We start from the raw sequence: 116659 nt of genomic DNA on the forward strand, positions 1-116659 counted from the left end.
CAATTAAACAAAGACTCAATGAAAGTCGATATGAAAAGTGGATACAAATTAGTACAGCAGAGCTTTTTTTTTCTTTCCTTCTCTGTTAATCTTCTCCTAACCCCCAGATTAATCTTGTGACCCTTTGGAGGGAGCCTGACCTCCAGGTTGGGATAAACAGCTGAACTGTACATAAGGTAGTTAAAACTAGCTCCACCTTGACTAAGTGCAACAGTAAAACTACTTACTGCACACACTGTTGCTTCAGTATTATCAAATCAGTAATGTAGGCTAATTCTTTTCAGGTGCCATCTCATGCTTTTGTTTTGGAAACTTTAAGTAGATGAAAACACTGTTATTTTGTGGTATTTTGTAGTCATGCTTTTACTTAAAAGAGTCTGTGTACTTCTCCCACCGCTGGTACCATGGCACACCAGAGGTTACTATCAACAAACAAGGAGCATGGGAACATTTTGTCAAGTAAAAATAATTAAACATTTACAAATTCATCCATAATCCCCTGTGTGCTGTATACTATTCAGTCTAAAAATAAAGTCAAGAAATCTGATGCAAATAATCACCATCATCCCCATTTCCTGCTCTCATTGGCTTCCTTAGCCCCACGACACCTAAAACCTCCTGGTAGTATTGTGACCCACAGCCCATCGGGACATGGAGGAACGCATCATATGCATGAGAACACAGGCAGTGCTAAACCCGATGCACAAATCCATTAGGAGACTTGCTATTGGGGCAGCAGGCCCACTGTGAGACCCCACTGCTGTAAAACGCAATGATGTGCAACTGCTGTAGAAATTCCTCTGTGCAGAGAGGGGAGCTAGGACCGGCTTCATCCAGCGGGCGAAAAACCATCATGTCGTGTGCGCGTCGGCCATATAATGCCTCACTCCTTTTCCATTGTGTGTTGTGAAATGATCTTTAGCTCCCACAAATGCTCACATAACACCGAGGAGGAGAGAGACATAAGCATGCAAAAAAACCATGGCTGTGGAGGGGGTAGAGTATCATGTCCTCAGACAAATTCAAGTTCACGCCTGGCTCCCCTTGTGCTTGTTCCAGTTCGGGCAATAAATCCTCAGTGCCATTAAGTGGATGCTGCAGATCTCTCATTTATTGAAGAAAAAAAAAAGACAAGGATATCTGCCTTGTATCTGATATTTGACAGCAGAATGACATTATTTATGGCATTAAATTCTGACATATCTCCAAATTACAGTAGATAGGGATTTATGATGTGACTTGGCTGTAGAAAGCTTACCTGAGACACAAAGTAACAAAGTGAAAGCAAAAAAAAAAAAAATGACATTACAGAGAAACCCAGGAGACAGATTAAGTCACAGAGAGACAGAGTGTCACATGTGAAATTGGCAGAATCAAGTCATGAGTTATGATGAATCTTATAGCGTAGGGCAACATGGATAGATGATGCTGTCCTTGAACATACCCAAAGAAAAATGTCTCCACAAGCAATCGCCCTTCATATTCAATCACAGGCAAAATGACAGACAGTGTGGGTGGATAGACTAGTCATTTCAGCTATCCATCCTGAACTCAGGTTTGTATCTCTGATTTATCCGCCAAGCACTATGAGTTGTGTCACTGTGTTTTCTATCAATATGTTTAGTATAAAAAGGCCAACTCCCATTTTTACAAAGACACTGAATACAGTATCTTGGAACTCCAGGGTCATGAGTTACCCAATGTGGATCCAACACATTTATATGCTAAACAAAGCCTGCATTATACTGCGGTTCATGTCAGAGTGGATATTTTCAGTAGCATGAAAATTTCCTCACAGCACCTCTAACAGGGGTGGGCAATATCTCAAAAATAAGTTGGGCCAGAAAAGCTGATAGCATAGCATAGAAATCAATATCAATACAGATTTTCTTTTTCATTATTAGAAGCAGCTTATTTATGCCCAAGAGCAGTGTGTCATGATTTTTGAGCTGAGTAACCCCTCTTCTAAAGTAACAGCTAATGATGAAAATGTAACCTTAACTGAAACTGAAGATCTGATTTGACCATTAAATACTGATTTCACTACTAGGCTATATACCTGGACTTTCCTCTCCTGAGCCTCTCAGGGGTCTCTGCCAGTATACTCTTGCTCTGTGTCAGGAGTTTGTAAGCTGAGGTATTTCCCTCCTCCTCCCTTCTTTTCTGTTGCAGCTCCACGTTCTCTTTCTCGTTTTTTCCTCCTTCGTTCAGCCATCACTGCCATCATGTGTCGGACGCAACAACATGTACAGTATGTTGAAGTGCACACAACATGACAGCAGCAGTGGAAACTCAAAGAGTACATCCACCAGATGTGCTCACGACAATGAAACATTGTTTAGACAATTTCATCTTGAGATACAAATTTGTACAACGTAGAAAAGAGGAATAGATCCCTTTTTTGGTATTAGTCATTTTAATGCTAAAGGTTAAAATCAAAAAGAAAACATAGTATCTATAGTATTAATATTGAAGTGTTGATCTGCCCACTCCTAACCTCTGCTAAATATTCAAGATCAGATACAATAACTGAAGTGTTAAAATGACAAGTTGTGGTCTCAATCTTGATTTTGCTACAACTTGTTCCTTTCTGCATGGATTAAACAAACAAGATATGACATGTTATATGAGACAGAACCAGGCTAGCTTTTTCCCTCTGATTACTATTGTTATGCTAAGCTAAACTAAGCTAAGCTAAGATAAGCTAACTGTTTCCTGGCTGTAGCTTTATACTTAACAGACAAATAAGGGAGTGGTAATTAATCCTCTTATCTTACTCAAGCCAAAAAACGATTGTGCTATTTGTTTAAGTACTGCATGCGCATGGTGAAGATGTGGCTCTATTTGATTGTTATGTAGTTTACATAGGCTACATTAGGCTGTAAGACCTGATATGTATTTGGATTGCTTTGCTCCCACCAACCTTCAACAACTAACCTCAACAATTTCCTTATCAAAACCATCACCTTGTCTCTTAGACCCCATCCCAACTAGGCTACTTTTAGAAGCTTTACCCTTAGTTAACACTTCTTCATTGGACATGATCAATATGTCTTTATCAGCAGACTATGTACTGCAATTCTTTAAAGAGGCTGTAACTAAACCTCTTCTTAAAAAGCCCACCCTCGATCCAGAGGTGTTAGCCAACTATAGACCAATATCTAATCTCTCCTTTCTTTCACAGATCCTTGAAAATGAATTTTCCGTCAGGATTTAGATAGCACAGAGACAGCCCTGGTGAAAATTACAAATGATCTTCTGCTTGCTTCGGACAAAGAACTTGTTTCTGTACTTGTTTTATTAGATCTCGGTGCAGCATTTGACACAATTTCTGCACTTAGCAGGTTTAAATCCTGTTTATCTGATCAGTTTCAGTTTGTTCATGTTAATGATAAATCATCCATGCATACTAAAGTTAGTTACAGAGTTCCACAAAGTTCTGTGCTCAGACCAATTCTATTCACGTTATATATGCTTCCCTTAGGCAACATGGTTAGAAATCACTCGTAAATTTTTATTGTTATGCAGATGATACACAATTACATCTACCGATCAAACCAGAAGAAATGAATCAGTTAACCAAACTTCAAAAATATCTTAAGGACATAAAAAGGGAGATATGCTCCAATATCCTGATGTTAAATTCAGACAAAACTGAAGTTACTGTTCTTGGCCCCAAACACCTCGGAAACTCTCTATCTAAATATATAGTTTCTCTAGATGACATTGCAATTTCTTATCATCAGATTGCTCTTTAGCTGATCCAGAATGCTGTGGCACATGTACTGATGAGGAACACACACACACACACACACAAAAAAATATATTTCTCCTATTTTAGCTTCTCTGCATTGGCTCCTTGTAAGATCCAGAATTGAATTTAAAATCCTACTCCTAACATACAAAGCTTTAAATGATCAGGCTCCAACATAAGAGAGCTCACAGCGTCCTACTGAGAATGCAGGGTTACTCGTGGCGCCTAAAGTCTCCAAAAGTAGAACAGGAGCCAGAGCCTTCAGCTATCAGGCTCCTCTTCTGTGGAACTATCTTGCTGTTTTGGTCCGGGAGGCAGAAACATCTCCACATTTAAGACTAGACTTTCCTCTTTGATTAAGCTTATAGTTAGGGCTGGCTCAGGCTTGCCTTGGACCAGCCCCTAGTTAGACTGATATAGGCCTAGTCTGCCGGGAACCTCGTATGATACACTGAGCCCCATCTCTCTCTCTCTTTTCATTTGCTAACATTCATGTCCTATTACTGCATATCGATAACTCGGCTTCTTCTCCGGAGCCTTTGTGTTCCACTGTCTCGCAGGTTCCCTCAGATCGCGGCTATGCCTGGATCGGGGGTCGTGGTTGCATTGCTGCTGTGGTCCTGTCTACTAATACAACTGCTATTATTATACACATGATTACTATTGTCTCATACATATCATTTAATAATAAATACCTATGACATATAAATCAATCAATCAATAATCAATAATCAAATTACTACTGCTATTATTATTATAATACTATTACCATAATTAATGTCATTGTAGCTATTGTCACTACTGTTGTTGCTGTGCATCCCTCTCCTGTCCATTCTGAAAGAGTGATCCCTCCTCAATAGCTCTTCCTGAGGTTTTCCCCATTAAATGTTTTTTTGTGTTATCTGCTGGGAGCGTCCAAGGACAGAGGAATGTGGTATGTTGTAGAGCCCTCTGAGGCAAATTGTGATTTGTGACGTTGGGCTTCATAATTGAAATTAAAATAAATTAGTGCACTGTAGATCCTTTTACTGTTTGTAAACAATATGACATTTTTGGGTGAGCAGGGCCTAGCTGCAGGCAAAACAATTCTCCACAGACATTAGCTGGCTCTGTTAGCAAGTACTGTTAATTTGTTTTAGACAATGGAGGAAGATGAGACGAGTGGTGCATTCAGAAATACTCATTCCCACTGCCGGAGTGGAATTTACTGTTCGTTTATCCACTCACTCTCCGGGCCCAAAACAGGACCAGACTGGCCGACCTGTATGCTCTCACTCAGTGGATGGATGATGTGATGGGATTGCTGAAGCTTTGTGGTTAATTACTATGGCAATCTCACAAAGGAGGATGAAACTTGAATGGTTTCCTCCAGTTTGTTTTGCTATCAAAGCTAGCATTAGCTAATGCGCTTAAAAATTAGCATTACAGTGAAATCCAATATTCCTCTTACTACCTCCCCAATTTCTGATTAGGTGGACATGATAACACGTAATACACGTAATGTTACTCATCCCAACAACAGTAAATACTTTGACCCTAACCTGATATCAAGTGTGCACTGCTCACGTGAGCATTTTTGATGATTGCCTCAGTCCAGTCCTTTCATGTTATTGCATTTAACCATAGTTGTCTGTGTTTTTGTTGGCAAGTCATATTTTGCTTCCAGCTAATAGAATAATGTCATTGTGACGTCAGTTGTAAAAGGGTTTATTACTATAAAATGAAATGATGTTTTGCTGCCTTTTTATCTTTACTAGTTAACAGTTAACTAGTCTCCATATACAGACTCTACATTCAGTGAATGTAGTCTACTCTCCATTCAGTGAATGTAGAGTCTGTAGGCAAACCCCGGAGATCTTGCCTCCGGAAGAAGAGCGGAAGAGCCCTGGTTTCTGGTTGTAGGCTGTTTGTAGTCTGCGTGATATTGACCAATCATGTTTGAGCCGGCTGCAGTTGTTGCCAGGTTAAACGGTCCGTGCGGTGAACTAACGAGTCGGAATATAATTGGCTTCACTGCAAACTGAATCCATCGCAATGGTTCAGCATATTTACTTATATATAAACGAAAGTCGGAAACGGAAATTCGCCTCCTCTGCCCAAATCAAACCGGAATGCCAAAAAATCAAGGTTCTGCCCCCAGAGGCTGTATCGCCATCTGCCGGAAGTCAGACGCCCAATACAGCTGATGGGTTCCAAGAATGACAGTTAACTAACTATAGACTGAGAAAAAATAATTAAATTCACTGTGCTGCTGAGAGACTACTGTCGGCAGCTACTGGCAACCTTTAAGGTGGAATGTTGAAGTTGAAGTTATGAATCAATCAACACATCTGTAAGGACCAGCGTGCATGAGTTATCAGCAAAAATGGGATATACCTTCATAGCTATGTTTTCATTAGTTTATAGTCACCCTGAAAATGTGAATCGTTATGTTATAACCTGAGAATGAGCCGTTTGTATCTGCATATGGAGTAAGTTGCATTGTCACGACTTGGCAACTGTTGTTTACCTGCACACTTGGCACACAAAAGAAGTTTCAGTTCTGCACCCTCACCAGTAGATGGCACTAAATCCTACGCACAAGACCTTTAAATGTCAATATGACAACTTTGACAATTCAATTAGTTTTTTATTGTCTCTCTTGCATGACATATGCTTTAGTGATCATTGGATCTCCAAGCACTTAAAAAATGGATTATCTGAGCTGTAAATATTATATTTCCTCACTTGGAGAAAACAGTGGAAAAGTGTAGTTCTTGGCGTTCTGTGCTCCAGCAACACTACACCCCTGCATATTTCCCAAAATGCCAAACTATTCCCCAGGAGAGAGATGGATGAATACATTCAGGTGAAAAAAGAACAGGAAAAGGAGAGAATTAAGAGTGCAAGGTGAGAGGAGAAAGAAGAAGGATGACCCTGCCATTAGTCTGTGACTCGGTGGTGTGGTCGAGCCGACTCTGTCATCTTCCCTCGAGCCCCTTTAGCCACTCATCTGTAGCTGACCTTGCATTGGCATGTGGGCTGCTTCTTTCTTCCACATCAGAGCTGCTGTCTTGTGAGATTGCGAGCAGGACTGAATAGTGTTGTGCCTTTCTGCTGCTCTGCAACTTGATAGCACCTGATCAGGGATTCCTGATTACTATTCCTGCATCTGTAATCGTCCGCTGAGGGTTTAATTTACATCAGGCAGCCGATCCAAGCTCAGCTGCAGCAGAGCACAGCAGAATACAAAAATCTGAAAACAGATCTGAAAGTAAAAATATGCTGAACATATTTATGAATCCTTTGAATTGGACATTGTGAATTTGTAATCTCCTCAATATTCCAGTAACAGTGCATCGTATCAGGAATGTGTCACATTGACATCCTGGAGGCTCCCTTTGAGGTGAACCGCTCATAGTTTGTTTGCTGGGTTGAAGTTATGCTGGGAGGCTGTCAGAGCTCATCTCGGCTAGGGTGACATGTGCTCAGGCACACTTGCTCTAACACGAAATTACATCTCTGGCTCCTGATGCGTATCATGTCCCCCAGGCATTTAATAAACAAGAAAGCTAGTTTTGTTTATCATCTGCTTTTCCCCTTTTCAAAATTTCCGCGATTACTCAATCATTCAAGATCTGAGAGGGGACACCCGGGGGCTTTGAACATTCGAGTTTGGTAAAAATTGATGCACGCGATAGTTGAGGCAGTGAAAAGACAGTTTTGTTTAGCAGAGGAATTGACTGAAACTGTGAGGGAACTCAATTTTCCTAACAACAAGGCACAACTTCTTTCCATTAACACACAAAGCCCATTCAGATGTTCCTTTTTCTTGAATTAAACCCAGTGTGTTTTGTGAGGGCACCGCTGCTCAGAAGACAAGCCTGAGGGTGAACCAGCATCATGATGAATTAAAACAGGCTACAGTCCCAGTGAGAAGGAGCCTGAGACACTCACACACACTCAGGATAAAATATAAGATGACAACTTGCAAACCAAAGCCTTTAAAATTGAGTTGAGCACTGAATAAAAAGGCTTCAGTTGAAATCTGAGATCGGATTACAGATTACTTTGAAGGAAAACAACCAGCTTTTAGAGTTTTCTATCATTAAAAGTGATGTATTTAAAAGTGCGAGTACACAGTGGGAATAAAAAATACATTTAATTTTTTTCACGAGGTCGCTGACACACTCAAAATCGTTCTGTGCAAAAGAGGCAGTGAGCCAATCTCGTGCATATGACGTACACATGCTAGGATATATACTGTATTGACTCACTGTCCGAATGTATTTTGGTGAATACTTACTAGTTACCTGGACTTTTTTTCTTGCTTGTTAACCAGTTTGTCAAGAGTGTCGTGTCAAAATGGATCGTAATGCACCGACAATTCGGTTGATTGTTTCCCTCTCGACATGAGGGAACAGTGTCTGGCATGGCTGAAAGGAATACGATGACAGCAGTGTCACAATTAAATCTTTACAACTGGTAAATGAAGCACATCCTACGAAAAGGCACTGGGTGAATCATGGCACACATCCGCAATGACACTCCACAGAAACTTAATGCAGGTAAAACATCAAGTCTATACATTTAATTCTGCTACATTGTTGTTCGTCGCAGCTGGCGAGGGCTTGCTCTTCAGGCCCTCTGTGGCGCATCTGGAGGTCTCCATGAGGAGCAAACGTGGGATGCAAACTGCAAGGAGGATCGTTTTGTATTCTTTACGGAAGTTTTGGTTTAGTAGTCCATATATGACGGCGTTGAGGCAGCTGTTGAAGTAAGCCATGAAGTAGCTTGTGACAAAGAGCCACTCAGGTATGTTGGGTGCAACTTGTACAGGGTTTATAGCTACAGCCAGGCCTATGAGGTTAAGTGGAGCCCAGCACACTGCAAACAAAACAAACACCATAAACATAGTGAGGAAGTTCCTCACATCACTAGGTTTCAGTTTGGTCCTTTGCTCCGGTTTAACCCGATGTTTCACTTGAATCACCAGCACCCATATCCTCATGTAGCAGTAGGACACCACCAGCAGTGGGATCAGAAAGTGAATGATCACCACTGAGATGGTGTAGTATGAGCTGACCGTCTGGGCGAAGGTGCAGGAGTAGATGCGGGGGTCGTACTGCAGCGAGCCGACAAAGAAGTTGGGCACCGTGGCGATCGCGGTGAGCAGCCAGGTGAGCCCCAGGTAGCAGCAGGTGTTCCTCAGGCTGTACAGGCGGTCGTAATGGAGGCTGTGGCAGATGTAGCAGTACCGGTTGATGGCGATGGCAGTGATGTTGAAGATGGAGCCGATGACACTTAAGCCCATGATGAAGCCGCTGGCTTGGCAGTGCAGGTCACCCATGGTCCAGTCATCGTAGAAGATGGCTGTCAGGACCAGAGGGTAAGGGTACAACGCAACCACCAGGTCCGCTACGGACAAACTCACCACGAAGATGTTGCCTGGAGAAACAGAAGAGGTTTGTTTATTATTAAAAAGCATACAGCACTCCCTTTTCACTTCCTGCTCCGGGTTAAAATAAACTGGGTCACAGGAGGTACGACTGTGATTTACTATCATAAAAGAGTCGCTTCACTGTGCCCTCTGTGGCTCATTTGGGCTTTTACCATGTACTCTCTGCTGCACTGATCTGAGCCGAGGCAGATGCTTTATCATCACAGCTCTGTCAGTGTTGCAGCCCCCTTTGTTCCCCACTGTAACTGCTTTAAAACGAACAACATTTTTATTGATTTTATTTCTACGAATAGCAATCGTAAAATTTCTCAACAACTACTGGTGGATTTAAACATGGTACAGATATCCATGGTGCCCAGAGGATGAAGTTTTCCCCAAGTGACATTGGTGATCCCTGATTTTTTTTGATTTTTTTTTTTTTTTTTTTTTTTTTTGCAACCATTAGATTCACATTTATAGTTTTGAAGTATTTCTTGGATACATTTCCATGAGGCCCAGTTCCAGAACAAAATGACCTAGGGTGTATCTAAAATTAGTGTGCATGCACTACTAGCCACAGTGCAGGCCAGCAACAGCAATAAATGAACAAAACAGCTTATGTCTACAGCATGTTATTCCTTTCCTACAGCAGTTTGCTTTATGAGTCAGAACTGCACCCTCCATCTCTGGTCCCCAGCTTGACTTCTGCCATGATGTTGTGCCATCACAGTTTGCGACAAATACGACTGATGCACATCGGCCGGGCTATTATTTCCTTAAATTACTGAACTCAACAGGCCTTTATGGGACAGGCCTCTAATTCCTTTTACACAAAACTGTTGCTCAGCAAAGATGGGAAACACATCAAATTGTTTATGAAGCCAGTATGAATATTACTTGTATAAAAATTAGACAACAAATAGCATATCAAATTTAATTTATTTATTTGGTAGCTCAGGGCAACAGGGCATCTGAGAGGGTTATGGCATCCTGACACAACAGAACACTTTATCCTGTTCAAACAATATTTGAAGCATGGATTAATTTTCATGAAAAACCCTTTGATTCTTTTGATTGGCGGACCCTTACAGACTAAAGGATATAAATAACTTAAAGCTTAATCAAGGAATGGACATATATTCTGACTTTATGATGGCTTTAGAGGAAGGGAGTCACCACTTGTTTCTTCATCATGCTTGTAAATCTGAATTAATTCGGTCTTCTCCGTCGCTCATGGTTTCAGTATAATGACCTGAACAGTTGAATTGTGGCGAATCCAACTGAGCTAACAGTGTGTAGCATCTTCATATTGACAAAAGTTTAAACATTTATATTTGTATGTGCGATCTAAGCAGCTAACTAACACTGTTCAAGTGGGTAACCAACAACCTGAGAGCAGTAGCTCAGTCCATAGGGACTTGGGTTGGGAACCGGAGGGTCGCCTGTTCAAGTCCCCGTCCGTACCAAATATGGAGCGTGGACTGGGAGCTGGAGAGGTATCAGTTCACCTCCTGGGCACTACCGAGGTGCCCTTGAGCAAGGCACCGAACCCCCCAACCACTCGGGGCGCCTGACCAAGGGCAGCCCCCTCACTCTGACATCTCTCCACTTTGTGCATGTATAGGTCCTGTTTGTGCATGTGTGTGTCTTTCAGACCTGTGTGTAATTGACACCAAGAGTGGAAAAAATTGAATTTCCCCTCAGGGGGATTAAAAATTAAAAAAACAAAAACAAAACCTGTTCTATTAAAGGGACTGGGCATTTAATGGAAGTTCTACGGTAAGTACTGTTTGGTGAATTAGATCATTTTCATTATTACTTTTTTTGTGACATTATCATCATTAAGTGTTATTTATTATATTATTTTGTATACCGTTTTCAACTTAGGGTGCAAAATATTAAATTGAGTGTGCAATGCATGTTTTTTCACCCTCATGACATCCACGTCCCCTGCAGGATGAACTGTAATAGTTCTGGTGATCCTCTGGCTCTCCATACTTGGTGTTCAGTGCTAATAAGCAAATATCAACACGAGAACACGCTAAACTAAGATGTTAAACATGGACAACATTAAACCTGCTAAAAATCGACACGTGACAGATTAGCATCGTGATGTTAGCATTTAGCTCAGAGCACCTCAGCGCCTGACTACAGCCTCAGAGCCGCTAGCATGGTTGTAGACTTGTTTTTAGACTCATGAATTACTTTCTCAACACACCATCACACCATCACAGGAAACAACAGAGTTGTTGTACACTGATATATCTGGCAGGTCCTCTCTGAAAAAATGCTCACATCAGGCTGTTCGCATTATAAAGCTTCTCTGCCCCTGGGAACAGACTGTCGAACACTGAGCTTAAACATATAAAACCCAGGACATAAATAGTTTCCGACTGATTCCAATCAAGTTCCTGTCCTCCTAAGGTCCGAGCTGATGGTAGTGTGACACTGGATCTCCTCAGAAGACATGAATTATAGAAAATGACGTCTGATATTGTTATAGTGCAGCTGCTCTGGGTGGGGGAGAATAAAACAATAAATCAAACTGTAATGTGTCAGATAACATGATAGATAACAAGAACATACAGTGCAGCGCAGCCACAATGCAATTGAATTGGTGTTTTGCAAAGGATGCATTAGCTTCCCAAAAGTTTGGAGCGGATGGGCAATAAAAAAGTCTATTGTGTGTGTGAGCTACACATTTTAGAAGTCAAAACTTGTGACAAAGTAGAAATAAACTCAGCGTTAAATACAGTTCAGCTTTTTAAAGATGAAGGTCTTTTTTATATCATTATTGCTCCATGTAAACTAGTCCAAAAACATGATTACATACTGCTCGTCATTATTTATCCAGCTTCTCATGCACCATGACATCAGTGGACCAATATAAACATTTATGCTCTCTGTAAATAATCTGTAAAGGATTATATATAATGTGCCTCACTTCAACAACACTTGGTGTCAGACGCTGGGTTGATTCCAGGGTTGATATAACAAACCACCTTCTGAAGTTGAAATGTGGAGGCGCGAGGCTCTCGCTCACTCAGACAACAGCTGAAACAACAGCGTTGATTGGCAGATATGAAGGGAGCGGATTTAAAACACATGTTGGCCATCAATCCTGCATTCAAAGCGTGTTACAACCCCTGCACCCTGGAGACAACACAACTACAGTATGTCTAATTTCATTTTAATCACTTGAACTTGATTCATCAAATGTGGTAATAAAGAAATTAACAATATGAAACATGATGTCATTTTATTCCTGTAAACTTTTCTAACTGCGGGGACTTTTTTGAGTTTTGTTTTTCAGAAGGAGAAGAAAATCAGGTGTCAGTCGCATGTCTCACCACAGGCCTGCCACAGGTATTCAAACACAGTCAATTTCCAAGATATTAAAACAGCACGAGCCATCTCTTAAGCCTGCCGAGATAAAAATAAAAGCGTTTGTTCCTCATCCTCGAATCAGCTCAGTGGGCAAATCTGTCAGATTGTATTTGTGACGCTCACAGTGCTCGCTGTGTGCATTTGTCATTGTGCAGAGGTTTTTATTCCTCGCTGACATCATGTGGCTCAGTGTTATCATGTGCGCTGGCTGGACAGGGGCACGCTGCAGCCTTATAGCTCTGTCTGGCTGAACCCTCTCTCCCCCTTATCGTCAAGAGGATGAGGTAAGTGCTAAAACACCACTGAGAGGATTGCTGCGAAGTGGCCAGATGACTGTCTTTGTTTTGTTGGCATCCATTATTAAAACACTGGACCAAGCAGTACCTCTCGCTGTTTAATTAACCAACTTGCTCATCACGCCCAAACTCACAGCACTCAAAACGATTATTGTTTTAGTGTAAGAAAGATGACCAACAACAATATTCTCACGCCTGAACACCAGAGTAAAGTGTCCACTGACATCTTTTGGAGCTATTATTACCAACGAGTGTGGGTTGAATAGAGCTTAACCTGAATGCTGATTGGTTGCAGGCCTACGGGGACAGCATGCCTTTAACGTCTCTGACACCATTGGCTCTGTAATTATCTGATCCCACTGCACGCTCTCTCAAAAACTGTCGACCAAGTGAAATGTTGCATCGAATCAACTGATCCTTGCTTTAAAGCGTCTCCCTCCTGAGAGCTGAGCGACCACCCCATGAATTCCCCGTGTATCTCCCTCTCATTGTCTGTCACACGACATTTTGTGGCGCATGAAACATAAATCAAAAACGTTACGGCAGGGAACCATTGAGCTCTGCGTGAGTGGAACAGGATATTTGTCACCAGAATCATCCAGCACGCACCCAGGCTGCAGCATATTCAAAAATATATTAAACAAAAAACTACCTCCCACCCAGCATATAAAATAAACCTGTTTTAAAATAGGCTCCATATACAACTTATTTATGGCACATTGCTTCATTCCAGCTGAATAGCTCTGAATAAGAAATAAAAAAACAACGAGGTCAAATAAAGAAGGAGTTGTGCTGGAGCAAGAATAGGTACATAATGAAGGTGTAGGTGCAAGTGATAAACAAACCAAAAGACAAAACAAAAGAATGCCTGCCTTCTTCAGTCTGACAACTTGCATGGCTGTGTGCACACGTGAATCTCAGGGGCTTATGTTTCCCTCTGTCAAACCCACCGTCTGCATCCCATCACTCTCACCGCTCATACAGGAAACGTGATATACTACGCTTTGATTCACCCAGCTATATTTATACACCTTTTGAAAGACGGGTGAATTCATAGAAACGTGTAGGAGGTTTGTCTTTGCTTGGATCCGGCTCAACGTCAGCAAGGCATATTACTACAAGTGCATATCCCAAATTAGATTATACTGGACTTAGTCAGACATGTTATCATAAATAAGCAACAATAACCTTTCGGCAAGGGCATTAGCGCTGATGAATTAGTAGTGACTACTTCATGAACTCATGTTCAAGGGGCCAGAGAATTTTTTCGAAGAAGTTTCACATTAAACTGACACAAGCTGCCTTTTGGTGATGCATCCCGCCATGAGCCCGGCCAAAAACATCATCGTCATCATCAAAAGGCCATCCACCAATCAGATCCCTTATGTCTGAGTAAATAAGGCTCACTGGCCCAAAGAGAAATCAGACCACCGGGACACAAGCAGCGTCTGGTTCCAACGGCGTTTCACTCGTGAGGTGCAATCCCGGAACCACGAGGACCCATAGTGGATTATGCAAATGTGAAAGAAAGCAGCCTCCTGCATTAGAAAGAGATACCGGATGTAATGTAAACTTAACAGTGCATTTACCTTATCTCGGCACAGTTTAGTCAAATAATCTTAATCTGATAACGTCCAACCTCCATGCTGACCACATTACAGAACTAAATGTCATCTACTGTTTTGTTGTCGGGAAAAGGAGACATGTTTAATGTAGTGTGCTAAGTGATATTCCCCGTGGATCTGAGCTGTCAATTTAAATTGGCTTCTGGTTTGACTCACTAAGTCCACTGACTCAATTAACCCCCCTCTGGACACTCGGGGTTTTAGGTTTTATTCATGACTGCAGAGTGACTGACTGAGGGGACGCGGTGCATGATTTATCAAAATTCAATCTCCCATCCTCACACACCCCACAACCCACAGCTCCTGCCACGGAGGTGCAAGCTGCGCACAAACGCACAGCCGAGCTTGTCCTCTCGTTATTTCCTCCATCTGCTCATCATTCTCTGTCCCTCTCCCTCCCTTTCTCATGAGTGCATTTTGAGAGTGTATTTTTAGTAGGGTTAACCCCAGTGGGAAACTCTAGTGTTAACACCCCATTGGCAGTCCTATGGTGCCATGCTCTACCCTTTGAAGAGTCACTGGATAGATCCTGTTACATTTACGCACTTGAGAGAACCTGTGAACCTTTAAAAAAAAATTGAACATATGGCACCAGTTCTCCTCACACACATGGAGATAATGGGGACAAATATATATCACTCAGATGATGCACCAGTATCTACCAAATGTGCGCACATGCATGTGGTTGTGGTTTTTGTGGTGAGTGGTGGGCAGCGGAGGGATATACGGAGGCAAGGCGAGTGTTGTTGAAGTGAAGCAGAGCGGAAAGGTCCTGCTGCAGAGTGTTAGGAAGCAAACCAGCAGTCTGAATAGTGTGTAATGGAGAGAGGGAATGTTTGCAGCAGTGTGCCTGACACACTGAATTCCACAAAAATATATACGTCTGAGTCTTTACCCACTGTAAATCATACGTTAGACCTCACACATGAGTCAGTCAGCAGCCCCGGAGGTGTTATTGTGTTATACTGCACCTTCACAAAACAGCCATCTATCACAGATACTGATTTTTATAGCGGACACATCTCTCTACAGCTGTTTGCTCTTCTTCAGCTGCGTCCGTGCTTTCCTTTCCGAAAGTCTGTACAATTAAACATTCATACAAAGTGAGCCAAACCTATAAATAGCTCGTTAAGCACAGGGAGCAGATTGATGATAGGCTAACAGCAGTTACAATTTCAGTCACCTAAGGACACTTAAAAACAAAACTGCTCTGCTGGAGTTGCAGGTTTCTGCTCACGCATGCAAACCGAAAAAGACGCCATGACACTGGCGAGGACTCTCGTGAGGACTCTCGTGAGACTGAACCAGTCAGTCAGTCCAATTAGAGTGGGAGAATGGTGACATGAGGCCAGTAATCAGCGCACAGGCCGTAGTCCGCCAGCATGGCGAAGACTTTTGAACAGGCCATTTACTCCTGCCCTCTTGTTTGAGACCAGTCGACTGTGGCATTTTTTTTTGCAAACCAGATAATCAAATTATTCCCCGGGCTCCTAAACTCCTGGCCAAACCACTTTAGGCTGGTATGCACAGGAACACATTGGATCTGTTATGTAATATATTTGAAATTGTAATTAAAAGCTCATTATTCCAAACAGTCGCTGACCTAATCCCGCTGCCTGATTCGCATGTACTCATTAGCATCATGTTGTGATTACTGAGTTTAGTCTTTTGCCTCAGCGGTAGGCTTTCCTGACTTTGCTTTCAACTAAAGAGTTGCTGGGTATAATGATGCACGGTGCTTGATCTCCCGAACCTTAACAATGAAAGCTGCACAACATCAAATAGACATTTTATTTGTGCATCTCTTTGTTGTGGAAGACACATCTCTGCATTCTGCTCAGTTGTTTTTGGCAAACATAATCATGAGGTGAGCTTGTGCAATTTGTCCAGTTAAAGCAAAAGGTGCTTTTCTATCACTCTTGTAATGGGAGAATAAAATTGGAGTTGTCTTTTTATGACTGCTTCTGATGTCGTAAACCCTTAAGTGCTCCGATATGTTATGTTAATTGCTGTCTGAGTGTCTTGTGACTTTTTCTTTGGTTCTTTTCTTTAATTGCTACTTCAGTTTTTCCGTGCCAGACAATAAACTCAGACTGTAAAGATGTTGTCTGGGCTTTTTATATGTGGAAATGGACACTAACACACACAAGTGCCTTCGTTTAGGGATTGTACTAAAAATTACTGGGGCTGTTTTTTAAACCATGGAAAGCAAGTGCAAGTGGACCAGAGAAAGTAAGTGCAACATCCTCACCCCCACTAACAGCTAGAATAATATCTCAGTGTTAAATCACATTTTTTAAAGTGAAACTGTGGAACTTTGCACCGTGCTGTGTTTACCGCCCGATTTGCTTTTGATAAAACTGTTGGAAGGTTTGTCTGTGACAAAGTGCAAATAGAGAGGAGTTAGACATTTACTGACTTGACTCAGTACTTCAAGTTCACTAATATTTGCTTGCAGATGCCAAAAAAAGCCACCAGTCATTCCAGGACAAATAAGACTGAAGCAGCAAATTATCTGAGTGTGATGAACTGAGACAGCATTTCATTGCTTGTGAAAGGAAAAACGTGGTATTGCTTTTATTTTCTGTGACTGCTTATGCTGTTGGGGGTTAAGGGGGTGCTGGAGCTTTTCCCAGCTGACAATGGGCAAGAGGCGGGGTACACCCTGGACAGGTTCCCGGACTATCACAGGACTGACAGAGACAGACAACTATTCATGCTTCCAATCACACCTGCGGGCAGTTTAGTCACCAATTACCGAACCATCATGTCTTTGGACTGTGGGTGGAAGGCGAAGCACGTGGAGAAAAGCCATGCTGATACAGGGAGAGCATGCAGACTCTGCACAGGAGGACTCCCCCACCATGGGCTCAAAGCAAGCCCTCTTGCTGTGAGGTCAGTGTTGCCAGATCTCGTGAGACAAATAAGCAACCAGGCCTGTGAAAACAAGCCCAAAACAAGCGACTTTTTCTACGGAGCTTCCCTAGGTTCCAGTGAGAGAAAATTAAATAAACTGTGTGCATGGTTTTACAGTCCGTGGGGACGGATTTTAAACTGTGGGTACAGATTGTCAATTTCATTTCAAAACATCCATGTGGACAGATAAGTAAACTATGCGCAGTTTTGCAAAACTGTACCCACGGTACACAGTTTATTTTTCTCCCCCCTGAGCTTCAGGACAATGACCACAAGAGGGAGTTAAACCACCTTTTAACACTAATTAACATTAGAAAACAGATGGGATATCAAATATAGACTGATGTACCAAGTACGTTATATACACAGTAAACCTCTGATAATTAAAATTTGCACACACAAATAAATATCATCCTGAATTCACAAATTATTTATTTATTATTGCTTTTTATGCACTCATCTAACTTTTTTCTTTTAGTTGCAGGACTGACGATTTCCTAACCAGAAAAAAAAAAATAACACATTACCCTGCTCTGCCTCTGATTGGCTAGTACTCGTTGCCATTGGGGTCAGAGCCAATTAGAAGCAGGATGCAGGTGGGAAAAAACTCTACTGTCTCCTGTGTGTATGGAGAAAGGGGGGGAACAGAGGGAACAGGCAAGACAAACTATCCTACGTTTAAATAACATATCGAAAATATCTGCTTGACAACTTATTATGGAGCTGGGAACAAGCCCAAATAAGCAACTACGCTTTAGAAACAACCCCAAAAAAAACGCAACCCGTGACTACCGATATTTGTAAGCAACTTTACAGAAAAACAAGCCCAAAGCCGCTTATAATAAGCGGACTTGGGAACACTGTGTGAGGTGACGATGCTAACCACTGTACCACCGTGCTGGCTATATACCAAAACAGAGTGTATTCAGTGTTTCCTGAAAACTGAGATAGTGGCTCAGGGACTTAGCTAAGTCATATCACCTGCTAGTCGAATATGATGACAAAAATAAACCTTGATATTCTTCTGTTTCGCACATGAAAGCTGTCTTTTTTATATAACTATTTGCATGGGTGTAAGTTTCATTTCATCACTGGGGGAACACATATGAAACAAGGGATAGGACGGCCTTCTGCAAGAAAATTTCGAGCATCAAACACTTCAAATTCTGGTGAGTTTTTATGCACCAATTGTCTGCCCAATTTTATGGTGTAAAAGTCCTATATTTTTCAAAATAAAAGTCCTCTGCTACTTTTATGTTTTTATTGGGTGAGGGGACAAACGCACGTGTTCTAAATATTGAGAGGGATGTGTCCGCTGCGTGCCCCCTGAAATCTACACTACAACTATTTGTATAACTATGGCCTCGTCTACACGTGCACAGATCTTTTTCTAAACTGATATTTTCCTGCTTGTTTTGACCTCTTGTCCACTTGTCACCAAAACAAAGATTTTATAAAAGTTAAAAAGTGCAGATTTTTCAAAACTGTGGTCACTGTTAATCTGTGTTGATGTGTAAAACAGAGCAATAGAGAAATGATGATGTAATCTTCTCAACTGGTGCATGCCTTTTGTAGCTTTGTGTGATGAGCTTATGCGAGAAATAACAACTATAGCTGACGCTTTTGTTAGCACTGTGAGGTCTAATGACTGCTTAACACTTCACAGATGAACAAAGGCATCGGCTGCACCCAGTGTTTTTGCTCCCCCTCAGTGTCAGGGGTGTAAAGTCTGGCAGATTTGGATCAGACCCGGTCTGACCAGCAAATTCGGACACTGCAGAGTGGGTCTGTTGTCGATGAGAATAGGAAGGAAAGCATGTGCATCCTTGAACTGAAGTGGAATCAGCAGTGATGAGATCTCCAGTTGGTACTTTTGTGACAAGGTAGACTGCTGGCGAGTCTTTGTTAGGAGTTGTTTTTGGACAATTTTTTTTTTTTAATGGAGGGGAAAATAATACATTTTCAAAAATATCTCTATATGTAGACAGGGCCAAAGTACATTGGAGGCAAAGGCTGAAATAACAATAACATAAATCCGGGGTTAGAAAAAGATCAGAAAATCCTTCTGTCTATCCTTCAGCCAAAAGAAAATGTACAATGCCGTCCAACTTTTCTGACCCCCTCCATACCTTACACTTTCACGCACTCCCTTAGTTCGTAGAGCCAGACTTAAAGAAATAACTTATGTACTAATTCCCAAATGAACTGGAAATGGCTTGACCTGACTTAGAGGCTATTTGAGACACCTACATGCCTCAGCGTAAAGGAGCCAGCTGAATGATGATGGCACATTTGCTAAGTAAGAAAAATGGCACTTAAGTGACCATAATAAATATCTTCTTCACCTTCACACTGCTGCCTGGACACTTCCAAATGTCAACACAACAAAATACGAGGTTGTGTTCAACATAAATCCTGCACAAAAGGGCACTGAAGCCACACAAAGGCGCATCTCACCTTAGCTGCTCATGGGACACTACCGGTCCTGATGTAATGTGATTTATCTGGGATGAAGAACCAAGGATAAAGCCAGTTGGGGGGGAAAGGGTTGTTATTATTTATGAAGAAATATGAGGGCAGGCAGGCAAAGCTGTGGAAACTCCATCACACTGAGACTGGAGGCTCGCATAAGATAGCAGCCTGATTGTTAAGCACAGAGGTCACACGCTACACTATATTACATAATTATAGTTATGAATGAAGAGAGGGAAGCAGGGCATCCCACAAACTGTATGGAGACAGACATCTTTCCTTTCGGCTTTGATGAGATGTAATTGATGATTCTTTCACATCAATTTTGACAGAATTTGTTACGCAGACACGTCTCCTACATCTTGGCCATTTAAGCTGCCGTTTCCATCAGCACATTTATTTGGGTTTATGGCAAAACCTTCACCGTCTCCTCATCTCACCTGCATTCCTGAGCTTTTTGTTCCTGTACACGGACAGGATGACGAGGAAATTGCCCAGGATGTCTACCACGATGGTGAAGATCAGCACGCTGGCCAGCGCAGTGGACACTCCGGCGGAGGAAGCGCTCAGTCCGCGGTCACTCTCGTTGCGGGACAAACAGCTCGACCCGTTCTCATCCTTCACCTCTAAATCCATCTCCCCTCAGGGTGCAGCGGCCATGGTGGGAATGCTCCAATGTTGGGGGAAAAATATCTACAGACTAGAAGAAATTTAAAAGGACTTCACTGGAGGGAGTCTTGAACTTTTTGATACTCCTGCTCCGCCTGTGGAGTAGTGGGAGGAAGACGCGAACCTTGCCATGATAATTAGATTATTAATAGATTTATGTAACCTAATAAGTTAATTTCCAAAGGTGATAAAGATGCCAGAAGCTCGTGTTTCATTGCCGTCCTCAGTGTGGTCCTCATGAGTCACCAAGGCTCTTCCTGCGCGCTGCTCCATTCTGCCAGGAGGGCTCGTCCAGAAGGCATGTGAGCGCACAGGAGTGCGTAATGGAAATGCTCAGGATGCGAGGCTCAAACAGGGCGACGGAGAGTCCCGCACTGGCTTTTTTAGGGCATTAATTATTGCGTGTGTGTTTAAATCTATCTGCAGGCAGCTTGTTAAAAATCAGCTATTGTAAACTGTTTTCCAAACTATACATGGTCTGCGATCTTTGCGTCCTGACCCTCTTCTCTGCAGCAGTCTCATTAAATAATAACAGCACTAAGGTCCGACTGAGTGTGGAGTTGTTGAGAGCTGTGCCCAGGATACTGATGCTTATTATGATTTCCAACAGCAGCCATTAACAACTTGTCAGGTCTCTTTCTGAGCGTCATTAAAACAGAGCGCTTCTCCTTTCATGCGCATGGAAATGGCGCCTTCGTGTGTCCAATAGAGACTTTTGCAAACGGTGAAAAACAAAAACAACTTGTTAATATTTGACACTTCATATTTTTTTATTATAAATCCTGCATTACTGGTGCTATATAAAGAACTACACTTTGTGCATCCTTAAATAATAATAAACCAAAGGGCCCCTGGTCCCCGGATTTCCACAGGGGCCCAACATTACAGGCTCACTGTGTGGTAGCTGCTTTTTGGTAATCATTACTTTCAAATTTTTGAGAGAATTTGCTTCATTGAAGTCCAACACCGAGTGGGTTCAGCATGGTTATGTAGTCCTGTGGCACTGTGTCAAAATCTGATTCTAAGTTATCGGTTTGTTTTTCTAAATTCAGAAATTCCAGTTGACTGAATTAAGTTATATTTCATCAAATTATTTTTTATTAACTCACACACAGAAGTCCTTTGGCAGGTAGTGTTTCACTGAAGGAGCACTGTTTGGTTTCTGTGCAAATTGTTGCAAAGGTTTCCAATCTGGAGAGCATTTTTGAAAAGCTTCATTTTCAGGACTGAAAAATGTCGGCATAGTGAGAATGACATGACAAAATGGAGAGAAAAAGATGCATTTCCAGATTTAGAATGGTCGCTGACACGGTCTGATAAACAAAGGGTGATCACAGGGGAGGGGACATAGTGGAGGTTTGACCAGCTGAGACTGAGCAGAGTAACCTGACTGTGGCTGTCTCCTGAACAGGACGATGGCTGTGATGCACGGTCTTGTTATCTGCAGACCAAAAGAGGACGAAAATGACATGAATGAATGAATGAATGAATGAATGAATGAACTTTATTTATATAGCACCTTTCATGCACAAAATGCTTTACAATTCAGCAGCAGAGACAAACAGCAAAGAAATAAAACCATTATACAACACACGAAAAAAATCAAGTAATTAAAAGAAAACTATTAAAACAGATAGCTGCTAGTTAAAGGCTATACTAAAAAGACATGTTCTGAGTTTTCGGTTGTCCACTGGGCCGGCAAGTCTAACACTTAAAGGCAGGGTTTTCCATATTTTTGGGGCGTAGCAGGGAAAGGAAGCATCCCCAAAGGTTTTTGTAGTGACAATAGTTAAAAGAGCAGCTGCAGGGAGTCTATGATATAGGAGGGGACAGTGCCATAAGAGCCTTAAAAACCAGTAGAAGGATTTTAAAATCAATCCTAAAAGATACCAGGTGTATGGTCTCTCTTTTAGTTTTTGTTACAACCCTGGCAGCAGCATTTTGCATTGGCAGTTTTAGATAGGCCAGTATATGGGGTGTTACGATAGTCAGGACAACTGGAAACATAAGCATGAACAAGTTTCTCAGCATCTCTCTGCTTCAGTAGAGGTCTTCCCTTAGTCATATTGTATAAATGATAAAATGCAGTTTTGGTTAATGAACTAAAATGAGCTTTAAAAAATGAGATCAGAATCTAAAGTTGCTTGAGGTCGTGTTTTTGTGGCCAGATCAATCAATCAATCAATTTTATTTATAAAGCCCAATATCACAAATCACAATTTGCCTCACAGGGCTTTACAGCATACGACATCCCTCTGTCCTTTGGACCCTCGCAGCGGATAAGGAAAAACTCCCCAAAAAAACCTTTAACGGGGAAAAAAACGGTAGAAACCTCAGGAAGAGCAACTGAGGAGGGATCCCTCTTCCAGGACAGACAGAGCGCAATAGATGTCGTACAGAACAGATCAGCATAATAAATTAACAGTAATCCACATGACACAATGAGACAGAAAAAGAGAGAGAGAGACAGAGAGAGAGAGAGAGAGAGAGAGAGAGAGAGAGAGATGCAGGACAGATGGTAATGACAGTAGCTTACAACAACATTAATGAAAGTAATAATATTATAATTATAGTTCTGACTACTGTGGTACAATATGTTGAAAGTATATATTAATATCTGATAGTATACATATGTGACAATAATCATATGTGTATAATAACAGTAGAAGTACGACTAATGATAACAGCAGCAGCAGGAGGCATCTGGCAGGACCACGGCAGCAGCACAACCACACACGTCACGCTATCCAGGCACCGCTGCAATACGAGTTAATCTGAGAGACAGTGGAGCACAAAGGCTCCGGAGAAGAAGCCGAGTTAGTGACATCCAGAATGGCCAAGTTAGCAAGATGCAGTAATAGGATACGAGAGAGAGAGAGAGAAGGAGAGAAGGTGCCCGGTGTATTATAGGGGGGTCCTCCAGCAGACTAGGCCTAAGTCAGCCTAACTAGGGGCTGGTACAAGGCAAGCCTGAGCCAGCCCTAACTATAAGCTTTATCAAAGAGGAAAGTCTTAAGTCGAGTCTTAAATGTGGAGACGGTGTCTGTCAGATGCTGCAAATAAAGTGTGGCTATACCACCTGTACTCAGTCTTGCTTCACAGCGAACAAATTGCATCCCCTATAAACCATCTCAAGTGTGTATACATAAACAGATTGTTTGTCTCCCTGTGCAGGGAACAATGAAGTACAATATGGAGGGCAGCTCCACTTATTTAAACCTGCTGTGCTGTGTTATATTCCCGAAATAACCTCCATGTAACATATATACCAAATGTGCTCCAGTAGTAAATATCTGCGTGTATTGTAATGTATTGCAATTTCATTCATTCTTCAGAAGAGGGAGGAAAAGCTCTACCAGGGAAAAATATCCCTGCTGACGGAAGAGGAAATTCAATATCCTGAAACAGAGGCTACACTTTACTGAGCCCGATGCCTTCTTATTGCAAGATCAAGCGTGTGTCTCTGCAGGCAGAGAATAAAAGCATCTGTGCTGGTGAAATAAAATGTGATTGTTATGGAAAAACCTTGTGTTAAGATTCAGTCTGCACAGGTTTTGTTTGAGGCAGTGGTTTACTGGATCATAAAATGCTACAAGTAAAGGTCCTGTAAGATGTAAGCAGCAGTTGGAGTTTGGAGTTTGAGGTGATCCTCATGTAAACTCTTGGAGAGATGATGTGCCAACTCCAAAGCTACATTTTGTAAACTTTTCCAGTTTGGCACCTCATTCATTATACATAACTTTCTACAAGTAATTATAATGCAGTCAGTTCCCCAAATTATGAAATTCAAATTACACTCTTGACACAACACACTGCTTAATCACTTTCATTATAAGGAAAATGTGCATCCCTGTCAGTCAGTGCTGTCAGAGGTGCTTCAGTTCAGACTGTGGCTGTGTGATACAGTGAATACAACTTGTGTGGAAAAAACAGACAGAGTCCCCAGGGTAGATTTCACACAAGTCAGCAGAGAGTTATAGGTCTTTGGGAAATGTAGACGTAAACACCCTCATGGTTACAAAAGAGATGCCGAAAGTGTCAAAAAGGCCAGTCACATTATGGGTAATCACAAGACAGGTTTGACATCTTCACTGTGTGAGCAAGTAAGATTTACTTGTTGTGAGTGGTGGCATGTTCATCCCTCAGGGCGACCCATAGTACAATATACGCTTAGAGAAAAAAAAGTCTTGCATGTTGAACATTAGCAAGCATTTAGATATTACTGAAGGAAAGTGTTTCGCGTTCACGAAGAAGAGGTGGTGATGGTGAAATGAACTTTTCTGGCCTCATTCCCAGGAACATCGCTGTACTGGAGGCCAATTCTACAAGCCGTGTAACCACAACTTCCAAGCCCGCCACGTGATAACATGGGGCCAAAAGATACTCTTTCTCATAAATTGTGAAAGAGATGTCTTTAAATCATTGAATGCATGTTTTTTTAAAGTGTCACAAGCCACAAAGAATGACTTCTTGTACCGCCAGGATCATTTTGAAACTCTAGAAGAGCCGCACAATTAAATAATTGTATCCCCACTCATGTTTTCATTTTGTAGAAAGTTTCTCAGGACTTGTCTAGCTTGGGGGCCACAGATACTGTGCCTGTAGTCCTTGCCAAAAGTGAAGACACAACTGTTATACACTGATACTTTTGTGCATTCAATATTTGCAAACACACTGGCACAACTGACTATACTGTGTGTGCCAGTCATATACAGTATATGCCCCATTTAGGCACACTTGCAACACAATAATGTCCCTGTTTATAATAGTTCAAAATAGCACCACATTACGTACTGTATCTTAATCAGGAGAGACTCATTCTGATGAGTATGTATGAGTAATATGAATAGTTTTTTGGTGATTATGTTGTGATCCATTTACGTTGCTACGAGTGGTGAGACTCAAGATGATGTCGTAAAATGTCGTTACTTCCTGTTTAAATTGGCGATATGCATCCCCGTTTGTACCATTTACAACCTAAATGTAAACAAAGATGGATGCCTCCAGGAAAGCAGTCGTCGCTATTTCAGTAGCGGAGCCTTTATTATTAGCCACACTGCTAGCTACTTTCACCAACACTAACGGATAAACAACACATACACAACATTCCCAACTCAACAACACATCATAAAGCATTCCCATAAGGGCATTATAATGTGTACGAGTAATTAAAATGAAGATTCAGATTTGCTAAACAGTAAAAACAATAAAGAGCAGAGCCACTTATGGTAAATTTAGGGCACAGCCATCTTTGCTTTCATCAGTCTTTCGAAACTTGTAGTCCTCTGAGTTCGTATGAGACTGCTACTGGTAGAACCGCCTCAAAGAGGCATGTCATGTCGGGTCGCTGCGTTATTTTGCGCAGCTTCCTGTCTTTCCTTTCTTACTAGCGGTAAGATCTATATGGAACACACTATTAGACCCCATCATGATGTCATATATTTAAGGAGGGTGGTGAAGTCGTAGTAAGATAGGGAACCCCTCCGGAGTTTAAATGCTGGTAGTGGGGTTGATGAGATGAAGAGGGTGCTCAGGATCAGGATGTGAAGAAGAGTGGGTTTTAGCAACAACAACATTCTCACTCCAACCTCGTCACATATCGCCGCTTGGTCGTGGATTCTCCATGTCTACATGTGATGTCTAGGGTAGCCTGGGTGCATCCAACACATTCTCACACCGACCTTGTCACATATTGACATTTTGGTCATAGACTTTCCACGTCCACATAACCAAGGTACCCTGGTGTGTTGGTTGGTGACATTCTGGGAATTTAAGTTAAGTTCTGCCTGTTACAAGCACTGTCTTCTTTGTTATGTTTCTGTTCAGAGGAGGACCCAAATGCAGATCAACAGACAGTCTGAGGTTTTAACAAAAAACAAGCTTTAATATAGCCGATGGGAAACATCCAGAACCGCGAGGCAACTCAAAGTCCAAAGAAAGCAGAACAAAAAAAAACCAAACTGAAAACCAACCAGGAATAACACGATGAACGGCAGAGGAACACAGATAGAACTGAACCCAGGACGAACAACAGACGAACTGACAAAGGACAAAGGGAAACACACAGGTATATATACACAGAAAACTACTCGCAAGGACGAGACATAGCTTGGGTAGGTAGACATGGGCAAAAGGAGGGAAACAGGGATTGGCTGACAACAAGGATGGAGCAGACAAGACTAATACAGAACAGGTGTGAAGGGATGACTCAGGGAACAGGCAAGGATTAACGAGACAGGTGTGACAGAAAACAGGCAGGAAAAAAAACACAAAGACAGGAACTATAACCAGACACAAGGCATGAGGAGAGAAGCTACAAAATAAAACAGGAAGCAGATTAAACATGAATGAATAAGGGTTAATAACGCATTGTGTGCAATAGACGATGCACACAATGCGAGCAAGCGACACAAGCGACGCGAGCAACGCACTTCCTTTCATAGTCAACACAGTGAACGCAAGCGATGCAGGTGACACTTGAAATGTAATACATCGCTCATGCAATAGGGGGCAGCAGAGTCACCGGTACATTCCGGCTAGCTAGTATCGCTGTAGCTAGCTAGTACTGCTATTTTATTAGAGTGCAGGGCACTAGAACTGTCATAAATGGGGGTGTGCCCGTACGAGTTCCCAAAGTTTTTCCTCCTCGCCCGCCATATTTCATACCTGATTCTTCTGTGAATAACAAAAAGTGGTTAATTTCAAGTACGTCGCTTGCGTTATCACCCCCGATGGCAATGCATGGTATTACACCCGTCACTACGTCGCATATCAAAAAAATGGACAACACATTTTGAGATGCAAGCACGCATCATGGCGGCCAATGTGTTTCGATGTGTCCCAATGCGTTCGTGTCTGCGCACCTTTGCGTCGACTATGAAACGGCCCTAACACGAAACAAGAAACACAAACAGAAAACTCTAAAACAAAGTCCATAGGATAACAGAATATGAACAAAAACCCAGGATCATGACCATTTTCACAGGAAATAAACGCACTACGTCAGTATAACGTCGCAAATTGAATTGACCACACATCGTTGGGTTTAGGCAACAAAAGCATGTGGATAGGTTGAGGAAAAAAGAACAGGGTTTGGTTTTAGAATATAACGGGATGCGAATACAGGTGAAAGTCTGTGTTTGTTGGACCCATCCACCACCCCTTCCTTCCACCTGCCCCGCCTGGACTTTCACCGCCATAACTTTCGTCCTTGTCTCACTGTGTTTTCTCCTGACACCACCGGAGGCTGTTAAACTATAACGGCAATTAGCTTCATATCATGCTGATGTTAAAGGACACCTTTTCTCATTGGTTTCTGACACCGCAAGTCACTGCTCAAGTGCTGGATTTCGAACACTTCGGAATGAGACTGGGCTCGTGCATCTGTTGTTGACGTTCTGGGACATTGTGTCAATTTCAGCCTGTTAAATGCATTGTGTCTTTTCAAAATACACTTCAAATTCACATTTTTTTTTCTTCAACAACAAACACACATGGTTAAGTTTAGCCAACACCACCCTCCTGGGTGAGAGTCAGTGATCACTGGACCCATCCACCACCCATCCCGCCCTCCTTAGTTGCACTGTTTAGGAACAGTCACACACATCTAACTGGCCTGCTGCGATAATAAAATAATAAAGTCACAATGTCCTCAAACAAGTTAACAGCATCTTAGCTTGTTATTACTGCTAAAAATGGTCAAACCTGCATGCCATACCAAACTGCAAACATCATAAAGCATCATAAACAAGTTTCAACCATAAAATCTGATCAGGTTTTGTAACTGTAGCATTTTGCTTTGGGACTGCTTTCACACAGACTTTGCAAAAATGGCCACCATCCTGTTTTTACATGGATTAGTGTACATTGCTTTTGGTACCACTAGATGGCACAAAAAAGTGGCCATGTATGAGGAGAGCAGGTCTAATGAAGAGTAAGGTGCAGGAATCTGTGCTCATATGAGGACACACATTCATAGGAGGTTAAAGTTTGACAGAAGAAACATGATTATATGATGGAAATCGTGGTTAAATGTGATTGGTTAACTGATCAGCTGAATAGAGGAGGCAAGGAGGTGGGGCTGAGTGAGCTAGAGAGAGAGCAGTGAATGAATGAAGCATAAAGAAAGTCTCCCTGATTAAAGCTACGCTGAGCTTCATTTAGGTACACAACAAAACTACAGTAAGGTATTGACTCAGTATGCATAGAGTCCTAAAACCTGTAAATAGTGAACATTTTACCAATCAGAGTTCCCTCATCTCAAATAAAGGGATTTTTTTGAATGGATTTTTGGTTGGATGCTTGATATAAGGTCTGTGGTTAACACAAGCTTAAAAGACGTTCACATTTACGTCATTAAATACCACACTTGTGAACTTTAAAGTGTCTATGTTCCTTAAAAAGGTTGCTAACCATTGGCTAAATGAGACATTATGTCAAGTGACTGTAGTGTAGTTCATTTGTAGCCTAACATTAGCTTTTACTTCTGATGATTGCATTTATGCTTTTAAAATCATAAAACTGGAGTTCATATGTGAAGAACAAGTGTGGAAGTGTCATAAACATGTGTTTGCCACAGAGCTTTTGTTCTGTAATAAGCCAAAATCCAGTGAAAAAATCCTACAGGCTTTTTGACAAGGTAACCAGTTTGGTGCTAACTTTCGCATCGGCCTACAGAAAAACATCATCCCTGCAGCCCTTATGGAACTGAGCCACTGTTAACGAAACATGTTTCACCTGTGCTTTTCCTGCTATGACGAGTAGAAATGTCTGCTGTGAAAAATGTATGACCACTGAACAAAAATATAAACACAACACTATTGACTTTGCCGCCAATTTTAATAAGCTGAAATGAAAGATCTAAGACTTCTCTCCGCACACAGAAGACTTATTTCTCTCAAACTGTGTGCACAAATCTGGTCAAATCTGTGTTAGTGAGCACTTCTCCTTTGATGAGATAATCCATCCACCTGACAGGTGTGGCATGTCAGGATGTTGATTAAGCAACATGATTACTACACAGGTGTTCCTCATATAGGAACAAGATGTATATACAAACACATATATTTCTGCAACACTAAAACACTAAATAAATAAAAAGGTGTATTATATTACTGTCAGATAATATAATGTGGATGGAGAATACCCCAAATACCTGTCCTGTAGCTGTTCTGGAGCTTTCTGCTATATCACATGACCTTCATCAACAGATGGAACCCACTTCTCATTAGATTTAAGATGTTAAATTTGAATTATGCTTTTTCTGAGCACCTTCACAATTTCTCATCCTTAAAAGTTGTGTTTCAAATTCCAAATCTTGACAAGTGGTGTAGTGGTAGATGAGGTGAGTGTGCTACCAGGTAGATGGGTAGGTACAGATGAAGAAGTGGTTATACTCTCCTATCTATTCCAATGGCTTTTTAGTTGATTGGTGGGTAAACTCCATGTATCTGTGTATACCCTCCACTACACCACTGATTTTGACCTTGGAAACAGTCAGTCAAGGTCACTCGTTTGATCATATCACATGAAACACAAGAAACACTCATATCTACTGATGAATTTAAGGGCACTAAAAGAATGTGGTGACAGATGCATGTGCTTGTTTTTCCTGAGAGGCCACTATGTTTGAATTGTTGTTGTTTTATTGTGGATTTTTGTATCATATGTTGTATTGTTGTATTTCAACTGTGTTGTGATTTGGAGCTACCTTGGCCAGGTCTCCCTTATAAATTTTCCGTCTCAATACGACTTCCTGGTTAAATTAAGGTTAAATGAAAAATAAAATACATTAAAAATGATCTTCATCAGACTAAAAGAAGGTGCAGCCTTTGTTTGAGCATTGGTTTATTGTGACAGATATTCTATTAAAATTCATTCATTCATTCATTTTCTGTAGCTGCTTATCCTGTTAAGGATTTAAGGATCCTATCCCAGCTGACATTGGGCGAGAGGCAGGGTACACCCTGGACAGGTCGCCTGACTATCACAGGTCTGACACATAGTTACAGACAACCATTCACACTCACATTCACACCTACGGAGAATTTAGAGTCACCAATTAACCTGCATGTCTTTGGAATGTGGGAGGAAGCCGGAGTACCCAGAGAAAGCCCACGCTGACATGGAGAGAACATGCAAATAGAAGGGCTCCTATATGTACATCTGTACTGATGAAATTGATATTATTTCATCGAATTCCTGTTAAAAAGCAAAACATTAAATATTGGTGCATATTACTTAAACTTTATACAATTAAACTTACCTGCCTGGATACTCATTATTAGGTGAGGAGTGCGCCCCTCTCAGGTGGAAAAGCAAAAGTTCTATAAGGGCTAGATAAAAGCGATTGTGACTGTGTAAAGTGAAGTCTTATTATTGAAAGTACACACATTTTAATCACACATAGTCCACTTTTATTAATCTCTCAAAGTGCAAAACCAGATTCTTCATTTTGTCCTTTCCAAACATACTTCTCTTAAAGCACGCTGCTGAACACACTTACCATACAGTTACATTTCTCCACTTACACTTCCAAATACTGTTACACCTTTTATTGCATAAGGTCTGAAATCTGTGTGCCTTACTCACCACAAGCTTTCAGTAATGTACATTGAAAAATATGGCTAGGATTGTTAGCATAATTACTTGGACACACAATGTGACAAAAATCTAAGGCACTAGAAGTCATAGACTACAGTCCGCATATTCTGCTGAAGCACACATAAATCTAGGACGATGAGGGTAAGGACAAAATATTCACAGCAGGCTTTTCTGCTCAGCAAATACATGTGACGTAAGAGACATCACATTGAAAATACAAAACGGGAGCACATGATTCATCTCTTCTTGATGAGCTCCATCGCAGTTCTGCGTATGAAGAGCATAGTCTATCTCCAGAGATGATTTACTCATGTAAAATGGAAATATAGGCACAAATAAGTCCTGGTGTGGCTAATCTCCCATTGGGGGCCAAGATCCACGTCCAATCAAGCCTGAGAGAGGGACACAGGTGGGATCCAGCAGCCGAAGTCACAGCACTTGTTTAAACATCTGCACCATCATGGCCGATATGTTTTGATCACATCTTTGATAGGCCTCCTGCATATCGGACAGCAGGCGTTGATCTGTCTCTTCAGCTTCAGCCCACAGTCGTTGCACAGACACATGTGTCCACAGGTGTAGATGACTGTGTCGACGTCCTGGTCGAAGCAAATGGTGCATTCTCCGTTTTTCCCAGCAGAGGGCAGCTCCGGGGCGGTGAGAGTGGGCGAGACAGGAGGGCTGAGTGGGGAGCTGGGAGCAGTCACTAGAGGAAAAGAAAGAAAACATGTGGGTCTGGAAATGGAGCGGACATGGATGCACGTACACACAAGACACTTGTGCCTGTTGTTGATGTGAGAAGAGTACGGCAGGTTCAAAGGTTAAGATCTTCAATACTGTTGTTTTTTTGTATTCTCTTAATTCTTAATTCTGTGTTTTGGTTGTTTTATTTATAAGCCATGACAAACACAGATTTCCATGTTAGAATGTTATCTTTGCTGAATCATTAAAACTAAACAAAAGCTGTATGTTTAATGGCTGCAACTGACAGTTATTTTCAAAATTAATTAAAAATGTCCATCACAATTTCCTACAACCTGAAGCGATGTCATCAGATGTCTAGTTTTTTCCGACACATAAAAATAATTCACTGTAATGGTAGGACGAGGAAAAGCACCAAATGTTTTAGAAGCTTAAACAAAAGAATGTTTGGATTTTTTCCCTTTAAAAATGACCACATGATTGATGGAATATGACAACAGATGCCAATTCAGTTTCTGTCAGCTGACTAATTGATTAATTAACTCATTATTAAAGCTCTAGTATGTACCAAATTATGGAGGTATATTTCTAACAATGTGAAAATGCAAATGTCTCACTCCAAATTCGTCAGCTGACCTCGGCATCAGATACAAATGCTCCAAGGCACCCTTTAGTAGCGGGATAAGATTAAAATCAGGCAGCGGCATTTTTTGACTCTCCTAGCAAATGTTGTAGTACAAAGAGTGGGAAAGGGGTGGATGGGTCAAACAAACGCTGGACTTTCAACCGGGAGAGCGCTGTACATGTCCCATGTGGAACCAAAGGTCAATCATTTTAATTAAACATAGTGTGCTCATATGTGTAGCATACTAATGATGTATGTCACATTGTGTTAGTAACAATGGTACTTATTTTAAGCCAAACCATGATTTTTTTTTAAGAAAACCACATGCTTTTGTTGTCTAAACCTACAGAAGCAAAGCTAAAACCAAGTTTTTAACTGCATCGTACATTTATTTATCAGATTTATTTATGTATTTAACACGCAGAAACTGAACATTTCCTGTGAAAACATAAGTTTATGTGAAAGAGACAATGCATGTAACAAGCATCAATTGGCACGCCGCCCCTGAGGGTCCAAAACTGACCCTTGAGGGGTACCTATAGCATCATAGTTTGACATGTAGGTCCACTGACCATTTGATGAGTTGGGAGTGAGAATGTGTTGGAAAATGTCCCAAAAGAAAGGAGGTCTGTTGCCACATCACAAGTGAAACAAGACGTATTTCCCCGGACGTGTCTAGTACAGTCCAACAGAAGTGCCACACCTCTACACATCCTGCTGTGACCTTGTGGGGGTTTCTATAAACATTGTAGCATCAGGCATGCTGTCAACATTTGGTAACCTACCCAGAGAGGATTCAGAGGCAGAGGAGGATCTGTTGACACTGAATGCCAGGTCTGAGTCACTGTCATCTGGACTGCTGCTCTGAGAAGTGCTGGGGGAGGTTGAGGGAGGACTGGACTGCAGTGTTCCTGTGTCACAGAGATAAAGACGCATGAACAAAAGCCAGATGATCAGACTCATGGAAAACCTTCAAAGATGCCATTCAAGTATATATTAAAATGTAGTCAGTATCATTTCAGTACAGTGAACTGCTTGATTATAAAGCAAGAGTGTGAGGCTTTGCACAAACTGGCCCTAACCAGCTGGATTAGATATACATATTTGTATTAGTTGAAGTTTCATAGAGTGATTTTCTTTTAGTTTCTGTTTGAGGATAATGTTGTTGGGTCTGAGCTGGTGGGAGTTTATGTGGGAGTAGTGGGATCAGGACAGATAGGTCACAGCTCTAAACTGAACAGACACACGCAGACATAAACTACTCAACTGCATTCCTTTAGTCTGGGAAAAAATAAATTGCAGGAGCTGTTGAGACTCAAGAATAGACGGATGATAACTGAGGAGTGTGTCCTTTTGGAGCATTTATCATTTTTATATAAAAGGAAAAGATAGACATTTTGAAAAATACGCTCATTTTCTTTCTTGTAGAGTCTGACGTTTGATATCACTATCATTTCTATCCAATAAATATGAAGCTACAAACAGCAGCCTGTTGGCTTAGCTTAGCATAAAGACTGGAAACAGTGAGAAACAGCTAGACTGGCTCAGTCCATATGAAACAAAATCTGCCCACCAGCACCTCTAAAGCTCACTAATTAACACATGATACAACCCATAACCTCCTGGAGTCTCAGCTGGTTGTGTGGCAACTGCACAGAGCCAGGAAATAGTCCAGGACGTAACACCCTGTTTTGGGATTTTGGTTCATGATATCATCTCTCTGTGTTGCTGTAAATACACTTAGCTTACCGAGTATCCTGAGTCTGTTGACAGCCCCATGCAGGGTGAAAAAGGCCCACAGAACCTGAGAGGAGTCCACACAGAGCAGCCTGCCACGTCCCACTCCGTTCACCCCGTGGTGCACCTCTCCGCTGGGCAGCAGACTGAAGCTGAGCACGTCTCCAGAGCAAGGCATGGGGAAGCCCCGGTGCACCACCCAATACTCTTTACGGTCCAGGAGAACCTCAGGGTCTGCCGGTAAGTCCCCAGCGTGTAGACTAGCCGGATCACAGGATGTTAAACCAAACAACAGCGCCCCAAAGTAAGGCAGGCCCAGGTGGCCCACCTCCACGTACAAAGTCTCACCCACATGCAGCGGCCGGTCACTGAACACCAGAGTCCGGCTGCTGTCCAGAAAATGGATGCACGCAGCTGAGCGATCTGCAGAGAGTATTACATCAGAGCCACGGACGAGGTGAAAGTGTAAGTCATTGTCCAGCGGGGAAGGAAGGCCCCGGACCACCCTCGGGACACTGAATCCAGTGGAGGCGGATGAGGACGGTGTGGAAGAGGAAGAGGTGGAGGAGCAGCAGGGGATGAGCTGAGTGTAGTTATTGAGCTGGAGGTTGGCCATCTTGGCAGCGGCAGCCTGGTTGTTCTCCAGCTGATTGTTGTTGTAATTGGCTGAGTCGTGGCTACTCTGGGGCAGATAGGCACTCAGACGGGCCGCACTCAGGCAGCTGGATCCCACACTCTCAGCAAATGTGCTTTCTGTGGTGGAGAATGTGAAGAACAAAGTTGGTGACATCATTAATCATATGATCTGTTAACCGAGTAAGCTCAGGGCACTAGTTTTCTCCTCTTTTTTTAATTTTTTTTTTTTTTCAAAAGTCCTTTTGTCTTCAGTTACACCCAAGGAAAAGCTGATGAGATAAAATCTGCATGTGTTACTGCAGCCTCTTTGGTGTTACTCTATGAGCGCTTTTGTTTATATGGGCACATTATAGGGCAGAAATGAATGAATAATTTCATTTTAGATTCATCTGCTGATTATTTTCTCAGTTGATTAATCAACTATAAAACATAGCTGTAAAACCCAAGAAAACAGAGACAAAATGGAGGCTTATGGCAGATAGTTACAGAATGAATTAAAGAAAGAAAATTTATGACATGACGTAACACTTGTCATTAACATATTTACGGCATATCCACTACAATAGTGCTATTTAATACTCTTTCCCACTATGACTGACAGCAAGCAGATGAGAAATACAAGATGAACTCATTCACAAGCTTAGGGCTGGGTATTGTTTACAAAATTACTATATCAATATAAATACAACCCTAAAAGTGTTATTGATACCAATTCATCTGATGTCCACGATGTGAATCGAGTGATCTGTAGTATAGCCATACTTTTGGATGTTTTGGTGGCATCTCAACACACTGAACCGCATCACTGGCATCACATGGCTAAGGTAATCTAACGGTTATTTATGGAGCTGTTTCTATGTCAAGTTTTTTGGGACTGACTTGATGTTGAATGTTAATTGCTGTGTTAGCTCGTGCTAACCAGGCACACTATTTAGAATAGGAGAGTGGCTCCTGAGGTGGCAGCAACAGAAAGTTTGCTGATCCGATGGGGGAGTAGGGACGGTACGGGATCAAATGCAGGTATCGTTTGACTGGAGACCTTTCGTAACTACTTGATACTGGGTTGTTTCGGTAGATACCTTAAAGGCATAGAGTGTCGATACAGTTGTAGCTGCTGTTTCTGCTGTAAGCGCTTTTGTCGCTGACAGGGCGAACCATTAGCATCATATGGCTAACGTTTTTTTTTATGGGTTTGACAACGTAGTGGAGCTGTTTCTCTGCCGATGTGAGTTTTTTGGGACTGTTTGACGGCTTGATGTTGAATGTTAATTGCTGTGTTAGCTCGTGCTAACCAGGCACACTGTTTAGAAGACTAGAGTGGCAGCAACAGAAAGTTTGCTGATCCGACGGGGGAATAGGGACGGTACGGGATCAGACCCCTGCTGCAAAAAGGATCAAGTGCAGGTATCCTTTGACTGGAGACGTTTCATTACTACTTGGTACTAGGTTTTATGACATTGTGGAGCTTTTTCTAAGCTGATGTGAGTTTTTTGGGACTGTTTAACAGCTTGATGTTGAATGTTAGCTGCTGTGTTTGGTCGTGCTAACCAGGCACACTGTTTAGAAGAGTGGCTCTGCACCGGGGACAGTTGGTGAGGGTCCACCCATGTACACACATACACAGTGACAGGGCTAACTGTTAGCATCACATGGCTAACGTAATCTACCGGTTATTTATTGGTTTGACAACGTAGTGGAGCTGTTTCTATGCCAACGTGAGTTTGTCTGGGCGGTTTAACGGCTTGATGTTGCATGTTAGTTATTGTGTTAGCTCATGCTAACCAGGCACACATGGTTGGTACTTGGTACTGGGTTATTTCAGTAGATACCTTAAAGGGAGTGAGAACCAATACCCAGTCCTAGTCAAAGTATTGGATTAATACATGTTGACGGACACTCCTGATAACCAATAAAGGCTACAATGAACATTTGAGAGCCATTCATATGCCTGCCTTGTTGTGATGCTTGTTGTGGCGTTAAATGAACTGCGGTTTTTAATGCAAATAGGCAGCAGTTTTTTGACAGTCACCAGTATATTTACAATTTCATTCCCTTTCTTTCATAACATGAGCTCATGAACTGCCATGCTTCATGCACAGAGTTCATATCACAGCTGTGTTTCTCTATGTATGAGGGGCTGATATAAAAAAGTCTGGTGTCAGTAGTCAGCCCCTTTGACTTATGATACATTCCTTTATTACTATTTCTAGTGATGCTGAAGCAGTTGAGTGCACTGGCCTCTCACCAAAGCTCCTGGGATCTGCCGCCTTGACCAAACATGGCCATAGCTCTTGTCAGACTGAAGATAAACACACCCAGCGAGTACGAGAGGGAACCACAAGGGAGAGTGTGATGGAAATTCAGGAAGAGGATGAAAGTGACAAAGCGCGGGAAAGTGATAGTAAGAGAGAGGAGAGTGGTTAAGAGAGGTTCAGGGCAAGATCCACATCCTGTTTATCTAATGGCTCTGGTTTTCTCGACAAACTAGTTTTGTCACACAGATAGTGTTTCAGTGAGCCACCCCAGGCCCTTACTACCTGCTCCTACTATTATGGCCTCGGCTGCTGCAGAGCTTAATGGTATAGCTGCTCTCTGAACTCTCAGGAAGCTGCTTAAATTAGCTGTGAATGTGTTGACACTATAAAAATAAGTTCCTGAGGTTTCCGGGGTTGTCGAAGCCATGGTCAAAATACACGGCCTTCTAGCTGACTCTGATTCCAGCCAAAAAAATATCCATTACTCAATACTTTATTAACCCTATTGGGTATATATGAACTGTAATGATGGATTATGCACAACCAGTCAGTTGTGAAATTTGTTCCTCTCACTTCCCGTTTGAATATGAGTCAGCTTCTGCTTCCCTCTCACAGCTGCAGTCATGACAAAAACAATAAGTTTTTTATAGGAGTGATTTCATAGAGCAAGTAAACAACCTGATGAAGTGCTTACCAAGCAGCGTGACCTCCTGAGTGATGCCGTAGATATCTATTATGGCCCAGAGAGGACAGCCAATGCTGAGCCCACAGTGGAAGAGGATGGGCTCTCCTTCGTTGATGCTGTAGAAAACTCTTCCGTGGCGATCGGCCCAGAATGACAAGACGTTGTCCTTCAAGGCCAGCCTCTCAGGCAGAGCTTTGGCCCAGTAGCCAGGCCGTGTCACCAGGTCTGGACAAGCATACTTGGGGATGTCTGTGGCGACCAATTCGCTGGGGTCCAAACTGGTGAAACCAAAACGTAAAGCTCCACTCCAGCCAGTGTGGACGCCACTCAGGCGAAGACGCACCTGAATTAAAGACAGTAATCGAAAAGTAATTTTTATTTCCTTAAAGATACACATTACCAACTTTTATATCAATTACATGCCCTGTGTTACACTGAAATCATGAAGAAAACTTTGTTTTCTCGTATGCCTCCATGCTGAGCGAAGAATCCAAAAACTGAGAAAATTTTTGATGAATTTGAGTGAAAGGGGGCAAAATTTAACAACAGTAAAACAATATCAAAACATCTGTTAACCAGCTCTCACACAACTCAACTGCAGTAAAATCCAAGTCTTATTTATCCAGTTGTTTACGCAGTACTTCCCAAACAAATGCATTTTTGCTAAAAACCTATCTATTTTCTCACATAAGGACAAGTAGCATGCACATATGGGAAATACTGAGCATAGGATCGGATAAATGAGACGTGGATTATACTGCACCAGTTGTGAAAGTTTGTAAAAATTATTTTTTGATGTAGTTTTGCTGTTGTTAAACATGGTGCCCTTTACTCCAGTTCATAAAGAATTTTCTGTTTTGGGATTTTTCGTTCACTGTGGAGGCATGTGAGAAAAACAATTCAGCGTAACATAAGGTGAGTAACTGATATTGAAATGAAATCAATGAAATTATCACTTTTCCTTTTAATCTCTAGCTGTTAGAGGTGCAATGAGTAATAAAAAGTTGTAAACAAACCTTCTCATAAAGGTGGACAGGCCTGTGGCTGAAAGTGATGCCATTACAGAAGCTGTTCTTGCGCGTGGCACGACGAAGCTGCCCATCCAGCCTGATGTTCTTGCCTTTAGCGTGGGGGTGAAAGCGGGGCGACTCCACACTGATGCTGACCGGAGCAGCAGACGTTCTTCTCTCCACACCTGCCCCATTGTTAGGCAGGGTGTAGTACTGCCTGCTGGCCACTGGGCGGGGTTGCAGAGATGCATCTGTGGGTGCAAAAATATCCGGGGTACAGTGTGAGAAAAGAAAGCCATCAATGAGTCTTTCAACCAAACGAGACAGCAACGCAGTGATGTGAAAAGCAGGTCTGCTTTTGTCCTGCTCAGACAAGGTCAGAGCAGCAATGTTAGTGACACCACCTGCTGGAAAAAGAGGCAAACATATCAGCACACAATAACTCGTTTGCAAGTGGTCCATGGCAGTTGGTTTAGAGGGCAGAGGCCAGTTATGTAAAGAAGCCCACAGTCTCACACACTTCCTTTCCCACACTGACACTGTAAAGTCTCTCTGCTTCTCTCAACAAGTACATTAAATAGTCTCTTCTGGCATGTAACCCACATTTACAGTATAAAAAGGCAAACTGTCCCAAATCAGTCTTCTTACCACATCCATATGGGACACTTACATTACAGGAATAAAACAAGGTAAATTTAGACAAAACCCATGTGCATATATCATGGCATACATGAAAGGGACATTTGGCTCATGTCAAATCAACACATATTTGAACAGCTGTAATATTAAGAGCATCACAGGAGAGAGAAAACACAACGAAAAAATCAACAGAATTCGACAACAGATGTGATAAGCCTTCCTCTTATTTATGGGCTACACACACCCTTGGCCTACAGCATAAACAAACCCTGAATAGCCCCTTTCATTCCTCCACGGTTATCTTCAGAAGTGAAGAATGAATCACGCAGTGCCTCGTCAGTGAAGAAATACCCAAATGAAAGGCTTAATCTTTGATTTTATCTGCACAATGTCCTACTTGGGAGAGGACTTTCTTTATGAGCATCACAAAACAAACTCACAAGGATTGTAAATCAGCACGACAAACTGGACATGAGTTTTGTATTGAATCGAATGAAAGCTGTAGATGAGTGTTTATGATATAGACTGGCTGAAATCCAATATTCAGAGGGAGGCGGTGTGTCTACTCGCCTCCAGGGCCACGGAGTGATTACATTTCTGTTTAAAATTCACTGTGATCTGGTGTAAAGACAATAACTCAGTGAAATGTTCCACAGCACATTTCCTAAATTAGACATTATCACTGATTATATTCTAAACTATGAAGCAGCAGTGAGAACATCTGTAACATCTCAAATGATGTGCGGGTGCCCCCTTTTCCTTTCTGCTCCTGGGAATTTTGGCTTTTGAGGGAGTAAAATATACTTTGGGTAAAGTGTGCGGAGAAAAACATGTTGAGGATCAGTGCGCCTTGGGCTCAACTGCCTCGCTGACAGAGGAACGCACTGGGACCCTGCAGTTAAGGGAACTACAGTGAGGACTGTTATAGACACTTGTTTGCCATTATTAGATGAAAGGCATAGCCCACTAGGTCATGCACTGGGGGATAGCCCAAGTTTGTGCCTCTCATTATTAACATAACATTCGAGTCAAAGGCGATCTTAGAAAAACCCAGCGGGTCGCCTATCAACACTTACATCTGTTCTGAGAGTATTTCCAAAATCCTTAAAAACTCTTACAACCATCTGGATTAAAACAAAACGACAAAACCCCCTCTCCCAAGTTGCAACTGTGTTTGCTATTCAAAACAAAGATGATAGCTGAAAATGACACCCGTGTTTATTTGCACAGTGTGAACCAACATGTTTTTGTGTCTAAGTGACTAATGTGAACAGCAATGGAGTCTGGCGGGTTTGGCTATGGCAATTTTAGAGCTATTTCTGGTTCAACAAAAAGGATCTTACTCTTTAACAAAAAGGTCGATCACTGACGGGATCATTTCTAAGATGTTGTCAGACACCTTTAATAATAATCTGAGCCCATCAGTGGCAAAAAAAAATGCACTTTTAGAGGACGTGAAATGACAGAGAGAGTGGTAAAAATGCCACCTGTTTCGCCTCAATGCTGGACCTGTTTCAAAAATTGATATTCCCATTAGTAACTTAGGCACAAACACATGGGAAAATAGGGTCCAGATGGAAAATACCTACATTGTGATTTAAAGACAGTGGAAATGCATTCAGCTCATTTGTTAGACCTCAAGGATACACATAGTATGCTGAGTAACACTGAATGTTTGTGCACACCCAAACTCTACAGGACCCTTTAAAGAGTTTTACTGTCACTCGTCTTTGCCTATATTGACGTTACTTTCTATTTGGTTTTCAAATGCACAAAAAGAGCAAGAACACAGGTCATTTCCAGCCTGATATTTTCTAATTGCGCGGCTAAAGGAACACCAGCTTATTATTAGTTTTTATTTATTCAATCCATGTTTAACCAGGTAAGTCCCGCTGAGATCAACGATCTCTTTTACAAAGGAGACCTGGCCAAGACAGCAGCATACCAAAAGTTACAGCCAACAACAACAACAACACAATAAAAACGATACACAGCATGTCGAAATAGTAGAGCACCCACGCACGACGACAACAACCGACCGATTAATTCATCCTCGTACTTCTGAGAGCTCTAAAATCAGGCAGAGAGACCAATTTACGCAGTTTCAAGTCTATTTGAAGCAGAGCTAATAAAAGCTCTCTTTCCCAGCTCAGTCCGAGCACAAGGAAGAGACAACAAAACCAAGTCTTGAGATCTCAGACTAAAGCTACAGTCAGATCTCTCTTCAGTCAAAGTACAAATGTACGAAGGGAGCTTACCAAGAATGGCTTTATAAATGAACAAATAGCAGTGACTGAGCCTGTGAAGGGTCGAAGATGGGCAACCTGTCCTGGGATAAAGCGCACAGTGACAAGTGAGGGCTCAGATGGTTAAAAGAGTACCACCAGAATAGCTGTAAGTATTATTAAACAGCATTCACAAGATAACTGGATGATTGCTTTTGGGAAAATCGGTCACTTAGCTCTGTGACGTGAATGTAATGGTAATACATAAGCTGAGGCTGGGTCAGTGTCAATGATGGCAAACTTAGATCTTCTACTTACACTGAACAGCAATATAGATGATACTTGCATGATGGGCCACCAAAATCATGTTTGAATTTAGGACTGATGATACAGATTGAAATTACAGTGGGACCAGACATAGACCACTTCATGCACTCAGTCTCGAGCCTCACATACAGTATATTTCTGCTACTGCGTGAGGGTCAACTGAGAACTATGGAACGCTCTCTCCCTGTCTTTTTCCTGATGAAAGAAAAAGCACAAATAAATGCAATCATAAGACCGCACAAGACACACTGCTGTGCTGAGGAAAGCTTTTTGAAATGTAAAACTGATTATGTGCATTCGTCAGAGTTATCTTTGGCCACAAGATGATCCGGCTCTTTATTCTCTCATATCTCTAGGCTGTATGTGTTCATCATACTGTAACTCATTCACTGAGCAAGGCGTGAGCCTCTGTGGATTTTAGGCGTCTGTTCTGAGAGATCTTTGCTTCTGGAAGTTGCGAACACGACTTTCTTTAACAAACACCTCTGATACTCTTTTCACAGCTGATGTTATGACACATAGGCCAGCAATACGACTCCATACTGACTGAGCCTATAGAAATCTTTCCGATATACCGTGCACATCTCTAAGCACAGATAGTCCATTAATTTCATGTTAATAGAAACCATACAGTGCAAGCAATAGGACCCACGCTGCTCCTGCTCCTCTGTGACTAACTGTTCTCAGTCCAAACCCTACGTCAGCTGGCTCTGGTGGCAGTAACCACATCATTTAGCCGCCGAGTGGGTCTGTTGGGGGGGGCGTGGGAGTGTGACAGACATTAAATCAAAGTGATATGGGGAACTGATTATCAAGTAATGTGCTGTAGGTGTCATGACAAAGTGATATTCTGAGAGCTCATAATGACAGCTTTATGCAGAAACTGGGGTTGACAGGCAGTTTATATGCAGGGATACTTCACTGGAGAATGTACTTTATATAATACAGCGCTGATACTTGGTGTAACTGCAGGATATTAGCAATACAGTTGGATGTATAAGGGCTATTTTGTTGTGTTTGTTCAGTTTAATTTACTTTTTTTTCCCTCTTAGTGACCACTACGTGTGATTCATGTGTGACATGGCTCCTCTAATGCTGCAATTTCCCACCTATTTACATATCTATCTATGAAACAACAACATTTTATGGGAAAAAGCAGCCAACAATTGTAATTTCTTTCTGAAATAAAAGCCAGATTTACATGCTGTGACAGAAAACAAGAGAAAATAATCTTATTGTGCAAAAAGCAGAAATTATGAAGCCATTTAATGCGCACATAATTTGGGAATTGTTCGTTTGTCTGCTACAATCAGTGATGCATGACTAAGAGTAGTTTTTCACTGCTGAAATTACACTTAATTTAAATTCTTTAAGATGAAATTAATGTTTATAATGATAGGATCAAGAGTTGCAAAGGAGCTTTACTGATAATATTAATGACTTCTGCCTGATGATCATCACTACCTTTCATTTCTTTCTTTTTCATTTCAGGCTGCAGAAATGAATGTGATTATCTAACTCATGACTAAAAAGTGATTTTTTCAGGGAGCGCATGTTCAGACTCGCTCCCTGGGAATCACGCTCAGCTCCCCCGTGATGGGGAGCGCGTCTCTGTGCACAGCGATCACAAGTAAGAAGAGGAATCAGGACTAGCCATGTGTATCTGTCTCTGGCTACCGTGCTGTTTTGCGCACGGGAGCACCCCTGCTTCATGTGCGCAAGCCTCGTGAATGATACAGTAATAACAAGTCTCACCTATTAAAGGTTTAGGTGTCGTATTCCCCATTATATCCAGAAATCTCGCGCACCGGCTGACAAGTTAATTCCGTCTGCACTATGTCTCTGTCCATCCGTGTGTCCTCGGTCTGGTGAGTATATCTGCCTGGAACCAGTTCAATCGGAGTATCAGTGGCTTCAGATCGCGCCGTATCTCCCCGCTGAAGCATGGACGCGCTCCTCTTAATGTCAACCTCAAGCCGCTGCGACAGGCAGACACCTCCAACTGGCGCACAGCAGCCCCCTCCTTTCTTTAGTATAGGCTCCCCTCTGCACGACTTTAAAGACACAGTAAGCGCAGATCCCCCTCAAGAGCATCACATAGCCTCTGAATAATTCATTTAATTATTCACTCAAAGCCTGTGATGAAGCCTAATGAGTGTGTAGCCTATAGGACAAACATCCTGCTGGAAGGGGGATGTGTAATCTAAAGGAGAAGGCTTGTCAGGACATTTGCATAGAGAGGGTCGTGCAGACAAACTTTGATAACAATAAAATGATTATAGAGATCTTTAATCATGGCTGCATTCAAAAAACTGTTTTGCTTTTGAGTGTCATCCTGAAGGGGTTAAACTGATCTGAATACAGAGCAAACACAATCATGATCCTTGGTGTTGATTTTTTTAAAATCACAATCCCATCACAGGGAAGGTTATCAAGCCTCAATCAAGCATTCACATGTTTGACACAAAGATAAAAACACTTTTAATAAGAGTCCAAGCGCCATATGAGGAAATCCCCTTATTTCCCACCCTATCCTCTGCCCTCCCACAGCCTTGACTGTTGGGCTTCTCTCAAGCTGTTTCCTGTCTTCTGGACCACGCCACTCTCTGAGGAGCCATGGCCTGCAGGGTTTATAGGGACTAAGACCATCGGAGAAGGGAGTGCCGGGACAACGGTATCTCCAGTGGCTCAGAATTAGGGAGGCCTGGGGGCGCTACGGCAGCTGTGTGTCAAATATCCTGAGCTAAGCCTGCTGGTTAAGACATAAGCAGGCATGAAAACGTAGACGTGTGCAAATTATTATGCCTTGATGTCAATGTAATGTTCAAATTTTGACTTACTGGAGCACAACAGGGGTTTATGTCATTATTTTGGGGGATTTTTGCCTTTATTAGACAGTACGGGTGAAGATAAACAGGAAAAGGGGGAGAGGGGACAACACGTAGCAAAGGGCCTTAGCTCAGAATTGAACCCAGGCCACTGCTAAGGACTCAGCCTTAAGCCAGATTCTGCATCCACAAGGGTTCACAAGGGTCCACTTTAATCTGCTAACATAAATGTTGTTGTCCCTGCATGTCTGCTATGGTCTACATGGACCCCTGTGTGCAAGGGCAGAGGTTTCATTTTAATACTGGGGACACACACATATTAAAAAAGAGATAATTTGAGTATCAAACATTTAAAATCCTGCATCTGGTGAATATTATATGAACCACATTGTGCCTTTTCTGCATCACTTTATGGTGTAATGTCTTTAATTTTGTCCAAATAAAAGTCCCCTGCTACTTCAATGTTTTTATAAGAGGGGACAAAGTCACATGTTTTAAATAGTGAGGGGGACATGTCCCCCTGCATTCCCCCTGCAATCTACACCCATGCCTATGTCGATTTTTGTGTGCAGGACTAAATTTGCAAGGGCACCAATCACGCAATTCAGTTAAAAAATATGATCTCTTGTTGCACACTCCAGTCCAGTTTATGGTGTATGCAACTCTTGTTTTTTTTTCTAAGGAAAAAAGAAGATAAAAAAAATGGATGCATGTTTTACAGAGAAGCCGTGCAATGAGGGATTGCATACTTTTTCTTTTTACTTTTAGTAGGTGCTGCAGCTGCCCTTAAAATGTATATACTGTTGCATGCAGTATGCACACAATTGGGACATACTACTTCCTCATAAGGTTAGGCCTTGAACCTTGACCCTCTTACTCATATATTCGTTACCATGGAGATAAAACAAAATGCCAATCACTGAGCTCACTTGAGACAGAGGTCACCCCAGAAAGCTCTGATGCTATTATTTCACCACAAGTAATAACTGTATACATTGTAGATTCTAACATGTTATTTTCACAATAGTAAAATTAGGCTATACATTACTATGTTATTGTTATTTAATACTTATGCCCTTTTGTTGTTGGTTATATTTGTGATTATTTTATTCAAATATTGCCATTATTACTAATCAACTGGTCATCTGTCACCTGAATATTCTGTCATCCATCATTAGGACTTGTGACAGTCGATGTGACGAATCTTTCGCTGCGCAGTGTATTGTGGGTCAGAATAATGGCTGGCTTGCATAGTGCAAAATTGGACCTGATGTACTAGAACATCCCGGTATATTTGGCATACTACATTTGCTATACTATGAATTGGAACATAATAAATCTTTCTCTGGCATACTATATAGTATGGTAGTGTGGGTATTGGAGCGCACAGAAGATCTACTGTTCGTCTTTAAAGGAATACAAAGACAGCCAAATGGTATTGAACTCCTGGCGTCTAACGGGAGTTCTTCTTGCTGTCCAGACCACCATTTTCGCTCCTTATGCGCATGCCTCTTCTTCTTTTTGACTTTTATGGTGGTTGGCAAATAACGTTATGAGGCATTACCACCACTAACTGGAATGGAGTGTGGATCAGAAAACACATATGCGTGGAATGCCAGATCAACACGCACCCTCAGTTACTTTCTGCTTTATGTATGCAGGTTGACCATACTGTCATGATCCATATCACATACAGAGGAGAGGTGACTCTGGATTTCCGTGGCTGTCAGCGTGGTCATATACGATCTAATTCAGTTTGAGGTCAAACAAGTCTCGTGAGAGATGGCGATTGGGTGAAGGCAGGCAGGAACTAAATATAACTCGAAGACAAAAGCATTTGTTTCTACCTCCTCAATGCTGTTTGTTTTAGCAGGATATGGTGGTTCGTTATATGAGCCTTGGGTGAATGGTGTTTGGGGTGAAGCGAAGCAGAAGTGAAATTCCCCCCACGCCCTCGCGGTTGCCTCAGAAAAGAAAGATCTGCTATGGCAAAGGGGATTAACACAGGAAGTGAATATGAGGCTGCGATGGGAGTCCGCAATCAAGCTTTCCCTGTAAACACAGCAGAGCTGCATTAACTAGTGCTGCTTCCCCTAATGCTTGCTTTACTGCCTGAGTGCAGACTATGGGGTGTTAATGAAAGCATAATGATTGCTCGGCTGATTTTATTCCAAAAAAATAAAAGGAACTCTACTTTCAGAATCATTTTCAGTACAATCATTTCAATCACTGTTGGATGTCTGCAGAGACATTCAGTGGCACAGGAGTAGTTTGATGTTTTGGGAGTTATGGTTGTTCCAGACAGTCCCCAGCCCCCCAAGAAACACCAGCAACAATTATTCAGTAATTGCCCCAAAACAACATTGGCTGAAGTTAAAAAGAACACTAGTGACTGTAGTAATTATCAATAATTATATCTACAAAATCTTGGACTTCTGCATGGGAGACTGCTGTTTATTTCCCGTTTCCAACCGACAGTCAACCAACAGTTGTCTTTAACAAAAAAAAAACATGGCCACAATTATTCACTAACCTGAACCACATGTTTATTATTGTCACCATGACAAAGTTCCCCTAACCGCATTCATTTTAAACATGAATTTGTAATGGCTTTGGAGGGCCCAGGCAATTGGCAACCTCATGGTGAGAAGACTATGGGATCAGCAAGATTTAACATGTTAGCTGGTGAGCTTTAAAAGCCCTGTCAGGCATATTTTGTCACTTTTGAACATTGCCAGGCTAGCTTTTTCTGCCTGTTTTCAGCCATTGTGGTAAGTTAACCAGCTGCTGGGTGTAGTTTCATATGTTAACTGTACAAAAATGAGAGCGGTATTGGTCTTTTCTCAGGACAAGTATTATGGGGCCTCAGGTGATTTTGAAATCCCACCCCCATTGTTCTTAGATCGCTGTTTTTAGGGACTTTTTTAGCTCCTATTTCAGAGTAGGTACTCTCCCAGCACAAGAAGAACCATAGTGATGTAAGTGTGCATTGAGTGGTCAAACAAATGACATAATGCAGCACCAGCAACCGCCATTTCTATAAACAAAACACAAACAACAGCTACAACAGCAACAAAGAAAAATGGAAGAAACACTGACAAATGGACTGACGGTATATATGTGCCAGGGGAAACGCACTGAGGCAAAATATAAGAATATTCAACAGCATGGCATTGCCACATCAACTGCCGGCCGGCTTATGCAACTTCAGCATTCCTACTGGTGGTGCAATTGCAAACAGACATAAAGCCCTCGAAAGTACGTAGTTCTCGGGGGAGCTCCCCAGCGGGGAGTTCCTCACAAGAATTCCCCAGAGGTATCTGGTCAGGAAATGCCTGTTGTCACGTCATCCATCTCATCATCTTCCAGGATTTCGCTCTTGTGATTGATATGAGCTTGATCTTTCTGTGAATGGCTCTCCATGCAGTGTAGTGAGCTGAACCTCCTAAATATGACCCCAAGTCACAGAGATGCCAGGACTAATATCACACATGCCCTCTGTGTTTGGCTAAATATGGTAGGTCATTTTGTGGTTGAATTTTTCCATGACTAATAAAAAACATGGCAGATTCACATGGGATTAAGATCACAGACAACCATTCCTAAAGGTCCCCAGGCAGTACTAGTCCAGTGTGAATATGGCTACAGACTTTAAGGGGCTAATATGTAGGATTTAGTGGCATCTAGCAGTGAGGTTGCAGAACTAAAACCTAACTAAAACTAAAAGTTGTGTAGGAGAACTATGGTTGCTGATGTAGTAACCTGAATAACCCTATCTAGAGCCAGTGTTTGGTTTGTCTGTTCTGGGCTACTGTAGAAATATGGCAGTGCAACATGGTGGACTCCACAGAGAAGGACCATATGTTGATATAAACATCTCATTCTAAGGTAAAGAAAACACAGTGATTCTTATTTTCAGGTGATTATAAACTAATGAAAACATAGTTATGAATATTCAGTTTCTGACAACAGATGCCGCTAAATCCTACATACTAGACCTTCAAGATTACTGGATGTGTATTATTATATGTTTTTTGTTTGTCTGTTTTGTTTTGTTTTCAGTTTAAGGTACTTTAGTAAATGCAAATAGTCATAGATAATGGATCATTTAGCACACACTGCCTTCAACAATGGTAAAATCCTAAATGTACAACAGTCCTACAGCTGGGCAATAATGAGGAAGATCAAATATCACAGTATTTTTAATTAAATACCTCAGTATTGATATTGTGACAATATTGTAGGGTTGACCATTGATGCTTTCACAAAATATTTATGTTATGAGATTTTTGATAAATAATCATCAGTAAAGTGGTAACAGTGATTAAGTGGGTAAAGGCAAATGATAGAATACCATACCATACCATACCATACAATGCGATACGATACAATGTGATGCGATGCGATGCGATGTGATGCGATATGATACGATATGATACGATACAATACCATACCATACCATACCATACAATACAATGCGATACGATACGATACAATACAATATACTTTATTGTCCCCATAGAGAAATTTGACTTGGACTTGGGAGCTGCACAAGTATTGCTACCTTACAGTAATAGTCCAGAAGAAATGAAAAGCATACACCATAAAAAAAAACAACATAAAAACACATACTACACATAACAGTACTGCACATCACCCATTCATGTATTGCACACAACACCACCACACAACAGAGCACCATAAGCAAAACACAACACAACCCCTAAGCATCAAGTGACATTATTTAAAATCTTAATATTACAGCTAGAACAGTCTGGTAAGTTCAGAAAATGACATCACTTTACTGTAATGCAGCCTTTAAAACAGGGAAAAGACAACACTTAAAGGTAGGATCTGGAGGATTTTCAAACAAAACAAAATATAGACATATACAAATGAAATCCTGCTTAATCATCACCTATGGGCTTCTACTCATGTGTGGTGGTGACTCTGTTTGCAGAGCTCCTGCCCTTTAACTGTATTTTGATGTTTTTGTGAGCTGAACCGTTTCTGGGCGGAGATTTCCCCAGCCAATGAGAGAGCGCAGGTGCCGTGCCTGAGCGTGTCCGAGCGTGCACCAGCACGAACCTTGCCTGAACCTCTTCTGTGAAGCCTTCTTCCGTACCTCCGGGCTCCATACACCCGGGAGAAATGGCGGATACAGACATACCCACGAAGAAAAGGAAATTAAATGTGAGTGAGGCAAAACGCCGAGCCGATAAAGCACGGCCCAATGGCCTGCTTTCTGTTGGACAGGTAAATCCCAAATACAGGCCAGTTAGCTTGTGCTAGTTTGCTAATTTATCAACTTTTCCATTACAACAACTGTAATTCCTACGTAGTTTGTTGTGGAGGCTAATTCCGACTATCAACCGATACAAATAACTTTACGTTTAGCTAATATATGGCTTGATGTAGTGTGAGGATTGAACTTTGAATCATTTTGTGTAACACCCAACTGCTGGGAGGGGTAGGGGCAGCGCCAGTTGAGCCTGATAGGAGGGGCCAAATGTGAATGTGTGTTTACAAACAGCAACTGGAAAATCCTCCAGACCCTATCTTTAAGATATAGGAAGAAAATATCTAGTCTTTTATCACAGTATCAATATAATATTGATATATTTCCCAGCCCTAAACATTGCACGCTCAAAGACGAACTATGAAAAGCATGCACTCTTGATGCCCTGTATATACCACTCTGATATGCAGTAAGATCTCAGTACAGTCAAATAGTCTGTGGACAGTGGAATGTAAAAAAACAACACTTTATTTTAGACAGCATGTCCGTGATCTTCTTCCTACTCAGCCAAAGCCAAAGTTACACCCCGGCATCACCCTCAGCCCTGACCCCTGGACACCGTTAACACAGATATGTCAGCCTGATTGCTCTGACAACATGACAGAAGCAAAGACGCCTGGAGACCAACTGAGAAAGGACCCCTGTTGGTTTCACCACCCATGTAGAAACAGAATTAAGACATACTGCAGTGGAGAGCCATACATCCTGGCAAGCTTTGAAGCTTCGTCGTGATTAGATAGTGTGAAAATGATTAGTCCAGAGTTGTGATTTCCGCCAACAAAACTAGGTGAAGGACATACAGTACAACACACTGTAAGAAAGCTGCGTCTATTTTTATTGTACTGGATGCAAACAGGAATGCTTTACTCCGAAATGAACCATAATGCATACTGTCCCCCTTTTGGGTATCAAGCATCTGTGATGCAGCGATCTCACGAGGGCCCCCACAGCGAATAAAGTTATTTCCAGAGAAGGAGGGCAGACATGCCTCGTTTGCTCAAGGAAACTTGGCCCACAGCAGTGTGACTGCTGCCATGCAGAGCGGCGCAGTGACTGGTCCTTGGACAGCAAAGTGTTACATTTGCAGTATTTTAATTCTCTTTAAAGATTCAAAAGCAGCGTTGAAATGCTGAGCAGATGGCTGTTTGGGAAGGTTTGTACGCGGTGGTCTCAGTATCAGGGGAGGGCTGTTGTCCAAACCCCAGCCACTGATCTAATGGATGAAGTGAGTCATACCCACCTTCAATGTGAACACAACCATCTCCATCAAACACACATGGGCCAGCACAATGAGCCACATTCATACAACAATGTTTTTCTGGTCACCTCTTTTCGTTTGAGCGCTGTTTTCTACTACAGTGCATTCACATGTGTTTCCAATAACGTGCTCCTGTCTTTTCATTAGGTCGACTCTTAACAGGCCATTGGAGTCAAGCACCTGCTTTTCAAAAACACAGTAAGAGTTCAGCTAATGCCAAAGCCGTTGTATCAGTAAAAATTCCCTCACACAGATGATGAGACATACTGAGTTGAAAAGGTTTTTTTTATCAAAGCAACAGTGCAACATTTGCCTTTAATTGGAGCCATTTTAGAGGGAGTTCTTGCCATGTGCTCGGTGCCCTCACAGATTGTTCTAATTTCCAAAATCCTCAGATCATGAGACTGAATGCTGTGGCAGTCTTAAGCTGACAAAATGCATGCATGCTTGGTTTCACTTCTGCAATTTCAGATTTCAGTAAATTAAAAACACCACCATGAAGTGAATCACTGGCATGGGGAAACAAAGCACTGATGCTGGTGTGAGCACTGCACAGTAATGGAGTAAATTGACAGTTGGTGAAGAGCCTTTTACGTTTACTCCATAATTAATTATTACTTTTTTTTTCAGTGCAGGAAAAACTATGTAAGCACAAAAGCACAAAACAAAGGTTTTTATTTTTTAATTGACTGCTCAATTTTGAGATTTGGGGCTATTTTGCCTCCATAACATATCTTCTTTCAGACTAAATCCAAAAAAGCACATCAAGGTCTTTATTTTCCTTCTGATATCTGTAACATTTCAGAAAACTTGTAATACAATAGAAAACTGTCTTAACATAAATAATCACCTGGGGAAGTTTCATGGTGATATCTGTTAGTCCATATTTTTAGCCCATTTATCTGTAGTGTCTTATTTTTGGTGTAAAAATGTGTGGATTTTTCAATACATATAATAATTTGAGCCAAAATTCTTCACTTCAGCAGCACTTACATACACCGTACTCTCCAGTTTGTATGTAGGTTTTTACATGGATCTACATATGTTTATATTCTGAAGGTTAATTGAGGGGTTTGTTTAAATATCATTCATAGCCTGATTTATATTTTTAAAAAAAATCTAAAAACATGGTGAAAATATTTTTATTATTATTTTGAGCATTATTTTATTCCTGTTGACAGTATATTCTAAAGAGATTTACCTCTGTAAAAACCTTTGACTCTAATAAAACAACAAAATGAAACCAGAAGTCTGAACCTGGCTTTATCCAATGTCCAGATTTCTGTTCTGGATATCTGTGCAAATATGAGCATATTTAAAGGCATACTATGCAGGATTTTCTGGAAAAATAGTATTAATCCCTCTCAATCATCACTTATTATCCACTGAAAGTGTGTGGCGGTGTATTTTTCTGCCTGTATTTTCTTATTTTCGTCTTATTTTCTGTGTTCGGGACATTTATGGGTGCACTGTGTGCTGCACACACAGCACTCTAGTGAGGTCAGGATTTCAAGTTAGTGACCAGGTGCCAGACCATAAGCAGCAGGCATCCAAGAGACACAACGCTGAAAAGAAAGCAAATATATTAAGTATATGCAAAACACCAAATGAGAATTAATCGCCAATCCTGCTTAATATACCTTTAATTAGATAGTGCCTCATTTGCATATTTAAACATAAAATTTGTTGCGATGCAATAAATAATTGTCTTCATGCACGTAGGCAACTGAAGAGGTACTTTTCTGATTTTAATATTACATGGTTGTTTTGTCTGTAAGTGTTTTGTCTGTCTGTGTAGACCCCAGGAAGAGGAGCTGATGTTGTGCATCACCTAATTGGGATCCCAATAAAATCAGATAAATCAATGTTTCATTGTGATATCACACCTGCTGTGTGTCTCCCCACAACAATGTAGATACTCAAAAATAGTACTGACTACGCTCAGCAAGCAGAAAACTGCTGATAAATAAGTAATCTTTATCTCTTAACAGTATACGTAAATGCCTCTTCTCCATCTTAACTGGGAACATTACACAGTATATCATCATGCTACCATATGATAAAATGAGAAAGAAACATCAGAAACAAAAAACTTAACTCAAGGTCCACTTACTAGCTTTCTCTTGTGCTTTCAGTCACATCTCATGGTCTTCCTCAGTAGATGGAGTTTGTTCAGTTGTCATGGGGAAACAGTAGCTCAGCTGCTGAGTACAACAGAGCAAACTGATGCACTGAGGAAGACCATGACATGCGGTTTAGATGCTAGAAAGTGAAAGGGTTTTTTTTCCTCTCAAAGGATCATTTCCAAAGTCAATGATGAACTTTCTTGTTTCAACTTTCTGTATCATTATTGCCCATTAACACCTAAAAAGCACAAGTGAAGATCACAGATACTGTCTGTGTCAAGGCATCAGGATAAGTTCTGTTTTCTTTTATTAATATTTTCTTTTATGAGTTCTGATTTACATCTTCCTGTTGGTGGGCAGGTTGTTAATAATGGTAACGATAATGGACAGGGATATTGAGTGCTGTATGAGGAATTTCCTGATTCATTTTCCATTGGACGAGCCTAAATCACGACATTGCGTAACATGTCAGCTCCTGACATTAAATGACCCCGCTGCTAACACACTGGAAACTGGGGGGTGGCATTGAAAGAATGTTTCATCTGAACGTCTTTTCAGCTGTTATGAAGCATTTCAAAGCGCACTGAAATGGCAGTTAATCAATGTTGCACTTTGCTATAAAGAACTACGTTTTCCGTTTTCTCTGGTGGAACATGAAATAGTGGCACAGCTCCACTAAAATGTTGTTTTAGGCCTCTCTGTCAGTGGGAGACATGCTAAAAATGGCCTTTCAATGCATTTAACCAGATGCACGGACAGTGTTCTTCCTCCATCTGTTCTATTGTCTCGGTGTTCTCTGGGATGAGGAGCGGATGCGCCACCGAAGGAGATGCAGGAAATGCTCTTGGCCCAGAACAACATAGCCAGCTTCTTCCAGCCTCTTGCACAGTAGCTTCAGATACAAGCGTGGCTTAAGTCTACTGCAAACAGAAGGTATTCCCTCATGCACAATCCATTATGTCCCTAATTCTTTCTGTTGTTTAACGAGATGGAGCAATCAATCATAACTGTGATCCAAAGGGACAAACGCAAGAATTCAACCTTCATTTGTTCCATTGTCTTTCATCTTTTTCTGCAGTGACTGAACAGTAGCATGCTTGATGCAGTGGAAAATTCATGGAATTATACAGTTGTCAGAGGGTTAATCATAGCTCTGAGTGGTGCCCGGTCTCTGGCCAAAGAGGAACAGGAAGGTCTTACGGGTGTCTATGTCAAGGTCTTTGTCATTTTTAACATGACTCCACACAAACAGCAGCAGGCTCACTCACGCTGGCCTGTCAGGCATGCTCCAGAAATAGACATTCTGGTCGAGCATTAAAATTTACAGGGTAAAGCTATATATTTTTAATCGTTCTTCAAAAACAGATAAAAATAAAAGCAAGCCCTGTAAAGAGGAGAGGTATATAACGCTAAATAAAGAGCGGTGTGTGTAAATATGGAAGGACTTTCATGTCGGTGTGTGCATAACTATATAAATGTGTGCTTTTGTGGGATAATATTTTAAAAAGGGATGGATGTTGTTGACCCACAGCGTTTCATTGCTGCACCGCAGTTGTAAAAAAAAAAGTCATAATTGCCATATTCGCATTAACCCTGTCGGGCGCATGAGGGGGAGGGAAGCAGTGAATTCTTGTGGTGTATGTATTAAACAACAAACCTATAGTTAAGAGGTTCCAAATTAAACCTGTTAACATCATTAGAATTTATGACACAGTTCAAAAGGAAATTGCTTCCCAGGCATTTTAAGGCTTGTCAGAATTTGCCTTCAGGGTCCCAAATTCCAACCTCTAAATTGCGTCACTTTCAAATATTCGGAAGAAAGGAATCCAAAATCTCATTAGCGAAACGAGAGTGGTTTTGGGGGACCGCTGAGCAGCTCGGTTTGGGGCTTTTCAGCTACAACCATTTGAACATTTTAATCAGTTTCTTTTTATGTGTTGATCATGTTATATTATTTCTCACCAGAGCTAAGGCAGCAGTTTATTAGATAATGTTCCTGAAAAGTGGAACTGGGTTTTTACTGTACTGTGAGCTGCATAATAGTGTGAGGGCGAAAAGTGTTTTTTAAAAATACCCACACCGCCAGACACACAGAAGCAATTAAAAGCCAGTAAACACTCAACCAACATACACAATCATATTTTGTTAAGAAAGCCATTTCCTCGTAAACCTCAAATTGCATCATGGAATATTTTCACAAATAAAAAATATGTACGTGAACAAGATGTAAAGCTTAATTTGGCATGTTTCCAACATATCAGATTTGACAGATTTGAGTACATGTTGCTAGAGGTAACAAAATGTTTACACACAGCTGGCTCCCATGGTGACGTAGACCTTGGCCGTGAAGGGTTCAGCGACCCACTGAAGGCCCAGGGGTTATGACACGAAATACTTCTGCTATTATTACCCAGCGCAGTCACTCAGTCCGCTAAGAAAGACATCTAAGCCCACTTTCGACAACAAGCTTGGGCAAACTCTCGGTTCGAAAAAAGATTCCAGTGTTTCCACGAAGTGAAAGAAGTTCAAGAACAACAGCCAGCAGCTGTCATATTATATACTGACCATTAGTGTGTGCCCGTTTTGTCTCACAGTCCCAAAGGAAAGGGCATATAGGGATAGCAGAGAGCTCCAGGTACTGCGTTACATAATAGCATATTTCCTTCCAAACCTCTTTCCATTCCTCTGCAGTTGGTGGCCAGAAACAGTAAGACAGACCTTCGCTGTATATAGGGTAACCTTTTGCTACCTCAGCTTTCCTGTTGAATGTTTTTCTACCAGTTGCCCCCTTTCTGCCCCTCCCTGGAGATTATGAGGCTGTCCAGCTCCAAATTTCCCATAGAAGGCAGAAAAATCAGACTGGACAAACAGTCCTGGTCTGCACATGTCAAAGGTCATGGAAGTAATTTTGTTGCTCTTGTCAATGCACGAATTTACTGGCGTCTGAGCATTCTGTGTTATCAAAATAATATAGCTCCCTTTGGTTTCACCGGCTGATGATAGATGCTTATTATTTTCATGATACCGTCACAGTGTCTGCACTCTAACCGTGGCTCACCTCCAAAAAACAGACTCAGCAGATCAGAAACAAATGAGCAAACTAAAACAGAGGCTGAAGCACAAAGCAGTTTTTGTTCTCCTCTGCACTGTGCATCATTATGAAGGACATATAATTGACACTCTAGGGGGACACAAGTCAAGCCTCTCTTTCCAGAGCTCTGGGTGCATGAGTCAACTGTCATAAAAGACATTTAAGCCACTAGCAGCAGTGCACCGGCTAGGTCCGGTAATAACGTGCTGTTCTTTTGGTGTCAAGGGCGATTTCAAGGCCTTCAACTCTCTTTGCATCGGCTTTAATGAGGGCGGACAGCGTTGTCTCGCTTCATGTAGCATGCCAACAATCATGTCCTTTGACTTGAACAGGGGAAGCCACACTGGGGTTTAATTAGCTGACATAGTGTCACTCACATGTTCAGGACTTGCTAGTTTTTGTTGCAAACCCGAGATCTATCACGCAGGGAAGGGGACAAACAGTCCTGCTACCTCCTGTCTGCAGCAAGAGAGCAATTTAAGCACTTATTTTTAAACATTTTTCAAATTTACCTGTCAGCTTTGCTCTATAGTCCTGCCAGCATTGTATCCCAAGTGCCTGTGTCGTTTCCTGTCCGGCCTTCATGTCCTTAGCTGCCATTATGCTTCTTTCTCCTACAGCTATTTCAGAACAAAAGTAGCAGCTTAAACTCACGGAGACATTAGTTGTTTCTGTGCTAAGGGTCTCGAGCTGAGGTGTGCTCCCTGCCTCACTGTTGACCCAGGTGGGCGTAGGTAATTAGAGAGCAGGTCCTGTTTGTCCCAGGTCTCCAGGGAAACAGCTGCCATCCATCCCCAGTTCCCATGGAGCAGCTTGAAGCTGAGGTGTGTACCAACTCGTCTGCTAGCTGCATCACTCTGTTCTGGACGGATGCCCTTCACTGAGCACATGCCGGCTTTCTTCTTTCCTGCCATCTAAGGTATCACTTCAGGATTGCTGATCACTGTCACACAGTCTGACAGCACGGGAGTGAGATGTACATGCGACACATCTGTATGAGTCTATTAAATTTTGCAAATGAAACTAGATCATGTTCATTTCTTTCCTCCATCCCCAAGATTCAGGTCAAATAAAAATGGTCTGTTTGCTTCCTGATCTTATGACTATTACTGCCACTGATGGAAAGATTGATGTTCAAATAGAGGAAATTTTCAGAAAACGAGGGGACAGAGGGAGATTATTAGCCGTGTTCCCTTCTTATCATTAGATTTCCAGACTATGAATAAGAAGATAAGAGCACAGGGAGAGACAGCTCTTCCTCATGATGGATTTGTGGCCCCGCGGCTGCAGCTGAACCAGGAAGCAGAGACAGATCAGCAGCAAAGGACCACTCTCCCTCTGTTTTCCTGTGATTCAGATATGCTTGTTTTGGCTGACCCAGTTCAGTTGTAGCGCACATTAACACGAACATAACTGTTTATTTTATTAGCTATAAAGGGACATTAAATAGTATTTTTGAGAATTTCTAAATTTTTGTTTTTGATGATAAACCTGTGCTGCTCTGACTCATTCAAGGTAAACTGAACTTTGGAATAAAAGCAGTCAGAGAAAGAGATTAAACTGATTAAATCTGAAATTTGTCTTGCGTCCCAAGATGTCAACTATTTAACATAAATACACATAAATACAAAACATTTAACTAAAAGCACTACAAATCACACTAGAAGTTACAAAAGGTGGATGTAGTGCAACATATCAATCATTCCTTTTACACTCAGTGTTCCACTCAGGTACACTGGAAGCTATACTTACTATACTAGAAGCTATACTTGGGGCCTGTCCCAGTACCCCCCCTTAGCCCTACCTCTTGGCCCTACCCCTAGATTTGTGCGTTCCCGCGAGAAGTAGGGATGTCCCAGTTCCTTTTTGCGTGTAGGGGTAAGGGGCATAACGAGGGGTAGTGGATATGAAACTAGCCCTTTGGAGCGAGAGATTTCAGATACTGACTTGCCAGCGAGGGGTAGACGTGGCCATGGCTACCACCGAGCAAGAGACGGGGAAAAAAGTTCATACATGTAAGTAGAATTTTGCAAATAAACATGGAACTTTTGTAAAAATGTTTTCAAATAACTGTGTATTTGTGTAGAGAATGGTATAACAATTTTTAATGCTATTCACGATGTCTAGATTGGAGTTGACAGAAAACTAGCCAGCTAGCTAACGTTACCATAGTCAGGTTCTTTGTTACCTAGCTAGCGGGAACTGCCCATTGGTCCGACATCCCATTGTTCCCACCATATTAAACCCATTGTTCCAAAGTCCGTTTCGAAATCATCATGATGCCCTGTGGTTAAGGTCTGGTTAGGTTTAGGCACAAAAACCACTTGGTTAGGGTCAGGAAAAGATCATGGTGTGGGTTAAAATGATAAAGAAAGTGACAAACACATAAGCTGTGAGCCTGCTTCGCCTCAAGCCTTTCCCAGCTGACCCAGAGCCGGTCGCGGCGCACCATCAAGATAGAAATACGCCCGCTGGGAGCCGTTCAGCACCACGGACAGTCGGACCAATGGGCTGTCAGACCAATGACATGGACCCCTAGCTAGCTCGCACTATCTGGCATCTGTCATCTGTCCTGTTCTGCAAAATTGTCAGATTTTTCACATTACGATAACACGGCAGCTAGTATAACTATGCTGCCTCATAATGTTAGCTGGTTAGCTAGCTAGCTAGCTAGCAGAAGTCCCCTGTTGTACATATCTTATTACTCTAATGATACGTTAGTAGCAAGCGTAATGGTGGCTCCATTGTAGATGCCGGTTGTAAATGTAGATGGCTTGCGGCTTCCTGTTTGAAATAGTTACGTATGTGTGAACGCAACTGACGCAGTGACGTAGTGAGTGGTGTCCCAATTCCTAAGGAAAAGATTTCATCCCCTACCCCTATTGCTTCATTTTGAGGGCCAAGGGGCAGTGGGCAAGGGCCAAGGGGCAGTGGGCAAGGGCTAAGGGGTAGTGGACAAGGGGGGGTATTGGGATTGGGCCTTGATCTAATAGGTTGACAGGTTGAGGAGCAAAAGAGTTCAATGGAGCCTGTGGGACTCAAAATCCTCTGTGTGATGGCAAAAGCTGATATTCTTCAAATAACACATGAGAGGAATTAATATTACCTGCCAGAGACGACACTCTGTTAGTATACAGGGCTTAAACTCAAACCTCTGACCCACAGTCTCTGAGCAGATACGCAGCACTCTAGCCTGTCTAGCTTTAAGCTGAACAGAGAGACAACATACTGCCTAACACTCCGTATCATCGACAGGAAAAGCAGTAACAGGATCTGTTTGTTTGCTCCAAATGACCCCAATCTTCTAAGAAAGAAATGCGTTGTTGTACCTTGCTACAAATATAATTCATATCTGCGCTACAGGATAAAACTGCGTCCACACAGATGCCTAAATATGTAAAGGCAGAAACTTGTTCAGTCTGAACAATAATGGGAGGAAGATATCAGTTCACTGGAAAACTGCAAAAATTATTTCTTTTGTCTTCTTCTCCTTTTTTGGATAAACAAACAACTCTTAACCAACCAAAAAGTGTAACTTGTGGCTTCCAGCACTATGTTGTGAATGTTTGTGTTTAATGTCTTTATGATTTTAGAGACATGTTTTAGGACACGTTATTGGGAAAAGAATTGTGTCTGATATGGTTTTTCCAAATAAAAAGTTTATTTACCCTGTTTGAAATTGCATAAACTCCCTTGCCATCTACTCTGTGAATATGCAAACATTTTTTCAAGATCAAGTCACCATCTATTGCCGAATGACTTAACACAGTGGTGACTGAGCCCATGGCCTAGGGCTGAGTAAGATGAGTAAGCTAAATATAAGCTCATGAATTAGTGATATTTAGACCAGGGTTCGACAACCTTTACTATCAAAAGAGCCATGTTTGACCAAAATAGATAAATTACTAAAAATCTGTCATAATAAAACAAAACATATTTGAGCCTTATAATGAAGGAAACACAGTCTGTTATGTCTAAATTATCCTATCAACATTACTTACAAGTCTTAATGAGCATTTATTATGTTTACCACAAGGTGTCTGCTCTGCAGTGGTGGTGAAAGTAAATGAATATGTCCGTGCACTATTAAATTCTGTATTTTCCTGTGAGACTTTGCCTTTTTTGGATATGGAATTCATAGCTAGACTAACTAGGGAGATTCAAGACTGGCAACCGCTATTGAGGTTTGGCAAAATTTAGAGGAAAAGGTGCCAGTCAGTAGACATATGACGCACATTTCAGTTGATGAAATGTTAAGACATTTTTTTTATTTTGGTGTATAGGCTACACATTTGTACAACTGAGGAATGTGAGAATCACTTTAGACCTACAACAATGGTATATGAACATAAAACTGTTCTAAGGAGCTGCATGTGGCTCTGGAGACACAGGTTTCCTACCCCTGTTTTAGACCAAATACATTGATATTGCCACAGTACTGTAGGGTTGACTATAGGACACTTGTGAAGATTGTGAAGATGAGATTTTTGATTAACTATCATCAGTATTGTGGAAAAAATGACTATAAGTGGGTAAAGGCAAATAGTCAGTCTGGTAAGTTCAGAAAATTACATCACTTCACTACAATGCCTTTAAAACCAATAAAAGACACCACTTACAAAATCAAAAATCAAGACAATATCTAGTCTGAAATCATAATATCAGTATAATATCAATTCATTGCCCAGCCCTACTATCTCCCACTAATGAAAGCGAATGCAATATTTGAACTGGCTGTCTGTCGACATTCCTGGGAAAAATCACAAGCAGCGCACTGTCATTAATAATCCACTCTCACACACTGAGACATACATACATGCACACACTGTCTGTGCTGTGGTAACCCTTTGATCTCACCAGCTGACAGGCTCATCAGATGAGCTGATATGAATCTTATATGAGCCAATCTGCATCGCCCAACCCGCAATATGCATCAATCAACCACTCAAACCACCGGCTTTATGCATTATAGTGACGCAATTGACAAGACTGAGAACAGAGACGAGGACAGAGTGCTACAGCGTGTTTGAGAGAAAGACAGTGACAGGAAGATGGGAAGGTGGACTATTGCACATGTTTCTGTAAGTTATTGATAACTTACTTGGGCTTTTTTGACCCGCCTGTGATATTTCCTTGCAAGCGTACTTAAACCCAGGGTTGTGGGTCCATCTTCGTATCACTGTCAACCTGGTTTCAACCTTAGTGTGCCAACAAATGCACTGCAATTACCCCTTGTCACCATACTGTATGTGTCATCAAAGAGAACAAAAATGAGATTTTTGAGATACTTAATCTGCTGGTTAAAAGATGAAAAGTCTGTTTTCACTGCATGTGCACTGGAGGCCTCAAGTTTCATGCTTGTAGGTACCTGTCTTAGAGCAAGATAACTTTCCCATTTCAGCAGTTGAATGTGAAAACCGGCGTCTGTTGTCAAACTCTGCTCATACATCATTCTTCACAGCATGGGTCAAATAACTACGTGAAGTAACAATACTCACTCAACACATTTTTGAGTGGAGGGAGACTTTAATCTAAGGCCTGAGACGAGGGGTTTGCCAGTAAGTGACATCAAGTATAACTGATAATTCCTGTGCTGTCAGAATGTACCAATGTGTTGGATTGGACACTAGGCGCTATCTGGAGACCTGCTCCTTAGACGGACTGCATACCAGACATCAAAGACAACTGTCACGTAAGGGCGGTGAACCAATAGGAGCTCTGTAAGCTGATCTCATGTCCAGGACACATTTGAGATGTTACAATGTACAGTATGCAGCTAATATGTTCAAACAGGTAAACAACTGGGCAGAGCAACAGGTAGGGATTACAGCTCAGAAATCCGTCATCAGCGAGATGAAAGACAAAGCTGTGGGGGCCATAAACACCCCGTTACATAACCCTCGTGTTTGATATGAGGAGGGGAAACATGGGGGTCAATTTCACAGACACTCAGTTCACCTTTAGCACTTTTACACTGCTGAGTGCTTCCGCCCATCTGTGCCCCCTTTCCTGCTCTCCACGTCCCTCCGCTGAAGTCACCCACCATCCACGCCCTTTGTCTTCACCCCTGTCTCCTTCTAACATGAGCTTATATTTATCTTACTCATTATTTTCTTTCCCTCTCCTTAAAGCTAATCTCGCCTCCTTCCCAGTCCCTGGCCCTCTTCCTCCTCTCTCCCTCGCTCTCTTGTCATGACATTGGCCTATGACACATGTGGGAAACTTCTGCGGGGCCCCCGCTTTGGGCAGGACACTGATATACTGAGAGTGCTGGGTGACGGGGCTATTTTGGGAACTTGTAAATATGAGAACTTCCTTTCCTAAAGTGTATCTAATATCCCGGAGGATTATTTACAACAAGACGCAATACAGAGGCAAAAATGCTGCACGTCCGTTGTCATCTCTAGCGGCCTCCAGCTTCGTCTTGTCTTTGCATTTGAATTAGTGATGAAGCGGTATGAAAATTTTATATCAGTGACCAGAATTATGTGAATGTGCACACTGAGATCATTTCACCAGAAATACAATTAGCAGCACTATATGCACTTTCTTAAAATTAGCCAATACCATATATACAAATATAATAACCCTATCAAATGGGCATTGAATAACAGTAAAGACAGGCTGTTTTTTAAATGCTTTCTCAAGTGTTCTGTTCCTCTGTAGATGAGGACAAGGGACCAGTAGCATCACTGGGTTTGCCTGCTGCACGCCCACTCTGTAAACAAGGGAAAATCAGGTTGCATGCTGAGCCCACATATTGGTCGATGCTGGACAGTATTAACTGTGAGTTTCTGAAGCACAGCAATCAAACACAGTTTTAATGACTGTTAAAATTAGTGAAGATAATACTAACCCTTGGGAAATCTACCAGGGTTAAGTAGTGGACAGGTCAAAGAGACGATATTGACAAGATGCGTTCGTCAGCAATTGTTCTTCTGTCTCTATAATAGCATTTTCAGATGCTTCCACGCATTAGGCCAAGTTTTATAGGGAGCATCCGGCTTACAGTTTTAGGGATGCCAAAACCCTCTCCCCTGTTTGGAAGTGGGGAGACAAGACGAGGCGTACAACAGGGAGGAACCATTATTGGACTGGAACTTCAGAGGAGGGAGATGAGAACGCAATAAGGGAGACACGGGGTTGGCCGCCAGCCTTTAAGCTGCAAACAGATCAGGTCGGATCAGATGAGTGACTCTGAACTGCTATTCTCCACAGCTAATGGAAGATGGAGGGTGATTTTCGTGCAGTGCATTGTCAGCAATGCCGAATATAGGAGTGGGTTTGGGTAGACTATGATAATAAGGGCTGAAATCAATAGTCAGAAAACAATCTTATGTCACTGTAATCTGAAAGTCTTTGGGTTTGGGGTATTTAGATGTCATGCTGATCGACTGCCATGACCTTTGATTCAACAGACAGATTCCCCATCGGTACAAATAATTAATAGGTGATATATGTCCATTGAATGTTACCAATATAATGATGTCTCATTTTCTTTCTCTTTTGTCTCTTCCTCTCTCTTTCACAGACCCACAAAAACTCTCACACACTTACACACACATGCACGCCGTCGAGCAGTCCTGAATAATTAAGATGGTGCTGAATGTTTAACTGCCTCCCCTTATGCCACCCAAGAGCTTCATCACATGTGAGAGAAATGGCCGAGGTCGCACACACAGGACACTTTCTTTTTGTTGTTACTTTCCAGGCATATAGATGTGTGTAATAGAGACTTTACGCAGCATACAGCTGTAGATAACTGAGCATAGATGTAATCTGCAAACAGCATGATGAAGCAGTCATGATGATGGATCCTTGTGTGAAAGATAACGTCTGACCTGTAATTCTATACTCTGCTAACTCTTCTCTCCGCTCTAATCCTCCTTACTCACACTCATTCTATCAGATGGTATCAGGTCGTCTGCTGACATCATGTTGAAGAGCTGAGGGCTCTAACGTACACAGTAATAACTAGTCCTCCTCAAAGACAGACCCTGCTGTAGCTTTAAACATAGGAACAGATCTAAGCAGACAGTACACAACCACACCTGCTCCTGGAGGCAACAAGGCATGAGCAACTGCTTCCACTAAACCACAGCGTAAACATGTCTTATAGCTCTGTTGCCTAACACCATGTGAGTTTACATTTGCCCACTGGATGTTTGAATAGACACAATGTTTACTGTTTTATGCAGTGATCTAATACAGTGGAACAAAATGATGAAAGATGTAGCTTAGCTTGGCTACAATAATCCAATGAACTCATCCCTTTTCTTGCCAAAGTCAGATCATTAAGTGCTGAGCTCTCCAATGGCCCTCCCCCACTTTGGGACATCAGTGTAATGTGGTGGCGCCACCTAGTGACGCATATTGGTATGTATGAAAACAATGACTCCCATCATGTCAGTCTACTGTGGTCATTATGAATCTTTTTGTGGTTTTGTGTGTCTTTGAGATAATTTAGTGTCTTTTTCAGTTGTTTTGTGTCACTTTGTAGTCATTTTGGGTCTCCTTGTGGTTGTTTTGTGTCCTTTTATAGACATTTTGTAGCTCTTTGAAATAATTTTGTGTTTCTTTTGTGTCACTTTGTGGTCTTTTTGTGTCTCCTTGTGGTTGTTTTGTCCTTTTATAGACATTCTGTGTCTCTTTGAGATCATTTTGTGCTTTGTTTGATCATTATGTGTCACTTTGCAGTCATTTTGTGTCTCTGCGTTGTTGTTTTGTGTCCCTTTATTCATTTTGTGTCTCCTTGTGGTTATTTTGTGTCTATTTATAGTTATTTTGTGTCTTTTTGTGTCCTTTTATAGACATTTTGTGTCTCCTTGTGGTTGTTTTGTGTCCTTTTATAGTCATTTTGTGGATCTTTGAGATAATTTTGTGTCTTGTTTGATCATTTTGTGTCACTTTGTAGTCATTTTGGGTCTCCTTGTGGTTGTTTAGTGTCTTTTTATAGACATTTTGTAGCTCTTTGAAATAATTTTGTGTTTCTTTTGTGTCACTTTGTAGTCATTTTGTGTCTCCTTGTGGTTGTTTTGTGTCTTGTTATAGTGTCTTTTTGTGGTTGTTTTGTGTCCTTTAATAGTCATTTTGTGGCTCTTTGAGATAATTTTGTGTCTCTTTTGGTCATTTTATGTCGCTTTGTAGTCATTTTGTGTCTGCTTGTGTTTGTTTTGCGTCTCCTTGTGGTTGTTTTGTGTCTCTTTGAGATAATTTTGTGTCTCTTTTAGTTGTTTATTGTCTGTTTGTAGTCATTTTGTGGTTGTTATGTGTGTTATGTGTTATTGTGTCTCTTTGAGGTAAGTTTAAATCTTTTGGGGTAATTTTGTATTGTTTTGGTCATTTTGTGTCAAAAAAAAGTGTCAGGGCCACCCCTGGCCTTTACCTGCACAGTGTCACTCAAATCAACATGTGCTGACCGGGCAGAGACTCAAACTGACCACAAAAAGACCACTAAGAGATGGAAAGGAACTTCAAAGATACACAAAATAAGTACATAAGGGACAGAGCAACCACAAAGAGACACAATTATTACAAAGAGACACAAAACCACAAAAAGATGCATATCTACCACAAAGTCTACATGTTTTACGCCTATGTAGGAGAGGAGGAGGGGCCTTTAGCATATCTGTACCCAGGAGCCCATTGTCTCATTTTCTGCACCACCCCCTCCACCACTTCCTCTATTGATTTCTTAATTAATGATTTATAACATCAGAAAAAAAGAGCACCACAAACCATATCTGAACAAGGACAACAATGTGGATTGACCAGAGGCAGGAATAAATAGAGTAACAAGGAGGAAACAGATAGTAAGGGGCCGTCCAAAGGTTTGAAAAGGTACTGAAACTGTTTGTTTTCCTTCCTCTGGATCACATTGGTTCTTCTCCAGTGACTTCCTTTTCTATTCTCACAATCATTTTGTCTTTTTTTCCCATCACCCAGCAGGGGTATGGGAAAGCAATGATATCACCCGAGCTGAGGCCCCTGTGAACTTCTCTCAGCCTCTCAGGGCTCAGTACAGCGGTGACTGAGCGACAGGCATTTCCTGTCTGTCTAAAACAACAAATAAAGTTTAATTAATGAGACATGTGGTAAAAACAGCTCACGCGCTGGCTCAGGATCAGATATTTGAGCAATAAATTTTGTCAACAGCTGCACTAATGGTATAATGTGATAGTAGCAGCAGTGTGTGACATATTAGAGATTAAAAAAATCAGTCTTGCCTTTTTTTTTTACAAACAGAAAGTATTTAAATAAAGCCTACACTTTGAAAAAGTTCTGGAAATTATAATAATGTCATTCATTGTATTATAGAGTATACAATAGGTTAGAGTATGTATGATGCAATAAATGATTCAGTATCCCTCTAATAGTTTGTTTAAGGTTACAAAAACCACTAAATGCACATTTGGATTAGCCCAGAAATGTCTCTGTTATTTTTAGATAATATCTAACAGATTCAAGTTAAACATTAGACAGTCAAGTCAGACAGAACACAAAAGGTGTGAAGTCGGTAAAGAGTCTTGCTTACCCTCTGTGCTGTGGTGAAGTTTCTTTTCTCTGTTGGATTGAGGCAAACTGCACACACCAAAAGGAATGCAGGTGTTTGACGACTGGTTGTTTCCCATCTTGTTTCCCATTCAATAACTTCTCTGTTTCAAGAATAAGTAAATGAAGTTCACTAAAGTAAGGTTAAGGTCTGGCCATCTGGTCTCTTCTTGTTGGTGGTCTCTCTGTAGTGTGAGTCAGAGAACAGTTATATTCCTAACGAGACCACAGCCCGCCTGAAATTTGAAGATATGTAAACAAGAGCACGTGGCTTTTGTTATCTCTTTATTCTGTCCAATAAAATCCAACCCGAGAGGGAAGGACGTTGGCACATGAGGAAATGTGTGTGTGTGTGTGTGTGTGTGTGTGTGTGTGTGTGTGTGTGTGCGCCGACCGTTAGATATACACTTGACATGAGCTGTTTGTTACAGCCCACACCGCAGTGTCTAGTGTGGGTGTGCATGTTAACATTCCTGTCCTTGAGAGGGGTCAGCGTGCCAAGCGGGAGCACTGATGTTTGGGTTCTGTTATATGCTCCTGTAACGCATTCAGCTCTGACTGAGACTAAAATAGAAATGTCCAAAATTGACTTACTAATATGTTTATGTGTCATGTGCATGTGTCTGTTTCATTTATTATCATTATATTCTATTGTTTAGGAGATATTATTTGTAATAGAATAGATTTGAAATTCAAGAGGGGAGGTTTTCACCATCTTACCTCTCCTGCTGCACAATCCCTGCCATGTTTATTTTTATATACTTGTGTTTAATCACATCTTGTGTGCTAATAAAATTCAAAATTTAAAATTCTTTTTGTTGACAAGCTCAAGCGCACTGGTACCCTATTTTGTCTCTTTTGTCGACTAACAACCACACACTGTAATTAACAGAGAATATTTTGACATGTCACAGTCAGCAAAATGTAGGTTTGCTTAGAGTTTTACAAGTAAAAGTAGTCATTATGAAGACAGGTCACAACAGTGTTGGGATTATTATGTATTACTAACATGCATTCTGGTACTAAACAACAGAGATATTTTTTGTAACTCTTGTATTTAAGAAACAAAGAACATGTGGTCATGCGTGTTATGAAGTGAAATCACAGTACATTTTTTTCACTTACATCCTGGCATACGGTGTCACATTTTTATATTTTTTTCTGGCTCAAGCCTTAAAATAAAAGTAGGTCTTTCCATACAGTATTTCATTCATAATTCCTAGCCACTGGGCCAGTGTTGGAGGACTGACTTGTAACCATTCACGAGTTATGGATTTACTGCTACTTGCCAAAAGTGTCTTAATATCCTCATGAGACCTGAACTTTTGTTTGATATGCATTCTTTTAGCTTATGGGGATCAGTAGGACCTGATAGGTATAAAAACTAAACACTGCCAACAATAATAAAGTCCCAATGTCCCTAAACAAGATGACAATGAAGTCCTTCAACGAGCTGATAATAAATTCCCATTGTCTTCAAACTAGTACGTATTATTTAACAGCGTCTTGGCTCATTACAGTCGCTAAAATTGGTAAAGTTTGTAGGGCATCTCAAACTACATATGTTATTAATCACAATTTCAGCCATTAAATGTGATCAGGTTTTGGACCTTGTCCACTTTTGTGTTGGGAACGGCTGCAGACTGACTTGGCAGAGATGGCTGCCATCTTGTTTTTACATTGATTAGTGTATTGTGCTTTTACTACCACTAGATGGCACAAGGAAGTGTCCATGAACAAGGACAACAGGTCCAAGTACAAGGTCCAGTAAACCCAAAATATGATGTCCTCATATGAAGATACAGGGTCTCAGTGGGATATTTATGTTTGTGTGGGACAGTTTCAGGTATTTTACCTGGGTATAGTGTAGCAAATGAGATGACTAAATCCACTCCAATTATCTTATGAATCTCAGCTGCAATCCGTTGCCAATATGGTTGTATTTTTGGGCATGCCCAGAAAACATGATAATAATTGGCCAGTGAGGTTCTGCATTGTCTCCACCAAAAGCCCTGGCTCTGTAGGCCTGATTGCAGTGCTGTTAGTCACCTGTAGGGGTGACAAAGAATCTCAAAACTCCCTCAGGGACCTTGACTTTGCAATAGTTGCCTGTCTCACATATCTCTGTCCAGTCCTCCTCTCTTATTGGTATGTCTGATTATTTCTCCCATTTTTGTTTAATATATTTTGTAGAATGATTCTTTGAAATTTGAATACTTCTTTACAAACAGAGATATTTTTAACTGTTTATAAATACACTAATATATATAAACAGTGTTGGGAAGTTTAGAGATTACAAGTTATGTTGTTAAAATTGTAATAAGTAACATAACTATGTAACATAACATTTAATGACTTCATTAAAGTATATAACATATTACATTTAATGACTTTTATAAAGTACTTTTCTAACAGATGTTTCACACTGGGTAACACAGCTGAAAAGTCCCAGAGGAACATAAGTGCTTAAATATAGCACTCAGATTTGTCCCAATGGATTTGCTGATGCGTGCTGTCCGGAAATATGCCAAAAGACGTCTTCCTGCATGATGAAAATATGCAGAGCAACAGCAAGAATAGTATAATCTACACATAAGGTTTGTACTGAACAATTATTTGGATGTAACCCCTTTGTAATCACTAACAATTTGTTAAGTAACTGCAATTTAATCACATTTTTTTCTCAATAACTGTTCTCAATAGTGATGTAACTCTGTTACATGTAGATAGTCACCAACATTTTCTTTTTCTTTCTTTTTTTTATTGAGACAAATGACATACAAAACATATAGCAACACAGCACGGTACACGTATACATATCTGGGGGTCACATAGCCATGGCTAAGCCTCCCTCCCTCTATAGCTCTTTGTTAGATACAGAACACCTTTCCCCCTAAAACAGAGTTGGGCAGAAGTTTAAAGTAGCAGAAAATAGAGATGCTCATCTGAAAGTAAAGCATGATACTTGAGCAAATATACTTAGTTACATTCCCCCCAGTGTTGTGCGTGCTGACTCACTGTCACACTGTCACTAAGTCAAGTCAAAAATCTGCTGTAAAAAAGCCTATTGCTGATTTTTGTTGGATTCAAAATAACAGTGTTTATTTTTAAATAATTCTTTACCACTTAAGCCTCATGTACTTTCCCTTTATATAGGCAGAGTGTGAGCATAAGTGTGAACGGATATTCCCACATGGACTACAGCCAATGTTTTTAATCACACCTGCTTGTCTGCTCTAACATGTCAACATGTCCTCGGTAAAAATGGCCCATAACTTCCTTACACTGTCATTATCAGCATTTGAAGCTGAATTATTTTCAACCTATTATCTCTTATTTCAAACTTAATACATCAGTGTTGTGGCTAAAATGCAGTTATTGATCAGTAAAGATCACTCATGTAGTGACATTTCTTCAAATGGTCCCGATGGCAGCAGTGTTACTGATTAACAACACTGGTTAAAAGTCAACAGTTTGAATCAGAATCACTCAAATGTGACCAATAGCAGTGCAGCCTGTCTGTGTGCTTATCCCGCTCAGCTCAGCAGTTTTCAACTATTGGATTCTGGGTATTTGTTGGACTTTAGTTTAAATTTGAATAGCTGATGTGAAAACACACTATTTGCAGAGGGAGCACAAGGTCAGGTTAATCTAACATCCTCCGGTCCCGCTCATGAAAACTTGCTTGTCTGCGTTTGTCTGCAGGCTGTTGATTTTCCTACACCCACACTGATCGTTTCACAACCTCCTAACTGTCAGCAGAGACTTTGAAAATGTGACTACCTCAGCTCTCTGATCAGATGGGGCGATGAAGTCAATTTGAAAAACTGATTGGGTAATCAAGCTGCATTGCCTTGTGAAACAGCCTGAATGCTACAAATATATTTGTTTTGTCTACAGGCTCTGCAGTCTATTCATTAACATTACAGATTCTATTTCTTTATTTGTAGCACACATTATCTTCCATAAGATGGCGCTCACACTCAATGGTCATTGAAGAACACGTTGCTCAGCTCTCTGGTGATCCATCCATATGTACAATGCTCTACTGAATATGTGCCACACACATTTGATCCATTCATCTGAGAGTGATGTCACAACTGTAGCAGCCTCCCTGAACACCACTACGAAATTCCAGAATCAGCTCAGTGCATAAAACAAAACAGAACTACATTTCATTCAAAAATACATACTTATTTTTTGCACACGCCACTACAGCAATTAACAAGTTATTTAAAATCATCTAAGACAAACAGGTTAGTGAATGATTTAGTTTATTTTTCAGAGTCTGTTGTCAACTATTGTGTGGAGAAAAGATCATTTGTGGAACAGTTTGTTGCAGTCCAGAGACTTCAGACTTCAGAGCTGATGTGTGACTTGTTGTACGACTAACCAAAAATCCAAGTCTCCAGTTTTACATCATACCAGTTAAGGAATCACACATACAAAAGTGGCTGGCAGCCTTCAAGAGGGCTCATGTAAACACTGACAAGAGTGTCAACCAAAACACACTTGGTCCCCAGAGTCACATCTCACTTATGTCTGTTTAACCCAGGACAGCCATTAGGAACAATGAACGGAGGAAAAGAAAATTAAGATAGAGCTATGCATGCATCTCCTCCCCACCCAGGCCTCAGGCCGGAGTCATTTGTACCATTTGATCCCTACAGACTGCAGGCCTGGCTCTACCTATGTCATAACAGTTGAGAATAACAAACAAATTTCATACTAATGTGTCAAAAAACAATGTTATAATAGTGATACTCCCAGCCCATGTGTTTGATCACCCCAGGCGAGGCCAGTAAAGTATTTTAATAATTACTTAAGCACCAAAGTAGTGGCACTGCAAGGGCATAGGTTTTGTTTCAATGTTGGGAGACACACATATGAAATAGGGTGTCTGGGGGAGTCTTCCACTAGAAAATTTTGAGCATCAAACCCTCAATTTCCTGCACTCTGGTGAGCTTTTATTTGTGTCTTTTCTGCATCAATGTATGGTGTAAATGCCTAATTTTGTCACAGTAAAAGTCCAACAAATGCAAAAACGCACATACTTTAAATATTAAACATAGAATCCCCCGTAATCTATTGCCTATGGTATTATGTAAAGCAGAAGAACTAGTGCCACGTCTGCAGGTGTCTTGTCAGGGCATGCTTCAAAGCCGATCAAAGCAAGTTTTCTCTCATATCTTGCCTTGGAATCACCAGAAATTGTTTCAAAATAGCTGAATGACATGTTGGCGTCAATATTCTTCAATCAAAATGTAACTCAGGATTGCGAAATTAACCAGAAGGAATGAAAAACGAAAGCTTATTCAAGATTTTACAATGTACAAAATGAGCATACACACCCCTTTACCCCAAACAAAGATGGTGGCAATCTCGTGACATCATGTTGACTTTAACTGGATGAATACAAACTTTAATAGTACAGACTCTACAAAGGTACAAAGGCTTCAACGTTGCTGCAGTGGCCGTGGGTTTGGTTCTGACCTGTGGTTCTTTGCTGTGCGTCATCCCCTCTCTCTCCCTCCCCATTTCATGCTGTCCTGTCCAATAAAGGCATAAAAAGCCCCCCAAAAATATCTCTTTAATAGCTCTGTGGTGAAGATTGGTACATTTCACTGTAATAGCATACAAAGGTTAAAAAATTGAACGTCAACAGTAAAATGAATACTCTACATTTTCACGTGTCAAATGCTTTAAAGTAAAAGTACAAGATGAAGTCACAAAACACAACTTACAGGTATGATTTAAAACCCTATGAACATAAATGCAAGCCATCAATGTGCAAGAACGTGTGAAATATATATAGATGTGTAAATGTACAGGAAATATGCAGAACTAATAATACCCATATGTTTTCTGTTAAAGTTTGATCATCACTGCAGTAAGATAAAGATCATCTTCTATGGCCAAGATGGACAGTTTACTGGACGGCTTATCAGCAAACATCCTTCCTTTTACTTAATCAATCATATAAACCCCCTTCAGTCAAAACTGATCTACAAATACTCCTATGAAAATTAAAATATATCTAATCAATGATAAGCTTTTGGCAGCTTCTCTCATCTGAGGAAAGCACAATGTTCCTCTAGTAAGACCATATGAGGGCTGATCATTTCTCAGTCATGTGGGATCTGCTGCAGCTTATAAGTAAGTCTTTGTATCCATGTGGACTGGAAAAGGGTCAGGATTTGCAGTTAGGGTGTCCCATGCTTGTTTTTTCCCGGGGCCTCGAATCTGTGATGCAGGGTTTTTGTTTCTAGTATTACTGCATTACTTAAGCACTGAAGAGGACAAGATTACTGATCCTGGACTCAACTTGTTTCCACGTTAGCTTTGACTACTGTGGTATTTTGTGAGAGCAGTTGATGATGCGTATCAGTCCTCTTATAAAAGCCAGACATATAATTGCGGTGCATTATATGGATCGGGAAAGACGTCATAACTGTGATCACAGCCAAACTATTTGGCCATTTGAACCCTTTTTCTTTAATTAACCAAAAATATTCTAATAAATATTAATGGATTTAGTTGCAGAGCACAGCTGTGGCGCCCTAATGGGATTTATGTCTGCTCATCTGTATGTTCTTTGGCTGTGACATCATCTACCCAGAGTGCAGTCAGTGTAGAAGACAGGATGCCAGACATTCCTTGAATACTCCACACAGGATCTCACTGCTGCTTGTGAACACAACCCCGTACCTCCAGTGAGTGGAAAAGTACAGACTCTCCTCAGACTCGGCGTGGTGAACGAGGCTCTGCAGGGATTGAAGGGTGTCTCACTTCTGGCTATAATTCAAATATCTCGATTATGAGCAAGTTAAAGCTGTTATATCTGCATGTCAGCTTGATTTTTTTTTTAACTTTACTTTGTTTTATAGTTAGAGAATTAATGCTGCCCTTTCTGCCAGGGTGTAACAGAACTCTTATCTGAACAGGTGGAACAACCACAAACACAATGGAAGATTAATATTGTTCAGCTTCTGTAGAGATGCCCTGAATGATAAACCAGAGCACACCTTTAGGCCCGACATAGTTCCTCTTTCACCGTCGTCTGACATTCCAGATAGGGTCGTTAAAGGAAGGGGAGCCCTGCTGGCAAGGAAAGGCCACTTCACTGCAGCCATACGTAATGTCCTGACAGTCCTTGAGCTATGCAAGTCTTTGGTTATCATGTCACAGATCTGGCCTTATCTGGGCTCCTGTCACGCAACAGCAGCGTGTCTGGCTTCTTTTGCAGGGATTCTGGTGGAGCTTTGCTCTGGAATGTCATGAATACAGAAGGTTTGATAGAAGTGGGGTTTTTTATCAGTAGTAATGGCAAAGGGTTGAAATGTGAAACACATTTTTCTCTCTCTGTCTCTTTATTGCCTTTTATATATTTTACCTGCTACACTGCGGCTTTAATTTATCCATTAAAAGTGTCTGAATCAGGTTTTGGCTTTCACCAAAATGTATAACCTGCATTTTTCCTAAAGGTCAGCAGGGGGCGACTCCATTGGTTGCAAAACCTCAGTAAACATTTTAGTAATCTTTCTAAGCTTTCTTTAATACAGCATGATGCTCATTTGGTAAAGTATGGTCCCATTTAGAGTGAAATAGACAATAAAGAAATGTATGCTTTAGGTCAGGCTGACTGGCCATCAGAAAGGTCGAGAATTTTAATTTTAATAAGAATGTTAATCTAGTGTACTTCAACTAAATATGTATTGTGAATACAGCGTGCACCTTTAGATAGAGTCTGGTCGTCCTAATCAAGTTTTTGTGTTTTCAGCACTGTTGACTGCGTCGTAATTTTTAAATCATTCTTTAAATCTGGCTATTAAGCTAAGTTAAGCTAAATTTAATTAGGTGTTTATAAGGAATAAGCAGAGACATACCTGAAAAGGATGGATGTTCTTGTTGATCCATGTTGTGCCTTAAGCTTTGCATGGTCTTACTTGTGTTTGAAGATGCAGCGATGAACTGTGTATAACAACATTGGTTTTCCAAAGTGTTCTGGAGTCCATGCAGTAATATCCTTTTTATAATCATTGTTGGTTTTTAATGCAGCGCCATCTAAGGGGTCGGAGGTCAGGGGGCAGTCAATGTTGGCTTTTACCTTTGCCCCTTACATACAGAGATTCTCTGGATTCTCTGAATGTTTTGATGGTATGATGGATTACAGATGGATTACATTATTGCAGCTGAGCGTTGAGAAATGTTCTTGGACTACCCTACTTAGTGGTGAACATTGCACTGTCCGCTTGTGAACAGCTTAGCCTCATGTGGATGCCCCTTTAATGCCCAGTCATGTCACACTTGATTAGGCAATGTAACCGTATGTTTACCATGCCAGTAAAGCCCCTTTAAACTGAATTGAATGGAATTAAACCCTTCCTTATTAAAATGTTGTGCCCCTACGTAACATAATTGTGTTCGACGCACCACCATTTTTGTTTGAATAAACTTTTTGCTACGTTTTGTTGGGGCTGGACGCAGAAGCTGAATGTTTCCAACAGATGTTTTTTAAGCATTCCACACATTTCCTGGTCTTTTGTGGCCTCTGCCCCAACTTTTTTGAAATGTGTTGCAGCCAGTAAATTGTTTACATTTACATTTACTTTAAATAAGAATAAACTCAGTTTGAACAATAAATATCCTGTCTTTTTACTGTATTCAGTTAAATACATGTCAGAAGGATTTGCAGTTCATTGCATTCTGTTTTTGTTTTCATTTAACACAATGTCCAAACTTTTTCGGAACTGTTGTTCTAATTTGGTGTAACAAATCATTCTCGCTTGACAGCAAATTCAAGAGCTGCTTTTTGTTGCCAGTCCGCCCCTGCTCTAGGGTGTGACTTCCTTGTAATTGACGTGTTGCTACCACAGCAACTGGTCTATCAAGATAGTTGTAGAAATACATATCCTCCCCAGCTCCCCCTTCTCGTCCAACTATGATCGCTTTTTGCTCCAAAAACCAAGATGGCAAGGACCATAAACTGTAGGTCGACAAACCAATGGGTTTCGTCACAGTGGCTATACACCTCCACTTCTTTTGTACAGTCTGTGGTTTTGACACATTGACCTCCTTTAGAGGAAACTGTCATGCTGACTCTGTTTATGACAATGCCACGAGATTTGACATCTGGCAGGACGTGCCTTCGTTCTGTGTTGGAGTAAAGGTTGGAACAAGCCAGCATAATAGTACAGCCACAGGACGTCACAGAGGCCTCCCCGTCCCAATCTTAATCCTCTTACAGATTTACTCCAGGTGAGTATTCTGCCATGACATCAATGTGTGGACTAAATCTTCTCACTCAGCATGCTGTGTGTGTCTTTGAGAGTGCATGTGTGAGTGTGAGAGACTTAATCCAGTTTCAAGGTACGATGAAGTGTGAGAGGTGTAATTACCCAGGATCCTCCAGTAAGCATGCTGGCAATCACATTCACACTTAAGGCCATCTCACACAGGAAGTCGGGTAAGATTTAGGGCGTAAGGTTGTTGTCTTTGTTATTTAGTCTTGTATACTGTACAGTATGTGTGTGAATATTTCAGCCGAGACCATAAAAATGATAAAGCTGCTTTATCTTTATGTGGTAACGCAGCTTGAAGTGAGTTGAAATGGTAGCTGCTGCGTTGCCTTCCTGAACTATGTAATCAATTGGAGAAAAAAATCCCCTATTCAGACATTTGAGACATTTTCATTGCGAGTTAAATGCAGAAGCTCTCTACAGGACAGACAGTAGACTCCATAATAACTCACTGCAATGAGTCTTGATGTACTGCAACATTGGATTCTGTGAATAGGAACTATCCTGCACTGTATCTGGGAATAGAGAGGCAAAGTCCATCCCCTTCCGGTGTCCCCAAATGGACCTTTGGTGTCTCTCAATGTCAAGGATCCTTCTTTGGTAGGACTGATCTGTCCAAGGAAGGATCCAACAGAGACTAGGCAACATTCGGTGAGCACACATTGGAACAGGCTAACAAGTGCCCCCAGGTGTACGTCATTAACCCTCAGCAGACTGAGGGGTTTTCAGATTACTGTGATAATTTTGGCATTCTCTAATGTTGTACAATTTGAACAAATGTAGCAGTATTTTCAGAGTCACGTGACTTTAAGGGAAAACTTATCTCTGGATTATACTTGAAATGAAGGAGGCAAATCGTGTGCAAAGACTAATGGGTATTTTAAACCAACTGAGGATACACACACGCATCCTTAAAAATTCTGTGAAGGAAGCACTCTGTCCTCGGAAGAATTTCAAGGATCCGTGACACTGGAGCAGTCTTTAGGCAGGATTTGATGATGTAGCCTACTTGAAATTCAGCCATTAAAGGATCATTCCTTGACTTTGAGAAGCTCCTCTTGTCTTGATAAAAAATAAGTACGGTGGTCAACAGCGAGAGGCAGATCATTTTTTTATCCTGTTTGAATTGTGCCATGATTTACACGTACCATGTTTGTCCGTTTTTCAGATCATTTCTCAAGTCTAAAGAGTTTCAGTTTGTCGTTGGTTTGTCATAGAACTTTTTAGTTTTGTGTGAAACCACTCAGTGAACCACGTGTCTCATCTTAGAGACGTGGTTCAGTAGTGCGTCTCCTTACCCAGTGTGTTTTACCCAGTGACTCCTGATCTCACTATCAGCTATAAAGCGAAAGTAAAAGCATGACCCATTGCTCGGGTGAATATGTTACAAAACACACCAGTGTCATAGCCTCAGCGAGAGAGAAACCTATGACATCACCTACGCTACTGGTGTAGTCTGTTAAATCAGGTACTTTCACAGTTCTGTGCTTCAGCAGTTTTATGACAAACTGTGACTGTCTTGACTTGCAAAATGATGTTCCAAATTGACAAATATCACACGTGTAATTCATGATATAATTCAGTTGGAATGAAAAAAATTGTCCCACCTGAGTGACTAACATACATGTTTTTTTCCAACATAGGATCCCATAGTGTTCCACTGGAAGCAGAGAGACATTGTCTCTTTATGCAGTTTGATTAGACCACTTTGGATCCAGGTACTAGCAGTTTTAAGAAGTTCATTTGGCTCAAAGTTATGTTGGGGACTGGTCTCAAATACCAAACATATTTATTTACTGTTATTATTGTGTGAATAGTTACAGTCTGTTCAGTTATTGAAAGACACTTGAATGGGTTAGTGCAGTCAGTGGTGGAAACAGCATCTTAGAAATGTATGGTTAGTAGAATAAGTGGCGATCAGGAGGAAAGGGTGTCACCCTGGGACCTGTTCTGGGCTCACATTAAAATGGAAGACAGGTCTCAGTAGATATAAGTGTCCCCTGTGATTATGTGATCCTGTAGTGGCCCATGAGATATGTGTACCACATCATTTTCCTTTGTTGTTGTTTTATTTTTTCATTTCCTTCTGGACTTATTCATTTGTTCGATTATGTATTTATTTTTACTGGATGTTTTAATACCGGAAGCTGTCTCCATAATATAAGAAATTAACCATATGTTCCAACACCCTGGAAGGAATAATATATATATATATGTCATGTACACACCTTTAAAAAACTAAATACAATTAAATTCAAGAAAAAATACATCGAAAAAGACCCGAATTAGCCAAAATGTTCCCTCTCCCTCTTCAAAATATGGCATAATCACGGCCTAATTTTTGGAACGAATTCACCTCATAACTGGGCTACATGCAAACCACAGGATCTGTGGTTATCCTGTGTTTTTATTATTACATGCTGCAACATGGAGCAGGGTTAAAATAAAAGCCTATTGTTTTCAGTAATGCAACACAACTGTGTGCTTTGTGCTCAAGTGCAGCCATCTGTAGTTCAAACTGTAAACCTGCTGGCCACAATTAATCCCAGTTTCTATTAAAAAAAAAACTGAATAAGACACAATAACAAATCATTTCTATGCAAATGAATGCACATTATACTAGACATATGAAGACAATGATAAAGTGTGTGACACTGCTATGCAGTTAACATCTAATATTCTACTATATCTAATATAAATCCAATCTTATAGGTATTTATGATGTAATCATTTTATCACCTCAAACTAGGCAACAGAGCTGAATCTTGAAAGCTGAACTAGAGATAGGGTGTCATATTGTTTTAATATAATGGTGATCTCATGTGTTTTTTTATAGCGACATTGTGAGCAGGCTTGTAGCAAGGCTCTCAAATGGCAGAGACATTTGATTCCACATTACAGTCCAAGTTTGAATCGAACTTTTTGGGCTTGTGAGACAGAATTCAGTCCTCATCCTTTAAAGACGTGTGTAGGTATGACATATCTGATGTGGAAAAAGTCATGAAACTTAGATCACCTCCCACACATTTTATCCAAACTGGATTATGTAATGAGGGAGTGGTGGGGTTATGTCCCTTCCTGTCATGGCAGCGGTGTCTGACACATTATATAACCATTGTTTTCTCTGGATTGTGTTAATTAAAATGACTTTGAAGTTGAGTCAGAGCTCAGTTGCTAAATGGGACGGCCAATTGACAACAAGGTGAAACTGGCAAATGACGTTATGGTCAGTTCTGTCTGACTGATACCAAATAAAGATTTGGGGATATGATAAAAGGACTCAGCATGTCAGAGGTCGTTGTCTCAGGATTACTTTGAGGATAGCACCTTGACATTGTCTCACACCACATTCAGACTGTCTCACACACACACACACACACACACACACGCACGCACACACACACACACACACACACACACACACACACACTTTAAATCCCAGTGCTTTAATGTCCCTGACCTGTCAATTGACTGAGGGCTTTTTCCTCTCCTAAGCTCCCTCATCAGATCATAAAAGATTCCTAACGACTTTCACACACACACACACACACACACACAAACACACACTCCTGCCAACGTCCCTCCTGACAACAGGAAATCTAAGGACACAAAGGCGGGTGGACTGGTTGGGGGAGGGGTGTCGCACATATGTCACCAAAACCACAGCTTGTCTTGGGGAGCTGGTGAGGTCATGAATGAGCCTTTCATCCCAGAGGCAGCGACACTCACTGGTGATGTTTTCTCTCAGAGGCAAACATTTGCGTTGCTGTCAGATAAGAAGTGCATGTCAGTTTAGAGGATACATTTCGGGATTTGTTGGACTTTGCGTAAAATTAAAGGGTTATCAAAATGTAAAGTTTTCTCTCCTTAAACCTTAGTTTTAATAAACACATAACTTATTCTGTAGTGGAGGTGTTGGGGTATCATCATCATCACCTCTGGAGGAAGTTTGCTCTCCTTTTTCTCACACCCCCATCAAGGGTCAAAGCCAATGTTTTGGCTAATTTGCAACCCAAACATATTCCTTTCCCTTTCATGGCCATCTTCGTCTCCACCTCCCCATTGGTGCGGGAGGCAGGGGACACAAGGCCAGTGCTTGACTGAGCCCTGAATGCTCTTTAGTTGTCACACTTTTCCCAAACGCCTTGCAGCTGCTCCTATTGTGGCCGCAGAGGGGGGGCTCCTTCGCTGATTCTCTAGGCCTCCTGCTGCTGCCCTGCTCTCAGATGGGTTCATACAGAGGGAGTGTGGCCCGAACAATGGCTGACGCCATGACATCATGCTTCTTATGTGGGCAGAGTCCTTATGCAGATATATGATAGGATTCCATCGCATGGAACAAAACAGGGAAGGATGTGCACAAAGATATTTTTGACATGCCAGAGGATCAGATTCGCCTAAGCTTTGTTTAGGTGCGGCGCCATTTTTTGTTGTTGTTGTTTTTCTGGTGCTCCTTTTCGTCTTTGTAAGCATTAAAATAAAATTGAAAAAACTTCATCAATTGTTTCGGTTTCTGCTAAAAGAATTACTCAGTCAACAAAAAAACTAGAAATTTCTACAATGTGATTAACGATTAAAATGTGAATATTTACTGTTTTTATTAGTTGTCTATATTATTAAATTAAATATTTTAGTTTTGATCAGTCGGTCAGAGAGCTCTGACTTTGGGAAATTACAATTTTTATTAATTAATTTATTTATTTTTATAGTTTAGTGACCAAACTATTAATAGGGAAAATATTCAACAAATAAATCAATAATGAAATAATGGCTGGTTGCAGCCCTACAATTTGTGCTACTGGCCATATGTCAAACACATTTTATTTCTGAAGACAGAATTCAATTTAGTTTTGGGAGACGGTTGGTTTATGAATTTAGTTTGTGTTTTGCAACTTTTTTTTATGTTTGTCACCTGATAATGCCACTAGGGGAAGATAAATCTGTCCCGTGTATCAGTTACCTCAAGTTACTTGGCATATGGGCAGATAACTAGATGCTGAAATAGATCCACACTTTAATTTCAACTCTGCCAGATTATTAATCTGTGTTGCCTAAATTATTTGCAAGTCATTGTCCATTATTAGACACTAGTAAATAAATGTCTTCTGACATAAAGTGAGGAAAAAAAGGACAAAATGTTCAACCAAGTACAAAAGTCAGATGAGATTTATTAAACGGTATAAAAACAACATTTAAACAAACATATGCAAAAATAGATATGATAAAGAAATATATTACTTTAGTTCAATAAATATGTCAGAATGCAGCCACTGAGGACAACGTGTCCCCGTTTTTAGTAGTTGTGGGGGTTCTGTCCATCTCAGCGCTGCAGTACACAGTACACAAACATGAGGTATTTAATGGTCCATTTCCCCAAATGTGTCAGGATCGTCAAGGTTTCATGATGTCTTGAAAGGCAGGTATTTGCATTTTGATTGGCAACCCATTCAACTCTCAAACTGAACATGAAGATTTTCTGTCACATCTACACTGCAAAGAGGGGGATACATTCATTGTTCGTCAAATGAAGAAGTAGCTTCCATTGCCATGTCGGGCAATGCGTTAACGTTGCTTTCCTTAAGAAGTACGGAAAGCAACATGTGAGAGGATAAGTCAACATTCCTGAGACAACTGTTAGCCCTCTCCATTTTGTTTGCTTAAAAATGATTACGATTATCAAAAGCAGTTGCCTTCATGGAAAAAAATCAGTCCTTTGAATAAAGAATATTCAGATACTTCTAACTTCCTCTACAGGAATAATCTCAACTACCTTTTCAGCCATTTCCCAAGCCATCTAGGATGACTTTCACATTTAGGAGGTACAACATGAATACTGCCTGATGGTAGTTATCTAATCTCCCTTTAAAATGAGCAGGCCATCGGAGATATGGCCAGCAGATTAGCCAAAATAAACTGACCCCAAACAAAAGTTCGCATTCTGTCCAGTGATACCAGTATCACCACAAATGGGATACAACCAGACGTGATTTTTGTGCAGCGCTCTTTGCAGAGTCACCTGTGAGTTCAAGTCCCAAGCAAAGTCTGTGCTCCCCACACCTTCCTCAGCAGCTGGGAGAGGTGGTGATGGGACTGTGGAGGAATGACAGCTGACCAGCCGATGTGTGTACAGGGATTGAGACTGGGAAATTGAAGACTGTGCTGCTGTTGCCGATGGCTGGACTTCCCGCCTCTGAGGAGCAAGTAGACGACGCCAGGACCTGGGACTCAAACTGAAGGAGCTGACCCATGAAGCTGAAGTTGGGGGAGATGATGCTGCGGCGCTGCTTGACAAACTCAAAGGCCTCATCCAACTTCACACGGTTGGTCCGCATGAGGTAGGCAAGGCAAATGGTGGCGGAGCGGGAGATGCCTGCTTGACAGTGCACAAAAACACGACCTCCTTTATTCCTAACCGAATCTGTGGGGGAGGAGAGAGGAGAGAGCAACATTAGTTTACGGTAAACACTTATCAGGTGATGACATGCATTTGCAAAGACAGGAGGTTCAAACTCTCTGTCACAGGAAGGCAAAAACACAAAAGTCTTCCCAACACTTGGAGTTGCTATTTAAATTCAACAGCGCTCATTAAGACACAGGAACACAGTTAATAGGGGTGCAGGGTGTGAGCTTGTGGGGGTTATTCCCAAAGGAGGCAGTCTGAATGGACAAAAGAGGGGAACAGACCCCTGCTAGGGGTATTGATCTGGGAGGAAGGCCGACAGTGAGTGAGGAGAAATTGCCTTTTGTTCAGCCAGAACAAAGAGTGGCGCGGAGGGAGCCATTCAAGCCCAGCCAGCCTATCCTCCACACAACTAGTTTGGGGCCGTTGCCTCACAATTCATTAAAAGGGGGCATCCCTTTTTCTACGCCTGAGATGTGGCGATGATGTAACCGCCATTGTGGTGGAGTGGGGAGCCTGTGCCGAGCCAGCTGGTCCGTTTTGGAGGGAACTTTTTAAAATTTAAATCCGGGAGTCAAAGAGTGTTGTGAAGGAAGAAGGGGGTTGGGTGTTTGTATTTGCCTGCCACCAATGAGCTCAGGCGGTAACAGCTGTGATAGGCCCTCACATTTGGCAGTTGAGGGAGTGTGAAGGGGATAAACATGGTGGATGTACTCACCGATAAATTCGATTGCCTCGTTGAACCAGGAGCTGATATCGGCCTTGTGGTTGTCCTCGACCGGGATGCTTTTATACTGGAAGGAGTCAACAAAGTGGTTGGGGCAGTTGGCAGACACGTTGATTAAAGCGGTGATCCCCAGCATGTCTAACATGTCTTTTCTTGAAGCGTGGTAAGCGCTGCCAAGGTACAGGAAAGGCAAGATCTCCACGGGACCACCCTACACAGAAAAATAAACATTCAGTCAACACCAAAATAGTACAACAGGAAGTAAGAAACAAACAAGAGCGTGTTTAGACCCATTATCTGTATATTAATAAACAAAAATACTGACCTGATCATATAAAGGAGTGTTGCATGGGCTACAGCTTGGGTCTGCACTCTGGCTGGAGCTCAGGGGCAAACTGAGTCCTTGTGGAGGGGAGGGTTTGGTACACATATCTGGATACTCTGTGGTAAATGTGTCAAAACCACCTGAAAAGGGGAGAAAAAGATGTCTAGGTTAGATCACAGAACAGCTGACAGACATCCACATTTCAATATGGGTCTCAAAAAAGGTAACAACTGCTCTTGGGGCTATTTTAGAACAGTGTTTACTCCAACACCAGCTGGTGTGGTGACAGCTGTAATCCGCATTTGTTGCCCCGTTGTTAGGATACAGTCAAACAATTGTGTGAGGCTCTTTTAAACAGTTAAATAACTTTTTACTCTTACCTTTCAGGATGAAAACCCTGGCTCCACAGGGGTCGCGACACAGGGCCGTAACAGCAAGCATCAACGTCCCGTCTTTCTTCGCCTGGCTCAAGTCAAAGCTCCGGTCGTCGAGAAGTACCACAGACTGGTACTCCCCGGACAGGAGCCGAGTCCTGGTGTCCTCGTTGGGGACAATGTGCTCAAGTCCTAGACCCCCCCTGGCTCTCCTGCGCACTATGGTGCTGAAGCGGACGTTGGTGGAGCCCGATATGTGGGACGAGTTGAAGGAGAGGAAAGAGCGGCAGTCCAGCACCAGGCAGCCCGGGACGTCGCCCTCCAACAAGCCACGGAGGGACGCGCAGTCGATGGTGGGGACCTCCATTATGACCATAGTAGGACAGCGGGATATAAATTTAAAATCCAAATACATAAAGCTTGAACGGCAGGAAAACAGAAGTTTAGGCCGTTGAGACGACGGTTAAGTGATCTTTAAAGCGGCGAGTCCTTTGTTCCGGTTCGTTTAAACAGAAACACAAAAGTCAAAAAAAAGTTTTAAGACTGTCAAAGCCGGTCCTCTTCTCGAGTGTATCCGGTAGTTAAAGTTCTTCTTTTTAAAAAAAAGTTCCGTAAATTCAACTTTCCAGTGAGTTGCTTCTGCCTGTGGGCGCTTTGAAAAGCGTTTATATACGGCTCGTGCTTGTGAATGAGAGGCCACTGACGTCAGGCGGCCGCCCCTCTTGGCTTCCTGCCAGCGCTGCGGACGTCATTGCCCGCTGCCCCCCCTCCCCCCTCTGCGGGTGCACTAGGGCAGAACAGCGCTCGCGCACATGAGGGACATTTCTGTACATGCGTGATGCACGTACGCGGGCACGTAGTGTCAGGGAAGTTTTCACTGAGGGCGAGAGACCTGCTCATGTTTTCATCTTTTATGACACTTGTATAAATGAGCTGATGTTTCCAAATTATCACTGTTTGCTCAAATTGTGTGTCAGCAAATTAGGAGTTTGCCAAATTTTCCATGATGTTTAATTAGATTTCTATTTTGCCTCTTCACCTGAGAGTTGACAAATAACAAGATAATAAGTAAATATCTGGCGTGGGGGGCCATAAAGGTTTATTCTTTGTTTTTATTAGTCAGAGGTACATAGTGTTCAATGCCCCGAGAGCAAAGGCCAACCATAAAAGTTAATCACTGTATAGAAATCTGAAGTCCAGTAAATTTCCACACGCTGAGAAAACAACACGGGTCTACCAGGAAGACAACAGCAGATGGTGATCTCCTAACCCGTCAGTTTTGTTTCATTTGTGACCTAATTAAAACAGATGGATGAGGTGTTTTTTTTGTTCCCAACCCCCACCAAATATTAAAGTGTGTTTTAAAAAGCAAACATGATTACAATCACTACGGGAAACCCTTTCCATTTGTTGCTGTGGTTTGCTGACTCAGAGTGGGCAACACTGCTGTCTCATAATAAGGAAGCTGGAGGATCATTATTGGTGGACAATAGGCGTCTACTGACAAGAGGGTGTGTTGAAACTGAGACACGCCGGGGTTGTTTTGTTGTGAAACAAGTGTTTACTAAGCAAACTTGAAAACAGGTAGTGTTGCGACACACCACTTAAAATCCTATATGAGTTTCAGCCCATATCCCATGACTCTAAACATCTAATTTAATTGTAATTAAGCTTGTACTACAACTCAATTTCATGCCGCATGTGCTAATTTTTTAATTATGTATATTGCTTGAAATGATCAGGCTGTCATATGTCATGACATCATTCTCACTTTGATGTAACCTTCAGCCAGGTGAATCCGCATCCATGATGTTTTGCCTCTCAAGCAAAGGGTAAATAGATGTGTTATGTGAGAAAGGAAGAGGGGGGAGGGGAGGGAAGCTTTAAGGACAGAGACTTAACCAATCACAACAAAGTGCAAAAACTCTCCAGCCGGTTTAACCTCACACTCCTGTGAGATGAGTCAACTGTGAGGCACATGCCACAAAGCAGGAATGTTACACTATACATGGGAGGAGGGTCCAACAGGGCTCTGAAAACAGTCTGTTCTCAGACATTTTGTCCTCAAATGCAACCTCCTCTCAGTCACGAAGTGATGAGCTCCGGTGCTGAGGATTAGGAAAGACCCCAGACACATGATGAAGGGGTGAATGAAGACAACAGCGGGGGGCTCGATGATGCAACTGTGTATTTCCACAAAGTAGACAATGCTCACTTGTTTTCCTCCCTTAGTTAATCTTTTTAATTTATTCCAAGCACATACCAGTGTTATCTGTGACGTTGGTGTTTTCCAAAATGTTCTAAAACCATATTACAAAAAGTTAAACATGTGTCATAATTTTTCTCTAGTTGCTTGATGATAATATCCAGCAAAAAGGCCGAGCATGAAACCAAAACTTGCATTTCATCAACAGAAAAACTCCTCTTCTCTCAGCGACCACATTCATCAGTGCAAATATCCTCCCAGAGTAAAAATACAAACCTGTGCGTGTGTTTCTGTACAGTGCGGGAGAGAATATTTAAATTTAGGTCTGAAAATAGAGCCTGAGTTATTGCCCTGTTTTGGATTCCCATAATTATGGCCCATAACCAACTGTGGCTCTCATCCAGAAAGGGAAGTGAAACAGAGGACGACAGAGAGGCATTTCCTGTGGTCCGACCTCGCTGTCACTTGCTGTCATCTCTGCCTGTTTACTGTCACCGTCACTATAGGCAACAGCTGAGCCATCAGTGGGAAAACACACGGCCTATCCCGTCTTCTAGTGTCTCAATAACAGCATGGTATTTGAGCAAAAGGCATTTCATTTCATGTATATATGAAAAAAAAGGGAAAAACCATAACCAGTGGATTTTGTGGATTTTCTTATTTCACAGATGACATGACATACAGCTCTCTGTTTCTGTGTTGTTACTGTAATATAGCCCAAAATAAGCATTTCTGTCTCATACATGTAATCACAGTGGATTACTGCAATGTGAAAAATATATTTTTATTTCTGAATGTTGAGTTCATAAAATACTACAAGTTCTTCCCTGCTTACCTTTTTGTACGTAACAAGTATTTATGTTGATGAATCATTTGCAGGTTGTATTTTTGTAAGACTTTTTGTACGTCAGCCAAAAAGTGTAGTTGATGCGTTTGGGGCAAACTGGGTCATCAGACGTCACCACTGGAATTTTAATTAAAAATAATGTCTTTAAGGCAATTTTCTCACAGAGGCAACATAATTTATGGCCTGCTGTCTGAGGTCACATAGTTGCCAGATAAACATGCAGCTATACTGGTTAAAGGTTGAAATATGGGCTGCTTAAAAACAACACGTGTGTATGTGTGTATATGTATATAATAATACCAAAAAATCATTAAAACTATCTCTTAACGAAGGTAATTTTCTATTTATCTTGTCCTTATTCCACAAATGTAACTAATCTGTTCATTCAGGCTCATCACAAACTTAGAAATGGTCCAGAATACACTGCAGTTACTTAAACTTCAGATCAGTAGGTGACACTTTAAACAGTATATCAAATATTAAAATATTATATATATAATACCACAAAACTTCAATTAACAGCCTAGTCCCAATTAAACATCCAGTCTGTTTTACTAGCCAAGTGTGGCCACACATTTTGACAAATAAATGCCTGTCTCAATTAGAGGCCCGGTCTGGTTACCAGGCAGTTCTTCGCATGTATAAAAGTGGGCTCGTGGCTACCTCAAATTATGTGTCCATTCCTTGATTACCTGGTAAATTATATGTATTCCTTTAGTCTGTAAGGGTTTTTCATAAAAATTAACCCAAGTTGTGAGTATAACAGGATAAAGTGGTGTTGTGTCAGTATGCCGGGTGCCATAATCCTTGAGGGCTGTAACTCGGAGCTAGATCAAATGAATGATTCATAATTGATATATTATGTGAAGCCTAATTTGTATACAAGTAATATTCACGCTGGTTTATATAAACAACTTGATTGTATATTTCCCGATCTTCGCTGAGCAAAAGTCTTGTGAAAGGAATTAAAGGCCTGTCCCAAATATACGCCTGTTGATTTCAGTCATTTAGGCAAATAATAGCCTGGGCTATTATTTGAAGTTTTATGGTAATATATATATATAATATATTTACATAGTATAGTGTAGATGTAAGCAGTAAAAATAACAACATTTCATATGGTTATAACTATATTATAATGTTAGTAACAAATACATAAAAATGCCTCAGTAGGTGTTTTCAACCAGTGTTATAATCAGTTTTTTAGTATTTATATATAGGAGGGTTAAAATAAAGTTTTACTAATTAGTTTATGAGAATAACTGGCACACAAATGAGTACACAATCTTAAGAGAAAGACAGTACTTTTCAATTTAATGGATGATTTAAATGTCATGTGTTATACTGCTTTAATTATTGGAGGATATGTGCTCTAGGCTACTAGTTTGTGCATACATACATATTATATTTTGCATCAGATTTTACAAGATATGTCATTTTCTACTATCTCTAGGATGTCATTTTAACATCTGGCTGGGGAAAACAGATGGATTGTACATGTATTTTTATGTAGGTTAAGAAATAAATGGATTTAAAAGTTTATTAGAAGGTTACCCTGAGGCTATATTATTTATCCAGAGACTTGAAAACATTTGTGTGCGTGGTCCCTGACAAATTAATGTATTATAACTGGGGGAAAATCTATTGTTTATGTAAAATAATAATAGTAAAAAATAAAATAAATAAATAAAAAATGATTTTTTTTTTTTTTTTTTTACAAGGCGGGTTATTTAGTAATTAAACCATAGACGAAAGACAAAGCATTCCTGTGCTGTGTGATTATGTTATTTTAAAATATATAAAAATTTTCAGCGAACGTAAATTGATATAAAGGATGCAGCGTTCTCACCGGAAGCAGAATCAGAGGGAACAGGAAGTAGCTCTCAGCCAATCAGCTTTTGCAAAGCGTCCTAAGCTGACGTCAGCCCGGTACCGATGAACAACCGGTAGCGTTGAAGGGAGCTGTATGTTAGCCCGTTGTTTGTAGCTTTGTCCGCTTATCCCCCTGTCAAACGTGCAAACATCATGCCTTTCGATGTTAGGAGGTGAGTACGGAGCTTCCGGTTATTTTGGGTGAGCTGTGGAGGGACGGTGGCGGTGTTTGACAGTCTGTGAGCTGTGGATGAATTAACGGTGGGCAAAGCATCGCCTACTAATGAGCGAGTCAAAGTTGAAACAGTGGTGTTTCACACTGGGAATGAATGGGCTGCATTGTCACAGGGGTGGAGAGTATGTGTTGAGTCGGTGGAGTGATGCTCAGGTATGCTCACAGAGTTTTTGTGAGGGCTCCTGCCTGCGCATGTGCAGATTTCCACATCCATCCTGATATTTGCAATACGTGACACTGATTACAGTGACCCCAGGGCATAGTAAAACTCAACAGTCAATACTGTTTTGTCATAGCTGCATTTTACTAAACAAACGTGATGGCCTGATCTAATCTTATTCACACATCAAAAGTCTATAATTCTCCAAACTCACTAACAGAGGCAGTTTTCAGAATCAGTGGGTGCCAATAAACAGTCAGAAACAGGTAAGGAACAGTCGGAAATACACCTGACTAACAAAGCCGTTCAGCTAATCTATAGATGGTCTGGCAACAGGCACAGAGCTGACAGTCACACCCACATGGCTGTTGAAACTGTCAATAGAGCGCGCCCTAATCAAAATAGAGGACAGGATGTTTGCACTATGTGGTCACTTCATATGTGACGGATACTGTCAGGCTGTCATGGTCACAGGTAGCCCACTTATTCGGTCCGAAAATATGAGTGGAAAGTATTAACTTTATACAATTAAAATAAAAAAGGAAGTTGTAGGGCTGGAACTAACAATTATATTTACGATTTAATAATATACAGTTTAAATCATTAAATCCTTTGGTCTGTAGAGTGCTGCAGGGATGATTTTTTTGTAGGGCAATGCAGAACTTATGTCACCCTGGTTCCCTTGACAAAAAGCATATTAAATTTTCCACTGGATTTTGGTTTATTGCAAAAAATAATCTCTATGGCAAACACAATTTTATGATGCTTACACATGTTGTTCAGCAAGATAATCTTCACAAATAAATACCACTTCTATAATTTTTAAAGCGTAAGTGCAATCCCCAGAGGTAAGGCTATAAATGAACTACACTACGGTTGCATGACTTAAACGTTGCCATCACAACAAGGCCATAAAGCCGTGTTTGGTGTAATGACGTCCTGTAGTCTTAGGGCGCATTCACACCAGGATAGTCCGGGGGGACTCAGTTCGATTGGGCGGGGAATGACGAAAAATTTCACACCTTCACTTGGTTCGGTTCACTTTCACACTGCATTTTGCTTAGAACGTCACGCAGTTACAACAGCTGCTCGTTTGGGGGCAGTATTACCCGAAATGACCACTGACCAGGAAGAAAAAAAGCATGAGGAAGAAGAAAAACCGGTTCATCAATTGGCCAGGACCAAAGACGGGAAACCATTATGAGTAGCCACAACCAACTGCGATATATAGTCCTCTGACCATATATCAATTAGCGCCTGCACCTCCTCGCTACTCCACATCCGCCCAGGAGACATTTTCCAACTTTTTCTTTTTTTTCTTCTCCCAGTTTGCGCTGTTGGCTTTGTTTTTTTCCACCCAAAATGCACTGTGCTCTACGTCACTTCCTCTATTTGGTTTGCTGGATAGTCCGTTTGCATTTCCCACTGTAAGCGAACCGCACCAGGGTTCACTTGCAAGTGAACCGAGACCCCCAGTTTTCAAGCGGACCAGGGTTCGCTCATTTGGTCCACACCAGTATTCGAATAAGCATTCACACCACTCCAAACGAACCGAACTATCCGTGGAAGCGGACCGGTGTTCGTTTAAAGCTGACCAAATAGCACCAGTGTGAATGCGTCTTTATTTAGCCCCTTAGCAACCGTCTTTTTCAAGACACACAAAGGCTTCAGATTTTAAGAGTGGCCTATTTACTGACATATTTTATGTCATAGAATAAAACATGAACATTTCTCAGCTTGTGTTAACCACAGACCTTATTTCAGGCGCCTATCCGAAAACCGATTAAAAAAAACAAAAAACAAAAAAACACTGACTCTCAGACAAGGGAATTAGGAATGCTAAAATGCAAAATCATTTCTGGGTTTCAGGATTCATTTCCTGGAGCACTCTGTATGTCAAGATGTAGTTAAAAATGCCCGTCACTTCCCACTTCTCAGAACATAAGGGAACATATTCAAGTGTCTTTTTTTGTTTGACCAAAGCTTAGAGATACTCAGTTTACAATAATATGAAAAAGAAAAGCCCCAAATCCTCTCATCTGAGAAGCTTGATCAAGAGAATGTTTGTTTTACTAGTTTGTTGGGAAAAAAATGACAGATGATTGATTGATAATCAAAATAGTTGCTGATTATTTGTTTGTTGAGCAACTGTTTAATTAATTGACTTTTAGCTCTATATGTCTCCTTAAACAAGGAGCATGTCACATTATTTTCATTGGTAATATCTAGTGCCAGTTAATTTGGACCACAATCAGGTAAAAATATTCATTTTATAAGGTGAGACACACTTGTGCCAAAAAAAATGTTCTGATAATCAATATTTGATCATTTAAAACATTTTCTCATTCCAGCTTCTCCAGAGTGACGATTCACTGCTTTTCTGTGTTTTATGTAACTGTAAATTTTTTGGGGGGTTTTGGACTGTTTGTCTGATAAAACAAGCTATTTGTAGTAGTTACCTTGGTAACGGCTGATGAAAGTGATCGTCACTTGCAGCCCTGGATAACACATGAGCTGTCTGTCAGAGTAATCACAGTTGCGCTCGTCCGCCTCACAGACCACAGCTGTGTTGTACAGATAATTTACCAACACACAGGATCTGACGTAACTCTCGTTTGCACTACAACACTATGACCCATGCATGAGGGTTGTGTGAGAGCAGGTGTGTCATAGGGTCATCACATGGTCATGTCCTGTTTGGATGGGTCACTGACTTGATGCCTTGATCACACAACAACTACATTACAACAGGTGGAAGTTGCTCAATTGACCAACTAACTACACGTTTCCAGGTTTCACCCTTTTAGAAATACTAAGGGGTTAGTCACCAGGGTGAGAGTGTGTAACAGCATTGATTACCGTAGGTTTCACCATACGATAGGGTAGCATGTATTCCCAGAATGCTGGGTTGCTTAAGTACATCAAAATTAAGTTTATTGAATGTCAGAGGATTACAGCTGGTCTTCTTTTTGGGGTTGTCAACAAGTATTGGTGAAAGACCGAAACCAGCACTGTGTAACTTTCATAACTGTGTGACCCCTGTCAGTGTCACCCCAAGGTCATTGGTGTACACTAGGGTTGTAATTCTTGAAGAAATGGCTCTCAATTATAGTTTCATTGTTAAAGAAGACATAGTCATTTTCTTGGGGTTGATATTGAGACACAAATCCAATCTTTGCCCGCCGAATTCCGATGACAACTCTGGAGATATAAGAAAAAGTTGTAATCTTAAATTAATATTGTCGATCACATTGCAAGCAAAAAAACAGACATTTTGCTCTGTTGATAACGCATTTGTTCTGGACTATTTTCAGCTGCGGATTAATACACATTTGGTGTTTTAGGACATCTTTACAGCAGCAGAGTTGTTGTGAACATATTTCAGGCCCTAGGTACTTGTCGCAATATTTGTTAGTTTGATTAGTTTGATTCTTAGTTTTTGAGTGTTAATGGGATTTGTTGCCCAAAAAAGGAAATATAGAACATCGCTGACCTTATCCATCGCTGACTCTGTCTCAATTTGATTATGAAATATAATCTTTTTTCTTTGTTGATATCTTGAATTTATGTATTATTATTACTATTCTGACACAGTTACTGATTTAAACTGCTCAAATGATCCCCCACTCAGAAAGGGTTTTCTTCACATCCCATCTTTAAATGCTCATTTATTTTTACTTGTACTAATGTACTAACTCATATACTAATACAAAACATGCAGGCCTGTTAGACATAGGCTAATTGTTTTGAAAGGCTCCGAATGGTGTTTCAGCAGTGATATAGATCAGCTCCTAAAGATAAGGATAACCTGATTCAGAATGACTCAACAGCAGCCTCTCTGAATGAATGAGTGAATAACTGAAAGGCTTTTATCCTCAAGTTTAATGACCTTAATGTTATGTCATATATTGACACAGGCGGGTTCGGTTTGGGCTAACCTGGTGATGTCGTGTGTTTGCTTCTTGGTTGATTAAATCATGGTGACTTAAGCAAGGATGCTCAGTGTCAATAGATGTCATATCTCTTTATCTTGACAGTGATGGGTGACTGTGTGTTGTTTGATACTTGACGTACACTTGAGGCAGATGAATGAATAGCGACCTACGTAGAGAAAGACGTAGGTGCATGTGCTTCTCGCGGCTTGTGATGTGAGATGATCATATGCGAGGAGAGAAATTAATCATAAACATCCGTTGTGCAGGTTTACTTAGCGAAAAGGATGAACCACTAGCTTACCATGACTCATTGCGAGATATGGTTTATTTAGTGAGGGCCCTTCCTTGAAAAGAGGCCCTGTGGTGTCAACAGAGAGATGCTGCTGGTACACCATGTCCTCACTAATAACAAAACATCTGCGCCCCTTTTTTACAGAAGAATGAGCAGTAGGAAGTGACAGAGGGAGATGTGTTGACTGTAATTCAGGAAATTACAAACGTCAGCGGTAGACCGAGAGGTGAACTCTCAAGAGTCAACATTAGTATTCATGAATACAAAGTGTTCAGAGCAGAGGTAATTAAGTGAAGCTGAGTTCTCATCAAGCTCAAGTGAGTGTATCAGATGTGTAGTTCAAGTATTTAAGTATATTACAATTAAATCAGCACATTTAAAATGATGTACGACAATGCTTTAAAGACAAACACTACTTTGCTTTATGATATATTTTGAATGCTGCCTTATTATCGTATGTAAGTTTAATTAAACGAAAGTATATAGATGTTATAAAAAGTATTTTCACCTGCAGCAATATCTTTACTGTACTTTTAGAAATTCAATCATAGTTATTTTAAATGAGACCGAATCACAGCGTCTCTGGGTAGTGACCGAAAGAATGAGATCGCCGATACTAGTGGTGGAAATGAGTTTCCTTGAGTAAGGAGCTCGGACGTCCGGAGGGAGCTCAGAGTGGAGCCACTGCTCCTTTGTGTCGAAAGAGTTCAGTTGAGGTGGTTCGGCATCAGATCAGGATGCCTCCTGTTAGAGGTGTTTGGGCATGTCCCACTGGTACGAGGCCCCGGGGTAGACCAAGAACACACTGGAGGGATTACATATCTTGGGAACGCCTGGGAACACCTTGGGGTCCCCCAGGAGGAGCTGGGAAGCGTTGCTGAGGAGAGAGATGTCTGGGGTGCTTTGCTTGGCCTGCTGCCCCAGCAACCCGGCCTCGAATAAGCGGATCAAAATGGTTGGATGGATGGATGAAGCGTAGTGTGTTAAAGCTAAATAAAAAACGAATCATTACATTTTTAAAGTACTTCGTATTCTGTCGTTTAAATGTTATTTCCAAACAAACAAATAATAATATATGCTTAGAAGTAGTGCAGGTGATTCACATTTTCCCAGGTTTGCATAATAATGTAGGCTATTTGTAATAAGGGATGTGAATCACCAGAGGCCCCACTATGCAATATTATCATGACACTTATATATACATATTTATATAGTTATATAGTTATATACATAAGTATTATTGTGATTTAAAATGTTTTTATGATATGCTGAAATAAGAGTATTGTGATTTATTACCGTTTTTTAATCGCAAATTATGTCTTTGAAAGAAAACTTTGTCAACATCCATTTTATCTAATAATTAAACATTCAGTCATTTTTATTACAGGAAAATCTGTCTAGTGGACTGAAAAAGCAATTAATTTTTATCATTCTAGTAGGCTACCAAAAGTTGAATTTGTATTGGCAATATTAAGAACTGTCATAATAAAAACTGATCCTTAGCGTCCTTTAATATCGTAATACTATGATATATGGAATTTTTTCCTCCACCCTTATTTGTAATACAACACACAGTTAGCTTTGTCAAATTTCTTACTTATAAACATTGGACCTCATGCAGCAAAATTCTATTAAATTTCTCTTAACTTTTCTCTAAATTTTCTGTTAAGAGAAAAATAAGAGATATCAACTTTAGATGCAACGGACATTCTTAACCACCCAAATCCGCTCTTCCCCTGGTGTGTTCAAGGATGGCTGATTGTTTGTTAGCACAGGTTACATCCCCTTAACACTCTATAAGGGCAGGTGTTCTGCCGTGTGCGAATACTCAGGCACATGCACCAAGAACTGGAGACGTGCCACCAAAAAAAGGCTGGAGGAAGAAGAACTTCAGCGGCTGTAACATCGTCATAACAGTAAATAAACTCAGACAAAGTAAATGTTATTTTCCAGAGCGTCATTAATAGCCTTACAGGAAATTCAAAAACCCTGCGATGACAAAACATTTGTGATGCTGTAAACACTGTGTTGACAGAGGAACAAAGCAGCTAAGAGCAGCATGTAAGCCAGTCAGAAGCTGAATGTACGCAATAACATCCAAGGGTTTTATAGTCTTAATTGGGATCAAGGGACCAATTGTATTTCTGTAGCCCATAAATGTAATAAGCCAATCATCGTAATTACTCTAAAACATATAATTATCTAAATTTGTTTGTCACATTTCGTCAAATTTAAAACATGTTTCCTTGTGTTTGAAATATAATGTTATCAGAGGACAGCAAATACAAGAAAACACTGGTGAAATTTGTTTGTATATCACTTCCTGCATGAGGCCCAATGTATCATATCAATATCAAGATAGCGCTGTGATGTCATTTTGTTATTTTTGTCCTTATCTCCGACCCCCCAACATCGAGCGTAACTCAGACCTTGTGTCCTGTGTCCAGATATGTCCACACTGTCGGTGGACAGATGTAGCCTACAGTAACATCCATCCGAGACTATTTAAAGTAGCATCAGTTTCCATCTCTCGTCTCGAGTGACCAGACAACTTAGATTTTGTTTCCTTGTTCGTGTTCGAGTTTAGCGGTGGGAAACTGTGACTGCTAAAAATAAGTGGTGAGGATCTCTCTAACTATTAATAACCTGGTCTCGGGTGTAGACTTCGAAACTCTGTTTCAAAGGCAAATCAACTGCCCTCAGCTGTTGGGTAAAGTGGGTAAAAACATTTACGAGAGATGTATTTATGTGCTATGAAAACAATATAAAGTCTATTTTAATTTCAGTAGAACTTAAAAAGAGGTCACGTGTACCAGTAACCCAAAATGAATATCCATGTGTAGGCTATCCGTTACATATTTACTCGTACTCGTACTCGCACTTGTCGTCCTCCGCTTATCCGGGTCCGGGTCGCGGGGGCAGCAGCCTCAGCAAAGAAGCCCAGACAGTCCTCTCCCCAGCCACTTATCATATTTAAAATGTATTAAAAATTGCGTCATTAGTAATAATTTGTGACAATATAAAGTATTCTAGCTTGATATCATATATATAATTATTTGTACATATTGTGTATGTAGTCAATTTTGGTGGTCTCTCTAAGATCTGTCTACCCACGGTTCTCTACATGGAGGTAGCTAAGCTGGTGGCTAGCAGCTAACGGTGCTAACAGCGTGAACAGTGCTAATAACAGCAACAGTGTTGACCAAGCTAACAGTGTTAACCTCCGGGGAACTGGAGGGTGTTACACTTCCACGACCATGCTGCCCCGATATCAGCAGTAACAAATGTATGAGCACAGTGACAAGCGGCGGTGATTAGCTAGCTAGTGGGATACACTCACAGGGAATCAAATGCATTAATATGCACACACGGCTGGACCATGTACCACAACAAACCACAGAGAACCTTACATTACAAGACACACAGATGTCGCGTGACTTTATTCTCTGCTCAGGACGCCATTAATCCATTTTATCTTTACATAGCACATAGTTGTTTAATGCTATATCAAAAGCTCATTTAAAGCTTTTTAAACTAACTGAACTGAAAAGGTTTCCTTAATGGAAATCCACCACAATTGAGTATTTTAATGTTATTTCCATGGGCTAGGAAAGTTTAATCAGTATTTGTGAACGTGAGGTACTCTCTCAAAGCCAGACACCAGAGAAGTAAAGCCTCTTTCACTCTGCACAAAAACCCACTAAACACGCTAACATCCAGATTTTTAATGCAATGGAAAAGGTTTTAATCGGCATTTACACTGAGCATTGCTGGGAACACAACATCCAGGTGAACATGCTAATTTTAGCTATTTTACCCGCAAGATGTAATGACAAGTCATCACAAAATACCTCCCGTCTCCACCTAGACAGTGCTCAAACATTGATCCAAATTAGTTTGCACTGAGTTTAAAAGAAAGACTGAATAAGTAAGAGATAAATAAAAACAATCAACCACAGTAAAGTTTTCACTGGCCTTCATGCTCCTTTCTACTGTTTACCTTTTCTCCAGCCTGTCCGTAACATTGAACGTGACTCTCCAAAACAACCCCCCACACACAGAAAAGCATACTCGTCTACTGCAGAGCCATGAAAGGAGTCTAAAGCCTATTTCTAGCAGGTTTACTGGTGTTTAAAAAAACTCACCACACACACTAACTTTGATGGAAAAGGGGTATAAGTCTCTAACTTGTGATGTCATCAAGTAAAGTCTGGAGCTGCTCCATAGACGATGAGTGGACCCACAGAATGAGCTTTATTCTGTTGTAGTGTTCTCAGCTCTGAAACAGAAAATGTACCCATATACTCAGAAGGTTCCCCTGGGTGCTCTCAGTGTCATCTGTAACATATTTCCCAAGTCATTGTCTGTGCAGTAGCTCCAGACTTTGTACTTGATGATATCACAAATGAGTTTTAGCACTCTAGCTTTTGGATTTGGGTTGTTCATGTTGACCGATTTCTTCGGACTGTCTTAGATCATGGGAATAATATGTATGAATTTTAGAAATGGGCGTAGTTCCCCTTTAACAACACGGGTCATGTACTTTAATCACAGGTGAACCCACAGAGGAGCATGTAATCCTCTGAAAGACGGAATTCCTCAAAACTAGACTTTCAAAGTTTTCACATGACAGTGGCGTATTATATCGCGGAGCTCCACCTGTCTGGTGGCCTCAGGAGGTCAGCGCTGTGGCTGGGTGGAGAGGAACGTGAGGACAGAATCCCTCTGCGCACTAAAGCTTAACATTCAGGAAGTGTGTTACACTAGAAGTTATTCTGATCCTGATACAGAGCGACCCCTCCCTGCCCAGCCCCTCTCTGTGCTGCCTGTCCTATATATCCTGCCAGGCCTGCTATAAACACACAGTGATCTAATACTAATGGGACATGGGCGCAGGAAGTTATAGATGGATGTGGATCAGAGGAAGAGATGTAGGGAAGCTGGCTGAGGCGTTTAGGATCCAGTTTGGGTTTTTTTTTGGTTTTTTTTTTTTTTTGTGCGGCAGATAAAAACAAAGCTGAGCCAAAACAAGAGAAGCTGCAGGGTCGGGGCTGGACAGGACAGGAAGCCCTCCCTCCTACTTCCTCCTCCGCCCTGCATTGCATCAGCTGTGGTTATTTCACCGACAGCTCTTGGTGCAAGAGATGTGAACAGATGTGTTTTGGAAGGAGATGAGGAAGGGGGAGTAAGTGTGAGAGTGGGGATGAGAAGAGGGAGTGGGTGGGGTTTGTCAGCGATGGAGTTTGGGGTCGAAAATGTTTCACTGCCCAAAAAGGACATGCGCAAGAACTCATGAACCTAAATAGTTTTGGTGTTGAGTAGCAGATTTTTTTTTTCCTCACCTTCTCAGCTCCCCAAATAGGCAACAAGAGTATTTCGTAAGAGAGTTGATTGTGTCAGGGTGCGATGATCCTCCTCCGCCTCTGATTCACTGATTGAAGCACAATCTGAAAATATCTAAGTCGATACGAAAATGTCAAGGTTAAGATTCAGATGAGAATAAATTTGCTGCGTGTTTCTGTCAGACTGAATCTTTCACTGTGAGTGGTACTGTATGTAATTGTACGGTAACGTAGACTCTCTGCCAAAAGGATCAAACCTTATAATTTGAAGTTATGTTTATGATCCCAGTGTGTGTCTTTTCACTGGTGTGTGTGTTTGTTTGCGTTGGCTTTGTGTTTTCCTGTGTATATGCTGAGTGTCAGAGACCTTTGTTGGGGTCAGGTCAAAATTACAGAGCACACATTCAGAGGAAGAGGTGTAACCCTGTAAAAAGTGTGTGTGTGTGTGTGTGTGTGTGTGTGTGTGTGTGTGTGTGTGTGTGTGTGTATTGCGGCTGGCTGTCTGGACCTGTTGTGTGTAATGGCGTTGGTCCAGAGCTAACATTCCACCTCTCTTCTGTAATATCGCAAAGCCTTATGGGTACAGAATGTGCTTCTTTTCTCAGCAGTGTTTACATTTTCTTTCTTTTTTTCTCACTCCCCCTTTCCCTTTTCTTCCTCTCTCTCCTCAGATTCGATATTTACAGGAAAGTGCCAAAAGATCTCACCCAGCCCACATACACAGGAGCTTTCAGTGAGTCGTCCTTCACACACACACACAACGGGCCAAAATTTATGAGCTTCTATTTTTGATTGTTTTTTATTTGGATATTTTGGTCAGTCGAGTTTTAGTTGACTCTTTGTCCTCATACGTATGTGTGTAGAGATGAATATAATTGAGTTTGTTGCAGTAACTTTCCATTTCCCATTCAGTCACAAACTTAAAATATCCTTATTTGCTTTCTTGATGAAAGTTAACTGATAAGATTGATGTCTGTACGTAAAATATGACTGCTGGTTTAGCTTAGCACAAAGACTGAAAACAGCTAGCAGAGTTCTGTTTGAAGGTACCAGAATTCACCTACAGCAATTTGTAACAAATTTACACCAAATCAAATGACAAATTGCACTTCAGTTTATGTGCGTATTAAACTAACAACATGTAATTTGTTAAATAGGGCATTAGAGGTGCTGGTGGTTGGTTTTTGTTTGGACTGTGCTACGCTTAGCGAAGTGGCTGTTAGCTCTAGCTTCATATTAAAACCACAACTTTTTACACTACTGTTTTTATATGGTGAAAACTAACAAGATAAATAATGAGCTTTAGAGGTGTTGGTATGCTGATTTTATTACTTTTGGACAGAGCTTTGCCAGCTGTTTCCCTCCTGTTTATAGTCTTTATGCTAACTGGCTTTAGCTTCATATTTAGCATACAGACATCAGAGTGGGATCAATCTTCTTTTCCTACTAGAAAGAAAACAAGTGTGTACCCAAGATGTCAAACTATGTTTCTGTACACCCCATTTGTAATTTACCTTAAAGTGATCTCAGTGGCCGATTTGGGCCTGGGGCACATGCCATGTCTTTTACATGAGCGCTGCATGCTCCTCTTCAGCCTACCCTGTGCCAACTTTCAGGAGCGCCGAGGCAGGTTGTGTCTGACATTACTTACCAGGAATCCCGAGTTTGGAGCAGATTTTCTTACAGGTGTTGTTTTGTATTAAAGCAGTGGTTCCCAACTGATGGGTGGCGGTGCAAAAGTTGGTCGCAGGTCCATTCTGAATGGACCGCAAGTGACTTGCAAACATGTCAAGTTTGTAAAAAAAAAAAAAAAAAAACACTTTATTTTTAAGTGCAGTGAATTTCCGGCACAAAGCTTGTCAACTTGTAGAATGAGCGACTAACGGACAGCCACTCAACAAAGACAGCAAGCTGGACAACTTGGCCAAATGGATATTTAACAAATGACTAAGGAGGAAAATGGACCTCGTGGCCGGACCAGTTGGGAACCACTGTATTTAAGTATTGTCCATGGGACAGATGTAAAAGCTCTGGGTCGTCCTGCACTAATTACACATTTCCTCCTTAGTTACCGTATACTGAAATTTACGGAAGAAAGAGAAGATGTCTGGTGGCTGTGATTGATTGTTCCTCATCATATCACATGGTCAGGTTACAGCTGTCATGCTTGTGCACCATGATGGCATTGCTCTCCCTTTTTAGTGCGCCTTCTGCTGTTTGAAAAACCTGACATATATACCGGCCTTTAGTTTTAAATGGTACTCATAGCAACATCCCCCTTAGTATTGTGAAGGTAAGGTGATTTATTTTTCTTAAAGTGAAAAATACAGCCAGTAACTTCCATCCAAATAATAGGGTTTATTTATGACGTCATATATCACATGTCATGCTGTCTAAATTGCCAGCTCTTAAATAGCAATAACTAATGACATTGTAATCCAAGCTGGGATGAAGAGGTGCTGTTAGCATACCTATGGAGTTTAAGGGAGGTGATGTATTGGGGAACAGTTTAGGCAGGGAGAGATGACAGCTGTAAGTCAAGTACCTACCTGCCCGAGCGCAGTACTACGTCCTGATGGAGTCATCTGGCATGGGGGCAGTACTTGTTTTAGCACAAACTAGTATGGTAAGAATGTTAATGATCACACTCTGCCATCACCTCAGGCACCTGAGAAGTCATCAGTGGAAATCTGGATGCTTTTCCTGTCAGGTCATGTGCTTTCCTACTTGTCATCAATAAGTCATTGTGTAACCAGGGAAGTGTATTGATTATTCACTACTTGATTAAACGCAGAAGACCTGATGACACATTTTTGGCTCCACTGTCATTTATTAGTATTGGTTATTCATTGGTCAGCTGATGACACAGTAGAACAAAATGTTAAACCAAAACCAAAGTGATGACAGAACGGCTAAGCAGCGCTGTCATCGAGTAGTGAGCCGTTTTTAACAGATTATAAACAACCTTCCTGGATGACAGGGAAGAGAATGGATTTGCTAAACATATACGCACAGTTTCCACCCATGAGGAAGTGGATGGAAGTTCTTCCTGTGCGCAGTGAACACCCTTTCCTGTCTCCATCCACTGTCTAGGGGTGAGGGCATTGGGTTGATTTTTAGACGACTGTTATTGCTTCACCCGCAGCGGGTCAGCTCACATTCTGTATGTGTTGTTCAGAGGCACCCAGAAACAGACTCCCCCTCTTCACAAAAGGCCAAATATTTGACCCCGTTTGCTTTTGTTATTCTGTTTTAGGGCCACATTCCTTTGAGTTAAATTTTTACGGTATTTACTGTGGACAATAACTGTGTTTTGGCCTCAGTGGTTTCCGGAGATGTACTAGCTTTAAACATAATGTATCAATCTGCTGTTTGACTTATTTTCTGTCTTCATATGTCACATGTGTCCCGATATGTTTGTCTTGCCTGTGCTGATAGAAAATTCTCATTTTAATGTGCCGTGTGGGAGAAAACAAGCCTTGGGCAAGACAAAAATACTTGGCACGTCTGATTACGGAAATGCAGCGCTAGTTTCAGATGTCACCGACTGATTCATGGTGTTATTGTATCCGATTCTTTGTGTCACAGCTCTGAGAAAAAGAGCTTCCTCTCTGAAAGAATGAAGCAACTTTTGAACCCATTTCAAATCATGTGTGAGCACTGGAAAAGGATGAGCTTGAGTTTAAGTGAAAGAGCACTCATATGAGGTCTTTGTAAATCACTTGGTTTGTCAGTATTTCCATTGCGGGGCTGTTAAAATTTAAAACAGTAGCATCCCATTATGCTGATCTTTAGTAATCCACTTCCAGTATTGTGCCCTTTGATGCCTGGCAAGAATTACTGTACAAGCCTTTTAATGAACCTGAATTGATGACCTATGTGTCATAGTGACACTCCCTTTTGTTTGTGGGTTAAACATTACCTTATGTAAAGCCTCCACCAACCACAAGTTCGGCCCTGCTAACCACAAGGTCATGTGACTGTGACATCCTTGGATACTGTTGCCACATAAACACACCTCACCTGCTGAGTGAGAGCTTTCTGACGAGGCTCTCACCATACCAGATAGACCGCAGTTGCGCAGACACAGATCAGTTCCTTCCATATTTATCTTAGTAAACACATGACGACGTTTTATGTGACCCTTTGACTGATTAGTTTGACACATGAAATGAAAGAGAAACCCTGGGTGCTTCACCTTTTTAAGCTCACACTTTATTTAGGCTCAGACTGAACAAAAATACATATTATTAAAGGTTAATATTCCTAATTTGGTTTCTGTCTCGCTTTTAGTGGGACTCTTAAAGGGACAGTTCACCCTAAAATCAAAGATACATATATTTCCTCTTACCTGTAGAGCTGTTTATCAACCTAGATTCTTTTGGTGTAAGTTGTCGAGAATTGGAGATACCGGCTGTAGAGATGTCTGCCTTTTCTTTAATATAAGGGAACTAGATGGCACTCAACTTGTGGTGTTTAAAGTGCCAAAAACATACATTTGAAAAATTCAACATGAATGTCTCTTTCCAGAAATCATGACCTGGTTACTCAAGATAATCCGCAGACCTTGTTGTGAGCAGTTTCATGTAGGAACTACTTTCTCTCTACTGAACTACACCCACCAACTGTATCACTGCACACCAAAGAAGCGTGTATCTACTGCTAGCTCACCTGGCAGCACTGAGCTAGCTAACGTTACAGCTCAGCTGAGGAGGACGCCATTGATGTTTACATCTCATGCTGTCACAAGATGTCTGATCCATAAATAGGTGCACTTTTTCATCTACATGGTGATTCAGATGGTGGGTGTAGTTAGCTAAAAAGAAAATAGTTCCTACATGAAACTGCTCACAACATGACCTGTGGATTATCTTGAGTAACCTAGTCATGATTTCTGTAAAGAGACATTGCTGTTGAGTTTTTTTAAATGTATGTTTTTGGCACTTTGAGCACCACAAGCCGGGGGCCAACTAGTCCCATTATATTTGAGAGAAGGCAGACATGTCTTCATCCAATATCTCCAACACTCTGCAACTCACACTAAAACACTATAGACTGATAAATAGCACTACAGGTAAGAGGTAAAATATGAATTTTGATTATGGGGTGAACTGTCCCTTTAAAGCTCCTTTGTAGGAGCCATTTTTGGTCTTAGTGATTTGTGAGTTTGTCTAAAAAAAAAAAACTAAAAAAAATAACTATGAAGAGCTGTTTGTATGACTTGCATAGCATGAGCTCACCTCTCAAAGCAGATATGCTGTAATCATAGCTGCCTGTTGTGCTGGTATTTAATGTGTAATTAGTGTAGGAGGGTCTTTAAAAACCTGCGTAATGGCAGGCTTAACACCGCCAGTAAAACAGCTATTTAAGGAAAAAATTTTATGGCTGCTGTGATTTCATTAATGCCAATACCTTAGGTCAGCCGTCCCTAATGGCTGGAACAGCCCGGCTCATTTGGTTTGCATCATCCCTTGAAATGCCGGCGTAATTTGAGATTAATGTGAAGTAAATGCCATACGTAAAATCAACGGGGACTAACTTTCTTTCTCTCTGCCCACAGTTTCCATTCTCTGCTGTGTCTTCATACTCTTCTTGTTCCTGTCTGAGCTGACGGGATTCATAGCCACAGAAATGTAGGTATCACAGCATCAGATCTCAGAATGAGGGTGTAATATCCTGCGGCGGAGAACACACTAATCCCGAGGACGGCTCCTTTGTTGCCACACGAGCAGAGAACCTGCTGTCTGAAATATCAAAGACGGGGAGTTAATCATGAATGTCAATGCCCTCATTATGATGTTTTCAGCTCGGCCCGTGTTGCAACCAATGAATGGAGTCAGTTTTCTCACAGGAAATTGGCTTTGTGCATGCGTCAGCCGCTTGGTGATGTGATGTGTAATAAGGGAGGGCTCGGCGAGGGGAGGGGGTGTAAAAGGAAGGAAATTACACTAACAGAGATACACAAATGCCTTTTCCTTGCAAATTGGCAGAAGATGAATCCTTGACTGTTAAAGTGGTGTGTGTGTTGGAGGAGAAAGGAGTGTTTTTTAATACTCAAATTGACTTTTTCTTTCCTCTCGTTAAAAGTTCGGTTCGAGCTTATATAACCGTTTTTTCTCTTCTCTGTCCATCGCAGTGTAAATGAACTGTATGTGGATGATCCTGATAAAGACAGTGGTGGGAAGATAGAAGTGAGTTTAAACATCAGTTTGCCACACTTACACTGTGATTGTGAGTATTTACATCATATATACACATATGCAACTCTACACTATTTCTTTGCATTACCCTTGTGTGTTTTCCTTTTCTCTACGGCCTCCTTTTTTACAGTTGTGTTCTTCTTCTTTATCAGACACTATCACACCTACCACACCCTATCATTTAACACAGCACACAGGCGAAAGATAAATGATGCCCTAGATAAAGATGCAGACACATAATGGTTTGTTTATGCGACTGTGTTGTGCTATGCTCCTAGATAACACTAGCTTTTAGGCCCGTGTCACCTCTGTTTGATCTCGTGCTGCCACAAAACCGTAATCTGAGTCTGAGTTGCCTCTCTTGGCTCGTCTGCAGTGCTTCGATGTCGGAGCAGTGGGCAGGACGGAGAGCAGTCACTGGTTATTTGCTCCCCATGACTCCCCTCAGAAACTATGCCCAATGACACACACACACACTGGCGAGGCCGGGGCAGCGCAGAAAGCCCACATTAGTTCGATTCAAGCGATATCCAAAAATGGCAACGCTAATAAATGCCTGTGTGAAAAATGAAGTCCAGATTTCTGCGAGAGAGGCTTTGGCACGCAGACACACAGCTGTCGGCCATGTGTTTAGAGGAGTGCACTCATGGCGTGCCTAAACAAAGGCTGTCTCGTGCCGTTTCCAATTAAAGCCCTCTGTGATTGTATGTATGGTGGTTCTGTTTATTTGCAATTTTTTTTTCCTGCAGAAATGTGGGGCCCTCTTAAATACCAGCTCAAACACGTTGGTGTGACCACACTGCAGCTGCATGTAATGAGTAGAAATGTTCCTCAGCCGTCCTCTCAGTGAGTTAATGTTGTACATCAGTTTATTTTCCAGGCCTCCAAACAGGTTGTCATTCATTACAAACTTACTGTGAGGGATAAATCATTTTCATGGAAAGCTTGCATTTCCATCCTTTTCACTGTTTATCTGCTGTGCTGTGCTGTTCCACATTTAAACACCGTCTGACTCCGCTGACCTTTACAGGTTGCCAGGTCTTGATTTGTGACCTCACGGAAAAGCAGAACCGCATGTAATGACCTTATAATAATCCCTCCCCCTCCACCCCTCGATCCACTTCACATGAACACACTTCCTCTCCTAAATGTCTTAAAAAGGAGAAACGACCGGCTCGGACAGACTCACAGCGGCAGACCTAACTTGTGTTTATGTGCTGTATTTTGAGATCTGGACGGACGAAGATGTCTTGAATGTCAAAGGTCAGACAGACGGCATGTGGAGGTTTTTAGCACATGTCCAGCAGACGTCCCTCTCTGCGCTGCTAGCCAAGACACGGCGCAGGCAGGCTCTGAAAATAGGCCACTGCCAGTGTGCCAACACACAGCGGCCTGCAGGAGGGGGGTCAGTGAAGTCTAGATGGAAAATCACAGACAGGCAGGAGGATTGGTGGTCTGTTTGGACTTTGTGTGTTTACTCTGTGGGTCACTCTGCAGAATTTCTCTCTTTCTCCTTCTCTTCCACTGTCAATGAAAAAGTGCATGTTGGGTTATTTGACTATGAAAATAAGCTGTTTATTATCATTATCAACCATTTCTTTGATTAACCATGAAACATTTAGTCTATAAGGAGTCTGAAAAATCTGGAAAAGTGCCTGTGATGTCTTCACATAACCCATTTTGTCTAAAACTAAGCTACTTTTTAATTTGTAATGATGTTTATTTTGTCATTAATTTATAATTTGTGTAGTCGGAGTTTGGAACCAGCAAAGACAACTGTGTAAAACTGTATAATATTCTGTCCAGTTCATTATATATTTTAATTCTCTCCCATGTCTTTTTCTCTCTTCAGTGGTGGGTTTGGACATCCAGGATGAGATGGGCCGCCACGAGGTCGGTCACATAGACAACTCCATGAAGGTTCCTCTCAACCAGGGCGATGGTTGTCGCTTTGAGGGAGAGTTCACCATCAACAAGGTAAGACCTCATCACGGAGTAGAGTCGGGGAAAAGAATAACTCACACACACTAGCCGCGTTTCCTTAAACTGATTTATGTGCACATTTTGAAATCAGTTAGAAAAGCTGTATTGGAACAGCAAAATTTGTTAGCTCTTCTTCACTTGAGGTGGTTTTTGCATTTGTCAAAAAAGAGTTGATGTAATTAATGGAATATGGAAACGCCTTTGTTGAGGAAGTTATTATGTAGCAAACATTAAACCTGCCTATATACAGGATCAGAGAGACGGTAGAGTGGACGCAAGCTGGGTGGTAAAATTAGGTGAGGCCGACAGAGAGTACTGGCAACAGTAACGGCAGATGGCATTGCTGTTAAAGTTGAAATATTTTAACTCTCTGCCGTCCTCTGCGACAGAATTTACCACCAGATGTTACGTAGCTTCTTCACATAAAGCAAAAACACAGACGAACTAGACAGTTACTGGACATTACAAGAAATATTACATAAAATGATAAACAAAAAATTATTTTATTTAACAGATTTTATTTCCTTCTTTTTAAACAATACAGCGTCACCATCGCGACATCTCCTCATGCATGTTTTGTTTTACCGTCCTGCCATTCTGTTGGAGTTGTTGAAGGTGTTGTCCGTCTGCCGTCTACCATCTGCTTGCATGATTCCATGTGAATGTAGCATAAGCATATCTTTCTTCTAGGAGCGTTCCTTCTAGTCCCACCCTGCTGGGCAGAGATTGGGTGGTAGTAATCCTTACTATGACCTCTTTGCCCTAATCACATCCGACCTTGACGCATCAATGTGATGAGTTCAAGCCAATCCCAGCACAGTAGGGCAGGACTAGGCGAAACACTCTTTGGGAAAAAGTTGTGCAACACTTCACTCACATCCTGGATATTCCCATAACGGCAAATTTAATCTTCTTCTCCAGACAGCATGAAACATGGCTAATACTAGCTGACATGAAAGCACAGTTTTAACTTTTCTCTCGTAGATCTGTTAGATGGCCAAGGAGGTTTGTTTTGATTCCAACTGGCAACCTCTACTTCTACTCTTTTTACAGGCAGATTGCAGCCATGCATAAAGCATAGCCTACACCGCCAAGTGTGCAAAGCTAAGCCTAGACTGATAGCAAAAAACTAGTTTATGGAAACTCATCTAATTTGCATTTCTCTTTTGTGACATTTGCTTAAAATTAGTTTGTAATAATTGAATGGAAACACGACTACTATATGAGTTTTATATAGCTGGCCCCCCTCAGAGAAAAGCACAAGTCTGCGTTTTCTGTGCCCAATAATTAAATTATGATGGATTGAGTAAGAGGCCTGATATTCTTGCGGGTCTATATGTTGTTTATTTGTCTTGGACACGAGGCCCCTGCCCGAGACGGAGGAGGGCGACGTGCTTCTTCCTCCAGTCTAAATTGAGTTATGTTAAATGGAAGAGCTCTGGAACCAGCTTCAGTTACATCTGCAGCCGGGGCCCTGGGAAGCCCCGTTTGTCCCACCACCATCTTGTGCGTCAGTCTTTCCAGTCCATTTAAAAATGATTAACCCAGCAGTTGTACATTTAACACTCTTGCTCGTGGAATATTTGGAAATATGTGAAACGTGTTAAAGTGGATTTTTCTTCCGGAGGCAAGGACCATTTAGTTTCCAACCAAGTGTGGGTGTATTGAGACTTGGTCATTAGTTAACTAAATGTGTTGCAGGTGCTCACACAAACTAATCTAGCTCTTTGTGTGTGCGTGTGTGTGTGTCTTTAGGTACCAGGAAACTTCCATGTGTCCACGCACAGCGCTACAGCGCAGCCCCAAAACCCCGACATGACCCACACCATCCACAAGCTGGCCTTCGGAGAAAAGCTCCAGGTGAGGACACGCACTTAAACGCACCCAGCAAAAAATAGATGCAGATGAGATGTACAGTATCAAGGCTGAACACAGATCTCTTTTCTCTCCTTTGTCACGCAGGTACAGAAAGTACAAGGAGCCTTCAATGCGTTAGGAGGGGCTGATAGGCTGTCATCTAATCGTACGTATGCACATGTACTCATCATAGCCACTGTGTGACATTTATGTAAGGCATGGAATGATGCAATGAAATGAGACACCTAGCGGACGTCTATTGAATCCAAAGTGGAAACACAGCTGACACTGCATCTCACATGCCACTTGCGTCATGATCAAAACTATATCCATTTTTGGACACTTTTTTTTTTTTTTCATTTGAAATAACTTTGTTCCTCTTGCAGCTCTGGCCTCACACGACTACATACTGAAGATTGTTCCGACAGTGTATGAAGACCTCTCAGGCAGACAGAGGTTCTCCTACCAGTACACGGTAGCAAACAAGGTACTGACTTCCTCCTGTTGTCCCTCTTTTTTCCCTTTCCCCTCTCACCTGTTAGACCCCTTGTGTCATATGTTGTTCTTGCACATGTCAAGGCAGCAGCGTGACCATCCCAACATATGGTCAGAGCATGTATCGCCGCGTTAACTTGTGCACTCACCCGGAAGTGAAAGCTCACCCCTAGTGACTAGAAACGCTCCCCAGATGTCAACAAACCATAAACACACTTCCAAGAAGCGTGTTGACTGACAGCTGGGTTTTGGAGTTTGGGGTCATAACAGTGCAGCTCAGCTGTGAATGGAGGAGGATGAGGGCCTGAGCAGAATATTCCGAAATCTCACTGCCAGAGCATAAATAAGTGTCCAGCTGAGGCATGCATCAGCCCTCTGAGTGTGTTGTGGTGAATGAGGATGCTTTTTTGCAGTAAACTCACTGATCGCAAAAACCCACAAAACTTTGTAGCCTTTTTTTCAGTGAATCATTCATGACTTTTGAGTGACTTTATCCGAAACCAATTGTGTAGTGACTCACAGGCACCACTGCCACCACAAGAGATAAGAATGAAAAAACAGATTGCTCTACATTCATCTCTAAACATAATGAGATTAACAGCCTTGGTGTTTATTAAATCGATTTCTCTCGCCTGGCACAGCTCCAAAACTCATTAAAGTTTGTTACACATTTCGTTTCTTTCTTCTTTCTTAACCCACACAGGAGTACGTCGCTTACAGCCACACCGGCAGGATCATCCCAGCCATCTGGTTCCGATACGACCTCAGTCCAATCACAGTGAAGTACACAGAGAGGAGACAGCCCTTCTACCGCTTCATCACAACAGTGAGTGAATTTCCCTCGGGGCTTGCCGGAACAGAATAATCTCTGGACTAAAGCTCTCGAATAAAATCAATTTAGTTTGATTCAAGGTTTTGTAGAGGTCTGAAATATAGTGAAAACTTTAAACAAGTTACAATAACTGATTTAACTGGCCCATTAACAAGCTGTGAACATGACACTGACATTATTTTCACCCTTTAAGTCGATACGGTGAACTTTACACATCAGCAGATTCCGTGCAAAGTCGGTGCGCTTGCCGTGTTTACAGTCCATGCAGTCACAAATTTATGGGCTCCACTTAGATGTCCACATAGGGCTCGATGTGGACTGTCACAGACATGGGCAGATGATGACATTTACGACCAAAGTGGACTGTCAAGGCCACACGGATGCGGAAAGTATAAATTGGCCTTTACATTAGCATTCATTTCAAATTTGCTGTTTCAGTCCACTTGCAGAATCTAAGTCCAATATTTATCCTCTATTAGTTCTGGTTTGGTCTTTTTTAACACTTGAGGGGACATATAGTCACATTAAAGCAGGAGTATCAAACATACGGTCGGGGGCCACAACCGGCCCGCTAAATGACTTTTCACACCTTATGTTGGTGCACATGTAAAGGCTTAGAGGTTTCAGGAGCAATTTAAACAGTGAGTAGGTACTTAGGGCACATTCATACCAGGATAGTCCAGGGGACTTGGTTCAATTGGGTGGGGAATGCCGAAAAAATTTCACACCTTCATTTGGTTTGGTTCACTTTCACACTGCACTTTTTAAAGCGAACCAAACTGCCTGGACAACGTCACGCAGTTACAACAGCTGCTCGTTTGGGGGCGGTATTACCCGAAACGACCACTGACCAGGAAGAAAAAAAGCATGAGGAAGAAGATTGGCCCGGACCGAAAACGGAAATCCATCCCCTTCAGCCAGCTTGGTCACCACAAAAACACCAAACACCAAAGTGCACTGCGCTCTACGTCACTTCCTCTCTTTGGTTCACTTCTCTCTTTGGTTCGCCGGATAGTCCGTTTGCCTTTCCCACTGTAAGCAGAACCGCACCAGGGTTCACTTGCAAGTGAACCGAGATCCCCAGTTTTCAAGCAGACCAGGGTTCGTGTATTTCGTCCCACCAGTGTTGGAATGAGCGTTCACACCACTCCAAGTGAACTGAGCTATCTGTGGAAGTGGACCGCGGTTCGTTTAAAGCGGACCAAATAGCGCCAGTGTGAATGCGTCCTTAATGTAAAATGCTGCCTCAGAGGCTCTTCCACCCTGACTAGAATACAGCTCTCTGACATAACAATAAATACCTAAAGTGGTCATATTTAAAGATATTAAACATTGCTAAACATATTGTCAACCAGCAGCTTCAGTACAAAAGAATCTGTATCAGACTTCTATCTTAAAAGTATATGGGTGGAGCCCTGCTGCTGAGGCACTGACAAAACATCAGATTGTAAATGGTTTGTAAGGCAGAGGATGATCTCACCTGCTTCTTCAACACCTTCCACTTGAGTGGAAAATTATGAAGAACATGCACATGTAATGAAAGTGAGTAGTAGACTGACTGAATGTGGAAAAATTGAGATATATTAATGGTAATAAAGTAATGAGCATTACATGAAAATCATTATTGATGAACCCAAGGGGAATTATCAGCCGATTATGATGTTCCCCTCAGCTCTAATTAGCTGTTTAGCTGCTGTGAGCTAATTGTTAGGACTAGCTGGTGAACATAGTGCAACATTTAGCAGCGAAAAACAGGTATTTTGCCCTCAGAAGTTGGTGGAGACCAAAATCGAGCTAAAAGGAGAGTGACTTGTGTGACCAGAAGCACAAATGTAGGTAAATGCTAATTCTTTGACGTGTTTGCTGGATGTGTTAAAAGCAATTGTTACCTAATACATTTGATTTGAAATCTTTGTAAGCTAATGACATGTCAGTGTTGTGTTTACAGCTTGTTGCAGTGTTTCTGTGTTGCTGAAAAATCTGTTAATACAGGTTAAATGTAAAACAAAACATTTCATAATAAGAAATTAAAATGGACACACAAAATATAAATGCAAGACTTTTGTTTTTGGTCCCATTTGTCACAAGTTGTCGTTAAATATCCAAGACTTTTTTTATGCACTCAATAGAAACCTTTCTCTCAAATCACAAAATTTGTTTAAATCTGTGACAGTGAGCATTTTGCCAATGTAATCCATCCTCCTGACAGGTGTCATATCAACATGCTGGTTAAACAGCATGATTAAAACACAGGCCTGCCTTAGGATGATCAAAATAGAAGGCAACTCTAAAACGTGCAGTTTAACCACTCAGCACAATGCCACAGATGTCGCAAGTTCGGAGGCAACGTGCTGTTGACAAGCTGACTGCAGGAATTTGCCTCTGCCTGTGAACTAAATGTTCTATTCACAACACTGAGCCGTGTCCAATGTTGTTTCTGAGAATTTGGCTGTTTAATATTATGTATTTATATTTCTGCTCAATGTGTGGGACTATGACTGTAGGTTTGCACTTTTTGCATTTGCTTTCATGATTTTAGGTTTCTTTTTTGTCTCGTAAGAAGTCTGAACTTTACAGAAAATGATTGGCATTTTGGAAAATATGTTCCCTTTTTTCTTGGAGTTGGATGAGAATATTAATACTGATACTGATATGGTGAATATGAACAGTCTGCAGCCTGTCAGCTTAGCTTAGCATACTGGAAACGGGGAAACTATTAGCGTAGCTCTGTACAAAGATAACAAAGTACGCCTATGAGCTTTTTAAAAATATATATATTTTTATTTCTTTTTCCTCCTGAATTCCTCGTCCTTTTCCCTGCCTCCTCTCCCCACCTGACCTTGTCAGCTGAGGAATTTTGGCTAAGCCCGTACCTCCTCATCAGGAAGTTTTCCTCCTGACTGATAATGCGGTCAGGATTAAATTGGCTGCCAGGCTGATGAGCTACACCCTTATTTGTCTTTCGAGTTGTTTAGGTTTATCATGACTTAAGGCATGGGGGTAGGATATGACTGTGTTCATCATGTGATTATGAGTCATGGCTCAAGATTGTGAGTCAAGCTGCAGCACAGCTCTTTGCTGGATTCCAGCACATTCTGGAGAGTCAGTGTGATGTATTGTTTTGATAGATTGTGATTAGAAGCAGCTGACATTGGATCATTAATATATAACCATAGAAGACTGACAGTGACTTGTTCTCTGCAGATCTGTGCCATCGTCGGCGGGACGTTCACAGTCGCAGGAATCATCGACTCCTGTATATTCACCGCTTCAGAGGCCTGGAAGAAGATCCAGATAGGGAAGATGTCATGAGGACTGCTCCCCGCTCCTCCCTACATCTTATTTATAAGTGCAAAGTTGCTAGCCTGTTAGCTAAATCCAATCCTGCTCGAACCCACTTCCTTTTGGAGATTGTATCAGCGCGACCAATGAAGTGGCTCCGGCACTCGATCTAACTACCAGGCTACACGGCTGCGTCTCAGTTACTTAAGTTCCTCTCAGGCCCCATCTGCTCTGGTGACGTGTGGACGCGGACTATCACATGTCGGCTTTCTCCGTCTTCAGTGTCAGGGGAGGAGAGGAAAGGAGAGGAGAGGGAAGCTCTTTTGTTACTGCAGAGATGAAGTACTGTGTGTCAGGGTTCAACCAGTATGGGTACTTGGTATGGTACGTCTGATTGTGATAGAATGAAGTAAAAAAAACAAACAAAACAAAGCTGATATTTGTGATGAAAGTCAAATATTTTAAATTTTAACACTTTGTGACACTACTCTCCACAAATATTCAATCATAGGGAAGTTTTCAAGTTACGAGACATGATTAAGTGTTTAAATGAGTTAAAAAAAAGGATCATTTTAACCAGTCCAACCAGTATATCGGTCTAACCGTACTGTTTACTCAGTTCCGCAAAATGAAAATGATCATTTGAATGAAGTGTTTATAAGCCTGTGCTGTTTAAAAGGCTGGACTGATATTTGTTGACGTAATTCACTCTGTCCGTAAAACTACAATTTGCATCATGTGAAGTTAATTTTACATCCTGTCTCATTTTATCTTCTGTATTCAAACTGTGTGCCTTTAGTTTGACTCGTCCACCATAACAGGGTTATCATCAGATGTTCCAGTGGCTGCCACTAAAACCAGTTCATTGCAAATTATGACTCAGTGCAGATTCACCTTTTAGAGTTTTCTTTTTCCAACACATTCATCATTGTTTCCCTTGAAATCAGTTTATACCAAATACTTCATCAATGCTGTTAAAGATTCTACTTTTGACTTTGTCCATCCCATTTGATTTGTTGAGAAAAACTATAATGAATGTCTTGTTTTTTTCTAAGAGATCAGTTGATTACGGTAGTTTTTTTTTTTTTTACATAGTATGTGAACATGTTTACTTTTTTAATTTCTATGAAGTTTTAAAATTGTAAAGATTTGCTTTTATAAGGAGAGAACTTGTAGACCAACATGTTTTTCCCTCTTTGGTCATTTCTTTTCTTTCTTTTATACTGTTATCTGACAGACCTCTCTGATCCAGGACGGTGATAATCACAAGCCTTCAGAAACTGGTCTTTCTACTGTTGAGGTCATTCACTTCCTGTTCCGTCTCAAATTACTCTGTAATGCTGTGTGTTCCTTGAGTAAAGGTACCATAGAAATCATGTCTTCTGGTTTCTGTACACTCTTGACAAAAACGGTGCTTAACAGTGTTCAGAAACGGTTCTTTCGCTTATAGACATGGGGGAACATGTCTTTTAAAGGTGCTGTACAGTGCCTTTGTCTAATAGGGCTATATAGAACCATTAAAGGTGCCATATAGCTCTGTTGTTTTTAAATTTCTGACCCCAGGGGCCCTTGAATGATGTCAGAAAATGCCATGGACGAGTCAATATGTGTCTAAATTACACTGTTACTTAAAATATAAATGATTTTAAATTATTTCTTTTTAAATGTTGGCTTAAATATATAGAATCCTGTACGAAATGCTCACTGACTTCCGTGCACATGGGAACAAAAAGGCTGAGAGCCACTGATTTAATGTGTTATCCTCTGGAAATACACCTTTCTTAGGCTGTTGTAATGTAGTGTTTTTATTCTGTCCCCAGTAAATATAATTAAACTAAACTGAAGAGCCACTAGAGAACCTCTAAAGAAACACAAATGGTTCTCTACTGGTTCTCCAGTTTAGTTTTCTGGGGACAGAACCAGTAGAGAACCTCCTAAGAACCATACAGGGGCTTAGAAAGTTCTTTGCATGGCAATGGTGTAGTGCTGTGACGTTCGCAAACGAGCCGAGTCTCTGAACCGGCTCTTTACAGTGAATGAGCCACTTCCTAATTCACGTCGTGTTGATGACCCCCCTCGGTTAGAAACGAACGGTAGGAAGCTAACCCACTATCCGCTAGCACTTGCTTCTGTTGACAGGCTTGTTGTTTATAAAGGGCGTTGCTAAGGCTACGCCAAACTTTATATCTGCGTGGTCTATTCTTGGTCCACGATACAATATCCAGATCACGTGATGCAATAAATGAGCAATGCGATTCGTTGTTGAACCCACTAACACCCCCCGCACACACACACACACACACAGAGCAAAAAAAAAAAAAGAAAAGAAAACGAACAAACGAACCGCATCTTTGAACCGGCTATTCAAAGTGAACGAGAGCCAAAGAACCGGCTCTCACAAGTGAACGAGAAGTCCCATCACTACAGTGGTGCTATAAAGCACCTCAGCTCATGCCAAAGAGCCATTGAGGAATGACAATTTTCTGCGTGTAAGCCAGCTGCCCTTCATTCTATATGTTATTTTTACTTTTATTTTGGTTTCCATTCCTCATTTTTAAACCATTGTGACAGTTAATTTTAGGCTTACAGATCCTAAAAGGATTGCCCAATAAATTGAGGTTAAACAAGGATAGATTTTGGATTTCTGGCCAAAAATGTGCAAGAGATCAGTTGATTTCATAATAAAACCTAAAGTAGTCAAGTCATGGAGTCTAGGTTGTGTGGGGAAGTAGGACAGAAGTGAGCTGCCGGGTCACAAAACAAATATTTCACGTCAGATGTTTCTCCTTGAACCCCTTTTCACCTGAAACTGACAATGTACCCGAATTCATCTTATCAACAGTTATTCATAGAAACTGGAAA

The 116659-nt window shown here is 41.2% G+C and overlaps 4 protein-coding genes across 5 annotated transcripts; 1 reads left to right on the forward strand and 3 right to left on the reverse strand.

Moving 5' to 3' along the window:
- Positions 1–8011: 8011 nt before the first annotated feature.
- On the reverse strand, positions 8012–20610 carry mtnr1c (melatonin receptor 1C). Its single transcript, XM_049585699.1, has 2 exons — positions 20310–20610; positions 8012–9181 (listed from the first exon to the last, which is right to left on the reverse strand). The coding sequence occupies exons 1-2, from the start codon at positions 20503–20505 to the stop codon at positions 8316–8318; spliced, it is 1062 nt and encodes a 353-aa protein (XP_049441656.1). The 5' UTR covers positions 20506–20610; the 3' UTR covers positions 8012–8315.
- A 10335-nt stretch (positions 20611–30945) lies between these two features.
- On the reverse strand, positions 30946–67355 carry neurl1b (neuralized E3 ubiquitin protein ligase 1B). Of its 2 annotated transcripts, none has more exons than XM_049586560.1 (6): positions 67118–67355; positions 38797–39041; positions 37790–38123; positions 34217–34957; positions 33253–33378; positions 30946–31846 (listed from the first exon to the last, which is right to left on the reverse strand). In XM_049586560.1, exons 1-6 carry the CDS (start codon positions 67224–67226, stop codon positions 31599–31601), a joined length of 1803 nt encoding a protein of 600 aa, XP_049442517.1. In that variant the 5' UTR covers positions 67227–67355; the 3' UTR covers positions 30946–31598. The 2 variants fall into 2 exon arrangements, with proteins under 2 accessions (XP_049442517.1, XP_049442518.1); XM_049586561.1 differs by lacking the exon at positions 67118–67355 and adding an exon at positions 43737–44103.
- A 14226-nt stretch (positions 67356–81581) lies between these two features.
- dusp1 (dual specificity phosphatase 1) lies at positions 81582–84913 on the reverse strand. Its single transcript, XM_049585620.1, has 4 exons — positions 84266–84913; positions 83886–84025; positions 83552–83771; positions 81582–82851 (listed from the first exon to the last, which is right to left on the reverse strand). The coding sequence occupies exons 1-4, from the start codon at positions 84672–84674 to the stop codon at positions 82496–82498; spliced, it is 1125 nt and encodes a 374-aa protein (XP_049441577.1). The 5' UTR covers positions 84675–84913; the 3' UTR covers positions 81582–82495.
- A 4290-nt stretch (positions 84914–89203) lies between these two features.
- ergic1 (endoplasmic reticulum-golgi intermediate compartment 1) lies at positions 89204–115173 on the forward strand. The gene is made up of 10 exons (XM_049586251.1): positions 89204–89357; positions 99820–99881; positions 104709–104781; positions 105285–105379; positions 107201–107325; positions 109087–109191; positions 109294–109354; positions 109575–109675; positions 110387–110509; positions 113720–115173. Exons 1-10 carry the CDS (start codon positions 89338–89340, stop codon positions 113825–113827), a joined length of 873 nt encoding a protein of 290 aa, XP_049442208.1. The 5' UTR covers positions 89204–89337; the 3' UTR covers positions 113828–115173.
- The last annotated feature ends 1486 nt before the right edge of the window (positions 115174–116659 follow it).

Source organism: Epinephelus fuscoguttatus, linkage group LG9 (assembly GCF_011397635.1).
Source record: "Epinephelus fuscoguttatus linkage group LG9, E.fuscoguttatus.final_Chr_v1".
Classification (NCBI taxonomy): domain Eukaryota; kingdom Metazoa; phylum Chordata; class Actinopteri; order Perciformes; family Serranidae; genus Epinephelus; species Epinephelus fuscoguttatus.

Coding starts and splice junctions, on each gene's coding strand:
- mtnr1c (XM_049585699.1), bottom strand. CDS start 20,505: ATGGATTTAGAGGTGAAGGATGAGAACGGGTCGAGCTGTTTGTCCCGC. Junction 9,182..20,309: donor CAAAAAGCTCAGGAATGCAG/GTGAGATGAGGA, acceptor CTGTTTCTCCAG/GCAACATCTTCGTGGTGAGT.
- neurl1b (XM_049586560.1), bottom strand. CDS start 67,226: ATGGGAAACAAGATGGGAAACAACCAGTCGTCAAACACCTGCATTCCT. Junction 34,958..37,789: donor TCAGGAGGTCACGCTGCTTG/GTAAGCACTTCA, acceptor TCTCCACCACAG/AAAGCACATTTGCTGAGAGT. Junction 31,847..33,252: donor TGCCTCTGAATCCTCTCTGG/GTAGGTTACCAA, acceptor CTTTTCCTCTAG/TGACTGCTCCCAGCTCCCCA.
- dusp1 (XM_049585620.1), bottom strand. CDS start 84,674: ATGTATTTGGATTTTAAATTTATATCCCGCTGTCCTACTATGGTCATA. Junction 83,772..83,885: donor ACACTCCTTTATATGATCAG/GTCAGTATTTTT, acceptor TTTTCTGTGTAG/GGTGGTCCCGTGGAGATCTT. Junction 82,852..83,551: donor CGAGGCAATCGAATTTATCG/GTGAGTACATCC, acceptor CCTCCCCCACAG/ATTCGGTTAGGAATAAAGGA.
- ergic1 (XM_049586251.1), top strand. CDS start 89,338: ATGCCTTTCGATGTTAGGAG. Junction 89,358..99,819: donor ATGCCTTTCGATGTTAGGAG/GTGAGTACGGAG, acceptor CTCTCTCCTCAG/ATTCGATATTTACAGGAAAG. Junction 107,326..109,086: donor GAGAGTTCACCATCAACAAG/GTAAGACCTCAT, acceptor GTGTGTCTTTAG/GTACCAGGAAACTTCCATGT.